Here is a 115,285-nt window from a genome sequence, read left to right on the forward strand (position 1 = left end):
ATGGATCATAAATACCTTTATATCACGTCTAATGATCCAAATAGATTATGCTCTGATACCACTTGTTGGAAAAACTATATAAACTCCACACAAGATCCCAAGTAAATCATTAGACAGTGATAAATAAGTTTAGAAGAATAGTAAGGACACTTACCTTGATCCATTGTAAGAATCGATAGAAGGAAATCACGATCTTCGAAGTTAACTTCTTTAGGACACCTCACTTAATGGGACAGAGCAGAAAAGAATCGATAACAGACTTAGAGACCACAATCAATATATAAAAGTGAGTCACCTCTTCGGAATAGACATAACCCTTAGCTTTAAATGTAACCTTTCAGAAGAGGTGTAACACTTCAGTTATGAACCCATAAATTACAACTGAAGAGTTAATTAGGTTTTTATGCATATAAAATCCATACCTTATAACATAAGATTTACATATATAGCCCATAAAAATAAGACTTTATAAGATCAGTAAAATAAGTGTCTTCAATTGATAGCACATCTATGTACAATTCTATTAAAAATGTGATTCCACTAAATAGAGAATTTCTAACACAAGGGTCTCGAAAACAGCTATAGCAATAATCATATTGCAACAAAGAAAGCAGCTTGGTTGCTTGCCAAGACCCAACTTTGTGATGGTTCAAAGAAAAAGCAACCACTAGACCACAGAATGGGTAAAACATACCCATAGCTGTGGTCATGGGCCTCATGAGCATAATGAGACTGAAACTACCCACAAGAGCTAAAAGGAGTATGAAGAATAGGTATTTTTCCAATCATATGACTCCTTTGATCTAGTATATAAACTAGACCAATCTTTGAGTAGAGGGCCACTAATGTTACAAATAATGGTTGTCCTTGGCCGGCCGGCCCCACCCGCCCTCCGCGCATACCTGGAAAATTGGCCGGCGGAACAGATGTTGGTTCGCTACTCCGTAGCAAGTTGGGCTTGGATTCGTTCGGGCAAGGCTCCTTTATTAAGGTGTTGGACTGGGCCGATTATAAAATTGATCAATTTGACCTTGGCCCACGAGCCCTAACCATTATATGGACCTTAAGTGGGTTGGGTCAGGCTTTTGAAGAAACATGTTTCTTTTGAGGGTCTACTTCGTTTTTTAGATTATACTTAAGTTTATAGAACTTAGTTAAAATCTAGTACTTTTATGCTATGCCAAAATCTTTAACAGTTAGAAAGTTTTCTTCCCTTACTTACTTTTAAAAGTAGGAATCACCCATTCCAAAATGAATTGGTAAATTGAACTTTTTCATTTTCAACACGACGTGTGACGCTCAAGCAGTTGTGTCCTCAATCTAGTAGCTTCAAGTATAACTTGCGTTTAAAGATCCAATAATTCAATGGATTCTGCAACTTTTACACCAAATATCGTATTTTGCTACATTCTTCATCAATGCAAGAGTCGATATATAAGATGCCGAGAGTCATTGTTAATGTACTTCTAATGTAACGGTTTATGTATCATTGGAATGCACAAAGAAGCAAACGTCAACAATTCTCCTCATCCCTGCTGATAGTTATTGCAAATACATAAGAGGAAAGGCAAGCTTACTTTTTACGTGTCCGCTGCAACTAGGCCTAAAGGAACAGATATTTTGTCTTCTTGGCCAACTTTTATGTTATCTTTCATATTTTTTTCCCATACCTCTGAAAATTTCAATTCTGTGCTGATAATAATAGAGTTCACATTTCCAAATTGATTTTTGTTAAATTTCCTTTTTAACTATTTTGCTTTAGTTTTACATAACTAATAGGTAAATTATACCTCTTGGAACAAATAAAATTAGAAGTGTTAGGAAAATGTGCATCAATTTTGTAACACCATGAATAAGATTGACCCAACTTTAAATTGAGGTCAAAAGTAGATTATCTTGCAAATCCCCAATGTAATTTTGACCCTTTTAAGTTAGTTTAAATAAAGGGACATGATTAATAAAAAATCATACATATAACAATTGCAACTTACTAATCGTAATAGTTGTTGTATTGATTAAAAGTCGTTAGGAGTTGCTTAAAACATGCAACGTGAAAAGTCCAAGACAGATTGAAGTGTAGAAGTAACAAAGAGAAAAAGAAAAAGAAAAAAGAAAAAAAAAAGATTGAATTGAATTACATAAAAAAATTGAATGAAAATGACAGGAGAAAAAGACTTTTATTGAATTTGCAAATCACGAATTCCTAGACCTGTAATTTCTAGGCTGTTTCCTGTCATCCCATGTTATTTTTGGCACTTCTATATACTCTATGTATATTTTCTTTATTTGATCAGAGTACATTGAGTTTAATCAAAACAAAAATTAAGGAAATAAATATATGTGTAAAATACTAAAAATATCCTTCTTGCACACTGAAGCCAAGATCAGTTTAAAATTCGTACAGCTAACTTCAACTTATAACATGAGTTTGAGAGAACGTTTCATCTTAGTCTGGATTTTACAACAATTATGTCTGAGTATCCTTTAGATTTGATTTTGAAAAAGAAATATTGTTTAAGTCAACCATGCTAATATCAAATGAAAACAAAAAAGTTATCCTAGATCAATTTTGTTGAAAAGTATTGTCTAAAGGGGAAAAAAAAAGGTTTTAAAGGCCAAACACTATAGTCCCTCAAATTTGATAGTGTAACATTTTTAATTTAAATACTTCAATTTGTAAAGCTTTAATTTAGGAGTGTTCATTAGTTTATAAATCGCATCAATAGTGGGTTTTACTTAAAAAAAAAAAAAAAAAAAAAAAAGCTCAGCTTGCGACTAAGCTTTGAAGTTTTGCCTAGCAAAAACTATGGAGGATAATACATAAAACTAATTCTTTAATGACGTAGTTGAATTTGGATAGTTTGCTATTATTTTATTTTTTCAATTACTACTGCTTATTTAAAAGATACAAGAATATTATAAGATGTTGACCCATGAAGAGGATCAGCTAATTGTTAAGGGAGCTATTAAAAAAAATTATCTGAAAGACGAAAATGTAATACGTATATTTCAAGTTGCTGAATGTGTCACCAAAGTTGTTCCAAGTATTAGGCCACAGATTACGCTAAATTAAATACTAGTTCATAGTCAAATAAAATCCTTTTCCAACTTTTTAAGTATTTCTTTTGCCTTTTATCTTCTTTATCTTCCTTTCTTCACAGTTTACACAGAGTTGAAATTGACAACCGATTTCAGAAGAAAGAACAATTATTTTATCCCTTTACTTTGGGTGTGATGTGGGGATTTTCTAATTTCTATCCTTGTCTTTCCATTATAGCATTTTTTTATATAACCATTTGATATCCAGAATCCAATGACCCAATGGATTTGCATTGGCACAGCGTACTACCTATTTAAAGTGAAACCAACCCTATTAGGAATTTCACTATTCTCGGATTAAAAATATTTTCAATAAGTCTTTGACCTATTAATTTCAACACGTGTAACAAGTTAATCAATATATCATAATTTAAACGGTAGTATTACGAATTTGAAGTTGAACATATGATTATTTGAAGTTTAACAAGTTAATCAACATATGCTTTATTAGATTTTTCTATACTTCATAATGAAACAAGTAGCTTAGGTAGCCAGTACGAGGAAGGGAAAATAGGAGCAGCATGATCGTTAATGGCAAGTGGAGTAAATTTATATTTAATATCGAAGTAATACCATTAACAAAGTACTAATTAAGACGTACATACTGATAGTATAATTTAGCAATGTGTACCTAAATATTGTGGTCATGAAAGTCAATATAATGACCTAAGAGACGGGGTAATGGGATACAACAAATCCAACATCCAACATTAATTAAAGAAGAAATTGACAAATGAAATGACATTTGCAAATTGCTTTTGTCCACGCTGCAAACTCACCTTTTAGCCATCTATAGTAGAGATGGCCCAAAACAGATGAGCATTATTTCCCACATGAAACCAAAAGGATAACAAGCCAAGAGTGAGTGCCAGACAGCCATTAATACATTTTTCGTTGGGAGTTTCTGAGTTTACTGGTCCGATAAATTCAAATTTCTATTATAAACGATCTTTTATGAGAGATTATGCCCCTGTATAAAAGAATTTAGATGCACTTGAAATTAGGATCGACGTCTTTGAATTTAATTAACCTATATACGTCGGGCGCTAAATCTTTTCTAGTCTAGCATCTAAACACACTAAAGAATATATGCATGTCTATAACGATATACTTCTACTATTTATATTACATCTATTTTACGAGTTTATCTTATATGAATTGATAGTGTTAAGGTTGTTTTTCCTATTTTCATTAGGAAAGTTATTTTATAAGGAATTTGTTTTTCGAAAATAAATATCTTTTAAAATTTGACCAACCAAACGTGAAAATTCATGCTTTGTGATTCAGATTAATCTAAATACGCGCTGAAAAGTATCAAGACACGTAAACCTCATGCCATGTAAAGTGATTGGAGGGAGTAACATAATGAATCCAAAGCTTTTGCACATCCATGAAACAAATAATCTTTCTATATAGGCTAAATATACATTGGCAATTTCTTAAATTTGTCAAGAATTTCATTTAGTTGTAAAAATCTTGTTTAGGTTTTATACTTTCTCTTATATTAGTTTTCTCACATGTATGCCAATTGGTAAAATCATATTGAATTTATTGTGCTTATTTTTGTATACTTCTCTTTGTTTTGAATTTATTCATTTAAAATTTATAACTTTGAGATGCCGCCAAATTATTCGATCCCAACAAAATATTGAATCTAAACCCTTTGCATAACCATGAAATTAAAATTTAATTTTTTTTTTATATTACATCCCAGATTAAGGTCACTTTAGCAACAACAAAAAAATTGTCCTAAAATAAGTGTCACCTTAGGAATTCAACATAAAAATTAGCAAGTGCTTTCAACTATGCCCTTAGCATTAAAGAAGTAGTCCTACTACTCTATTCTAAGAAAACATCTACTCCCTCAGTCTCAATTGTTTGTCGTGGTTACTAAAATTAGTTGTCTCAAATTATTTATCGTTTTAGAAATTCTTATTTTTTCTCCATTTTATCCTTAGTAGAATTCTGTCATTAATGGAGATGATACATAAATGGAGTAAGCAATATTTAATGAAGAGATTATATATAACTTAAACATAAATAAGGGTAAAAGAAGCCAAATGCCCGTCCAAATTAATAAAGCGCATGTAAAAAAAAAAAAAGCGACAAATAATTGAGACGAAGGAGCAATAAATAAGGGTAGTTTATTAAATTTTACTTTGTATCTATTGATTTCTTAATAAGTGTGATTTTTACTAAGTTGATGCTTATTTTGGGATGGAGAGAGTAATGTTAACGGAATTTAACAAACAGATAAATAGAGCCAAATGAAAACAAACAGAAAAAACAAATAGAGCAACAGACTGTTTGGTCCCTCATTTCTATACTCTGTTTCATAAAAACGCGGCCTCACGTACGTGTTGCCACCACCCTCATAACGTGTCCTAAAAAAATTCCTATATAACTCCCCTTACTCTTTTCATTAAAAAAAAAAAACCACCAAATTTTACAATGGCAAAAATCCTTTCTTTAATCCTCCTTTTCTTCATCTTCACCATATTTTCATCAACCCCATCAAATGCACTAGGTGGAAAAACACAAATAAAAGATGTGAAAACAAATAAGGAAATTCAAGATTTGGGAAAATACTGTGTTGAAGAGCACAACAGAAGTTTGCAGAAAAAGAATAATAATGGGTTGTTGAGTTTCTCTCAAGTTGTTGAAGCGGAAAAACAAGTTGTATCTGGTATTACATATTACCTTAAAATATCAGCAACTACTTCATCTGGTGCTCCTAAAATGTTTGATGCTGTTTTGGTTGTTAAAGCTTGGGAAAAGAAGAAACAATTGCTCAATTTTTCATCTTCACCTTCTCCTGCTACTAAGTGATAGTTAGTGGCTAAAAGTTAAATCTGCTACTAAGTGATTGTGGTTAGAAGTTAAAACTACTAATAAGTAGTAGTGGTTAGAAGTTAAACTGCTGGTGCTAATGCTTAATCTAATTTTGAAATCTTTTTGTTGTAACTTATATTGGGTGACTTGTTGTACTATGTGAGGCAATAATGAACGTTGATTAATATGTTATAGATTAGTTATGGTAGTACTTTTGCTGTTTTAGTTGTTCTTATATCTACTTTCGTTATAAACGAGGAGTTATATTCTTCAGAATTCCAACATCAAGAATTGATAGCTGAAAGTTGAATTCTTTTTATTTCCTCATGGCCATAAAATGCACTCCTTAATCTCTGGTGTTCTTTAAATCAAACATGGACAAAAAGGATGAAATCGAACGTCCAAACGCTTGAAATAGTTAAGATTAAGAGAATCGTTGCGATTAAGCAAAATCCTACCGGTCCATATAAACGTTTCCCAGATTGGATAGTATTTGTAGATGGTCAGGTTGAAGAGAGAGGCATTGATGCTAGTGGCAAGCCAGGATTTCCGCCGAGAGAGTTCAAAATATAAAAGAGTAAACACACGAAGAAGTCTAAGGGGTTCAACATATATTATATATATATAAAAATTAATTTTAATCTTGTAAAAACAGTGTTTTTTTCCGCCGAGGGGGTTCGGATGAACACCCTCGGCTCTATGTGGCTCCGCCACTGATTGATGCATGCATTCATCAGAAAGTACTACTTCTGTCCCAGTTTATGTGGCACGTTTCGCTTCTTGAGATACAAACTATGTGAGCTTTTACAGACATTTTAAAATGCATCTTGTCATCACACCGACATGTGTAGAATTGCACCTTATAGTACTTTATGATATGGTTTTTTTAATATCTAAATTTTAGTTTTAAACTATGGAGTTGATCTAGTCCAACGTGAAAAGTGCCACATAAATAGGGACAGAGGGATTAACAATAAAGAAATCAGAACATATAACCAGCCAATAAGAACATAACTTACAAGATAGAAATGAATTGCTTCCTGCAATCTACCAGCATCTTTTAGAGCATTACCCTATAAGCAACATTTAGGAGAGCATATAGAACTAATATATAGAAAAAAAATGTTAATATAGGATAGGAATATTATGAAAGTACCAGATTGTCATATGCCTGAAAGAATTCAGCATCACAGGCAATGGCTCTCCTATAATTACGTATTGCCATTTCCAGATTTCCTTGTTTATAGTAAACATCAGCCAATTAACCTGCAGAGACGAAAGGAAATTCAGATGTTAACTCAACTTTGAAAGCTAGCTCAAGAGGTGAGGATTGTCCAAGACTATATAAAAAATCCATGACAGAGTAAAAATGGAGTCTCACCAAAAGCTATTGCATAGTCTGGTCTCGCTTGGAGTGCGCGCTGGTAACACACTATGGCCTCCTGGAAAATGCAAAGAAGATGCTTATATTTATATTTCTCCATGTCCTTCTCCAAGCACGGATATACGAGGTCAACATTATTTTTTATGTATATAGTAGATACTGAATCCCCTTCTTCGTGTGTTTACTTTTTTATGTTTTAAATCCCAACAACAACAACATACCCAGTGTAATCTCATAAGTGGGGTCTAGGGAGGGGAGAGCATAAGCAGACCTCACCCCTACCTTGTGAGCTAGACAGGCTATTTCTGATAGACCCTCGGCTCAAGGAAAAGCATATCAAAGGAGGTCAGAAAAGGAAATAACGGAAGTGAAGAAACTAGGGCAAGATACTATAGAAAGCAAGGAACATCAGATAATAACAAAAATTGAAGGACAAGAAACTAATAACAAAAATTGAAGGACAAGAAACTACAGGAGAAATACTACGACTATTAGTATGTTTTGAATCCCATTAGGTGAGGATCTTGGCTTTGTAGCCACCGGACTTTACTAGCCCAATGTAAGAGGGCTTACCTTGTATATATTTCCCATGCCCAGATAAGAAGAAGTTTTGGTTTTAATTTGACTGCTTCCTGGAAGGGATTGAACCACGATATCATACATGATTGCTCTAATAACAAAGAGACAATGCAAAAGTACACATCCAAAAACATAATCACAGTAAACTAAAATATGCTATACACTATAATTAAAAGTTAATCACTCATACCTTGTAGCACTTCAAGGCCTTGATAAGATCATCTATGTCCATAAGGACAGCAAGATTGGACTATGCATGCAATGGTGAATGTAGGTTGTATGTATGCATAGAGAAGCTAGAATTTTGAGTTTATAGATTTTGGGATTCTAGAAAATGCAGCTTACACTGCCTACATAAGTACTGTATGCCAACCCCCAACTACACCAAAAAAAAAAAAAACAAAAAAAAAACAACTCAAAAGGCACACACATATCAAGTAAAAGAAGGGGAAAATAGAAGAAACTCAAACGGCATAAGCATCCAGAAAGACCAATAGTCAACCAAAATAAGCACTATAGAGTTTCTTGATTAAAAGGTTCGGCCAATGAGTGAAAGCTGGCCCACATACATGCATCAAGCCACATCAGTCACATTAAGAGGCAAACAAATGCACAATGTTCAACATAAATTTAAATTGGAGTTTGAATTATATTTATCGTTATTTCATTAGTGTAAAGATATTTTACATTATCAAGTTAAGATTACATGTGGTAGTAGCTAACGCATCTTATTTTCTTTTAGTTATTTTCATTTATGTGGTTTGTTTATTTTTCACGAATTCAACATCAAGAACCCGTAATTGTATGTGTTCTTTTTCCCTCATTTATTTGACAACATAGCGAGACTGTTACAATTAAAAAGAATATCTAACGGTGTGACATACTGCATATGTCCACGATGCAATATCAACAATTTGATTATCGGCACCAAAATTCATGGTTGTTGTTCATATTAAACAATTCGTAGATGTTGATATTCAGGAGTTTGCAGCTCAACGTCCAAACTAGGGCGTGGGATATACAGGGGCGGAGCTAGCCCCTCGGGCGTGGATTCGACCGAACCTAGTAGTTTTTGTCCGAATCATATATTTGTATTAAATATTTTGTCAAATTATTAATTAAGAATCCAATAACTTTAAAGAATTAGAACCTCTAACCCACTAGCTTTAAATCCTAGCTCTGCCTCAGGGGATACATATGAATCCTGAATATCAATTTCTATTCTTTGTTAATTTTTTAGGGTGAAGTGATTTAAACGCGCAACTTAAAAGCACGTTTGCGAAACCGGTCCCAAACTATTGATGCACTTCAACACACCCCTAAACTTGGCTAAATGGGTTTATTACACCCTCGTGTTAGGACACCTCAGCAACGTGAATCCACGCGCTATCCACTTGGCATTTTCTTGTTGTGCCATGTGGCAACACGAGGGTCGGGGTGAATTTAAATTCACTTGGCCAAGTTTAAGAGTGTCTTGAAATCCATCAATAGTTTAGGAACTAAAGTTGCAAAACGAGCCAAGTTTAGGAATGTTTTAACCACTTCAGCCTATTTTTTATTTTGTTGTGACGCGTAATCTATTTGAGGAAATGAGATCTCTTAGCCTCATACAATTTTTAAAAAAATGACTTTTTCAAATCTCTTTTGTTATTTTTTCAAATCTCTTATATAAAAAATCAAAGATATTTTGTAAAAAAGTCATAAAACAAACAAAAAAAAGCTCGTAAAGGCTAAAAAGTGATTTGTCCCGCCAAGAGCGCTTTCGGTAATGCGAGCAACCACGATTTCTCCCGCCAAGGGCGCTTTCTGTAATGCGAGCAACCACGTATCACGTAAAAATAGCGACAGATGCTCTCATTTTTTTTATCCGATTACACGACTTCAACTGTAGCAATTACAACAACATACCAGTATAATCCCACAATTCCACTTATACTTGGTAGTCAGCTTTGACATCTCAAAGAACTTTACAAGTTCTTCTAACCCTAATATAATTAACCGCAGCCTGTTTGGTCAAACTTTCAAAATTCACTTAGTGGAAAAAGAATTCGTAGCCCTCACAAACAATTTGTTTCACCGTGTAGAGTTTATGAGCTCCCACATATTTTTATCTTCGAACAACTCTTGACATATTTGTTTCACCGTGTAGCTTCTTATAACTCCAGACCTTGTTTTCGGGAAACCACATTCATTACTATCAACAACTGCTAAAAACAATAGGAAAGTTTAGGGCAATTCTGCAGAAATCAATTTGCCAGTCGCTCAAGGTAGCTCCTCAACCACCAATGGAACAACATTGCACGACGGGCACTGCCACAGAACAGAACAATATTTGGACAAAATTAAGGGATCAAACAATGTGTTAATTTACTAGGGGCACTGTAAGCCTGCATAAAATCAGCTGAAAATGTCAAAAGACAGGTTGATCAATTGAGGGCATACAAAATAAAGAAAAATCATTCACCTATCTTGACATCTCCTTGACCACCCAATTTGAACTTTACAACATACCCATCACTGTTCTCCCTCCGGTCTCTCTTGTGCATCTCCACATTCAAACCAAAATGGACAATGGGCAAGTCATGAGTCTTGGCATTCACTAGCACTTGAGCAACAAACTTACTTTCATTGAGAGTTTCCAGTGACCATGAATGGATATACTTTTAAAGACTTGTGGCTTAAATCACATTTCAATAAACACCTAAATACAGTAATCTATACTACAGATATATAGCAATTTATGTTCCTTCTCGGTTTTATCTACAATCCCTGTTCTCTTCCTTCCCTACATCTAGCGGTCAAAAGGAAATTCTGAGTCATTCTCAGTCACTTTGAACGGTTGAGGATGCTGTCCGGAGCAATAGAGATTCCACATCTTAAAGTAAGAACGCTCCAGATTCCTCACCTGAAAATGCAAGGAGAAAGAAAGAGCTTATGTCCACTGAGCTTATGTCCACTCAAAGCACTGGAATCAAGAAGGCTGTGTTGCTCGGGATCTCCAAAAATGTACTAATTTGGAGGATACGACATGCACCCATCGACATTTCTGGAGAGTCCGAGTAATATAGCAAGAAGGTCGATCAGTAGAGTAAATTTGATGTGTTTGATTACTCACCCAACGTGTTGTATCAAATAAAGGGCAGCTCATGCGCACAGCCTTGAGCCTATTGGTGAGATCTTGAAGCTTTGGACGATTTAGTGCTAATGACACCGCCTTCTCCTCATATTCTTTCATACTACAAAATGTAGAGCAAATCAAATTCATGAAGCAAAAGGAATAGAATTAGGGAACGAAAAAGTAAAAGGGCAACTCTTTACTCTGTTTTCAACATGAAGGTCAATGTAACCTTAGAAGACTGTAACTCTTCTGTTGTTCAAAAAATTAGGATATGAAGATGTCCCTAACACAATATTTACAAGCAAACCAAAATAATGAAAGATCCTTAACTTGCTTGACGTGGTCTTGAGTTCAAACAAACGAACCTTGAGATAATGCCAACAATTATTCAAAGAACAAACAAGATGACAGGTATCAAGTAAAAAGTTGTAAAACAAGAAACACCATGGATCCAGTGGATAAAATCGAGTTGATGAGAAAGCAGGTTACGAAAAGGTCACCAAATTGGGACGACAATCCCACACACAACAAAACGTCTCTGATTTCTCAAAATTATCAAGAAACATACGCTTCTAATGAAATACATATCAAGGAAATACGACTAATTTGCAGAGAACACGGTGTTATGGTGACCTTATTGAACAAGTTCAGTCATTTTTTTAGTTGTCATTAACCATCTTAATTTAATTGGCGCTAGTCTTCTTAGTCTGGCCGCATTGTGGAGATATATTTCGGTCATACAAATAACAGCAAGTCTAGAACAGCTACCTGCTGACAATCATCTCATCTCCAAGTCCTGTGGCCAAACAAAGGGAACCAGCAACTCTAGTAGCCATTTTCTCAAGGGGAAGGGTTATCATTGGAAGACCAGCCCAAAGAACATCTGTTCCTGTAGTATGTGCATTGCACAGTGGCCTACAAGTGGAAAAAAACAAAAAAAACAAAATTCAAGAACATGAGATGAACGGAACTAGATTCTTAAAAAGCAAGAGGGCAACCGTTTTTAATCTTCTTACGTGTCCAGGAAAAGATCAGCCAAGCAGCTGCGCCTGATGTGCTCTTGTTTCATTGCAACATCTGTGAAAATAATTTGGTCTGGTTGCAGGCCTTGTGCAGCAGCATCTGTAATAAGCGAGCTGAATTAGGGAGACTTCTAATAAACAGGTATTCCTAGATCTGAAAATTCAAAAGTTTCACAAGAGAAGCTTAAAGAAATGCACGACGAAATACATACGTGCGCGGAGCCTCATCTCCCCTGCAGCTGGAAATCTGAGAAGCCAAAGAGCACTATTTGGTACACGCTTAAGGATATTGCACCTGCACATATCAAGTCAACAAGTTTTATAGCAAGAGCTTGTGAAGGTAACAGTTGCCAACTTAAATCAGTACAGTAACTACCATGTAATAAAAATCTCAGGATCCATCTTGTAAAGCTGATTAAAACATGCAAATATAAATTTATCCTCGGGCAGTCCATAATCTGAGCGCTTTGGTTGGACGCTTGGATCTAGCACATCACAATTTTTCTACACAAAGAACAGCAGCAAGAGACTCATCAGCAGTGAAATATATAACAAATCTAGAAGAGTTCAACATAGATATAAGCTCAGGTCTTTCTACTTTTGAATCAATAAGATTTTTATTTGCGATAAAATACATAAGTAACCAAATATGAATTAATTCATATAGCTAACTCCAACTAAAGATTTGAAATTGGACATAATTGAGTCATTAATTGATTTAATGAAACAATATTGTCATAGATCTCAGAAACAGCAAGGAAATCTTACTTGCTTATAATCGTTGACAAAATAGCAATGAGGGAGATGTACAAGCTTCTCTGAGTATATATGCGCGTACTTCATTGGTGAAACAAACTGCATACAGACGAAATTACACTCAACGACCCCATAGAGAGCAAAATTAACAGCAAATATAATATCAAAGGTGTCACTAGCAAATTACCTCATCTGTAACCAAATAATCTATGTACGTTGCCCCCATGGTCCCAGGGAACCCCATGTACGAAACCTGGATTGGAGCTGGCTGCATGGCAAATATCTCATTTCTTGCTCCCTGCACCACATCGTTTCAGAGTCAAAGATGATACATTAGATAAATGAACTCATCCTGAAAACACCTTTCAGGATAGAAGGCAACGCAGAATCATGTCCACATTAATCATGAAATCTGAAAAGGAGAAAGATGCGACACGTAATTTTTGCTTGAAACAACTATAGAATATACAGCAAAAAGTGCACCTCATGAGACCAGTTCACAGGTTTGCATTTTAGTTAGGCAATCTCCTTAAAAGACTCATTGCTCAAAACAGCAAATGGAAGGCTATGGCTAACCAAATTCTCATTGGGAGTATTTGAGTTTGCATTCATGTCCACAACTAAGCTAAATAAGAAGGAACAGAAATCATTGGTTTATTTGTTAATTGTGGAGGACTTCCAAGAAAGGGAGCTCCTTTCCATTCTTTTCTATGTTAATGGGCCTAGCAATTGGACCCTGAGTGTGGGTTGGGCACACACACAAACAACACTAGCGAACCAAATGTAAAATCCAATCAAGATTGATCTCGATCGAGTCCAATATGTACCTTGGTATAACCATTGAGATTGATAAGTATCTGTATTTGATCCTCATTAATCATCCTTGCTATCACATCAGATGTCAAGGACGATACATCAATAAAATGCTCAGCTTCTGTCTGGGTGCGAATCCTCCACTCTGTACCATCATTTGGACTTAAGGCATAGCAGAAAACCTAGGGAAAGAAGTGCTTGCAGATTTAGTATGAACAAGAGATAAAAGTCGTGAACAGTGCAAAAGATAAGGAAAAATAACATGTTCTGAACCTCAACATTCTCTTTGTCATGCATCCCAAAAACTGAACCCATTAGATGTGATAGTGGGTGGTTGCCGAAATCACTGCTCACATATCTAGACACATTCAAGAAAATTAACAATAGGTAGCAATATTTATGAAAAACCTACAGCGAATTCAACCTCAGAGGAAAAGCAAGCAAGTATTTATCAGCTTATAGGAACTTACCCAACCCTCAGCCTAGTCATGCCACCTCCCTTTATTGGCAGCGGTGGTGGATGAGTGAAAGCAGGAAGTGAGTACCGAGCTGCTATCACAGAGCAGTGCTGGGCGTACTTGCGACTGAACAAGCAAAAGAAACTGTCAGTTTCAATCTCACATCATTTTTATGTTTAATCTAAAAGAAAATTCTTCACCTGATATCTAGAGCAAGCATTGGATCAAGAGGGTAAGCAATTGCATGGAAAGGCTGAACGCTTGGGATAATGGACATCTAAAGAAGGTTGACAAATATGAGACAGAGCACAAAATCAAGGAAGATAGAATCAGTATTACAGGATAAATAATAGCCTAGAAAGCAAAACGTAACAGTTCCGCAAGTAGCTGTAATACCTTAATCTGTCTTCTAAGTATCTCCTCAACTTCAATAAACATCTTCTCCCGGTTATCCCAATCACACACACACTGCAGACAATGAAATTTAACGAGCAAATTAGGTATGCAAGAGATAGAACCCAACCAAACAGTCAACTGTGTGAAGCTACATAATTAAGACTAAAAGACCCAGTCACCAACCTAGAAGACACATTGAGAGCTATGCTTACAAAGTAGACAAATACTAATGAACTGCAGAAGTAAAGGTCATTAGACAAGTTATTCTACTTCATATATAAGCAAGCTTATCAAATTCTCAGTAGTTAGACACTATTGTGAATGAACTCTGATAAACCTATGATGAAAAGAACAGCCGAAATTAACGGGGTGAACATACCTGTAACGTGTGGAGAAGATTACAAGTTGCTTCGGGGAAGTCAGGACGTAGCATCAAAGCTTGTCTATAGCTTTTTATAGCTGCTTCAACATTGGCACTACACAATAAACCAAAACATTACGAACAAGCAGAGTGGACATATAGGAAGACAAACAAATGGGACCATTAGTCGTTCGAAGCTTGTAAACCTAACGACATACCTGTCCTTGTAAGCTGAAGCCAAATTTGCATGAGCCTCTGCCATGGTAGGTCTAAAGGCAATAGCTCGCATGTAGTCTTGTACAGCTTCATTAACCCTACCAATCTCTTTGTATGTGTTACCCCTATTGACCAGTCCATCTGCTGCCATGGGGTCAATCCGCAGTACCTCATTATAACAAGATATGGCTTCTGCATAATTACCCTGAAAGTTGCATCACATAAAGAGAACATTCATGGCAGTTAAAAACCTGACAGAGAAATGGCATAGGTAATATGTAAATAAAAATATCCCTCCTGGTTATCTTAAATATTGTATATAAACCTCCAGAAAACTCTTTTACCAACTCCAATATTAAGCATTCTTCAGAAGTACTGTTAGATATTTACCTGTTGCTTGTATATTATGGCTAGATTGTTAAAAGGAGCTGAGAGCCCTGTTGTCACAGCTAAAGTTGCTTTATAACATTGTGCAGCGGCACTCATCATGTTCCTAGAGAACAGGAAAGTGACTCTTTAAAATTACTTGATTGAAAGAGTTAAGAGGAGAATCATTGCAATTAAGTAAACCTTACCACTCCATATAGATGTTTCCCAAATTGGTAAGTGCTTGTGGATGGTTAGGTTGAAGAGTGAGGCATTGCTGCACGCATCGTCAAAAAAGTTGAGAAAACAGCATAAAAGCAACATCAAAGAAAGGACATGTCAAGCCAACAAGGGAACAAGCTTACACGATAGCAATGAATTGCTTCCTCCACTCTACTAGCATCTTTCAGAGCATTACCCTATAAGAAATTTTTTGGAGAGAATATAGTATTACTATCAAAACAAGTGAAATTTTAAGATGGGAATTTATGAACTAAGAGATGAAAGAAAGTGCCAACCAGATTGTTATATGCCTCTAAGAATCCAGTATCACATGTAATAGCTCTCCTGTAGTTAAGTATTGCCATTTCCATATTTCCTTGTTCATAGTACACACTAGCTAAGTTGCCTGCAGAAAGGAGATTCAGGTGTTAATTCGTTATTAGGATGGCCAAGTCGCACTGAAGATGAAAAACGGCGTCTTCGTGTTGTAATAAATCCCATACACAAACATATCTAAGTATAGAAATGCTATTAAACAGTCTCCCAGAGACAGGCAGCTTTATATTGCATCATGCACTAAGGCATGAGCAGGACACTCACCAAAAGCCATGGCATAGTCTGGCCGTACTTGGAGCGCACGCTGATAACACACTATGGCCTCCTGGGACATTCCCAAAGCCTGGAAAATGCAAAGATGACGCTTGTATTTCTCCATATCCTCGTCTAGGCACTTGGAGCCACCCAAAGCAATTAGCACAACGCATGAGGGCTTACCTTGTATACATTTCCTAGATTCAGATATGCATCTGCGAAGTTTGGTTTTAGCTTGACCGCTTCCTGGAGAGGATTAAAAAATAGAAAGGACATCAAACACGATTGCATTTAGATGCAAAACACATCCAACACTTGATCAGTAAATTCCAAATACACCTTACTCATACCTTGTAGTACTGCAAAGCCCTGTTAAGATCACCCGCCTCCATAAAAAGGCCAGCAAGATTGGACCATGCTATGGCAAATGCAGGCTGTATACGCAATGCTTCAACATAACAATTGTATGCCTATCCAAAAAAAAAAAAAAAATTAAGGTGAAAAGGAACTCAAGGGCATATATCTATCAAGAAAAAGGGGAAACAGAAACTCAACAGCATAACACAGGAAACATCAATAGTCACTAAATAATCAGAGGATTTTCAAGCTGCACAAAGTGAGTGGATAAAGAACAATGTTGGACCACATATGATGCGCACACACAGGTACAATGGGCACAGTATGTGCGTGTTGAAGAATTCTCCCCCACCCCCTAACCATCCTTAAGGCAGATGTGAACATGAATAGCCAATCTCAGTCACCAAAATATTAGAGCACAAAGTGAATATGAGTCCTCTCTCCTTTACCTCTTGGACTAAACCTTGTGCTTTCATCAGATTGCCGAGATTGCTGTGAGCATCAACCTAAAATAAAAGAATAAATGTCAGTAAAGAAAGTACAATTGAAAGAAGCAAATAGCTAAATTTTTAAGAAGATAAATTTTTAAGTACCAAACGTGGATTTAATGCTAGAGCCTGACGACAACACTGTGCTGCCTCATTCAGCCTTCCTTTCCTCATGTATGCACTAGCTAAATTTGACCATGCATCCGCAAAATTGGGACGGAGCTGCAGCCAGAAAATTTAAAGTCATATTACCTAGCATACACCTGGTACACTATAAATATCTCATAGGAGAAAGCTTAACCACGTAAAAAGGTTTTAGTTAATCAAAGATGATGAACATACAGATACAACAGACAAAAAGGATATTAAGAAGTTGCAATAAGCTCCAAGGTTATGTGATAAACCCGACTACAAATTCTAACTCCAAAACTTACCCCACCTCCGTCAACCAAAAAAAGAAAAAATGCTTTCAGTACCCAAAGGCGTGGATAACTGTCTAAGCTGGATGCACCTACCAACAAAGTTATCTATTCACAATTTCAACCTGCATTCTTCTGTGTCATTTCACGCAACTGAGTATATATTCATATATCAAGTAGAAGTTATTAGATGGTTCCATTTAAATTATACATGTACTGTTTATAACTCAATTCCACATCACAAATAACCCTTTGCTTGTAGGAACAGAAAATAATCTCTTTACTAGATTAATAATAGATATGTTACGCAACAGAGTTTAAATTCACATCTTAATTGGAACTTGGAAGTTGTAGATGGAGCTTTTTCATTCTGATGTGGAATATGTTGGTTACTCTACCAAATCGAGCGAGTAGCCATTTTACGGTAGTAAGAGATAGTACTCTTTTTTTTTATTTATTAGATTCATAATAAGATTTCTTGTGTTATGCAGATTTTATTATCTGCGATAAAAAGATAACCAAATACAGTAAGAAAACAAGAAATACAATCAAGAAACCCAAATGCAGAGCAACTTCTCTATTTTCCGCTTAGAACCTATAACCACATAGTTCCAATATTCGCTTTGATAATTCAGGCCTGAACTGGAGAACTGCCTTGGATCTCAACTATTCTCGTCTTTTCTCTGCGATATTGCTCCACTTTGAAGTCTTTAGCAACCCACATATATGTGATTAATTATTAAAATATTATTCAAAAAAACCATACATGGACTATGCCACAACTTATATTGAACAGCTAGACTCTGATAATTAAGCAAGCTCCCAAAATTTCAGAAGTCTTTAAAAGTTCTTTCCAATAGACTCATTCTGAAAGCATGAGGCTGAGCAACAATGGCATCCCAATAAAACCGTAATCATCAAGAGCAGAAAAGAAAGAATGCAACTATCTTCAAAGTAATAAGAGCAGAATCGAAAAGCTCTTGCTACAGTCATGTAAGGAGAAGAAGTTTACAAACCTCAATTGCAATTAAATAATAGCGTATTGCAACATCAATATTGCCTTTTTCCTGCACCAGTAGAACTTTATCAGTGTCCAATTCCAAAACCACAAGAAGCAGCTTCTAGATGAGTTAGTACAACCATACCTTCCAAGCATTCGCCATATTTCCATAGCACTCAGCAAAATGTGGGTCGATCCTTAGGGCTTCTTCATTTTTTGCGATGCACATATCAAAATCATGCAACTAAATAAAACAAAGAAATGGTAACATGCTTCAGATCCGCAGATCACATCAAAAATAAATTAACAATAAAAATAATCTCATAAAAAATGCAAGATAGAGAAATCACATCATATGCATTAGTGCCAGGAAACCCACCTGATAATATATAGCCCCAAAAAGAAGAAGATTATCAGTGCGCCCTGGATTTCTCTCATAAACTGCCTTGCTATGCTCTAGTGCCTGTTTATAGTTCCCAGCTTTGTAGTTCTGATGAGCAAGATTTAAAAGAGTGTCCTCATCTACTGTGGCATATAAAATAGAGATGTCAGAAAATGTTCTAAAAACAATCCTCAGTAGACAGAAATTATTCGTATTTGGCTGACAGTTGACTGCATGACCTCAAAAAAGTACAATCAGTAAGATATATCAAGACTTAGCTATTTGAATACATCCATTGATGCCAGGTTAAATTTCTCCTAATTCATGTGGCCACTAATCAATAACTCCCTTTTCCTTTCTCTATCCTTTTTCCTATAATTATTCATAACTTATTTTTGGCAGCAAGGAAGTCTCACATTCTTTAGGCTCTTAGTATCATTTAACAGATTATAATATTCACAGTACTTGAGGTTCAGAAGGTTTTACAGAAACATAATCCTGTTTTTAAGGATTAATAATATAGCTAGCACACCCATAGCGGGTGTTCTTGTGAGCACACAGCTACCAAACCAATGTTGGGTGTTCGCTCAAGATACCACATTTTGTGGTAACATTATCCCTTTTTTTTTTTTTTTTGTGTGAAGTGAAATGTCATTATAAAGCATCAAGAAGATGCATAGATTTACATTTTATAAAACACAATCCTACGGCCAAAATGCATTCTATTTCCCTATTTACTAGACATTGATTCATTCAATGTTGTGCCAAAGCTAAAGAGATGTAGTACAGTTCAAACAGAAGGGTAAGCCATTAAGGCTTACCTCTTAAAATTACCAACAGTTTTTAATAGTCTAGCTTAAACAAAGTGCTCCAGATATTTATTGAAATCATCATAGATAATAAGTAGAGTATCAACCAATCAATCAGTGAAGCTTCAATCGCAAATCCGAATATAATTTTTTTTTTTAAGTAGCATTACATATGTAATTTTATTTTCCTTCATTAGCACCTTTTGCTGTTAAAGCCTATCCCTTTTACTGTTTTGTGTTTAAAGCCCCGACAGATTTTGGCACTTCTTTTGTGCCTTTTGCTTTTGACGTAGATGAAATATTGGATAATGCTAGTAAATATAAGATAATGCAACGGGGATACACATACACATAAAACAAACCTAAATACTCCGTCTCTATTATGGACTAATTCATTCCTTCAAAACAAATTTAATTACTTAAAAACAAAAAGAACAAAAATTTACATGGGTAAATATCTGTCTGTAGAAAAAAATTACAAAAAGTTCAATCTTTTTCATATTAAAGACAAAAAGGACAAAAAAATGAAATCTTTCTCGTATTAAAGTAAGTACAAATTACATACACATATATAACATTTAACTCAATCTGTTCCTATCTCTCTCTCTGGACTCTCTCTCTCTCATATCCATCGAACCTATACGTACAACAAAATTGTACTACATCCGTATACAATTGGTTTGATAAAATTCCTATTCAAATATAAACAAAGGCTACAAAAGATTCAATCTTTCTCATATTAAATATATACTCCTCAGTCCCAATTTACTAACATAGTTCGGATTTCGAGAGTCTTTCTTAAAGATAGTTCTTAAAGATTAAAAAAAGAAGTACAAAATATTCAATCTTTCTCATATTAAAGTGAATCTTAAATACATACACATACACGAACATAAATACTCCCCCCTAATAATGGACTAATTCATTCCTTCAAAACAAAATTCAACTACTTACAAAAAAAAATTACAAAAAATTCAATCTTTCTCACAATAAAGTGAGTATACAAATACAAACACAAACACAAAATCAATTACTTAAAAACAAAAAAAATTACAAAAAATGAAATCTTTCTCATATTAAAGTGAGTATACATAAATTACATACACATACAAAAACATAATACTCCATCCTCAAAACAAAAAAAGAAAAATCAATCTGTAAAAATAAATAGAACATGTGCGTTTATATGTACAACAATATATAACTGATTTATAATAGACATCAGTTATTAAAAAAAAAAAAAAAGTCAAACCTTCATGAGAGAATTGAGATTTGATATTAGTTGAAGATAATGAGGAGTGATCAGACTGAAATGGAAAAGACGAATCTATCCTTTGATCACCGACCGTAACGTTGCCGCCATCATATGGCGGAACCCTAGCCATCAGCAGCTGCTGTTGCGACAACATAATGACCGCCGGAAGAAAAAATACAAAACCGCTGGAGCTCCGAAAGCAGATTGCTAAGTTTTTTTTTCTTTTGAGAAGAAAATGGAAAGAAAGTGAGGAGAATTTTAATTGAAGATTTTCATGGAAACAGCTGGATTCTTTCTCAGGTACTATTATTTTATTTTATTTTATTAAGAGAGAGAATATTATAGTAGTAACACGCGTTTCTCCTTTATTGACTTACCTTATTTTTTAGGCCAAAGTCATACATGGACCTGAACTTGTCCTGATTTTCCATCTAGACCCCCAATTAAAATATTGATCATCTAAACCCCTGAATATAAAATAAAATATGTCATTTAAACCCCTCATGTTAACTGGGCATACGCTTGAAGCTCACTTGCTGTGACATGGAAAAATAAATCAGTAACATAGAGCCATGTCATATTTGTTTTTAAAATAAGTCATGTCAACAAAAATAATTAATTTTAATAAAAATTCTATTTTAAAATCTATTTAAATAATTTTAAAAAATTGAAAAACCCAACCCATCCTCTTCGATAGCCCACCTCGCCGCCGCTTTCTTTTTTTAAATTTTTAATCATTAATTTTAACAAAAACTCTATTTTAAAATCTATTTAAATAATTAAAAAAACTCATCCTCTCCGATAGCCCAGTGGCGGCAGAGGAGGCAGTGGCGGCGGTGAAGTGGCTATCGGAGAGGATGGGTTGGGAATTCAATTTTTTTAAATTATTTAAATAGATTTTAAAATAGAGTTTTTGTTAAAATTAATTTTTAATGATTAAAAATTCAAAAAAAGAAAAAAATTGGTCTCTCGGGCTGTTTAAAGCGATGGCTTCACGCGTGTACCGGCTAACACGAGGGGTTCAAATGGCACGATCTATCTTATATTCGGGGTTCGAATGGTCGACGTTTCGGTTGGGAGTTAGATGGAAAATAAGGACGAGTTCGGGGGTAAAATCATTATTTTATTTTACTTTTTTTACTACTATGTGTTATAAACATAACATACATACTCTCTCTCCGTTCTATAATAAGTGTTACCTTAGCAAAAAAAATAAACATTTTAAGAAAATAATAATACAATATGAAATTTATTAAATTACCCATATATAATAAAAATAAATTATTTTTTGTTTTTTATTAGAGCATACATGAGTAGTAATCCTTTTGACATTGAGAATCCAATAATACAAAGTTACTATGTGGCTTTTTATCTTAAATACATAAACTTGCCACTTTTTGTCTAAGGGTAAAATTAGAAAAATTTAGTCAATTTATGTCTTAATTTTCTAGAGTGACACTTATGTGATAAATGTTTTTGGTTAAAGTGACACCTATTATGGGATGGAAGGAGGAGTAGCCATTTTAAGTCTTGATTTTTAAGGTGATGTTTATTATGAGACAAAATATTTTGGCTTAGGTGAGGGAGTACTTCCTTTGTCTCAAATTATTTGTCTTTTTTCTATAGGCCTTTAAGATATATAGTAATAGAATTAATTAGATGGGATATTTAACTAATTTTATTTTTATTTATGTTTAAGTTATAATTTTTATTTATTAAATATTTACTTTATTTATGTGTATTTCTATTAATGACACAATTCTATAAGGTAAAATGAGTAAAAATAATTAATTTTGCTTTTAAATTTCTAAAATGATAGATAATTTGAGATAACTATTTTTAATAACCTTGACATATAATTTGAGACGGGGGCATAATATCTCTTCGTTAAATATCTATTGAGGTATTTGTAGTGTTCAAGAATAATTCTATTAGTATTTGTTTGTCTGGTTTTAATTTAGCACGGAGTTTAAGAAAGTAAAATAAATAAATTGAATCTTATAGTCTTAAACTAGAGATATATAGAATGTATTAAAATGTCCTTTAATCTTGTGATTTTAAATATGATATCTGAACAATTGAAGATAAAGAAACGTCAAAAAGGAAAAAAGACATTTTTTTTAAACGTATTAAAAGAAAAAAGACAAATAAATTGAAACTAAGGGAGTAAATTTATTTTTAAAAACTTAAAGATGATATGTCAAAATTCATGGTCAAATTAAAAGGTTTGACACTTCAAATTAAATAAAATTGCGGCAAAGGTAGTAAATAAATAACGTCGTAAATAATAAATCAAATCAAGTGAGTAAAGGCAGCTTTTTTGTTTGTCTGATAATGCGGTGCTTCCAGTTACTAGTAAAAAAGCGACTTCTCGAATACAAATATGAACACACATCGCGTAACTACAACTGTGCATTTAAAATGACTATTTCGCCCCCCATCTTGTAATTCGACACCTGGCCTTTTTTTCTCGAATCTGGTAAAGACGTATTCAATATTTGAAGTTTATGAATTCCTACATTAATCTCAATTTAATAATATGATAATAACAATAGTCTTATAAATATTTAGTAAGTATCTTATTATGTCTACATTTAGGCAAAAATTAATGAGTTCACATGAATCAGTATATCAATAATTTTGATCCACTTTCATTATACGGTACTATATTGGGGTCGCTAAATTTGAATTCGTATCGAATAGGTTTTTTATCAGGCAGTAGAACGATTCTTATAAAGATAATTTTATATTCATAATTTGATTTAAGGATAAAAAAATAAAAAATAAAAACTTAATGCTCCCCAATACCATCTCCATTGCTTGGGGGAAATGGAACGGTGTATCTACCCCTATAGAGTATTGGCATAAAATAACAATCCTTTTAAATGTTGGCATTAAATAGTCAAACTCACGTTTTGGGTCATTTATTTAGTATTACATGGCCCATAAATTTACCCTATTTTTATAAATTTTAATTTTTAGCCTATGTATTGTTCATTGAAGCTTCTCTCTCCTCCACTTTTTAACTCTCTTTTCTTTCATCTCCTATAATTTCTCCAATCAAATCGAAAATCAATCAATAATATATTCTTTATTTTTAGCTACATCCATATCAGTGTTTGATACAATGTATCTGTTATATGACTTTTCGATTTTTTTCACACTAATTAGTGTACATGGTTTTGAAGTAATTTGAACGATTTTCAGAAGATTTTATGAAAATCGATGGAGAAGAAGAATACTTCGAAGAAGGTTGTAAAAATTACTTCTACGCATATTGTTAACAATTCGGATTTTGAAGAATCAGTGTTAATGGACTCATCTTCTCCACATTCATTGATTCTCCTAAGATCTCTTAAAGTCGTTCGATGAAAAGGACTCACATTTTGAAGAAATTTATTTTTTTGTTGGTGTTTCCGAGGTAAGAAATTCTCACGCAGTGGGGCGGCGGAGTCTATAGAGGTTTTGGTGGAGATGACGAGTACCATGCATGCATTATATATTGTGCAGTACCATGTATATTATAAATCGTGTTTAAATCTGTATAGCAGTTGGTATATGTATGATGTATACATCAGATTCATGAATACATGTATAGCAGTTGGTACATATGATGTATACATTAGATTCATGAATACATGTATAGAAGTTGGTATACATAAGATGTACACATCAGATTCATGAATACATATTTATACATATTTGATATACAATGCATAAAAGGTACAATTTATCACTGGTATGTACACATGAAATATCACTGTATACATAGGCTAGTGATAAGTCTGGCGACGAGCTATACACATGCTAATTTGTATACGTAGCTAGTGTACACATATTTCATAATTTGAAAATACATAATGTGTATAAAATTGTTTGATCATTTGTATATATCTAATGTATGCATAGGCTAGTGTCCAAATATTCACAAGTTTTCAAGTTATATGAATACAATACATGGTATTTATTTAAACGTTATTATGTGTGTTGTATATTAAATAAACAATTTGATTTGTATACACATAATGAGTAAAAACCGTTTGTTGATCATTTGTATACATCTACTGTATTCATATAATATAAATTACGTTAAATAAGGGATAAAAAAAAATCATTCCTATTATATAGCCACCTCATTGCTTAGTTACGTTAAATAAGCAATAAAAAATTATTCATCCCTATTATTTAGTGACCTCTTTGCTTTACCTTGAATAAGGGATTAAAAAAATAAAAAATTCATCCCTATAATTTAGCAACTTCTTTTCTTAGTTACCTTAAATAGGGATTAAAAAAAATATTCTTCCTATTATTTAGCAACCTCTTTGCTTAGTTGGTTAAGTTGGGCCAATTTTTTTAGGCCTGCCATTTGCTAAAACGTTTTAGGCTAAAAGCATGCCTAAAATATGCACGAGTTGTACCATTTTGTCATTTCCCCTTGTCGTTGGTTCCCTTCCTTTTTTCTTGTTGGGTTGGTTTTCTTTGTTTTGTTAAGACAAAAATTCATGTTTCCCATGTGTAGCACTGTCACTTCATCCAATAACGATGATACACGTGATGAAAATATAATTTATAAAGGGGTCAATATTTGTGAATTTCTAATTGAAACATGTGGCAATTGTAGGAGAAAGGTCATTTCACTATTGTACTGGATAATAGCTAGCTATATTTTCCATTTTCATAAAAGAGTCCGTAAATTAGTCGACACGTAATAGGAAAAAGTTTGCGTGTTAAAATGATTTAATAATTTGATGGGAATGGGTCGGCTTTAGTTAGGTTGGTGCTGATTGATGACGAAGTTAAAAGGCAAAACTTTGACACTGCTTTTTCTTCATGATTTGGGAATTGTACCGTTTCTTTGTTTTAATTCAAGGTGCATTGAATGTATTGGAACTTTGTACATGTTGGATTAAGATTTGAATTAAAAGGCATGATCTTGGAATAATTACTTTAAGTGCAGCATTAAATTATATGCGGGATTATAATTTGGGGTAATATCATACGGAAGAAAGTTTGATGGGATAAAGTGGATATTTAAGAATTAAGTTTGGCTTCATTTTATATTTTATTATTTGGTAAAAGGTATGATAAACTTATATCTTCTACCAAACATAGTATAAATTAATCAACATAGTATAAATTAATCACAAACTTAATCTTGAATATCTCATATTATCACGCATACCAAACGACACTTTTGGATATTGCTAAGTCATATCATCTGAATTGTAATAGTGTTACAAAAGGAAATAAATTGCTTTTTCTTTGTGATTTGGGAATTGTAAGATTTTTTCCTTTAATTCAAGGTGCATTGAATTTTTGGGATTTTGGATTAAGATTTGAATTAAAAGGCATGGTCTTGGAATAATTACTTTCGGTATTGTTAATACATATCCTCTAAAGTGTACTAGTGTTTACTGTTTACAAAAGGAAGTAAATTGTTTTTTTTTTCATGCTTTGGGGAAGTACGACCCTTTTTTATGGCGCATTTAATTCGTTTGGATCTTGTAGATTCTGGATAAAGATTTGAATTAAAAGGCATGATCTTGGATATTGCCAAGGCATATACTCTAAATAGTTACAAAAGGAAATTTCATTAATTGCATAAAGTATTTCTTAGTGGTCGGTTCAGAATTCACCGTGTAAGTATTACAGTAGGTTGTAAAATCACATATCCAACTAAGAAAGCTCAGTTATTGTCATAAAAAATCACCATGGGGTGATAAATACCTTTTATTTTTAACTAGAACTCTCGAGTTAAAATTTTGAGAATGTATGATTTTGATAGTGAACATTACGTTTGTTCTCAAAGTGAAATTTTACGATACAAATACAAAATAATTTCATCGTTGTTTGGACATATTTCCCGTTTACCACGAACCTTTTTTGGATCTTTTGATTTGCTTAACTATTAAATTTCAAAGCCAGTATCGAATACTACGTGAAAAGAAAGATCAGTTATTTAAAAGATTTAGAATCTTTCTTTTGAGTTGCCAGGAATGCTCTATGTAATGTGCAGTAAAAAAATTAAATATGAATTCAACATCTTCATTACGACCATCATGTGCAATATATTGTACCATCAATTCATAAGATACTAATGTATTTTTGGATTAGACAAGGATAGTCTTGTAATAGTAAAAATTTAAAACGCTCTCGAGTAAATGCAAATAAACATTGATGACCTTCTCTCCATTTTCCTCAAGACAATGACATGTGTCATGATACTAACTAGGCGACGCATAATACACATTTTTTTCATGTATCCGAGAGAGCAAAAGATATTACTATTGGTGAAAAGGAGTATCTCGCTAAATGCTTAGGGGTCATTTGGTACGTAGACTAAAATGTTAGAATTAATGACTAAGATTTCATTGACTAAAATAAGGCCATAACTATAGTTTATATAATTAATAACTTATCCATAAATATATAAAAATATTTTCTCTCTCTTCCTATTTTAACATTCCATCCTTCTTCTTTTTTTTTCAATCGTGACAACTCTTTAATATGAAGTACATTGATCAAAATGTATTTTTTATACATATATATTAAATATTGAACATTATAAGAGAAATTTTTGCACCACTAAGTGGAGCTTAAATTTTTCATCATAAAAGTATTTGACAAGAATGGAGGAGGCCAGCACGAGTAGAGCACGATGTACAGCTTTGGCTGAACCAAGTAATTTTAGTTTAAGTTCTATATTCGTATTAAGAAATTCACTAAATTAAAGATGTTTAAAATTTAAATTTAAAACTCAATTACTAATATCTAACGTCGTTATCCTAAAATTTAGAATTCATAAAATTCAAATCATGGCTCCACCCCTGAAATAGAAATTTTTGAGATCTTCAATTGATGAGAGTTATAAGACTTGATATAACTCAATGCAAGAAGTACATATCCAGATTTTAATTAACTTTAGAAAAATATAAAATTTGATACTCCGTATTTGTTAAGCAATAATGTTTTAAAAAGTAAAACTGTTATAAATTGTCCTTTAGGTTACTGAGGTGGGTAATAGCTTAGAGGTTGTTTGTTTGGTAGGATGAGGGATAACAATCTAATGAGATGTACTAAGATGGTGGAACTAGCCATTTCATATAAAAGGCTGGATAGTTAATCACATGAGATATCTCAATTCATGGAATATCCTTACTGTCTATCCCATCCCATTCCAATAACCAAACAACTCCTTATTGTTTTAGAAGACGTTTTTTCAGCAAGCTTTAAGACAAGGTGGGGATTGGGTACTCAAGTATCACTAGGTGTAATCTCAACATTTCTTACGTTCGTGGTGTTGGGCGTGTTCTTTTGTAGGATGTATGTCTAGAAAATTTCTCCAAATTGAAATCATTTTTTTTTTTTTTTACATACTCGAATGTCAACTCATTGTAAGTCCTAAAAGTAAAAAGACTCAAAAATCAAAGGTTTTTAAAATTGTTAATTAGCTTGTATTGCCATCATTTTTGTTCTCTGAATTACAACAACAATAACAACAATATACTCAGTGTGATTTCATAAGTAGAATTTGGGAAGGTTGCCCTACCTTGGGTAAGGTAGAGAGGTTGTTTCGGATAAGACCTTCGGCTCGAGAAAAGCATATTCAAAATATATTTGAAAAATACAAGAGTAAAAAGTTATGATTGAAAAAAAAATGAAGAAGAGAAAAATATTTGACAACAACATAATAGAGATAACAAAAGTAAAAAAGAACAGCAACAGTAGCAAAATAGAGGGATACGATAATACTAGCCCAATAGTATTGAGACTGACAAGGGGAAGCAAATATAGTGTTCTAAACTAGCCTGAACCGAAGAACAGTGGAGGGATCCAATCCCGATATGGTTTATGAATACAAAATACGAATTATAGATATTAATTGTTATTATTAATTTCATAATACCACGTCTATATATACTGTGTAGAAATAAGAAAAACACATCCACGTATCTTTCAGAATATACACTTCTATAACACGAGTTTTATAGGAATTGTTTGTGTCATACATTTATTATATTTACATTCTCAATTTTTTTTCCCGTTAAGATTAAATTTCTGAGTTTCACATAAATACTAGTTACGAGTAAGTATTTACTGTTTTTACGTCCCATCGTAACAACAAATTAAGACAATATAAATAAACATTGCAAATCGTTTGAATGGGGAAAACCATTTACAGCTTTCCTTTATTAATTCAAATTTATATCTTACATAGTTACATTAAAGTATAGCCGGTAAAAGAGGCCATGACCTAATTTAATTGCCTCTCATAGTCTCATGTACAATTTGCACACATAACAATTGAGTAAGCAGTACTATAATTCGTACTATTTTACTTTTTTCGTGATAACTCGTATTATTATTACAAACAAAGTGGAAAATAACATGAGGATAACTCAAAGTTTTCCTTTATTCAACCAATCTCATATTATTACACAAAGTATATAATATTAGGGCACAAAGTATATATTATTAGGTAATGGATCAGAAGAAAATGATTATTTAGTGCTTGTGATCCTTTTGTTTCTAACAGCACATGGCTTTACATACATCATCGACAAAACCACCACTGTTGTTGTTGTTATTGTTGTTATCATCATCGTCGTCGTCGTCATCATTCTTTTTTGGGCATTCGCAAGCTAAACACATTAAATTAAAACTAACTTTTCCTTTCCTCCCGCCATCTTTTTTCTGACCGTGGAGCGTTGCGTCGTTCATCTTAATTATGTTCTGAACTTCATTTGCTGCATCAAAATTTATGTATAGTACTCTATTAGATAATGAAGAAAATAAAATATGTTAAAAGAACGTAACTAAATATAGCAAATACATTAGCATTTTCTTTTCCCATGTTATTTTTAATAATTATATTATTTTCTTTTATCTATAGTCAAAGTCAATACCACCTTTTTCATATAGGATCAATGGTTACCTAGACAAGGCAAATGCTACAAACAACTATGCCCATCTGCTAATGGGATATCTAAATTTTACCCTTAATTATATTTTGGGGTATTTTACATATACTCTTGTGCTAGCTAGTAAATTGTCTCAGTATCTACTCTTGACTTTAAATGAGCTCCAACATAGAGTATGTGAGTTCAATGTGTTAAGATACTTCGAGAAAAAGGTTCAAGTACTCATCTACTTTTAATTATGGTAAAATTTACTATATTTTATATATCGGGTTAGAGTTCCGTTAGCATCAAGGTAATACGATACAATTTGCTAATGTTAAGGATATAGATGATTTTATATCAAAGCGAAAGGTAAAACTAAGATATCATTCGTATAGTAAAAGATTTTTTATTTTTACCATTTTCCCGTTAAACAATGCACTTAATTTAATTTGTCATATGAAGATTGTTATTAGTACTTAAAACTACAATTGAAAAACTTACACTCAAGCATTGGAAGTGAAGGCTCAACCATCTCTCTTGCAATAACCTCTGATGATATTATCAGAAGAACCAAAGAATAAATAAGCAAAACATTTGCCTTGAATGCCATTTTGGATGAATTTAATTAACTTATAGAAGTTTGTTGATATTTAATTTGTGGATGATCAAACAATATGCATTCCTCTCCCATTTATAGATACTTTTAAAAAGATTTGGCATTTTGGCGTACCAAACTTTAAAAAAATAGTGAAACTCCACACGATGAATTGCCCCATAACTTAGCTGCCAACTCTTTAAATTTGTCAATCTTTTCTTTCCTGTTAAATTGATGAACATATGTCTTTTAGTTTCTAGTATTTTTGTGTACCGTGCAAATTTTATGTGTAAATTACGTTTTGTTTACATATATGTTGTACAATCTTTATGAGTAGATTACATTTTTTTACATCAATCTGAAATTTATATTTGTAGATACAAATTCTATCGGATCACGTCCATACAAAATTTGAGCTAAGACGCAATTTGTGATCAAATGAATATTGCAAATATAAGTGGGTGTTGATTCTTTAAGTCTAGTTACTCCAGTTTGTTAGTGAGATCCAACTGTATTTTGAATAGAATATCAAGTATTAGGTCAATTTTTCTGTTGTCAGAATATGAAAACATGTCGAAGACAACTCTTAACTCTAATGATTATGCTATTTTCATAAGGTATTTTGATGGTTTTCAGTTCATAAGCAAATTTGCACAACCAGTACCACATAGTTAAGTCATACTATATGTTTTCACTTAAATTTAAATTACCTGATTTTGTATAATATTGTGTGCGCTGGTAATACAAGCAAGATCAAGTTGACTTTTCCTATTGTCAAAGTCCAGTGCCCTTCCATTGTTGAGCATCAACATACTATTGTACGTTCACATTTTAGTCCTCATAAATCAGAATCAGAATCAAAATACTAGACTTAACAATACCAATGTTGGCAGATGTAGCGTATTTTATAGGTTCAATCGAACCAGGTATTTTCTTGGAATGTGATATACATATGTGAAAAGTAATACTTAAAATTTTATTAAATATTAAATTTTGAACACCTCAAGTTTAAATGCTTGATTACGTATATAACCATGAAATTCATATTTTAATTCAATGAAGGCATAGAAGCATGGCTGAAATATTATATTACTTTAATTAATTGGAAGTGTGTGAGGGGAAAATAATGTTTGGCAGCATTTCTGTAGTTAGTGTTAGGTCTTAGAACAAGTTTGAACAAACAACTATGTTTCAGTTTTAAGATAAAACCACTGTGGTTTGCTCGAGTTAGATTAATTAACTTTAAAACGTTTAAATAAAATCATGCTAGATGTCGCAGATATGCATGATGTTAAGGATATGTTTACTATAATGAATTGCACTAAAAGTCTAAAATAAAAAATAAAAAGTTGAATTTTTTTAAGGATATGTTTGAGTTATAGATGGAGTGAGTAGCGTAGTCACATACAATGAAGGTTGGTCAGTACAAAAACGCATGTCGGGAAATTATATGAAGTGTATTGATCAAAATGTATTTTTTATACAGGGAAAAGGGTCAAATTTACCCTCCAAGTATGGTTTATGGTTTAAATTTGCCCTCCGTCAAAGTTTGGGATCAAATTTGCCCTCTCCGTTAAAGTTTGGGATCAAATTTGCCCTCCCTGTAGGATACTTGATAAATTTGCTCTTATATGGATGGAAGTCTGACTTGGACTCGACAACACAAAAAAATTAGCCACGTCGGATCCTCATAGGCTCCACGTAGACTCCCAAACCCAGTTCTCTTTTTAACCCGTTTCCCAATCCCGATTCTCTTAACTCGTTTAGACTATTGCTGACACTAAGGCACCATGTAGTAATGTGAAAAGCCGGAGTTTTAATCGCATCGAGGTACACACGTAATGCATGTGATAAAATAGGAGGCATGTAAGAAAAATTTCTGCAGCAACAACAACAAATGTTTAATACGACCAAGGATTCGTTTTTCTCTCCAGAAACATAGAATTTATCTGACCAGCAAAGCTTACTTGAACATGACATCTATCTTAGGTGAACTTTGACGAAGCTAACTTAACTCATTGTTGTCGCCTCCTTGTCCGAACCTCTCAAAAACTATTCTACAGAATTGAAAATGGATTTTCGTTGAAGAGAACTAAAAATGGATTTTCAAAGCTGAACTGTACAAATTTACTTTGTTGTCTTGCTATCACTTTTGCAGGATCATAGTTTTTCTGATCTTACTTTCGGTATACGTTTAGGAATGTATTCTGAGAAAAAATGTTTTCCTCTGTTCAGAAATGCTCTAAAGAATTCATGAAGAAACCTTCATTATGACAAAACAGATGCTGCAGGGGCATTTTCAAAAGAGAATTGGGTTAAGAGAATCGGGATTATGAAGTCCAAGTCAGACTTTCATCCATATAAGGGCAAATTTATCAAGTATCCTAATGGGGAGGGCAAATTTGATCTCAAACTTTGACAGATAGGGCAAATTTGATCCAAAACTTTGACGAAATACAAAATTAAACTATGAACCATAATTGGAGGGTAAATTTGACCCTTTTCCCTATATATTAAATATTGAACATTATAAGAGAATTTTTTGGACCACTAAGTGGAGCTTAAATTTTTCACCATAAAAGTATTTTGACAAGAATGGGGGAGGCTAGCACGAGGAGAGCTAGAATGCGATGTACGGCTTTAGCTGAACCAAGTAATTTTAGTTTAAGTTTTATATTCGTATTAAGAAATTTACTGAAGATGTTTAAAACTTAAATTTAAAACTCAAGTACTAATACCTAATGTCACTCTCCTAAAATTTAGAATTCATAAAATTAAATACGTGTGAAAAGAAAGATCGATTATTTAAAGGATTTAGAATCTCTCTTTGGAGTTGCCAAGAATGCTCTATCTAATGTGCAGTCAAAGAAAATTACACAAGAATTCAACTTCTCCATCACGTGTCAGCACAAGATTGATTTTTCCTCCCAATAACTCTATGCTATTCCTCATCAATAACAACAACAAATCAACGACAATAATATATTCAGTGTAATTTTATAAATAAGGTGTGAAAAAAATAAATGTACGCACACTTTACTCCTATCTTTACTAGAATAGAGAGATTGTTTGCAATAAATTCTAGGTGTTATTTCCAATATCAATACCCAACAATTAGCTCTCCTTCTCTCAACCACCGCCACCACAGCCGCGTCGCCCCTCTCTCTCTTCTCCCTCTCCTTTTGTGCTCACCCCTTTCTCTCTCTTTTCACTCTACCTGTCGTCTGCATCGTTACTTTCAAGGAAGAAGATGGCCAAATCGTCACTCAAGCACCCACCGATTGAGTGGCCCGAGATGACACATGATGTAGACGACGACGATGAAGACTCGGCGAGGAAGAAGAAGATGCAGACGGCGATGACATAAATCTAGCCGTGTGTATTTTTGGTGGTGGCGGCGATGGCACTGATTTTGAGATGGCGGCGGAGAAGATGATGTGGAGGTGGAGAGATTAGGGTTTTGGTGGTGGTGGAGGGATTAGGATTTTTGATAGTGGTGTGTCTCAGATTAGGGTTTTTTCATGGTGGTGGAGAGATTAGGGTTTTTGGTGGTGGTAGTGTCTCAGATTTGGCCGTGTGTATTTTTTGTATCTTTGTTTGTATTTGTTAAAAGCCAAATACAAAATACATTAAAAAAAATCTACATCTCACAAATACACTGTTTTTGAATGTATTTGTCCTTGTGTTTTTTGAGTGCATTTTTTATTGTGTTTTGTTAATAGCCAGACGAACTGTTTTTGAATGTATTTGTCATGTATTTAAATTTTTTTATCTTGTATCTGAATGTATTTGTTGAAATCCATTCAAAAATGCGAAAATTTGAATGTATTTGGCTTCATATGTAGTTGGAATGTACACAATGTATTTGAAATACATCAAAGAAATGCATCAAAAAAAGCCACTGAAATACATTAAAAAAAAATCACTAAAATACATCAAAAAATAATAATCACTGAAATACATTAAAAAAAAAGACACGGAAATACATTATAGCAAAAAAAAATCACTGAAATACATCAAAGCAAAAAAAAATAAAAAAAAATCACTAAAATACATCAAAAAAATATTAATATCTAATTTAATAGTTCCACCGTTAAAGGCTAAAAATAAGGATTCTTTTTTTTTTTCACCATGTTCTCGTGTATTTGTTGACACGCAAAAACATACACTATTTTGTCAAAATGTAGCTACAAATGCTAATATTTAAAAAGGTAGCTTCAAATGATAAAAAACTACAATAAAATAATCATTTGAGTAATTTTACCATTTAGAAATGTCGATTCAGTTGACCACTTCTAACTATTTATGTTGCAATAAGTCAATATGTTCAACTATAGATAAGGATAGCCTTGTAATGGCAAAAATTTAAATGCATTCGACTTTCATATTAAATCAGTAAAAGTAAATGTATTGCACTTATTTTTTTTTACACATTTCTTACTTAATCATTATTAAAAGAAATTATATTCTCAGTTAATTTTTAACTTTTAAGATTATATTACTTGATTGTTTATAAGTATCCACCGCCTTGTAAATAACTAATTAAACAAGCAAAGATCAAGTCGACTATTCGCTCTACTCTTGATCAAAACTAAAATATTAAGTTAAATGGTTGATTTTTTTTTTGCGCTTGATCAAAACTAAAATTTTTGAAGCCCAATTTTTTGCCTGTTTTTCTATGTTTTACTTTTTTAATATATATTTTACGAACTAGTCATATATAGTTCAATTAATTTGATATTGCAAAAGATAGTTTCATGATATAAAGTCTTAATCTACATGTATACATCGTCCTCTAGTATCCTACATCTCTATGGGATGACATAATTTGTTTTGTCCATATATGGTTTGAAACAATCATCACTTTATGTGTTAGTTTCTAAAGTTGAATTAGGCTTAAGTTTCATTTTTTAACATAGTATTAGAGTTATGTCCATCCTAATTCTTGTAGACCCGATTTTGAACCCACATGTTATATTGTTCACTTTCCATAGTCCAAAACATGCAGGGGGTGATAATTAGGGTCCTACATCAGTGTAGGAAGGTATAATTTATTTTTTTATATGGTTTTGAGAAATGCTCACCTCATGAATTAACTTTTATGGTTGAATGAAATCCCAAATTTCATTTTCTTAAAATATACTAAAAATTTGAAGCCTTGCATGAAATTAAATTTTGAAAGAAACTATTAAATTTTACTTTATATGAATGCTTGTACGAATTAATTGGCATGAACAAACACAGTAAATCGCATTATACAAATAATTGAAAAGGGAATGGAGAAACCATTCAGATATTTCCTTTATTTAGTCTCCATTAAATAGGGATTAAATTTGTAGGAAGTACAAAGACATGCATAACACATAAGAGTTGAGTAAACACTGCAACTTATGCTATTATTTTTATTTTTACTTATGTAACAAGTACTATATACTCCGTATATCATGAGAAAAGTGAGAATTGAAGTTCCTTTATTCTAATCTCAATTACTTGACTAAGTTTATAAATTAGTAGTAATACTAATTTGGAGGAATATGATCAAGCCAACAACACTTGCACTCTATGCACCAAGACACGAGACTTGGGCCTACAGTTTGTCCTATCCACCATGCTCCCATTGGGGCTTAATTGGGTCATTCAACGGCCCACTTGTGTCCTGGGCTTCATTTGCTGCACCCAAATACAAGTGATAGTGTTCTCTTTAGTACAAACTCTTCTCCGTCTTAAATCTTTTTTGGGCAATGTCCTTCATAATTTTGTCTTTTTTTTTCCTTCGCAAAAACAATGGGTTCGGGGTTCGAATTTACCAAAAGTTTTAAAAAAAAAATTCGCAAAGGCAAAGTTTGAATTTCGCTACACTTTTTTCACAGCGGGTTTCGGGATATATTTTATTTTATTTTACTTTTCAAGGCAAATTTTTAGTTATGCCCTAAGAAAAAGTTTCACCTTATGGGACATACTTTTAGTTATGTGTTAACTAAAATCTGCCCCATAAGGCATTACTAAACTATATCTTAAAGAAAAGTTGCATCTTTAGGGATATATTTTTTATTTTATTTTTTACTTTTCGGAAGCATGTACGCTTTTACCTTGCTTTGCTTCACTTCATTAGACTTGGTTGGATCTTGGATGAGTTGGCCAAGTTTTACTTATTCTTGATGTCCTAAAGCCTAAAAAAAAAAAAAATAATAAATTAAATAACAAGATTTGATAGTGGTAAGACACCTATAAAGACATCAAACATCTAATGGAATGTAATGTACGTACTTGCCTCATGTTACTTTTGCCATGTGTTGGTATCCTAAACACGTTATGCGCGGGATTTCTATAAAAGTGCGCGAGTGACGTCGATACCAATAAAAATAATCGATAATGACTACGGGTCTTGTTTCATACTCGCGAATTGTCCTTTGTCCGATTTTCCATAAAAGCTACTTGTGTGTGCAAAATTTTGTTGAACCTCCAATCGTTGTACATACCGTTTGTCCACGTTTGTAATGAGAAGGATCAATCTCGACATGGTCCGGGAATATGTTTTTACCGAATGTCCGAGAACGCTGGTCGCGTGTGCCACTTCGATAGATCCCACAAATAAGGGGAACCGCGCCATCCAAATATCTTGACCACCCGACAACACTAAAGTCCGTTAATGATGGTGAATAAGGCTGCCACACAAACTACGATAGAAAGAACATAAAATTACATGATAATAAAATAAATAAATTACACATAAGCGTAACAATTATATCAAAACACCATTAACAACCATAATTATGATAAAATACCTGACCATCTATTAGGTTGTCCAATACATCCCTACATATGGGTAGCACAACACGTGCCTCATTTTCGCTTTTACGATGGTCCACTTTCGTAAAGAGGCGTGTGTGGCCGAAGGGCCACGGGTGGTGGGCTGCGTCGGGTATAATTCCCAAGCCCAAACCTATATTAAAAATTTAAAATAAATACATAAAAACCTTATAACTACCAAATTGGACAACCAAATAAAATTAAGGTCACGTACTGCGCAATAAGGAAATGAATCCACACACATCCCGACTTTCTTCGAAGCGCGGCATAAACAAATATACAAATACGACAATGCGTCTCCCAAGCTTGTCCACTCATTACTCTAAGGTCGCGTATCAAGCAAATAGTCTAAATTAAGTAAATCACCGGACTTATTTAGGAAATATTTGTAAAAGCCGTTTACAACCTAACCCAAGACATAACTAATTTTTTTTTCTCGTAATGTCATCTAAGCCTCTAACATATTCAATTAATTTATTTAGTTCTAACCTACTAACACCATTAAAACAATGACATATAAATAAGCTCATAGAAATTGCCATGACAATTAATATATTTCTAGCATTAATATCTTTCGGGATTAATCAACAACCATGCCAAACATGATCTCGATATCTTGTAATGTACCCGTCATGATTAATGTGCGTCTCATATTTGGCTTGCCAATCATATGAACAAAAAAATGACAAAGTAATTTGAGATGGAGATGAACGTGCTTAAATCGGTATCCGCGCGGCGTGGAAAACGTGCTCGCGTTTTTAGGCACCACCATGCGATCGATGCTTCTAATGAATTTTTATGCTATTGGGTCACCACGCATACCCGTGGAAGCTATTGGTACCTTAGATAAAAAAAAAAAATTAAAGTCTTAAGCTATTTGGAGTAATTTACTATTAAAAAAAAATTATTATTCCAATTTTATAACAAATATATTTAGATAAAGTGACTTGATTCGCCTTATTTAGAAAAAAATTCTGGACCACATTAACATATAAGGTATAGACAAAATAATTATCCAAAGTAAAAACTTAGGATATAATAAAGCATTATCCGATATTTTATGTTTTTATTTTGAAAAGATCAATTAAATATACTTTTCGACTATATAAATATCACATTAAAGGTATAACAATCCACAAAAATAATGTTGGACGTTCATAATGTTACACTTCAGAGTAGACCTTGATAAAGCTCTTATGTAAATATCTAAGCGCACTAATTTTTAATTGGAGAAAATAAGTATTCGGTTGACCATTGAAAAGGAAACACATGTATTATCGATAACTTGCCACCAAATCAAATTTTATATACCAATCCACAAAAATAATAATAACATAACAACAAATTTCTTCAAAAGTGCTACTAAACAAATCTACCTTTTATATAATAATGCTTCTAACAATCATATCTTAAGGTCAAATTAAAATAAGACAAATAAGACAAACATATATCTTATACGTATTAAAATAACATAAATAAAAAATAACAATTAAGATATATAAGACAAATAAATATTCTACATCTACTAGAAATATACAATTATATGAGTTAGAAAAAATACCTTAATTTAGATAGCAACAAAAGATAAGGATGAACAAGCTACTTCAAAATTAGTCAGTAGGGGTGTCAAGGTTTTAAAAGAAAATAAATGGAGGAGAAGGAAAAGGAGAAGGAGATCAAAATTTTCCGTAAGTTGAAGATGGAGGAAGAGGCGGAAGGAGGCGGAAGAGAAGATGATATTATATATAGGGCAATATGTTGAATGAAAGTCGGGGGAGGGATCCGCATTTTTTACAATTATATATTTGTAAAACGTGGAGGGATCCACGTTTTACTAAATTTTTTTTTTTTTTTTTCGGTTCAACATCTGACAATTATAAAAAAAAGGTTGGGGTTATAACGTGGATCAGCCCACGTTATACCCCTTTTGGTATGTAAAAGAGCTGCTTTTTAGTTTTATACAGTGTATTTTTATAGAGGCAACAAAAATAAGGTAGAAATACTTACATTTGAGTAATGGAAGTGAAGGACCAGCAGGCATGTCCCTGGCATCAGCCTCTGAAGACATTATCATAAGCACAAACAAACAAATTGTTATAAACAAAAGATTTGTCTCGAAAACCATTTTGATCAATGAACTCCAAAATTAAATGTGTTCATAAAATTCTTGCGTTTTTTCTCCTATTTATAGAAACTTTTAGATAGAAAGATTTCAGTGACCAAACTTATGTGCTCCTTCGAACTTTAAGATAACCTTTTTTGGAAAAAGTTAATGTTACGGAATGCTTGTTGTTTTTAAGAAATTCTGTTAATGACTGATTTTTTATTATTAAAAAAAAAAAAAAAAAAAAAAAAAAAAGCTTCTACCAAACAGTAAACGTAACCAAATCAATAGTACAAAAAAATATCAAAAAACCACACGACTCCAAGCATGTTGGCCACCTTTTCAAATTTGTTCTCTTTTCCATTTTAATTTTTTGTTCTTAATTATTTATATTTTTATTAGTCTATGATCTTATTTATATTTTTATTAGTCTATGATCTTATTTATATTTTTATTCTATATAGTGTTGGCCTGAGCTATTTTTAAGTGGATTTATATGATTAGTGAATATTCATATAATTGAACTTATATTTGATATTGAAGTTTAGTTATTGTTATTATACCTCAAATAATATACTGCACCTCGGCTTTGCATAATACATACTACGTACACCTTACCTTTGCATAATAATAAACCATTGCTATTTAATTTGGTGATGTATTAGGCTTCCTGATTCTATCAGCTCCTTCATTAATTTAATTTCGTGTGAACTTTTTCCCGCCTTTTTACAATTGTTATAGCCATAACCTATGACAATTCCAGCTCACAAGTCACAACCACGGGATCCACGATCAATCGCTATCTGAATTGTATATATTCAAGTTTTTTTTTTCTTTTGCCAGATTTGAAGAAATACTACAAGTTTTCCAAATTGCTTGTCTAATATCTAATACTAGGACTAGTATAGTAGATGTTGAGCTTCCTCGTTCCAACTTCTAACTTTACTAACGGCCAAATATGAAATGTTAGATGCATAACAAAAAAGTCTTTCTCATTATTAACATCTTTGCACGACAATTGTGAACTCTCAGGAGAAACACTTGCAGTTGCATAAGATGGTGCACAAAATTTCTTGATGTGGGGCAATGGAGACCTCTCAAAAATGTTTCTCCCGAGGTGTGTCCCCGTTCCGATCTTTTGAAGATTCCGGGATCGGGGTCTGTGATTGCTATTCATTCTTCCCTTCGGTCCCGATGGAGCTTTTACGGTCTTAGCATTCTTCGACGCGAACATTTCTTTTCCGACTGCTCACCACGGACGGTTTTGATACCGCCACGGGGTCGGAAATTTCAACATCGATGCATAGTCGAAGGGACCGCTCTTACGAGATGAATCACGGTCCGCCTTTGACGATGCATTATATCCCATATCACCTTACATCACATAAAATTTCGTCTGTCACGTAATTCACCCTATGTCGATTGGTAGAGTGATCTCGCCTTTGGTCGTTTCGTATGCCATGTTGAATCCATTGAGGACTCGTATGGCGGGCACGATCGATCTAGTAGCCCCGGTATTTGTTCGATGACTCTCCATCGGATGATATTAGCCGAGCTACGGATCAATCAAAGCACACGTTTAATTCTAACATTATTGACAAGGATAGAGATTACCGGTGCGTCGTTATGTGGTTGGGCAATGCCTTCCGTATCCTCGTCATCGAACGTGATGGCACCATCGGGATCATCGCTTCGGACACGCTTTTCCCTCGTTATGGAGATCTTCGTGCGCTTCATCACGGCCCCACGGGCACGTCGGATCCACCCGTGATCATGTGTATCACACGATGAGGCTCTTCCGGTCTGTCCGGCTTATTGGAATCCGGGTTTTAAAATGCGTTTTCGCTCGTTCACTCGGGAATTCTCGAAGATGCCCCCAAATTAAAGCAGACGGGCCACCTATCACCTCGGCCGACAATATTCGGTCCGGTGGCCGTGAGTAAGATGATATTTGCAAATAAGGCTTTTGTCCCGCTTCTCCGGGTCAGATTGGATGGGCCTCGGATTCCTCGTTTCTTTGTTTCGGCTAACGCCGCCGCTAAAGTTGCTACGTCGACGCAAAAGTTGTACTCGGATAACCTTGGAATCTCTCTCGTTCCCGAAATTCTTTCGACAACATTTTTGTTTACCAACCCACGGTTGTTTGGACCTCGGTCGCTCGCCGGTCATTTCTCTGTCCATGGGACGATACCGGAATCTCGATCCTCTACTCTCCTTGTACGATCAGTTCCTTTACCAGAATGCCACGACACTGAAGCGGCCCTCAAAATCTTATCGTCTTCGACTCTTATTTTCGACTGATATTTGTTATGCACATCAGCCCAGGCGATTGCCGGGTACTCTATCAAGTTTTGTTTCAGTTCCATTGACGTGATTGAGCTCCTCGAATTGAGACCTTGGGTGAAAGCCTGAACGGCCCAATCGTCCGAATCGGTGGCAAGTCCACGTGCTCCATTTGAAATCGAGCCACGAACTCGCGGAGGGTCTCGTCGTCTCGTTGCTTGACGTTGAATAGATCTGACTTTCGGGTTTCGACCTTGATAGCCCGGCATGGGCCTTAACGAAAGCATCAGCAAGCATGGCAAATGAATCAATCGAGTGCTCGGGCAAGTTATGATACCAAATCATAGCTCCCTTCGACATGGTTTCTCCGAATTTCTTAAGCAGCACCGATTCCCGTTCATTATCGGCAAGATCGTTGCCCTTGATAGCGCATGTATATGCAGTTACATGCTCATTCGGGTCTGTTGTCCCGTTGTACTTCGGGATATCGGGCATGCGAAACCTTTTGGGGATTTTCATCGGCGCCGCGCTTGGCGAGAATGGCATTTGAACGAACTTTTTTGAATCTGGCCCCTTCAACACCGGCAGAGCCCCCGGTATTTGGTCGACCCTCGAATTATAGTTCTCTACCTTCTTATCGTTCGCCTCTATCTTCTTTTCACCGAATTCAACTCGTTTGGTCAATTCCTCGAGCATTCTTTTCAATTCGATATTTTGCCCGAGGAGTCCATCGTTACCCTGTGAGACCTGCCTTTCCTCCGTATCCTGGGTCGGTTCCGATGGAGCAACATCGGGTGCCTGATTCCGATTTTGCAATTGCACTATGATCTCTTATTGGGCCTGCAACTGAGCCATGTCCATATCTAACTGGTTCTGGAGCTGCTGCAGCATGGCCCCTTTATCCTTACCGACCGGAATGTTTCCCACCGATGAACCGACTTGAGCTGGATTAACGGGGGGCGCGTTGTGGTTCGGTGCATCCCCGCCGTCATGCTCGTGATGGCTCGGTTCCGCTTGGAAGTTGACAGAATGTGAATCCAACATTTTCTGTATACCTGAAATCAAACCCTAAAGAACAAGTGTAAAATATCGAGTTTGACCACAGTGTTATATTGAACCTCCACTAATATCTAAGGCCCCACGGTGGGTGCCAAATTGTTTAACCTTAAACATATAGACAATTAAATTTATATGAGGTGCCAAAGATATGCAGCTAAATTCAATTAAAGATTTGAACAGTGTGATAATGTGATGGAATGGACGAAGAGTCAAATCTAACCAAGTGCCGGATTCGCGTGACCTCGGGCTAGAAAACCGAGGTCGGTATCCTTTTGTTACGAGCTATCAAGAAACGCAAACGAAGTAAAGCTCAAGAACAGATGGAAACAGATGCTATATTCTTTTATGATTATTGATATGAATCCTTTCTCTCTTCTGTGTTGCCAACCCCCTTCATGAATGGAGGCCTCCCCTTTATATAGTAGAGGAATTTCAAACCTAGTACAACTCTAAATAAAGCAAGTAAATCTGGTGACAGCTGCGTCGCCGGGATTGACGCCGAAATTTCCGGGTGAGGGCGGATATTTCGGCCTTCTGTTAATGGCAGTCGATCATCCTTCCGTTATCGCCTCACACTGGTCCGGCCTCGAGCTTCCCGATCCCGGTGAGGTGCTCGAGCTTCACCCGAGCATAATCATAACAACGGGAAACCGAGTGTACCCGTGTCCTCGGTTTCACCCGTATACAGATATGTTTGAGGTATAGGTAGGGCGCGTGAGTAGCTTAGCCACGTATAATAAAGGTTGGTCAGTTAAAAATCGTCCGTCAAAAAATTATACAATATATATGGGGAAGGCTAGGCACAGGCGAGGCTAGAATCTGATGTACAGTTGCGGTCAAACTCAATAACTTTAGTCCAGACCTTGTAAGTGTATTTGGAAAATTAGTAAACATGTACAAAAATTAAATTTAAAATCCTTACTAACACCTAGTGTCACTATCCTAAAATGTAGAATCCATAAAATTTCATGGCACCGCCTCTAACTAGGATGTATCATTGAGTGGTAAGTCTCAACATTTCTTACGTTCGTTTAGGTGTTTAAGTGTTCTCTTATAGGATGTATGTCCAGAAAATTTCTCCAAATTAAAATTAAATTAAATTACTTAATAAGCCATCATTTTAATGCTTAAAATACTCAAAAGTCAACTAATTGTAAATCCTCAAAATAAAAAGACTCAAAACTCAAAGCCTTTTAAAATTGTTAATTAGCCCCACTTTTTTCATTCTCTCTTGCTGTTAGCTAGAGCTTTTTGTTTTGAAATTCCTTTTGTAGCACTGCTGTTTAAAAAAACTATTTTAAATACTTTATTTGAAAAAGAAAGTTCGATTTGTGTTACAATTAATATTCGTGATCGATTTGTGTTACAATTAATATTCGTGATTTGTTTTTTTGATTTTAGGTTTTCAATCAATAGCTTTGTATAACTGTCATTTTTATTTTTGAATTATTAGGGACTAAACTTTAGGCATGATCCATTACAAGTTCAAAACCAGGTGTGTTATAGGTGTAAATAAATCAATGCATCCTTTTGTTTTTTACCTTCTTAAGTAAGAAATAGAGTTCTTTAATTGTGCGCAGATACATTAGTGTGTTTAACCAGGGTGAATCTATGTGTATTTATGTCCGGGGCACGCTAACCCATAGGCCATGGTCTTTCTGCAAAATTAGATATTTTGATCTAATATTAATTGATGGCACTTGTGCTACGAAAAGCTTAATGGTGTACTTGGTAAAAAGCTTAGTTTTTTATGAAGAGGAACAAATATCAATTCACACTTAATGCATTTTTCTCCTTTCTTTAGTAGTGTACCCATATTATAGAAATTTTAGATTCACCTCTGCCTTTAATGCCGCCATCAACGTTGTCCTGACCTCTTGGTATAGTATGGGGAGGTAGCTGGCATCTCCACCATAAATTGATATGAGGCGATCGATTTTCCGATATTGAAAGAGATTATTCTAGGCTTAGGTTTTGACATTCTTCTAAGGTCGCGTCGGATATTCACGGCATTGAAGAAGGGTAACAACCTACTTGCACCGGATGTTTACATTAAATCTGACAACTTATAACTATGATTAAGTGATTTAATGATGTAAAAGTATATGTTGATTAATTATGATTAAGTTTTATAACTCTATATTATATTTGAACACATTGCATGCGAAGGTAAGTTCTTACCTTGAAGAAGCAGTAAGAAAAATTTAAGCGTCAAAGGAGCGTAAGGGTGCATTAAATATTATCTTAGCAATACAGAGGAAAATGGATTGAATTAGTGTAAGATGGATTATATGCAGGTTTTTTGGGGGCATTCTGGTGGGGATGACCTTCGAAATTGGTTTAGTGGCGATCGAAAAACGACATATCAATAACCCAAGCAGTAGATGTTAAATCTAATAGGCTCCTTCGATAATATTATTGATTATAAAGACCTTTAGAGAAGAGGCCAACTAGAAATTTGGAGTAACTTTAATTTTCTTCATAGGAAACCATTGATAGCTTAGTAACTTAAATAAATCAAAACTCTTAAAAAATAAATTGGACAGATGTTTTTCGTTTAAGCCAATACCGAAGAATATTGGAGCGATTAATACTGGAGGGGATCCAATCCTTGTATGACACATATGGTTTACGAATACAGTATACGAATTGTAGACTAATGCTATTATTTAATTTATTACAACGACTATATATGATTTTGAACTAAAAAAAGAAAACGTTCACGTATAAATATAGACTTCGATAACACGAGTTTTATAGGAATTACTTGTCTCATACATATATTTATATTCTCACTTTTTTTTATTGTTAAGATTAAATTTCAGAGTTTGATACATGGGCTACGAGTAATTAAGTATTTACCCATTTTTCTTCCCATCGTAACAACAAATTAAGACAATATAAAATAAACATTGCAAATCGTTTGAACGTGGAAAACCATTCAGAGCTTTCCTTTATTAATTCAAACTTATATCTTACATAGTTGCATTATACTAGTATAGTACGTAAAAGTGGCCATGACCTTGCCTTTCACTTACAATATTACACACATAAGAATGAGTAAACAGAACTACAATTCGTACTATTTTATTTTTTCATAATAACTCGTATTATTATTATTATTACAAACAAAGTGGAAAATAACATGAGGATAATTCAAAGTTCTCCTTTATTCAACCCATCTTATAATATTACATAAAGTATTATAATGTAATATTGGGTAGTGGATTGGAAGAAAATGAGCATTCAGTGCTATCCTTTTGTTTCTAACAACAAATGGCTTTACAGTACTCACTTACATTACCACTGTTATTATTATTGTTGTTGTCCTTGTTGTTATCATCATCATTACCCTTCTTTGGGCACTCGCAAGCGAAACACGCTGCATTATAAACAAAATCAAATTTTCCCCAACCACTTTTCATGACTGTTGGGTTGCTCATCTCACCTGTGTTCTGAACTTCATTTGCTATACCAAAAATATTCATATGTAGTACTCTATTAGATAATGGAAAACACGAAATATGTATAAAAATTAAAAAATTACATATAGTAAATACATAGCTTTTTCCTCTCCACGTTATTTTTAATTATTAGTACTGTATTTGTTTCTTTTTTCCATAGTCAAAAACCACCCTTTTCATATGGGATCAATAGTTACTTAGACAAGGCAAATGCATGCTAGAGTCAAATACCTATCTACTATATGAGATATCTTAATTAATTTTAGCCTTAGTTATATTTTAATTAGGGCTATTTTATATATTGTTGTGCTAGTAAATTGTCTCGTATCTGCTCTTGATTTTAAATGAGGTCCAACATATAGCTAGATCACGTGAGTTCAACGTAAAGGATTCAAATTTATCCATCTACTTTTAATTATAGTAAAAATTACCATATTTTATATATTTGGCTAAGTTCTGTTAACATCAGGGTAGTATGAGACAATTGCTCATGACAAGGATATACTATACATGACGATATAAAATGAATGGTAAAACTAAGATATTTCGTATAGTAAAAGTTTTTCTTAACCATCCTCCCTTATACACTTAATTTAATTTGTCGTATGAAATTGTAATTAGTACTTGAAACTATATACAATATGAAACAACTTACCCTCAAGTAATGGCAGTGAAGGCTCAACCATATCCCTTGCATTTACCTCTGATGATATTATTAGAAGAACCAAAGAAAAAACAAGCAAAACATTTGCCTTGAATGCCATTTGGATGAATTTAATTATAAAAGTTTGTTGATATTTAATTGTGGATGATCAAACATTATTGTTTTCTCTCCAATTTATAGATACTTCAAAAAGGATTTGGCTTACCAAACTTCTAAAAAAAAGTGAAACTCCACACGATGAATTGCCCTATAACTTAGCCGCCAACTCTTTAAATTTGTTAATATCTTTTTTTCCCTATACTTTGAACAATACTATACCATCTCTGTTAATTGATGACCAAATGTCTTTTATGGGTCGTTTGATTGATAAGATAAAGGAAAAATAATCTCGGAACTAAATGTGGAATTGCTTTAATTTATTCCATGTTTACTAGAACTTTTAAATCCAGGATTAGCAAATTTTATACCACAATTGTGGTATTATTTTTATCCCGCATTCTCTGTGAGTCGTAAGATAACAATTCTGAGATTATTATTCACGGGATGAAACAACAAAATGGCTCTTCTCCAAAGTTGTTCTCCCAAAGTTTTTAAAAATTAGTCAATATTAATAATTGGGAAATGAAAGTTTATCTAGTTTAAACCAACCTTATGCTTTATATTACATCATGCACATCCTATTTTTAGTCCAACGAACCAAATATTTACGGATAACTAACCCGTTAAAAAAAAAAAAAAATATATCCTAACTAAAACCCTCCCAATTATCTCTTTCATTTCCTCCATTTTTTGTCTCAAAGTTTTTAATTATTCCACATAACCAAATATTTACCAATTCGGTTATTATCTTCACTCTTTCCGGGTTTTGTAATAATCATACATCTCACTTCATTGATTTTTACTCTTTTCTTTCGATTTGACACGGGGTTTTTAATCTCGACACTACATAAATTAATCGATTGGGCCTTAAACCTTCATCTTGGCCCAATTTATTTATTTTTTGAACTCAAAATAGTACTAAATGCGTGAATTTGAACATCTAGTAAGCTCAAGTTATGGCTATTCTAAAATAGTACTGTAGTTTAGTTATACTAAAATAAATCATTAAATGAGAACGTGACCAAACCATTTAATATCAATTAAAGACACATGGCTAAAATAATATAAGAATCCAATTAGAAACTAATCATGTTAATCCTATATTCTTAATCATGCAAACATTAAGAATTATTAACCCAATCTTAAAACTCCGTTACTCTATTGTTGTTATCCTTAACAGTAGCATATGGATTTCCCAAATTGTTAAACATGCAAAGAATCTTCTATATCAACTACTTTCATCATTTTTTTTTTTAAGAGCAAACTATAACCAATAAAACTATTAATAGCAGAAACAAATTAAAGGGCCAAATCATACGCTATAATTATATTTTAACAAAATTCAATGGGTCAAGTATTTCACATGAATTCAAAACATGGAATCACATAAATATATTATTAGGAAAAAATAAACTAACATGCTTAGACAAAAGGAAGAAGAAAACAACAATTAATACATAGGAATCTAAAGAGAAACAAACGAACAAATACAACAACATATATTAACATGATATCAGAGATTTAAATAAAAGATTGGACCTTTAATGTTCAAACTTTCTGGTAACTCATTAAAGTAACTTCAACTATCGAGCAAGACGGAAATACAAGCAAATTTGGCACCGAAACATTCGAACAACAGAAATAGATTGAAGGATTTTACAAGAATAAACCCAGACACCATCAAGTTGTTATTTCATGGGTGGTGTTTTCAATATCTTTTTTTTGTCTATTTGTTGATAAGGTCCCTCTTTTGTAGGGTTTTGTCCAATTTATAATATGTAGGTAGGTGAAAAAATGATGACAACTCTAATGATAATTTTTATAATATTTTGGTTTTTTTTTGTTATTTTAAGAAAAAAATATATATATATAAAGGGTGCATGTATTGTGTGTATGAGGTATTTAAAATTAAGTGGTCCCCACCCCTTATCCTTTTATCTGTTCCTATGCGTGAAATAATATATGATTAACAAATGAGGACATAAAATATACTATTCTACTAAATTAAAATAGCAAGATTAAAATATGTACTTACTCTATATTTATTTATTAAAACTTTTAACTTGAAATTAAAATAAAAATAGATAACACATTTTCAGACATTTTTTTCTTTTTGTTAATGAAACTAAACATATATCCTAAACTGTGACTCTATTTTTGTGATTTTCGATTTTTCAAACAAAACCTACTAAAAATGGAATAAAAGTAAAAATGACAAAACAAGACGTGAAAAAAAATATTTAAACACTAAAAACGGTGCCCGAATCTCGGGGAGGGTCAAAATTACGTGTCTACAATTTGTTTGAGTCATCAACCTTAAACTCCTCATATCCTTTATACAATACTGAAATATACTAATTTTTGTTTATTGATTTAAGTTGTGTCTTAATAGAAATCTAGGATTCGTTTGAATTCAATATATCAAGGATCGGTAGAGTGGATAAAGATGGGTCTCGTCTAAGGCTGTTGTCTTAGATTATGGGTCATTTAAGTTTCGATGTTAATTTGTATTTTTATTTTATTGAAGTCATAAATTTGAATTAGTTTGGCATGTTTTTAATTCTTCAAAGTTTATTAAAAGTCTATTATTAATTGACAATTTAACAAAGAAACACAAATAAAATTTTGTTCAAATGGTCTTAATAAACAAAATATTTTGATACCACTCAATTTAAGTTTTTCTAATTTGGCTTGAAAATTCATTTGCAAGAATCCACAACCTCCATAATCTCGGAGTGATCTTGGATTTTTGGGCTATCTTCCCCCACTTCATATCCTATAAACATTTTATATAGAATGAAAAAAAAAACACTAAAAAATGTAAAATCACTTTTCATCAAAAATGGAATCTTGGGTCTTTGATGTTTTTAGAGCATCAATTAGTTTTTGTTTTTCGATGAAAAGGTAGGAGTTCGACAAGACAAAACTTCAATATTTACCAATTAAAATATATCCGCTAAATTATCCTCTCATTATTTAATCCACATATTATAATCCCGACATAACTTGCTCACCGACCAAACAACTCCTTTGTTCATAATCATACACGTCGACTAGTTTCTAGTACTTTTGTAAACAGTGCAATTTTTTATGTGTAAATTACATTCTGTTTACATTTATCCTGCGCAATTTTTATGTGTAAATTACATTCTGTTTACATGTATCCTGCGCAATTTTTATGTGTAAATTACATGTCTGAAATTTATATTTGTAGACAAAATTTCTATTGGATCAAGTTCATAAAAATTCGAGCTAAGTAGAAAATTGTGCTCAAATGGAACATTATGGGTCAGTATAATTAGGATAACTCTTCAAGTCTAGTTACTCCAATTTATTGTAAATCCAACAATAGTATTTTACTAGACCATCAAGTAGGTAAATTACATGTCTGAAATTTATATTTGTAGACAAAATTTCTATCGGATCAAGTTCATAAAAATTCGAGCTAAGTAGAAAATTGTGCTCAAATGGAACATTATGGGTCAGTACAATTAGTTACAAGTCTAGTTACTCCAATTTATTGTAAATCCAACAATAGTATTTTACTAGACCATCAAGTAGGTCAATATTTTTGTTGTCGAAGTCCGAAAGCAGGTCAAAGACAACTCTAATGATAATATTATATTTTCATATGGTATTTTGATGGTTTTCATTTGATTCTATATACATTCTATATATATCTTTTTCTTGAGAATATTTACAATAGGTCATTCTTTTGAAAAAAGCACACCCATTAAGAGTTTTTCGTCTGAATATACTAATTTTTGTTTATTGATTTAAAGTTGTGTCTTAATAGAAATCTAGGATTCGTTTGAATCCAATATATCAAGGATCCTGGATAAAGATGGGTCTCGAATCTCGATAGCACTTGCTTAACTAACCAAAAAGATTTTGACAAGAAATTTTGTTCAAATGGTCCTATTTTGATACCACTCTCTAATTTGGCTGATTTGCAAGAATAACCTCCATAAGGAGTGATCTTGGATTTTTGGGCCCACTTCACAAAATTTTAAAGAATGACCTTAATTTTTCATCTGGTATAAGTCGTGAGCATCAATTAGTTTTTGCCGATGAGGTAGGAGTTCAAGACACTTCTATACAGTGAATTTGGACCATAAATTCGATTCATATGTAAAATTATCTATAAAAGTTATCTGTGTTCAATAGTTCAGAAGTCAAAATACAATTGAAACTCCTACTATAATAGGCAACACATTACATTATCTTCACTGTTTGTTACCACTTAATATGTCCCGAACTCTTGCCTCATAGGTAAAATTAACTTAATGCACATTATAACTAGAATTTATGGGCTATGGCAACAAAGGTCATTATTAAAAAATTTTGTTAATCGGAGCCAAAATTTCAAAATCACAACTTGTGATGCCCTTCTTCTTTTGATGCCCTTCTTCTTTTCTTTCTTTTTTGCAATTTCTTTCCCTAAATTATGTCTCCATTAATTTAGTGGCTAAATTGGCTTTAAAAGCAATCAAATGTTTCCTTTTATAGCAAATTTTAAAGAAGAAATTGCACGGTTCGTTCTTCAAATGAGCTGGTCTTTAATTTTTTTCCTTCAAAATCGAACTTAAGCGCAGTGGGGTCTAAAATTTTTAAGAACACAGAACATAATTTATGGAATATTATAATACAAAAATATAAACTATATGACCCGCAAAAGAATTATTTGTCTCGAGGGCCAAAAACTAAAGACCAGCATAAATAGGGACAAAAGCGCAAACGACCCAAATTTTAAAAAAATGGACTAACGGAGAGAATTTAAATAATGACCTCAAAAAGGTCATTGTGCAAATTCATTCTCAAAAAAAGGCCATTCTGCAAAGGCTCCATTTTCACACACTAGCCATTCCGTAATACAAACACGAAGACAGAGACACACACACTAATTTTCAAGTTCAAATTTGGGAATTTTGGTTCGTAATTATTGCATAACAAGCATAATTAGTGATGATTTAATCAATTGGCTTAAGGAAGGTATAATCTCTACACAGTTAATCTTAATTTCCTCTGTTTATTGAACTCATTACAGCTATGTTATTCTTTAGTGCTTAAGTGCTAAGTTTATGTGAAATGGTCACCTTATGTTGGATAAATGTTTTCAAACTTTTGGGACCTATGTTGTTGTTTTTTTGGGCAAGTACTTACCCGCACTAATTGTTTACATTAAACTAAGTGAAAACATGAATTAATTAACTATAGTTAGGTGCTAGAAGTTTATAATTCCAGGACAAAATACAATAAAAACTTACCCCGACCTCAAAATATTGCGGGGTAAGTTTTTATTATATTTTGTCCATTATTTTGAGATTTTGGTTTTAGTGTTTGTGGTTTTTCTTTTATAACCCTGTGCCCTATAGGTGTTTGATAAAATTCCTATTCCAGCTTCACTTATATTCTGTTTTGATTTATTTTTTGGTTTCTATGGGTTTGGCCTGTAAGTTCTTTTTTGCTGAGTTTAACTTTTATTATCTTTATTCTAATTCAGTTTCTCCGAGTATTTTTATTTTGCTGGATTTAAGGAATGCTTAGTTTTAACTAGTTTGCCGTTGTCAGAGTGATTTACTTGCTCTTTAGTTTCTCTTATTCTATTTATTTTTATTTATTGTGCAATCTCGATTTCTGTTATTATCTGCTGCTTCTTGTACTTCGATTACTGTATTATTTCGATGTAGTTACCCGGTGTTATGCTTTCTTTAGTGTTTTGCCATGGCTTCTTGATTTTTGTTATTTCCTTTTTCGAACTACTTTGAAATGTTTTTCCTCGAGCCAAGGGTCCACAGGAACCCTACCCTCCTCAGACCCCACTTTGTGAAATTACACTGGATTTCTTCTTGTTGTTGTTGTTTTTAATCTGCAATCTGTATAAGCATTAGTTTCTCCATAGTTGGATTAAAGTTTTCAACTTTATTCATTTTTGTAATATCTTGGTATCTTGTCATAATATTAGAAAGCAGCAGTGAGGATTTTGCTGAGTTTCCCATATACACTTATTTTTCTAACTTTGTAGGAGTCGAGCCTTGATGTAGCTGCATTCACTGCTCTTTTTGCCTAGTTAATTCAGCTGGAATTCCAAATAATTGAGTTAGTTTACCTCAAGCAGATTTGAACCAATTTGCTACTCAGGAATGCTTTCAATGTTTGCCAGAATCTTTCTTCAAAGGACTTTGTATTCGGCTCCATTCACCAACAACACCAGTAATTTCTTTAGGTGTCTTAAAACTGTAACACCTTCCATAGACCTGTGTAGCAGAAGTGTGCCCAATGATGACTACTTTGCAACAATCCATCATATATCGAACATTGTTCGACGAGATATTTACCTGGAGCGGACCCTTAACAAGATGCATATTTCCAGTATTGTCAACTCTGAACTGGTGTACCGTGTCCTTCGAAGTTGTTGCCAACATGGTATTGAATCATTTCGCTTCTTTAACTGGGCTCGGACTCAACACCCTCAGTACGATCCAACTACCGTCGAGTTTGAAGAGCTTCTTAAGACCCTTGCCCGGACTGCCCATTGGGAGACAATGTGGAAAGTAGTCCAGCAGATGAAAGCCCAAAATATTCCTATCTCACCTTCCATTGTTTCATTCATTATTGAACACTATGGTAAGCGTGGTCTCATTGATCAGGCTGTCGAGCTCTTCAATCGGCTCAAGAACTTCGACTGTCCTCAAACCACCGAAGTGTACAATGCTATGCTTTTTGCACTCTGTGAGGTCAAGAATTTCCAAGGGGCCTATGCATTGATTCGGAGGATGATACGAAAAGGTACTGTTCCAGATAAGCAGACATATTCTATTCTTGTAAATGGCTGGTGTTCTGCTGGGAAGATGAGAGAGGCACAAGAGTTCTTGGAGGAAATGAGTCGGAAGGGCTTCAATCCTCCTGTACGTGGAAGGGACCTTCTAATTGTCGGGTTGCTCAATGCCGGCTATCTAGAATCAGCTAAAGGACTTGTGAGAAAAATGACAAAGGAAGGGTTCGTGCCAAATGTCGGAACGTTCAATTCTTTGGCAGAGGCTATATGTAAAACCGGGGAAATCGACTTTTGCATTGACCTTTTCAATGATGTTTGTAGATCAGGGCTTTGTCCCGATATTGAGACATATAAGATTGTTATAAATGCTGCATCAAAGATAGGTAGGATCGAGGAGGCATTTCAGATTCTTCATAGGTCAATTGAAGATGGACACCGGCCATTTCCCAGTTTATATGCTCCGATTCTAAAAGCTTTCTTCCGGAGAGGACAGTTTGATGACGCATTTAGCTTTTTCAGTGATATGAAACTGAAAGGGCATCCTCCAAATCGACCACTTTATACCATGCTGATAAAGATGTGCGCTCGTGGAGGTAGATTTGTAGAGGCTGCTAACTATTTAGTAGAAATGACTGAGTTAAATTTATTGCCTATGTCACGAAGCTTTGACATGGTCACTGATGGATTGAAGAATTGTGGGAAGCATGATCTTGCAAAACGGATCGAGCAGTTGGAGATATCTGTTAAGGGCATCTGAATCATTGTGTGGCTCTAGCTAAAGTGTTCTCTCTATCACTGCACTTGAGGATCTTAAAGTTGAAAAAGGTTCTATTTCTGTAGCTAAACTTGCTTTTAGTTGCATACCAAGACATGCTTTTGCACTTGGTTTGAAGTGGTTATATATTCATTTAGCAGGAACATTACTTGTCATTCATTTGGATTTACCTGTATTAGAAAGAGATATTCCGTGCCAAGTCTTTCCCTTTCTCTTTCACTCGTGGATTTAACTTGTTATAAGGGATTTCAAGTGATGTTTGTTGTCATTAGAACTGCATAGACATTATAGCAGAAAAATGGATCTAACAACTTGCTTTATCTCTCTCTTGTATTCAGGTATACAGTCGAGGTACTACATTGTCCGACCTACCTTAGCTCATTTGTGGCTTTTGCCTTATGGAAGCAAGCACCTAGATAAACTTCTCTGGCCGCGACTTGAGTAATTTAGCATGAAGTCACGAAAAGCCTGTCACGGAGTGAAGATCATCGCGAAGTCAAGAGTTTGTTGTCTGTTGGTTCTAACCTATGTTAGACTATCCAAAAATTCTACTTCACCAGTATCGGATCCTCCAAAAAAAAAAAAAACTAATTTTGGAGGATCCGCCGTGCACCTGATGTCATTGTTGAACAGTCCGAGCTAAATAGGTTCTAACTTATAAAGGGAATTGTAGATTACTGTTGAAAAATTAACAAGAGGTGCTTTTGTTTGGGAGTTATTGAATTCTCTCAGTGAGTTGTTTTTGTATCCTTTTAAGTAACACTAGCTTCTAATGTATTATTCAAAGGCAGATGCAGGATTTGAACTTCATAGATTCGGGTTCAGTTTTCACCCATGCATTGTGCATCTTTGTGGAACTTTCACAAAACTTTGTATACTGGTGGTTTTCCAACCAAAACTGCACATTTTGGGAAAAAATTGTTTGTTTACCCTCTTTTTAGTACTTGTTAGTTTAAGAATTCAGTGAATTCTCTAATATTTAAATCATTCTTTCTATGCTAAAGTGTTTGTCTTTGAATAGTGATATATATATATATATATATAGTATAGTTATGTTTCAAACATGATTAATTAAAGACCGTATCTAAAATTTTATTATATTAATGTTTGCTACGAATATAAAAGGGAAAACCTATGAAATACTATTTTTTAATTGTTGGTAAATATTCTCGGTTTAGCTTATTTTAAAAATGGGTCTTTTCTCAGTGAACATAATAACTTGATTTTGTTATGTTCAAAACACGATTAATATTTAGTTTGTCTTTAATCCGGGGTCCGCATTTAAAAATTTATTATATTAGTGTTTGCTATGAATACGCATAGTGTTTAATATGGGGCCCATATTTTTTTTTAACATTGTTTGTTTTTTAAATATGGGATTCACTTTTTTTTTCCAATATTACTTGATTTTGTTAATATGGAGTCCGCTTTTTTTTTTCCCGTGAGTTTAGATGTGGTGGGTTCAACTTTTTTTTAATTTGCGGGTGGTGTTTAATATGGGGCCTACGATGTGGGATTCATTTTTTTTTTTTTATATATATATTGCTTGATTTTGGGTTAGAATAATGATACTATGTTCAAAAACGATTAATATAAATTGTAATTTGGTCGTATTTAAAATTTTAATATATTAGTGTACGAATACGCACGGTGTTTAATATGGGACCCACAATTTTTTTTTACAATTTTTTTTTTTCGTTTAATATGGGGCCCAATTTTATTTTTATTTTTATATATACTATGTTCAAAACAATTGCAGTAGATTTGACTTTATTATTTTAAGAATACAAAATCTGCACTTTTTTTTTTACATTGTTTATTTTTTTAATATGGGATTCATTTTATATATATATATTGCTTTATTTTGTCAATATGGGATACTATGTTCAAAACACGATTAATATAGCATTGTAGTTTGTGCTCCGTATTTAAAACTTTATTATATTAGTGTTTGCTACGAATACGCACGGTATTTAATATGGGGCCCACAATTTTTTTAACATTATTTTTTTTTAATATGGGATTCACTTTTTTTTTTTAATATTACTTGATTTTGTTAATACGGGGTTCACTTTTTTTTTCCGTGAGTTTGGATGTTTTTTTTTTTTTAATTTGGATGGTGTTTAATATGGGGCCCACATTGTTTTTAATATTAGTTGTTGTTTAAGCCCAATTTATTTTTTTTATATGTACTAGTTCAAAACACATTGAAGGTACGAATACGCATGGTGTTTAATAACGGGCCCACTTTTTTTTTTTAACATTGTTTGTTTTTTAAATATGGGATTCACTTTTTTTTTTTATAATATTGATTGGTATTTAATATGAGACTCACAATTTTTTTAAATATTAGTTATTATTTAATATATATGGGATCCATAACTTTTTTTTTTATAATTCTTTTTAGGGCCTATTTAATATAGGGCCCAAAAGTTTTTTTTTAAGTAAAATTTTTTACCTTCTAACTCTTTCTAACAACTATAACTACATATTCTATATTTATTAAAACTAGATGACCCTATATTTATCTAGTAGTCGGGTATACCAAAATATAAGCATAAATATACCAGCATCTTATATTTATGGGAACAAAATGCATTTCAATTTTAATTAGAATCGGTTATATTGTTCCCCGATTCACGCAAATATCCTCCCATTCCTCGATTCCATATCTCATTAACAGTTAACAAATTCAAAAAAATTTGAATTCAAACATTACAATCATATTTTTAACCAAAAATAAAATGGTTGAAAAACCTTTGAAAAATAACAATAGAACATAGCTTGATTATCACGACGAATATATATTTGATTTCATCAAGTTGAGTTCATAATTGAGGTAACGATTTTTTCGCTGCAAACTTTTTTTTTTTTTTTGTTCGTCTTTTAAATGGAAATTATTTTGGGGATGGTTAGAGCTTTCGATGACGAACATACATGTGTTGAAGGACAAGGTGTGATGCTTTCCTTTCCAAAATACTCAACTCCTCTTATCAATGTATTAAGTTTTCCTAATGGAATATAAAAAACGTAAATAACTAAACCATACTTTTAGTTTTTAATTAAAATAATAACTAAACATAACTTCCGGCGGACTTTTTTTTTTTTTTTTTTTTTTTCTAAGAAAGTTTCGAGCTTTTGAATCAACATATTCCTTATAACGCCTAGGATCGTTAATTCTTTTTGAACGATTCTCAGCATAAGAGCCTGCAATGGCAGTTTGATCTAAACTTTTCGTATATATTTTGGCTATATTTTAGTTGTATTTTGTATGATTTTGCGCGATAATACTTAAAACTATATTTGATATATATTTTACATATATTTGAAGTGTATTTAGATGAAATTTTAAATTTTGTAACAAACTGTAATTTTAAAGATGATCTTATGGAATATAAGTTATATGTATATAGTATTTAAATGGTTATATATACTACTTTGTTAAATGAATACATTTCACAGATAATGAAAAATGGAATTTATGCATTGAAAACATAACATACTTGAAAGAAGGCAAAAGCGCTTGGGACCCCCCTGAACTTGCAACTTTTTATATAGTGCACACCTAAACTATGCGGAGGATTAAAAACCCCCGAAAGTACTTTGGTGAATAACTATTTAGGATGAAGGAGAGAGACACGTTTTTTTTTTTGCTTAAATTTATTGAGTGGTAAAAACATGGTAGCTATGTGAAGTAAATATGATATATTTTAGCTACTAAATATAATTATTGAAAAGTTTAGTTATGTTCCATAAATAGGTAATAATGGAACCTATGCCAAGTAAATTTTACTTTTTTTAATGGGGCCCATCGTCCCTCTTCTAAGTAGTAGTAATTCTTTCTATGCTAAAGTGATAGCAGGGCAAAAATTAAAGACCGGTCCATGTGAAGGGAAAACCATGCAATTTCTTCACTTTTAAAAATGGGCAATTCGCAGGAATGCCCTTATTTTGGGGTGGTTTTTAATTTTTGTCCATTCAATTGGTGGTCTTTAATTTTTAGCCTTCACTAAAACCCTTTGGTTTTGGGTTCGAATCCCGCTCAGCTAAAAATTAAAAAAAAATCGCAAGGTAAAGTTTGAATTCACAAGGCAGAGATTTGCCTTTTAAGATAGAGTTTGCCTCAAAATTCTACCTGATTAGGCATGCCAAAAAAAGAGTTCGAACCCCAAGCGTCATGGTATTAGGAGAAAGGGACAAAAATTAAAGAACACCAGTTTGAGGGACAAAAATTAAAGACCAATGCATTTGAAGGCCACTCCGCACAATTAAATGTTTAAAAATTAAGGACAAAATTTAAATAGTAACCAAAAAAGGAGACATTTGCGTAAAGTTCCCCCAAACATGGGCTTGTTGTTACACTATAGACCCAAATCCTTGGGTAAAACCCAAACAAAAACCAGCATCTCTTCTTATTTCTTCTTCCGTTTCTCATATACAGTTGAAATTAAGCAAACACTGGAAAAAATGTCTCGATTTTGGTCCCGTATTGTAGATGATGAAGAGGGCGATGTTATTCTCTACCTTATAACTTTTTAGTAAATGTCCATACTTTTAGCATACTTTTTTTTTTTTTTTTTTTTTTTTTTTTTTTTTTTTTTTTTTTTTTTTGCAATTTATAAACATTTTAGATCAAGGTCTAAAAGTTCCTTTTAAGCAAACTGGAAAAAAAAAATCTTATAAGGAATGTAGTAATTTTTTTTTCAAATTTTAAGTTTTTAGTTAAATAATAGTAGAACTTTGTTTAATATTTTCAAATTTTGAATTAAACTAAATCTTTATATTTACCAATAAGATTTTTGACAAAAGGAACCAATGTATTGTATTGTAATAGTTGGCTAATATTTTTTTTAACTTGAAATTTGTACATCATTTTAAATGAACAAATCTTTTGAACTCATTAATCAAAAAATAAAAAAGGAAACTTTTAATCCAAGATCCATTTATGAGTTGGTGAGATGTGATAATCATAAAGAAAATCAGTACAACATAGTTAAGAAGCTAATGCTCTGATTTTTCTCTACAGTATATCTGCAAGTTACATATATGATGTGTATATATATACATCTCAAGAGCCAAGACCTCTACGTGTTTCTCTACGGTTTTTATATTACTATATATTAGAAAGACCTTGTTTCGACATGTGTGCTTAAAGTCTTTCAAGCAAAAGTTGGGGGTAGTTTAGTCTTTTCATCACTTAATGAAACTTGGCTTCAACCCTAAAACAGAGTAGTCACGTATCATTTTGCCATCGACATATCATTTGGCCACCACTGCTCTGGTTCATGCTTTTCTTGGTTATCTCTTCTCTCTTTCTTCATCGCCAAAACGATAATCCATCTGCTAATTATCTATTCCATCTGCTTTCGCCGTGTTTATCTTACATCACTCAATACGTGCTTTCCTCGATTCCTCTTGCCATCACAAATTCAGCAGTGCATGGATTTATAATGCCGACAATTGTAGTTCCCGTAAGTGGTTATCTTCTGTCCGCTTTTAGTGAATAGTCTTATGGTTAGAAACTAAGTTGTGGATATTCATTACTAGAAGAAGCATCAACCTTGTGAGTTGTCACCTTGTGGTTAGAACTGGACACAAACACATATACACACCCACGGCTAGGCTAGACTTAGATTACAACAATGATTTCTAAGTTTCCTTAGCCTACCGTCTATCACACAGCTACAAAACAATAAAGTCTCATACCGACAAAATTGTATATCTTCATTGGAATGTCATATATTGTCCCTTGGATAGTTCGGACAGCCACTTGCAATGCATCCTATTCAAGTCTTCTAGTTGCTTATAGCTTAGAAAGTTGTCCTTTAACACTTGCTTTTTCGGATGTCTAACTCGTTTCATGCACTACTCGTCTCACTCACACCTAATTCCCAGTTAAGAAAAAGAAAAGACTTGATAGTAAAAATCAACTTCCCCTAAATGAGAACCTTTGATGGGGGATTGATAAGGTAATGTCTCCTTAGGATATTTGAATTAAAAATTAATCTGATGTGTTTATAGTACCAACGCATGAATATTGATGCTTAATTTTAAGTTTATGTTCCTTTGAATTGGATTAAAGTTTTCAACTTTGGCAAATCTTTGGTAAAACCCAAACAAAAACCCAACATCTCGTATTCTTTCTTGGGGCAACTGATTATCAGATGTCCATCTCTATTTCTTTTGTAATTTTACATATCTTTTTGACCACGATTTAAAAATCTCTTTTGAGCAAATTGAAAATTTTATGAGAAAACTTTAGACGACGTTTAAAATTTTATAAGTTATTGTAAACGTTAGACGACAATCTAATTTTTTTTATGTAAGGTTGAACATGAGAAATATCTGAGCAAACATTAGATCCAGGTCTAACGTTGTCCGAAAGCATGATTTCCTAAAAGTTATATTTGCACTACTTTTAAAAATAAGAACAAAATCTGAAATAGTAGCCAAAAAGAGACATTTGCGTAGAATCATCCCCAACCATGGGCTTGTTGTTACACAGTTAGGCCCAAAACTAAATCCTTGGGTAAACCCAAACAAAAATATACAGTAGCAATTAAGCAAATGTCTCAATTTTGGAAATCAGAAATTGAACGTCTTCGTCTTGTAGATGATGAAGAGGGTGGTGTTATACTCTACCCTACAATTGTTTAGTAAATGTCCATATTTTTTTCTTGCAATTTATGAACCTTTTAGATTACGGTCTAAAATTTTCCTTTAAGCAAGCTGGAAAAAAAGTCTTATGAGTGAATGTCAGACAACAATCTGCAATTATATATACACGTTAGGCAATCTAATATTTTATGTAACATTGAGCCATATATGAGCAAACACTAAACGTCAGCATTGTCAGAAAATGTAAATTTTCGAAAGCGTTAAAATAGGGATGAAATTTAAATGATGGCCTAAAAAAGAGACATGGGGTCATTGGCACTTGGGTCCCTATTTTTTGTTGGTCTTTAACTTTTGTCTCTCGATAACAAACAACTTTTTTGCGGGACATAAGTTTATATTTTCGCATCATAATATCTACAAGTTATGTCCGCACTCTTAAAAAATTTATGCCTCACTATGAATAAGTTAGATTTTCAAGGGGAAAAAAATTAAAGGCCAGCCATTTGAAGGGAGAAACCGTACAATTTTTTCACTTTTGAAATTAGGCACAAAATTTAAATAGTAGCCAAGAAAGGGACATTTGAGTAAAGTCGCCCCCAACCATGGACTCGTTGTTACACTATGGGCCCAAAGCTGAATCCTTGGATAAAACCCAAACAAAAACCCAATATCTCTTCTTCTTTCTTCTTTATAGTTGCAATTAAGCAAATGCGGTAAAAATGTCTCAATTTTGGCCCCGTATTGTATATGATGAAGAGGGCGCTGTTATTCTCTACCCTACAACTGTTTAGTAAATGTCCATAGTTTTATTTTTGTTGGAATTTATGAATCTTTTAGATCATGGTCTAAAAGTTCTTTCAAGTAAACTGAAAAAAATCTTACAAGGAGTGTAGTAATCTTTTTTTTCTCTTCAAATTATTAAGTTTTTAGTTAAATAATAGTAGATCTTTGCGTAATATTTCTAATTTTGAATTAAACTATTTAAATCTTTATATCTACCAATAAGATTTTTTATAACAAGAACCAATGTATTGTATTACAATAGTTGGCTAATATTTTATTAACTTAAAAGAACCTATCCAAAGTTATATAACTTGGGCCCCATCATGTGGCACGTTACACCCATCAGAATCCTTCGTAACAACAGTAAATGTTGACGGAGCACACACCGTACCTCCGCCTATACCGTCGCCAGTGGCCGTACATTTTGTAGGTCCACAGGATCAATTGGCTTCCCCTCCTTGTATTCATCATTGTCGTTGTCGGATGCGGCGGCATCGGCGGCGGAAGACTTGACTTTTTTAAAAGTAGCTTCAGAAGCGGCGTCTTTCTTGGCTTCGCTTCCTCGGCTAACATTACAGTAATCGCCGATGAATTGTTTCGGTCAACCATGTACTTGTAACCCTAAATGTGATAAAATCTTGGTAGCTATGATTCTAGATCTTGGAATGATGACAAGAGAGTATGCTTGTAACCCTAAATAGGGTAAAATCTTGGTAGCTATGATTCTAAATCTTGGAATGATGACAAAAAAATATGTATCTATGGGCTCAGTTATATTCTGGTTTTCTGGTTTATACTCGTAATTACTACTACTTTGAAAATTAGAGTTTTTGTGTTTCTATTATCAGAGAGTATTGGAAGTCTTTTCTAAGTTTTTCAGTTTTGTAACAATTGGAAAACGTTTGTTTAAGTTCATAAAGCAACTACTTTAGGCGGCAAACTGAGGGAGAATATTTGTTAGGGAAGGTGGAAAACTCTTTTCTAATATGCTTTTTGAAACAAACGCCTAACGTCACTTTAATTTGTCTAGTATTCTAAAATAGATTTTTACTTTTACTTGTCATTTTAGCATATCAAGAAAAAATATCTTCTTTTTTTCTGTTTTATCCATAGTATTAATTACTCATTTCGAATCCATTAAAAATATGCACCAATTAATATGGTATCATGATAAATTATGCACTTCATTTATTATTTCTTAAAGAATGTGCAAAGTCCATAGTGGATAAGTAAAAGTGGATGGGTACTTGTTAGACTTGTAAACTGTAGGTACAAAATTGGGGATTATTCTTCGCGATTTTCCCAAAGGCAGTGTCATTTTTTGGGTAAATACTTATCCGCATTGAAAATTTACGCCAAATAATTTAAAATTAATGTAATTAAATAATTTAACAAAGTAAAAATAAGGCTGAAGAGAAATAGAAAAAAAGAAAAGAAATTGGAAGTACTTTGATGAACTTTTAAGGGAAATTGACAGGGAAATACAGTAAGGGCATAATATTGGCACAAAACAGCCCAGGTTTTAACTATTGGCATCTTACAGCCTAATACAAAATTCCTACTTAATTATTGACATAATATAATCAATTAATTAAATATAAAAATTAATTGATTTGCTCCTATTAAAATTGTATGTCCTTTTATCTCCTCATATTCCTTCCACGTCTCGAACCGTTTTAAATTCCAAAATAGCCTTCATTTTTCTTCCTTCTTTCTTTAGGAATATTTACAGAAAATCCAATCTTCCACAAATGTGATTATACTCCGATCTTTTAGGGCTGCTTTGATACCGTATTTAAGGGATTATTTGCCATTTAATTATGTTGTATTTGGGATTTCAACTTTGTACATTTATAAACAATGGTGAGGAAACATGGAACTATAAGATTGTAAAAACTTCACACAATAAAGTTGTCGAAGATTCTGATTTTGAAGATTCGACGTTTGGGGATTCAAATTCTCCACGTGCAAGAGCAGTTGAGGATGAGGTTTAGAATAAAAAGGGAAAAGAAATTGCAATCGGGGACTATGAAGTATGAATTCACATTGAGCTTCATAAAGGGAAATTTCTCCTACATTTAAACAACTCAATCATCCCTTTGGAATTACCTACTTTACATTCCCAATATTAAAGCACATAACCAATTTCACTTTCTTTCCAATAATTTTAATTTCTAAAGTTATTCATATACTCAACTAATTATTCAATAACCTACTATAGTACACAAGCACGAGCATTTTGCAAAACTAACCATAAATAATGGGACAGATGAATTCACATTGAGCTTCATAGAGGTAATTTCTCCTACATCTAAAAAACTCGACCACTCCTTTAGAACTAATTCGTTTTCCTTCCCAATATTAAAGCACATAACAAATCTCATATGAACACTTTCGTTGATATATAAAGCAAATCTAACCACAAAAGGATATTTCTATTTAGCTTATAAAAACGATTGTACGGAAAACTATTTGAATCCAAACGGTCAAAAGTTTTCCTTGGACTATTAAAGCGCAGAATTAATTTAAAATATAAATTCGTTGATATATAAAGCAAATCACAGGATATATCTATTTAGAAACGTGTATTATTTTTGTACGGAAAACTATTTGAATTTTACCATTTAACATAAAAAATGGAAGACTTTATTGAGAGCCCGTTTGGATTAATTTAAAATAAATTGGTACTTGCTCCTTTCCAGTGTTTGAAGAAATAACTATTTTATGCTAAAATAAGCCCAAAAAAAAATGATTGTATTATTTTCTTAACACAAAACACGTGTCGTTTTGTATTATACCATTTAACATAAAAAATGGAAGACTTTATTAACTCCATAAAACATGGAACATAAAAGATTGCATAAACCTTTATCCGACTCTCTTTTGAGTTTTCCAAAAGGGAAACAACTCAACCCAAACTCATTTTGGGGTTTTCAGTATTAAAATCTTGAAATTAGTTTTACATTTTTTTTTTGTAACTAACACGTACTATTATTTACCAAGTGAACAGTGCAGTACAAAACTCCCAAACAAATTGAGCTACTAACCTCTAATCTGTTGAATGACAAATTGAGCTACTAGTCTCTAATCTGTCTCATTCAACCAGTACACTCTAGCCTCCTATACATAACTACTTTCAAGGATAGCAATTCATTTGAGCTAACTTGGTAGCAAACTTCTTAGTCATGGATCCACAAACAAAGATTTCTTGGATAATCTGTCTGACCAAGCCTTTGTCCTCCTTCTGTCCTTGCGAAAACACCCGAGCATCCCTTTCTAGCCATATATGATAGACAGCCCCAGCTAGACACATCTTGTAGATATCAGCCTGCACACTTCGACTAGATGCATTGCTAGTTGCCCATGATTTCTCTTCTTGCCATCGTCTTACATTCTTGGATATGTTTTGCCATTTCAAGAGTTTGCTCCATACTCTCTTTGAATAGGAGCACTCAAAAAATAAATGATTATGGCTCTCATCTATGTGGTCACAAAGAGGAAAAATAGCTAAATCTATTGTTCCCCATTGCGGTAGTCGATCCTTTGTGGACAACCTTCCCATTAAAGCCAATTGCAAAATAAAAATCAACTTTGGGCAGTCGAGATTGTAACAAGTGAGCCTCCTCCATTCAACTTTAGGGAAATCACCCCCGATCAAAGTGCACACTTTTTTTTTTTATAGAAAACTTGGCCTGCTGCATCAAAAACTCTTCATCCCATGAGATAGCATCCAAGTATTTCTTTGCATTAATAATCTTATTCACCATCCAGGATGCTTGTTTACTTTGAGCATCCCACACTGGCCCCTGCTTTATGTAGGAATTAAGAAATTAGTTTTACATTACTTGCTTGGTTTCGATTTTTATTGCTAATAAATGATCACTAAAGAAAATATATAAAAAATTAGTCAAAAAAGGCAACTTTATGTGACAATAATTAATGAAATTGATTCAATTGGAAGATTAAGTCAAGAGAATCTTTTGGGTAGAGTATTGTCCAGTCAAGACATAAGTTATTTAAGGGACTTGCATAACTTGTGCATATTATGATGTGGCTTAAGTTCGAATTTGATTGACAAAAATTAAAGAGTAGCCTATTTGAAAGGCAAAAATTAGCACAAAATTGGGACAAAAGTGCAAATGACCCAACATCTCGTCTGCTTTCTTGTTCTTTTTCCAATCTCAAATTTCCAATGAAAAGAAGATACCTTTAGCTTTTAGTTTTCTCATACTATACAGAAGCAATTAAGCAAATGGTAAAAATTTTAAAATCTCTCAATTTAGGGAAAATAAAGAAAGCTAGTGAAGAAAAACCGTTTTTTTTTTTAGTTAGTCAAAAGGAAAAAAGTATAAAAAAATAAAAATAAAATTTGATTCCATTTAAGACCCACCATGGATAAACTTTCTCTACTTGTCCCTTTTTGGGATGTCCTTCTTTTTATTACTATTGTCCTAAATATTTCTTTTTTTATCTTACGAGAAAACTTGTAATCTAAAGTTTGTAAATTTAATACAATTATTAGATTTTTTACATATATTATATCGGTGTTTAACGTTGTTGGAAAGGTTAATTTCATAAAGAATATATTTGCACAACTTTAAAAAATAAGAACCAAATTTAAATAGTAGCCAATAAGGAGACATTTGCTTACGGTCAACCCCAACCATAAGCTTGTTGTTACACCAGGCCCAAAAACTAAGAGCCCGTTTGGATTGGGCATAAGTTGGGTTTATAAAATTTTTTTTTTGTTTTTTTTAAAGTTATTTTGTCTTAAAATCTAAAAAATAATTGAACCCATTTAACTTAGTTTATCTAAAGCGACTTATTTGTAAAAAGTTTAATACCAATTCTAAATCATTGCGTAAAAACCCAAACAAAAATCCAACATCTCTTCTTCGTTTTCTCGGTGGAAATGACGCGTGGTGTTTAAATTTTCTTAAATTTTTGTACGGTAAATAATTTTTTTTTTTTATGTTTTGTTGCCCATCAGGCATAAGTTCTAACTTTTGTCAATAAAAAAAAAATTTATAGTCAATAGTTTCACTATAATATTTTATAGAAGTTATGCCTTATTTTAATTTCATTAAACTAATTTTGAGGTTGAACAATAAAAACTTTACCTAGAGTTATTTTTTTTTAAAAATTAAGCGGGACCAAAAAAGCAAGACCACCTCTTATGGAGGGCATTAGCATATATTATATTAGATCCGATGAGTTTAATATTTGTTAGAAAGTGTAATTTCCCAAAAGTTACTAGGGACTTTAAATAGTTAATTAGTTGTTGGGGGGTTAATTTCTTTAAATTTCATAAAGAATATTTGCACAACTTTAAAAAATAAGAACCAAATTTAAATAGTAGCCAAACGTAATTAGACCCCCAAACCATGGGCTTGTTGTTAACGCTAAACGCCCAAAACAAAATGTTTGGTTAAAACCCAACATCTGTTCATATACAGAAGAATCAATGTTGGGGGGCTTGTTGTTAACGCTAAACGCCCAAAACAAAATCTTTGGTTAAAACCCAACATGTGTTCATATACAGAAGAATCAATTTAGCAAGTGGGGTAAAAAAAATGTCACAATTTTGGAAACCAGGAACAGAACGACCTCGTATTGTAGATGATGAAGAGGGTGGTGTTCTTCTTTACCCTACATCTTCCTCTGGGTAAATATTTTATTTTACTGCTTTCTTTTTACTGCATATGAATTGTTAAAATTTTACTGCTTTTTCTTTGTTATGAATGTTACAATTTTACTGCTTTTTTGGTTATGAGTGTTAAATTTTTACTGCTTTTTCTTGTTATGAATGTTAATTTACTGCTTTCTTTGTTATGAATATTGAAATTTTACTGCTTTTTTGTTTATGAGTGTTAAATTTATACTGTTTTTATTTTTATTTTTTATGAATGTGACAATTTTACTGCTTTCTTTGTTATGAATGTGTAAATTTTACTGCTTTCTTTGTTAAGAATGTTAAATTCTTATCCTTTCTTTGTTATGAATTGTTAAAATTTTACTGCTTTCTTTGTTATGCATATGAATGTTAAAATTTTAACATCTCAGTTTGTATTTGTCTGTTAATATTATGGATGGTCACTCAACTTTTACTTTATTGCACCAAACTCACTAAACTATACTTCCTCCGTCCCAATTTATGTGACGTCCCTTCCTTTTTAGTCTCTTTCAAAAAGAATGTTGCCTTTTTATAATTAGAAATAATTTGACTTTTAAACTTTTACCCTTAATGGAACGATTTCTAGTTAAGCACATTTAACCTTCAATTAATTGATATGTGCAGTTTTGATCCCTTTGACTACGAATCTTCAAAATTATAATGAATTGTTAAGTGCTGAACCATTCAATTGTCAGTGTATTATGCTAAATTTGTAATGTTATAGTTCGAGAAATAGTCTAAAATCACATGTTTCTTACATAAAGGGACCAAGAACACACATTTAAGTTAATCGAAGGTTAAATGCGTTTAGTCAAATATTACAAGGACCAAAATCAAAATTCATCAATAATCGAGGGACTAAAAGTGCAATTATCCCATATTTTCGTAATGAAACATGAAGGGAAGGATCGAAGAGAAAACCGTGATGGAAAAAGCGTGAGGAGAATTCTAGACCCAAGATGTTAGAAGGTGAAAAATCAATGGGTGCGGGAGCTGTTTTAAGCAATTTTTTATAACAAAAAAGTCAGTCAACTTTTCTAAAGTATAATAGAAAATGTCTCCTTATTTCCTCCTAGTGGTATATTTAGGCAAAGCTGAGTGATTTTTGCGGTCGGACACCACGGTTATTAAAAAAAAAAAAAAAAAGAATTGAGCAATTTTTTAGTTACCTAAAAAAAAAAAAAAAAAGTAAAAAAAATTAGCGACTTTTGTGCTACTCAGGCAAAATTGAATTACTTTTTGGTTACGAAGCAAAGAGAAAGAGTTTAGTGGTTTTAGTACAATAAATGTAAAAGTTGAGTGATTATCCGTAAATGTAAAAGTTGAGTGATTATCCGTGAAACTATCCCGTTAGTTATATAAGTAGTAATTATTTGTGGAATTTCAAGATTTGGGTATGGGAGTTTAGAGAAGCAAAGGCAGAGGCTGCCTGTGTACAAGTACAAAACTGCTATTCTTTACTCAGTGGAGACTCATGCTACCACCATTATTGTTGGAGAAACTGGCAGTGGCAAAACTACCCAAATTCCTCAGGTTAGTTTTTCTTGGTTTTCTGTAAAGATTATGTTTTTATAATTGGTATGATGTGAAATGTTCTCCCTAGAAAATATTTCATCAATCAAAGGTGTAACGGTCTTGAACTTGTTGGGGTCGGCTATATGAATCGTCAGACCTCAGTATCCAGTTATGATTTAGTATTCAGGCATTCAACATAGTTAGACTATTTTGCATTTGACCATCAACCGTCTTCCGTTAACCGGGACTGTGGCAGACTCAGGATTTCACTAAAGGAATTTAAAATATAAAGAAGTAAACACATGAAGAAGCCATGAGGTTTCAACACATAGTATATACACATAAGAAAAGATTGATTGACCTATCTATGCTGTGTAATTTTTCGATGAAGGGGGTGTCAGTTGACTCGCCTTAGACAAAGGTGGCTCTGGCACTAGGAATTTGGTAAGGGGATTCAACATTATGCCTGAATGCATCTTCGTCAGTACATTAAAAGCTTCACTTATATCAAGGAGATTCAAAAACTTTATATACATACAAAAAGTTTTTTTTATTTTTTTTTATAACCGCTTTACACGGTATAATTTTCCGACGAACTTCCTTATACGTGGTTAAGGGGAGTTATGAAGCATGTGTGGTGGTACTTAGTAATAATTTTGAGTTGCAAAGAGTGGAAGTAATGTCTATATGTTGGTAGGAGCAAGAGATACAACTAGGCTCATAATGGCAGTAAATTGTTTTTTGCTACTTTGGGCAACCAAACATAAAAAGTAATTCTACCAAAGGACATCTTTTCCTATTAAACATATTACTGTCTAGTGGAGCCATAATTGTAGTATCTTTATTCTTTGTCTAGAAAATGCCAATGAACATTTCGTTTTAGTTTGATTAGAGAAATGAACTCTTTACTCGTTAGAAAGTTGAAAATTTAATGATATGTGGTACATTTTAATGTGTGTAGTACCTGAAAGATGCTGGTTGGGCTGAAGGAGGGCGCATGATAGCTTGCACTCAACCAAGGAGACTGGCAGTCCAGGTGTAGTATTCTGTTCATGAGCTCTCTATGCTCTTTAAAGAGTGAACTTTTGTGTAGTTTCAGATTCTTTTTTTAGTTTCCAAAAAGAGTGAACTTTTGTGTCTTCTTATATGTATGTCTGATATCTTTCTAATCGAAAGCAGATGCAAGCAGTATGGCTGCTTGTGAGGTACACATATCATTGTACTTGTTACTAGGGGTGGCAAAATTAACCATGAAAACATGACAGCCCCAACCAATAACCTGCCCAATTATTAGCTCACCCATTTTAGACCTATCCATTTCAGCCCATCTAAAGTTGGGTTGATATGTAGCGCAAATTGACCCATGAGAAACCTTGTCAAAGTATTTTAAAAAGACATCTTTTTTATTTGATATGTTACATATAGCCATAATAGAGGAAAAAATAGTTTTATTAGGTACTTAAAAAATTATAAAAGAACAGACAAAAAAAATTAAAACATAGTAAGAATTCGGCGGGTTGGGTTATGACCCGCTTTTTAGCCCATCCAGCCCAAGTAAACCCGCCCATTTATCAACTCAGCCCATTTTGACCCGCCCAAATTCAGCCCAATCCGTCCATTTGACACCCCTACTTGTAACTTTGTTTTTGAGATTTGCCAGGATACTTGTATTTACAGTTAAAAGTTTTCTGTAGTTACTTTACTTTCTTGGTTAAGAAAGTGAAAATTGCTAATGTTGACATGTAGTTGGCCCAAATGTATTATATTGAAGAGCAATGCCATCCTGCTCATAATATTTGGACATAATGCCCCTTATGGTTTAGTTAATATGAAACACTTCTTTCAAGTCTCACTCTTTTATAGTGCAGGCAGTCGCTACAAGAGTTGCCGAAGAAATGGATGTTAAACTTGGTGAGGAAGTTGGTTATACTATTCGATTTGAAGATATCACAAATGAGGTGGGAGTTCTTTCTTTATACTTACCATTTTATTGGGATAAAGGAAATAATCTTTTGTTTCATCGTGGGTATTTTTAGAGTTCATAAGTTCCTAAAGAACAGATAAATCTTTTGACATCTGCTGGGATTGCATATTTCAAGGTGTTAGGTCTTATAATGTTGCTACGTGACTGTTGACCTGGAATAGTTTTTCCTTTTTTTTTTTTTTTGGATAAAATATGTTGACCTGGAACAGTAATGGTGGTGTTCTTGCATTACAGGAATTAACTAGGGTCAAATTCCTTACTGATGGAGTTTTGCTGAGGGAAATGATGGACGATCCTCTATTGAGCAAGTATAGGTACTGTTTATGCTTTTAATGCCTTCAAAGGGTTCGACTGTTTGAGTGCCTCCTTTTCTATTTTCTCCATCATCTAGCGATGCTTTAATTCTATTATTTACACCCTCGCTCTTGACTTTTAAGCTTCACTCATCTGTTCCTGAAGGCTGTCTTACTTCTATAAAGTAGCCTGATTTCTTCTCCCAAAAACTCAGACGTGCTTATGAAATTAATTTACTTTATATTTCTAGCAGATATTGAAAATGTCTACTGGAAGATGTTACCTGTCTCAATAAAAATGTCTACTGGAAAGAGAAAATCGTAATCTCTGATTTGTCTTTTTAATCATACAGTGTGATAATGGTAGATGAAGCTCATGAAAGGTCTCTCTCGACAGACATCTTATTGGGACTACTGAAAAAGGTCCATCACTTAGTACACTAGACTGGTTATTGTATTTTCTTATCGTTTGAGTACACTTGTTTAGTTGTTGTCTCTTAAAATGTTATTGTTTCCTATGGCTTCTTCAAAATTTAGATTCAAAGGCGTCGGCCAGAGCTGCGTATTATAATATCATCGGCTACGATTGAAGCAAAATCAATGGCTGCTTTCTTTACTACCAGGTTGATTCTTCTTGTGACGAGTAATTACCGAAGCTTTAATAACTTATTTTACAATTAACAAGGTGATTTGAATCAATTCCTCTTAATCAAGTTAATGAAAAATGTATATTGCATAACTATAAAGTGCAATAAAATAACTGTTACCATTCTCCAAAAAAAAAAAAAAAAAAAAAAAAAAATTGCTATAAAATATTGCATTTTTATAAATCTAGTAAAATATCTTTTGTTAGAAATTTGGTTCAAATCTGTCATTATCTAATTTTGCTTCCTGAGCTTTCTTGATAACTAGAAAGCAAAGAGTATTTGAGGTAGAAATAACTGTCTTTGACAACTAGAGAGCAAAAAGTATGGAAAAAATAAATTCTCTGTAAACACTTTATATTTTATTCATAAGCTATCTTATATAATAGCAAAGTGTTCTAGTACTTAATGTGAATATATATGACATACTAGTATAGTATTTCCCACTTCACTTTGAAACACAAAGCTTTGTATTTTGCTCAACCAAGTAGGAAACCTTATTTTTCCTATTCTTCTGAGTAACACTTTCTTCACTTTGAAACACAAAGCTTTGTATTTTGCTCAACCAAGTAGGAAACCTTATTTTTCCTATTCTTCTGAGTAACACTTTGTTTTTCTATGCTTCAACTTTCGAGCAGCCTTTGATCCCTTTGTGTACATCATAGTTTCCGCCTGCATCATTATTTTATTCTAAATATCAGTAATTGTTTTGTCATTAACAGCTACCTATCTTCTCTTAGTATATAGGTTTTACTGTTTGCACTTAAACTTTTTTGTGTGACCAAAAATTAGCAGAAGACGAAGAGAGCAGGAGCAAGGACCAACAAAAGAACCTGCTATTCTGTCAGTTGAGGTATATGGATTTCTGAGACGATATCTCTTTGCTGTCTGCTTTGTTTGCGCAACCAAAAATCATTAAGTATTTTGTGAACACCTAGGCAAGAGGATTTTGTTTATGCTTTTCTTTGGTTCATCTGCCACCTTACTGAAGTATCATCTTTTTACACTGTGACCTTCTAGGGTAGGGGATTTAATGTGGAGATATTCTATGTTGAAGATCCTGTTTCTGATTACATTCGGGCCTCTGTTTCAACAGTGATGTCGATCCATGACCAGGTACACACTAGAGCATCACTTCTTTGAATTTTTTGGCTACATCAAGCTCAAATGTGAAAAATGTTGGGTTCAGTTCTAAATGATGAAATCTCTTCTGTACTTTTGGTTCCCACTTGATGATAATGTGCCTACAGCGCAATCAATTTCTTGGTTAAAAAAGTGCTTATTTTAGGTAGTTCAAGTGTTTGGCCAAGCTTTTAGGGAAAAAATAAGTGTTTTTGGCTAGTAGTAGAAGTAGTTTTTTTAGAAGCTAAAAAAAGTAGTTTTTCCCCAAAAGCACTTTTGGAACATAGGCCAAGCACAAGGTACTGCTCTAATATTGACTAAAGTGCTTTTTAAATTGATTAGCCAAACACAAACTGTTACTCAATAAAAGTACTTTTCCAAAGAGCACTTTTGACAAAGCACTTCTCAAAATAAGCAGATTTTGGAAGCTTGCCAAACAGTCTATAGATGTCTTTGAATGAGACAATGATTGAAATTCGTAATTTGTCAAAACTTCTGCTGCCTCTAGTCTAGTAATTTATCTTTGATTTTCTCAGGATAACTTTCCCATGATTTCTTTCTTCTTTGATCTCAATATTCTATCACACAGCACTTGACTTATGGCTCTTCATTTATACTTGTAGGAGCGGATGGGAGATATCTTGGTATTTCTCACTGGTCAAGATGACATTGATGCCGCAATACAGTTGCTCACTGAAGAAGCCCAAAGTAGTGGGAAGCAAGGTACTGAATGATAAAAAAGTGGTTGTAGAAAAACACATTGCCTTGTCTGAAATCAAAGGAAAAAAAAAAAAAAAAGGATAGATATCATAATTTTTTCAATTCACTTTTCTTGCAGGGCTGGTTACTGTGCCACTGTACTCGGGACTTCCTCGAGCAGATCAGGTAGGTAATGCATCATGCAGTTTTTAAGGTCAAGTTTCATTGAACTTTTCACCAAATGTTTCTGTTTCTTAATTTTTACAGGACCTTGTGTTTTCCCCTACTCCCAGAGGAAAGAGAAAAGTAATATTTTCGACAAATATTGCTGAGACGTCATTAACTCTAGAGGTATAAATCTGAAACCTTGGGGTCTAAATCTTTGGACGTACATGTTATTAGGTTTGTCTTCATCATATTACTGAGCTGGATATTATCTTTCTGCCTTCAGGGTATTGTCTATGTTGTTGATAGCGGGTTCTCAAAACAAAAATTCTACAACCCGGTACTTTTTTCTCTCTGTTTGACTTGACCCTTTTCCATGCTTTCTGATCAGCTTTTTGTGGTTGTTGACTCTTTTATATTGATCTTCCCTCTATTCTGTTGATTCACTTTCTGGTAATTAGTGCATAAAGAATGCAACTTATACATGTCAAAAAAGAATGCACTATATGCATGTCATGCCTGATATTGCATTTTCAATTTGGATATGATCTAAGTCAGATTTCAGATATTGAGAATTTGGTAGTGGCACCAATATCAAAGGCATCTGCTCGACAAAGGGCTGGTAGAGCTGGAAGAGTTCGACCAGGAAAGTGTTATAGGTAGGTGGCTTACCACATATTATAATGTGGAACTTACCATTAGAAGCACCACGGAAGGAACATAATTGTTGACTTCCCTATTTTTCTGTTCAGGCTCTACACAGAAGATTATTTTGCCAACGAGATGTCTGTGGTGGGAATCCCTGAGATACAGAGATCAAACCTCGTTTCCTGTGTCATCCAGGTATCCCTTTCTTGAACCATGAAGATGCTAGTGCCGTGCTTTCTCGTTATGATTTTTTTTTTCCCCAATGTGAGTTTTTAGTCTACAATATCAAGTACTTTGGTCTAGCTCAACATCCGACTTCTAGGGAGCAAATAATTTTTTTTGTTCATGAATAATGAAATTTCCTTTTATGCTCTATTTTCCATAAGACCACCAAACTTTGCTCATTCATGAAGCTTATATTATTCAATTGGGGGTAATTGGCTAATTCAGTCAAGAGAAAACCATTTAGTTATTTAAGGGTAAGTTTTACTATCCATGTAAGGCAAAACTAATAGCAAAAACGTTTTTTTTTTATTTTTATTTTTTATCTATGTCCCAGTTGAAGGCCTTAGGCATCGATAATATCTTAGGTTTTGATTGGCCAGCATCTCCATCACCTGAATCGATGATCAGAGCACTTGAAGTACTGTACTCACTTGGAGTACTAGATGACGATGCCAAACTTACTTCACCAACTGGATTTCAAGTTGCAGAGATTCCACTGGTATGTTTCTAACCGGCCATCTCGTTTGCTCCATTAAATTCCCTCACGTTCTTCTTCGATGTTCATTGCAAACTATTTTTGCTAGCTCCAGTAGTATGTCTTGCAAGTTGGATTCTTCCCGTCAAATTTTACAATTATGCTATCTATTTACGACATTTCTCTTCAAATACTACCCCTCTTTCCCCCATTCTCCAATAAAAAGATTAAAAAAAGGAATCCATCATACAAGAGTAATGAGCAAGGAATATTTATGCATTTATAAAAAATAAAGTAACACCTAAGGGAGTGACCTAGCGGTTGACAGTGATTTCTACAACCATATGCCCAAGTGTTGGTGGACAAAGTTACCCGATACCTGTGTTGGGGAAGCGAGCAGGTACACAGTAAACCCACCACCAGCATTACACAGAAGAAAATGTAATGAAGAATTCTGCAACTGAGGGGGAGAGAGAGACATTTCTTTTGCTCCCATTGGATACTCAGTCGAGATTTGATTCCGTAGAAGCCTTCGCCTTGAGTATGAATATTTGTTGCCAGCTGCTGCGGTTGAGGCAACTTGCTTAAACTGCACCACTGAACTCTCTTTCCTTTGTTGTAGTTTATCGTTCTCACTAGCAATTGCAAGATTAAGTCTTTACTTTATTCCTTTTCTTCTGCAACGTCTTAAATGTTAATGAATAAATATCAGTTTCTGCCAAGAACTTATGTTGTCTACTAGAAACAGCTCTCTTATGCTGACGCACTTTGTGTTATTGAGTGCCATAGGTGTGAGATTCATAGGCAGTTGATTAACTTGATGCTTAATGCTTAATGCTTTGCTAAAGGTTTCTCGGTGCACTACAATTATGTAATGTGACTCTTCAATTCATGGATCTAGGAATCTTTTTATTCACTCTGTTTTTGAAACCTGTATTTTTTGTGTAGGACCCATTAATATCTAAAATGATCTTGGCTTCTTGTGAGTTTGGATGTTCGGAGGAAATAATTACCATTGCTGCTGTGCTCTCCATACAGGTAAATTCTTGTTTTCTGAACCCTAATTGATTTAGCAATAAAACAGGACTTCTATCTTTTGTTTGACCAACATATTGTTAATTTTTGCAGTCTATTTGGATTCCTGTTAGAGGAGTACAGAAACAGTTGGATGAAGCAAAATTGAGATTTGCAGCTGCCGAGGTATTTGGTTCCTTCTTTTTGCTTACTAGGTTCACCTCAGTAATAACTTATTAGATTTTGAATGACATTGTCAATCTTTCTATTTAGTTACAATTTGAACGGTTAAGAAATTTGGCTTCACAACAATTCAGGAGAACCAAAAGCTTCACAATTGTTCACCAATTACTACATAGGATTTTTTTCCAGGATTTATGAAAAAGTAAAAACATAATCTTTGTATTTTGCGCCCATCTGACTATCTTGTAGATTAAGAAGTGATTGCTCAAATGTTGTGTTACTTATTGGAGTGAGTACAGATTTATATATATGATACTTGGAATGTATGAAAAATCCCAAGGCTACGACCAAGTATACTGTTCAAATTTTTGGAGGAGGCAAATATCGCCAGTTAGAAAAGGGTCAAATAAAATGAGTTGGACTAAAAGAGAGTAGGTAAAGAAAATTGAGAGAAATGGAGTAATCACCCTATTGCCCTTTCAATTGCATAAACTTCTCAGGATCTTGCACTTCCCTTTTCTTTCCTTGTTCATCTACTTGATGCATTGCATAAGCAGAAACGTATTCTTAGACAAAAATTTGAATTGCTGCAAAATTTAAAAAAAAAAAAAAAAAAAAAAAAAAAAAAAAAAAAAAACAGATATTGTTTTTTGTCTTGTGATTCTCTACAATGTCTTATGAAGTGCAACAAATAGCGCATGCACTTAGAAAATTTGTATAGAGATAGTATAGTCGGTAAGTTTTATCTTAACATATCATCTCTTGAAATAAATATCTCATCCCTAATTGGAATTAAGATTGCTGCCTATTTGTTTCTAGTTATTTACTACTTGTTCAGTCTTCTTCCAGTAAATTCATGTGTAACTTTGATGTACCTTTGCAGGGTGACCATGTCACATTCTTAAATGTGTATAAAGGATTCATTAAGTCTAACAAATCTTCGAAGTGGTGTCACAAGAATTTTATAAATTATCATGCCATGGTAAGTCCTAATCCAGCTTCCATAGGAAGCATTTTGGATGCTCTATTTTTTCTTTTTCTCTAGTTTTTACAGTGTTTGCGTTTTGAAGGGCCTCTTGTGACATCCTTGACGTTTTCCCTTTACATGCAGAGAAAAGTAATCGAAGTTAGAGAACAGCTGAAAAGAATTACACAACGGTTGGGCATAGGATTGAAATCTTGTGAAGGGGATATTCAGGCAACTTAATTTGCTGACTCAATTGTTTAATTTTTTTGGGCGGCAATTCTCTGTCATTGAAGAGCTTAGGCTGTAATAAGTGTAACTAAAATTAGTCATTTTGCAGGCAGTAAGGAAGGCAATTACAGCGGGGTTTTTCGCCAATGCTGCCCGTTTAGAAGTGAGTATGAATCCATAAGTAATTATTTTTATGTCTTAAAAGGCACACTCCCTTTCCGTTTCTGTTATCATTTCTGCCTTAAGTTTTTCTGATCTGGGCATATTTGATAACGTGTGTTGCTCGTCTTTGAAACAGCCATTCAGCCACAATGGGATGTATAAAACTGTCAGAACTTCTCAAGAAGTTTATATTCATCCTTCATCTGTGCTTTTCAGGTAAGATAATTTAACATCTCCATTAAAATATAATAGCTTGATTTGTTTGCCGATATTATGGAGTACTAGGCGTATTTTCCCTTAGTTATCATGAAATGAGGAAATTTGTTGAGGGTCTGCATTTATTCCAACTTTAAAGCCAATTAACGGATAACATGTGATAAAATAGGAAGAAATAAAACAAGATAAGTAGAAGTGTTATTATGTTTTGTTACATATCTGAAGTTTATTATATGTTTTCTCAAATTCGACAGGGTCAACCCGAAGTTTATCGTGTACCATTCGCTTGTTTCAACGGATCGACAATACATGCGAAATGTCATTACTATCGATCCTTCTTGGCTAACGGAGGCTGCACCACATTTTTACCAGAAGCAGATGCATAGTTCTATTCCTCAATGATACGCAATTTTCTTGGACGCTCCTTGGCAGCCTCTTACTGGTTTGGAAAATTGTAGCCATTTGAAAACCTTTTTAATTTACACTAACAACTCCTTGTAAATTGTTTGTACTTTCTCCCAATGGTAGAGTTACATGGGCTCGACGGAGGCCAGTTGAATACGATTCACCAGAAAATTATAGTGTATAGAGGTCAAATGTTACTTTTTTATACATTTATATTGAATGTTGAACAGACTTGAACATTCTTAACAAAATTGTTCGCTTTGTCATTGCTTTCTCTCATCTATGTATTGTCATTTCTCTCCCTTTATTGACCCTATTAAACTGTTCTAAGCAAAACTAAGCTTGAAAGGGAATGCTGGATTCATGTTAGAGGTGTCATATATGTGATTTCTGCTGTAAATACATGTTGAACATGGAATAATCCACTAGCAAGAGTATTCGACAATTCGTACTTTCCTTCAGTCTCACTTTCATCATGATTAGTGGTGGCAAATGGGCGGGTAGAAAATGGGTTAAACAAACACGGGTTGGGTTGCAACCTGCCCATAGTACTACTGGTAAAAAACGGGTTGGGAACCCAACCTGCCCATATTACTACTGGTAAAAAACGGGTTGGGTAAAATATGGGTCGGGTAAAAATGGGTTTTACCATCCAATACCAGTAGATTCTCTTGATGTGCTGGTCCAAGACTTGGTAAAAAACGGGTTGGGTAAAATATGGGTCAGGTAAAAATGGATTTTACCATCCAATACAAGTAGATTCTCTTGATGTGCTGGTCCAAGACTTAACAAAACAAAAAACACAAGACATGTTCGTCCTGAAAACGCCTTTTAATTACCTTCTCACTCGGACATCAATACAAGTATACACTACAACTTTGTCTTGAGAACTGCTATTGTCTCAAGGCCTGTAGCTTTAGTTACATTTATTCATACATGAGAGGACAAACTCTTATAAAACATGTGCAATTGTCACAAATTATTTGGTTGACAGCATCATTGATCAAATATCTTTGCCGCGATTATCGAACAACTCTTATAGTGTCCCTTATACGGGGTGAATACAAATTAATCGATGCTCAAAAAGCAGATACCAAACACATGATGAACCAAAAAAAAAAAAAAATGTACTAGCATTCATGGATACTCAGCTTGGTACAAAAACACTATTATTTTCACTTTTTCACCGAATTTAAAGTACAAAGTCAAAAGACTAAAGACAATACATGTACTTGACCACAGCTTGTTGCAATATAAGGACGTACTAAACAAACTAATCAAGAGCAATTAACTAGCTAGAGGAAAGTGAATAGGGAAACTATTCATATAACTTCCCTTAATTTATTCTCAAACTCACACCATACAATTAGTACATCGTCTTGACTCTTGAGATGTAATATAGTCTCGAGTCCTAGCTTCAGTTAGGTAAAATATTATTTTGTGCCTCAAACAACTGACACTAACTGTGTGAGATTCTTTTTTTCTCACCAAATTGGTAGACTCGAATCACACTCCTTTGAATCCACTAATTTGTGAGACAAAAAGAGGTGTCACACAACTAGTGTCAGTTTTATGAGGCATAAAATAAATATTTTCCTTCAGTCACAGGTACAATGGCGACAAATAAAGGTAGTACATGTATCACAAGTACTACAAACTATACCCCTGACTTATATACCGGCAGCTGGTGGTAACCTCGACCTCAGGATTCCCCTGATCTGATCAATAGTAATGTTGTTTGAATTCATCGCTTCACCGATAAATAATTAGAATGACATGTATGGTCACGCAATTTCAACATGATATCAAAATAGTATATATAGGTTTATGGATTTCCAAATCTCACCGGCCGCCACCCAAAACTAAAAATATTAGTTTTCGGAAACGTGCGTCGCACGTTTGTTCCATATCATTATTATAAAATTTATCAATACTTAAAAAGGCTGTTATAAAATATGAATATCAGTGATATGAAAGGGTGGAGCTAATTACTGATCTCTCATATTTATATTCAATTGCAATTAGATGTTAATTTCCTCTGTAAGAGGTTATTCCTCTTTCACTACATGAAAGTCGAATTTCATATTGTTCATATATGTAGTATTGGACTTTATAACACTTATATTACTTTTAGTTTTTAAAAAAGTACACGACATTCATTAAATCTACAACACTTCTGAATCCTAATAATCTAAATGGAGCGACAACTGAATAGTTAATTATGATACAACACAAGAAATATGCATATAAGCACAAACGAAAACTACGTATATATTTCAACTCCCCCGAGCAATAAGAAAGAAAACATCTGAAGAAGTAGATCAACAAAAATGACAAAAAGGATATATGAAGAGATTTCTTTTGGCAGCACAACGCTTGTGTATCCTCGAAAGACATGCTGGAACTCCTCATTTGATAGAAACTACAAACTACATGTAACCCTCCACTTTAGTTTCTCTTATCGGATTCTTTAAGGTTAAGGGTGAATTATCTTTTCTTTGATAACTTGTCTTTAAAATTTTCATCACGGAGTTGCCTGCTACTTCCATTACTATAAGCCCACGTCCGGAACTGAAATTAATTCCCACATCATCTACCAATACTTAGATTAGCAATTGTGAATAAAGAATGGTGTTGTCCATTTGTTTATGATATCTCATCACACTTGCCATTGCCAATGCTAGAACTTAATAACTGCAAATGAATAAAGAGAGATTTTAGAAATGGATTGGACAGAATTTTTTTTTTTTAAAAAAAAGAAAAAAAAAAGAAGAAGAAGTAAAAGCTGACTCTGGGCAAATCTTTAGAGTCAAACATGATGATTTGCAACCCGTTGCCCCCATACCTTGATAATGGAATGATAATTCATTCATGTCATGACCAGCACGGTTTATAATCTTAACCAAATAGGCAACGTCAGTTACTACTGAAGATCGATGAAAAAAAAAAAAAACATTGTTTCGTGACTTGGTTTACACAATAATCTTGTGGAAGTCATTATCTATGTTTTTAAGCCAAGAAGTACGGTTAAAATTGATGAAGAAAACTCAACAGTCTCAAAAATCTTTAAATATCCGATGATTTCTCTTCATATCCGTTACAAGCAAAACACATGGTACATTAGACACTTCAATTCGCAAAATAATTACTGTTAATTAAATATGCAATTATTGTTGGAAGCTGCCAAAATCAAAGAAAGGTACACACACGATGCCTTGAGTGCATTACTCAGCAGGTTGATTCATTGTACATATAGTAACTGGTGAGTTATTGTCTTGCTAGTTGTAACTTACAATTAAATATTAGTCCACTAAACTTACAATATATATTTACCTATTTGTACAATACAGTAATAAGAATATTGTAGGTTAGAAGGGTAATAATGTCGTTCTACTTTTAAGAGGCATTTTGGTATTTTAACTTTGACATTTGGAGCTTCCCACTTTTAGAATAGTATGATGATGATGATTTTCATCATGTGAGAAGTTGTTGCAGACATAAATAATGAAACTAATTAGTTAAATAATCAGCAACTTCTTAGAGCAGTAAAGGATGAAGATGAACTAAAATAAACACGGATAGATTGCAAATGCCATCTTTTAAAGTGAATCTCGTTAAAAACTCCTTTTTGGGTAAGAACCATATAGGATGTATTTTATGTCTCTAATAGTTATATAATTTGTATAGGACAGGTCAATATTAAACCTCTCATCTTTTTAAAAATATTTTGTTAAAGTTTCTCATTTGCCAATTTAAGCTACATATCTGCCCAATATTTAAATGATTTGAATTGGGTGGGTCAAATGGCTTGAGCTCATAAATGGATGAGGCGGGATTGAACGAAGCCATATTTTCGTGGGCTAATTTTACCACCCCTACGACTATACTTGAGAAATAGAGTAGGAACCTGTTATTGTATAAAGTACTTTCAGCATGTATATATTTTATTCAAAAATTGAATTAATGTTGTTCTTATCTTAAAAATGTTAAAAGTGAAATTAATAACTAATAATAGATGAAGTAAATTAATGGGAAACTTACATAAAGAGCTACCTTTTATAAGTTCCTATTAATATATAGCTACAAGTTTTCAATTTACAAACCGTAGCTACCTTTTATGTGGTTTCGACTGTATTTCCGTGTTTTTAAATACAACAAAATACATGTATTATAAAAATAGAGTGGAGTAAATCTTTTAAATACACGAAGGAGTTTTGATTGTATTTTCATGTTTTTAAATACAGTGAAATACATGTATCATAAAAAAAGAGTGGAGCAAATCTATTAAATACACGAAGGAGTTTGTTTGCATTTAGATATTTTTAAATAAAGTGAAATACATGTATCATAAAAACCGAGTGAATAAATCCTTTAAATACATGAAGGAGTTGTGTATTTCATTGTATTTATATACTGATAATCTTTTTGTTTTGGTTGTATTTAAATGTATTCAATTCAGATCAATAAAGTCGCCGCCTGATGTCGCATCAGTTGAATGTATTCGACTGTATTTGAAATTATTTACACTCAAAAAATGACGAAAATGAAGAATACAGTCATATTTGGTATTATCTTCGACGAAAATACAAAATACACTGTATTTAAAAAGCTACACTCTTCAGTTGTATCCAACCTTCACTGTATTTGAATGTATTTCAACAAAATTTCAAATACACTGTGTAGATACAAGAAAATAAAATACACTTTGTTTGAAATACAAAAAAATAATAAGCTCAGATCTGAGCCGGCATGCCGGAAAGCGACCAGATCTAACCTGACCCGCTGGAGGGACGCCAAAAAACGCCAGCACGCTAGAAAATATGAGCCGGCACGCCAGAAAATGCTGGAATATAATAAGCTCAGATCAGAGCCGTGCCGAAGGGACCAGATCTGGAAAATAAGCTAGAAAATATACTATTACTACATTAAAGTAACAGTATAATACAATGAGATCATCAGGTTGCTATATATAGCATTATTGGTATGAATACCACATAAGCTTTGGGAGTTGTTTTTATGGACAGATTTTATGTTTGAAACTAACATCTTTATAATAAGCTCAGATCTGAATCTACAAGTAAACGAACCCAAGTCTTACGTATGTTTCCTTGTAGGTGTAAACATTAATGATTAGTTTTTAAACTGTGGTTAATTTCTCTAACTTTTTACAAGTCGCATGAGCTTTTGCTTTTTCTGTTAAAAAAATTGTAGTGCCTTTTAATTGACTTGACCATTATTTAGAGCTTAATTGGTGGTTTAGAAAGCTTAAATTCTTGGAGTCTTTCTTGTATTATTAATAAATTAATTACGTAATGAAGTGGGATTTAACTTTTAAGAATTTCAGCAAAAGGGTCAAAGTTTGAAGACTTTGGTTGTTAAAATTGGCATCTCATTGTCGTCTTCTCTACATTATATGGCAAAGAACAGATGAGTCTCCAAAATAGGAGCAGAAAAATGGAGATATTGCAACTGCTTTAATCTACTAGTATTTGAAGCCCACTTGTCTCGACTATTCTGATTCACGCTGAATAAGTCTACCAAGGGGTAAATTAAAGCAAAATGCTCCCTACCAAGTTCTTCATATCGAGGCCTAAACCAGAACCTCAGCAAAATATTTAATTAAGGTTTGAGGAATCTCAACTATCCCACCACACATATCTTATTTGATGGTCAACTCAAGATTTTCAATATATATATAACTTTTTTTTAAAAGTCATCTTTATTAGTACTATATTAAAAAAAAAATATATCTTTATATTTCAGTATCGTCTTGAGTTAGAGTGTCCACCCAGCATTATTGGTATGAATACCACATAAGCTTTGGGAGTTGTTTTTATGGACAGATTTTATGTTCATAAGGTTTGTACCCTTTTCCTGCTTCAATTCACCCACTGTTTTTGGTGCTGACGGAGGAGTTGGTGGTGGAGATGGAGGAGGGAGGGAGGGAGGGATAAGGGGAAACGAGATCTGGGGTAGGCAAGGGAACGGGGAGAGAGAGAGAGAGGTGAGCGAGAAGATAGAATATTTGATAAGTGAGAGGAAATCTATTTAAAAGAGGAATTTGTGAAATACAGGACACTAGTTACAATGTGTAATTTAAGAAAATATTTAGCTACAAAAAGTAAATAAAATAAAAGAAAATTATTATTTATAAATAGGTCTTAGAGATAGCTATGATAAGTAAATTTTCCTAAATTAATTAGCCTTGGGCCAGTGAGGCAGCAGGGGCCTCAGAATTTATGATACTATGAGTACAATAACCAAATAAAGGCTAAGAAAATGATTATTTTTGGAAACCATTTTTGTTTTTAGAGAGTGAATCGAATTTAGAGAGTTTCAAGTTTTTTGTGGAGAAAATACTTGCATTTGTCCCCTGTTTATAGAAAAGTTTAATAATGCCTCATGCAACAGTTGAAACAAGGGAGAATAAGAAGACTTTACGAAGACTTACTATGAAGTCCTCAAAAACGTGATTCACATGGTATTATAGAGACAAATATCAACTTTAGGGTAATTATGAACATATTCGAACTCATTTTTATTTCGAGTTAATGAATTTCTACAATGACATCAAATTAAAATATAACAATAATTTGTGTCAAAGTCATAGAAATATTGAGTAAAAAGCTGTTGAGTTCATGTAAATCCATGGACGACACTCTAGAGGTGCCCCTGATTATTAATCAAGACATATTTCGTGGAGTTCGATTTGTCTCGGAGATGTTTGTTGAATTGTGTGACTATCTCAAGATGTTTGTTGAATTATGTGACTATCTCATTAGATAGTATATAGTTTTATTTATTTAATGACATTTTTTAACATGATCTCTCGCCAGGGGCGGCTCAAGAGAGCCGGTGGCCTCAGAATTTAAAAGGAGGCCTTATATTTATTTAGTAAAGTGTATTTTTTTTTTCAGTTGACGATATAGTCAATTCGTGTAATTTTTCATGAGACATTAACTGAATCACGAGTCTTATATTCTGTGTTACGATCATTTCATCGATGTAGTTTTTTTTTTTTTTTTTAGTTCAAGCAATTGTTACAAAAAACTTTTCAAAATTATTTTATAAGCAATGGAAACATTTAAAAATAGAAGTAAGACTTCAGGGTTCATGCCAGTAAGAGTATCATCTTCTACATATAAATATTTTCGTATCACTTTAACTATAAAAATAGACTAAAAACGTCAGTGACTATTATGTCTTAAAAAATATTTAAAGGCTTAATAATGTCTTTTCTATTCTAATTGTTTACTAATCTACCTAGCTTGAGCTTGAAAAATATCTAAAAAGGCACTCAAAGAGTTATAGAAGATCTTACAAGACAAAATTATAAACTAGAATTGATTTAAGTTAATGTGAATTAAACCATATTACAAGGTAGGAAGTAATTATAAATTTAATTGACTACAACCTCTAACTGTAGTTACATCAATCATATTTCTAAAAAGTAGCATAAACTTTGAAAATATATATGTGTAATAATTGTATTACACGAAATTTGAAAGTTACCTCCCGTGCACACCCGAAGGGTAGTCGTAACGGGTTCCTATGTCATAAAAAAAATGTAATAATTGACAGTAAAATGATCCAGAAAATTATTTATCACCAATAATAAATATATAATTTTTTTTTAAATCGTATATATAATACAAATTATTTTGGGGCCCTAATATATCTGGGGCCTAAAGCCACTGCTTTGGTGGCTTTAGGCTTCAGTTGACCTTGTCTCTCGCATGTCGGCAACGAATTGTTTTCATGCACCAAATATACGTAGAAATTTTATATGATAATAGATGGTCGTGAGAATCGAATCTTGCTCAAGACCATATAAGAAGACAAAAAATTCACCCTTACAAATGTGGAACAACTTAATAACCATACTCGCTCAGACCTAGCTCTAAAACAATCTATTCTTTTGCTCTTCCTCTCGCCGTTTTAAAAAATAAAAGTCAAATAAACCCTTGACCCTAAAATAGAAGGGTTGATCAGAAAGAAGTGACTTCCATTAGTTTTGAGAGGTAAATCTGAACTAGTTTACTAACCGTTAGGTCATATTTCCAACTACCACATTCAAATAAAGGGCAAATTTCTACTACTATTTTTTTATAGTAAAGGAACAAATCCGAGTTAATCCGTCAACAAACGGACATATTATTTATTATATTTTCCATAACTTGTTTGCCCTTTTCCCAGGAAACAATAACTACTCAACCCCATTCTGACTTCTGTTCACATCAAGCCAAAGATGAATATCCACTTGGTACATAAACATTAGTTTCTTTTCACCAATTGATAGTAAGTACATACCGTACCACAAAATTTAAAAACTACAAGACAACACATGTTGACCAAGACTTGTTGCAAGTTGCAACACAAGGACCAAACCAAACCAAACAAAATAAAACAAAATACAAACTATCACAGTAATTAACTAGAGGAAAGTGAATAGGGACTCTATTCATAACTTTCCTATTATTCTCAAACTCACACCAATACAAGTACATAGTCTTAATTAAGGACTATAGCTTTAGACACAACAATAGCCACAAAGGCCGTCACAAGTTGAGCAATAGTTACAATATATCACTTTGCCAATTCTGATTATTCTACCAAGATTTCTCAGTAAATGATGGCGGTGTAACAACACCCCCTTGGCCTCATTAGTGCTGTTTCCATTCATTGCTGCATCAAAAGATTTATGTAGAGTTTCTTATTAGTCATGAGTAGCGGAAACAGAAATTCATACAATTTTTTTTTTTTTTTTTAAATTGTTAAAGTGTCCACCCAGTATCTATTTAAACATGGAATAAAACAATTCTTGAACCTCTTTACCACTGTACTAATATCTTCTCTCATGCACGTGATCATGGGATTACATTTTATATACAACGAAAAGATATTTTGTTTTCCCTATTTGCACTGTATTATTTTCGATGAAGGGAGATACTCGTTGGCTTCTCTTCAACTCCGCCATCGGTATTAACAGTGGCTGATCTAGAGCACAATCTATCGGTTCACGTAAACTCTCAATAACTTTTGCTCAGACTCAGTAAATAGTAGCAAAACTAGAATTTTGAGTTTATGAGTACTGAATTCTAGAAAAAGAAGCTTACTACTAGGTTATGAATAAATTATTTATACATATATGATATCAAGTGGATTTTTTAAACATAAATACCGGGCCTGGGCCATACTAATGTATTATGTTGAACGCATAAGCATAATCGTAGCTCCGTATATATATATATATATATATATATATATATATATATATAAACTTGAAATCGATATAGGAACCTATAATCTTGAATCCGCCTTTGAGTATTATAAGTTTTAGGTTAACCTAAATTAAAGGAGGAACTTAATTTGTGTGTCGATATTTTTTAAGAGAAGGGAAAATTAAAAGAAAATATAAACGTATTTTTCTTTAAATAACAGCTTTGCTAGAAATGTTAAAATGAAAAATAATTAATAGATCGGGAAAGTAAATAAACCTTGGGTCAGTGGAGCAGGCGCCTCAGAATTCATCTCCCTTGCCCCAATTTGTGAGGATATTATTAGCAGAATAACCAATGGAAGGAAAACAAAAATATTAGTTTTGCAAACCATTTTGATTAACAAATTAAACTCGATTGTATTTACTAGCTATTTGGAATTTCAAGTTTTTTTCCTGATGAGAAAAGACATGCATTTCTCCCCTATTTATAGAACTGAATAATGCCTCATGCAACAATCAGAATAAAAGGGAGAAAAGAAAGACTCGATCCATGAAAACGTACTTTAAAGTCGTCCAAAACATTTTATTTTATTTATAAATAGACGTAACTTCATGAAGAGCTTTTACCTTTAATTTGGGGTCAAATAATGTATTATTATATTACTTAGTATATGCATCATGAAGGCTTGCTTTACACTAACGTGATTCACGGAGAATATGTATCATAAAGATGGTAATATTGTGTTACTTAGACCTCATATGTTCTTATTAAGATTAAAATTAAGGATTATGATCTGAATACTAAATAATTAAGAATGTTTTTCAACATCTGAATGTTGAAACTAACTCAAGATGATACTGAAATATAAAGATATTTTTTTTTTTAATATAGTACTAATAAAGATGACTTTTAAAAAATAGTTATATATATATATATTGAAAATCTTGAGTTGACCATCAAACAAGATATGTGTGGTGGGATAGTTGAGATTCCTCAAACCTTAATTAAATATTTTGCTGAGGTTCTGGTTTAGGCCTCGATACGAAGAACTTGGTAGGGAGCATTTTGCTTTAATTTACCCCTTGATAGACTTATTCAGCGTGAACTCATCTGTTCTTTGCCATTATAATGTAGACGACAATGAGATGCCAATTTTAACAACCAAAGTCTTCAAACTTTGACCCTTTTACTGAAATTCTTAAAAGTTAAATCCCACTTCATCACGGAATTAATTTATTAATAATAGAAGAAAGACTCCAAGAATTTAAGCTTTCTAAACCACCAATTAAGCTCTAAATAATGGTCAAGTCAATTAAAAGGCACTATAATTTTTTTAACAGAAAAAGCAAAAGCTCATGTGACTTGTAAAAAGTTAGAGAAATTAACCACAGTTTAAAAACTAATCATTAATGTTTACACCTACAAGGAAACATACGTAAGACTTGGGTTCGGTTACTTGTAGATTCTGATTTTCTTTTTTCATTTCTGTAAGTAACATGTTGTGTACTTCCTACAGTTTATGTAATCCCTTTTCAGTTAGATTAACGGAAAAATAAAATAAAAAATCCTATGGATACAAAAGTTGCATTTTCGTTACATTTCATGTAACTTTTTGGAAGTTGTCTCACTTTCTGTTTTTTCTAGATTTCGCTAAATTTATCATATTTTTGTTACTTAATAATTTCATGCTTTGACCTTTTCTTTTTCTAGAGAACTCGAATTGACATTAGGGCTCTTAACCACTCATAAGCAGAGGGATGCAGCGTATAATTAATGGGTCCAATTGAACCTAATGTTTTCAATATGGACATTATATACATGATAAATTACTAAGATTTCTAAATTTTGAATCCATAATTTCAAAGGTGTAATGAGAACCTAAAACAGTGAACCTGTTAAATTTAAATTTTTAACCTGCTTCTAAGCAATTCCATAATTAGAGAGCAATTTTTATCAACTAGCTCTGCATCTTCCCTTCTTCCCGACAACATAACACTTTGTTGTCGTAAAGATTGTTTGGACATTCTTCCCTTGCATTATAAGCTTCGACCTCTATTACATTAATGATTTTAAACTTATTTGGCATTGCAATATTACATGATTTTCTTTAAAATTAAACAAGAAAGGGTTCTTGGGGGGGCTGGGGGTGTTGTATATATTTTCAAGTTAAACAAAACATAGGGGGCTAGCTTGGTCTAATAACCTCTGAAATACAACACAAATTGTTAAAACAATCTACACAAAAAAAGAAAGATATTATCACGTATATGAAATTAAGGGCCTGTTTGGAAAGCCACCCAGGTAATTGGAATTGGGTGTAATTACATTTACGTACATTTGTTTGATCAAGTAATTACACAAGCAGGTGGGAATTGAGTGTAATTTGGCGGTGTAATTACACTCTCCAATTCTCATGGGGGGACTGAGAATTGGGTGTAATTACACACTGTAATTACAGGGTTACTTTTTAGTTTGTTTATTTTTTTACTTTAATTTTTTTTTTGTTTCTATTATTTTAAATTTTTTGATTTTTAATTTTTATTTATTTATATTATTTTTATTTTTTTAATTTTTAATTTTTAATTATTTTTATTTTTTAAAATGTATTTTTCTTTTTATATTATTTATTTTTCATTTTCTTTCTTCTCATTCCCAATCTTTAATTCTTGTGGTTTCATGTAATTGCTCGTATTTTATTTTTATTTTTTTATGTTATTCATTTAGCATAACCGTGTTATTCTAATATTTGAAACTACACCTCTTAATATTGGAAAGAATGAGTCATTAACAAACTTGACATATAACGAGTGACGTTATTAAAGTAGAATTTCATTGTGAATGAGGTTATAGACTTATATTTTTCCTTTCTTTTGAATTATTTACTTAAGTTGTGTTGGAACTTATGTAATGTTGGAATTTGACATAAGAGTATTATATTGAACTTTTTCTTTTGGATTTTGAATTTAGGTTAATTTCCAATTTTAAGTTATTTGCTTTCATGTTGCATGTTGTTTATTTTTCACTTACCTTTGATTGATTTTTAATGTCAAACATTTGAATAATGTTATGGCATTATATTTATTAATATTATTTTTTTGTCAAACGTCCAATCCATGACGTTCTCACAAAAAAAGTCTTCTTTTAAGTTTTATAATTAATTAAAATTAAATATTAATTTGAAAAATCTATCAATTATTTTTTACAATATTAGTTACAAATATATGATTATTAATTAATATATTTTCAAGAAACAATGTGTTATTAAATAACTAATTTAATATCATTTATAAAGGCAATATTTTTTAAATTTTTTATAATTAAATTTTATTTTTAAATTAAACTGACTGTGTAATTACCCTTGTGCAACCAAACAGCACGCTTGTAATTACACTGTAATTACGTTATGACAAACAAACAGGTCGTTGTAATTATACTACTGTGTAATTACTAGGCTGTGTAATTAATACCCTAGTAATTACACCAAATCCAATTACCAGGTGACTTTCCAAACAGGCCCTAAACGAGACTAGGATGGATAAAATAGGTAATTAGAGCGAGATTGAGAATAGATGGACAACATGATATCGATCACTAATAATTTTTGTTTTAAATTAAGAGATTTGATAAAAAAAAAAATTTAATTCAAAGCCACCTTCATGGTGGGGGTTTAGGCGACCTCTGCCTTGTATATTAAAATCCAAAACGAGAATACATGAACTCGAGATACATGCTGCCTAACTTCTCTAAGTCTCTTAAGCCAATGGACATGGCCATTGTGCTATAATGTTTCCTCCAAGACAATGTCTTGTTGAGTAAGCAAAAATTATCGCCCGAAGGCTCTTTATATATCACTACAAGAAAAAAGGTCTTTAGCGAGGGGAAATTCGGTCTTTAAAAGTCCAAGTCCGGTCGCTAAAGGTCAATAACGTTTGGAAAAAATCTAGTCGTCACCAGTCGTTAAAAGCCTTGACGTTAAAAGTTAACGTCCGGATTTCAACCCGATCGTTAAAGAGCTTTTAACGACAAAATAAATGCCCGTCGTTAGCCGTCTTTTTTAACAACTGGATTTTCCCTTCGCTAACGTATCATCCGGTCGTTAAAATATCTAACAACAATAACTAATTCAACTAGTAGAAGTACTTTTAGCGACCGAAGTTCCTTTCGTTAATTATATGTTGCTTTAATAGCCAAATTCATCGCTAATGGCCATTTAAATATTTGACATTATACAAAAATTTATACTAATGAATATTAACAATTATTTCATACACAGACACATCCGAAAAAATACTGAATAGCTAATATTCGTATATAACTTCATTGTTAATACAAAAAAACTAATTAAAGAAAGATATACCATAACCAAGTTGTATGACTTATCTTTATCAATTCCTAAAAAGAGAAAAAATGCAGCATATACACATAAGATATCGTCTTTAAACCACCCATAACGAAATAAAAGTGCTCTTGAACTTCAACTTGCTCCTTACTTTCTTGAATGATAGGTTTTTCATGTTCAAATTCTTGAGCTGTAAAAAAAATAAGTTTTTGTCTGTTTAGTAACAAACTATACATTAGAGTCAACAAACTAAACCTACATTGCTAATACAGTAAACAAATCAAAAAAAAAAATCTTTTAAATATTCTCTATTAGAGAAGTAAGGGATTATTAACACATCATTTGTAGATGAAGTAATCAACTTGATGCATTGCCTAAACTTTCCAAGTTTCCGCAACACAATGTCCTCTATTCTATGACTTCCAAGATTATGAGAAGTCCAGTTAATAACATATTGGTCTTAGATGAATTGTTGTTATGTAACTTAAGAGAATTTGAAAGTGTATTTTTTTTTCTAAAAAAAGGACTAATATTAAAGGTTGGTAACTACCAAATGATGATGAATTTTGCAATATGAGTTCAGAAAAGGTCTGCTTCAGTTGATGCAAGATTTGCATTAATATCACACTATAATATTCAGCCAGTGGCGGGGCCAGAATTTTCATTAAGCGGGTTCAAAATATAAAAATATAAACACGCGCAGAAGCTAAAGGGGGTTCCACATCTACTATTTATACATAAAAAATAATTTTAACCATGTATAAACGGCATAATTTTTCGTCAAAGGAATGATGAACCCTCAGGGCTCTACCTGGCTCCGCCCCTCTATGTGCAGCCAGAAAAATCTCTATTTCACCAATGGAGACTATCAGGACACAAAAGGCACCTGGTGATGACCCCCTTGTTATTTTATCAATTATATAGCATGAAGCATTTGTATTTTCAGGAGCCAAATGGAGAGGGGAGAAGAATAATCATGCATTATAGAATGAATTGTCAAGTCTTCAGGAAGGATTTTGATCATATGCTAATAATCTTCTAAAAACAACAGAGTATCTGCAAGATAAAATGTGCATGATATATACAACTCTTGATGAAGATTTATGTAAAGAAGGGCCTATGCTAATTGCTAGGTGATCTCAATACTTGTACCTGGAGAGTGAGATTGCTCACCGAGGAGCGTCAAATTGCGTAAAACTAATTTCTGTATATTAAACTTAAATGAGGATAACTTCAACTTAAGAATACCTGAAACCAAAAAAAACATCACAACTGATCATATAGTGATTCATAAGAAGTTTCAGCAGATAATTACTTTTATGCTAAGTAAACAGAGACAAACTTACAAAGTCGATTTGCTAGAGATAGATATCTTTGAGGATTTAACGGGAAAAATAGATAGAACGAATAGTAGCAGAGCAGAAACTCTGAAGATCAATCATATAAACTGGGTCAGGAAAAATGAAGAAAGCAGACAATTGTTTGTGAATTAGTAGTAAGAGGCCGAACCTAGAAGTCGTTAATGGAAAAGATGAACACTGAAAAGATACAGCCATGGAGGAATTGATTTCTAAAGACAACCAAGAGCAGCATACTTGGGACTATTTGCTAAGTGACATACTTTCAATCGAGAGGAAGTTAGAAAGCTGGCATATGAAGCGTTGCTTCTTAAACGAAAAAAGAAGAATTGCGTCTATCAAGAGGAATTTAGATAATAGATGTATGAAGCTACACTATTCTCAACGACAAAAGAAAAATGCTCCTCTATTTGTATGTGTTTCAGAGAATTTTGGAGCTGTTTTGGTGTAAATATCAGTCCATCCAGTAGCCATTGTATAGTTACATTCAATAAAAAATTACAACAAGAAGTGAAAGAGGTAACAGATAGTGCGAGAAGAAAGAGCATGCTCGGCAACAAATTGCCCGATGCACAATTAGTTAGTAACACCACCACCAACAACCCATAAGTGAAAGGGAAAAAAAAAAAAGAATAGAGAAATAAGAAGCACCATAGAACCAAATCATTAATACACGTACAAAAGCAGAAACTTACCTTGATGAGAAGAACTCTCGAACAAGGTGTCTTTTTTATTAGTAGCAGTTGACAAGAGCCAGACCAATAGACGAGCAGGTTCGATGAGCAATGAGTAGTAACGAGAGAAGGCTGGAGTTCTTCTTTTAACACAATTATGTGTTTTGTGACTGCAGAATAAATTCCCAACTTTAAACAATCTACTCATTTTCCTCTTAATATATACCAATTAACAAAAGAAAGATTCAGAATAAGACACATTATTATACAACAACAGCTAAACACATAATGGCCCTAAACCAGCACTTCAACAGCTGTTAGCAGCAGCAGTTGTCCGCAGTAACTAAGGCAACAACAGTCTTGAACATATGTGCTAAACATGTGACCTTAAAACAACATCTAATACTGAGTTAAGATGTGTCTTTGCTTGGTATTTTCACAAGACATTGTATGGTAAATTAAAGGAGAATTCACCAAAAGGTGGGGAAAAGGAGAAAAGCAACAGCCAGTTAAAGTACATATTTAAGTCACTTATGAAAAGCTAGTTAGTTCCAAAGATGAGTGCACATCAAGGCTTTCAATTCATTAAAATTGGAATTATAAAAAACATTAAGTGCTTAAACTATGTTTTACTCAAAAGAATCAAGCGTGGAAGGAAACATTTATTTTTGAGAAAAAACAGGTATATACACTTGCCCCTACAAAACAAAGCAGAAAGTGCAGTGTGTATTATACCACTACATTGACTATTTTGAACCTGAACTAAGTAAAGGTATTGAAAACGTCCTTTTTGTTCAATACTTGAAAGAAACTCATGCCACTGCCTTTACCCTAGCGGGTTGTTGTATTTGTACCATAATTTTGGTAAATGAAAGTTTAGAAAAGAAAATTTAATTTCACATTGGTTACAGATATAATCTATGAATTTTTAAGCCAAATCTGATGTGATCTTGGATCTGGGTGCGCACAGCTGTAAGTCTTCAGTTAAAACTTCCCATCGCATAAATGTAGAAGTGATTGCCGAAGCAGTACGAATTCAGATGAAGAAACTTCGAGAAATTTTTTCTCATATATTGTAGCAGCCACAAAATATATAAAAGCTAACAATCGTCCGAGTAACTGACATACTCTTCTATAAGAGAAGACAGATTGCTTCATTCTCAAACAGAGAGGCCCACTGCATTGTTTCTACATATACAATATATTCACTGCCTATAAGCATGGAAGTGTCAACTTCACATCATCAAGATTAAAAAACTCTAAACAAGCGAATGAGTGTTCTGGAGATACCATTCATCTCCAAATTCTGTCTAAGTTGAATTTCTCGTTAACTTGACAGCAAACGTAAAGGGGTATATCATCGAACCCATACATAGTTATCAAGGATCATTTTTCATGTAAAAGATCACATACACTTTATTTTATCAATACTTTGATCATATGCTAAAGAAGGAAGCTGCAGCAGCTGTAAGCACTAAGCAGAAGCTATCAAGCTAAGGCAACAATACAAGTTACAATAGTCCAGCAGCTAAGGCAAGAAGCAGCAGCTGTAAGCACTATGCAGCAGATAAGGCTAATTGCAGTCCATATAGAGAGATCATCTATTTTTTGCAGATCTAAAAATATAATCATGTAAATATTTTCATCTCATTTTAGCTCTCTGGCCCTGATAAACGTGATTTTGCATTGTAAATGTAGAGAAAATTTATCTAAGTATATTCCTAAAAGGCAACTACAGTATCTAAGTAAACATAGGATGAAAAAAAGTAAAAATAATTCTATTAAAAATCTTACACCAACTACAGACATTATTAAGTTTTCTTTCTTCTTGTTTCTTTGTTCATCTAACATTTTCTTAATTAAGCTATCAAACAGTATTTTGGGTTCACCTTGACTGTGGATTGATATTCTCTTATTAGTGCAACAACTTAAGTTTGTCGTGACCTGAACAATAAAAGAAATAGAGAAAAGCAGGAACGAGGAAATGTTAAATGATGCAGTTCACACCAACATATGTGTATCATATTATAAGGTAGAATTACACTCTTCAAGGATGATGGAGATTTTGTCCTTTTCAGCAAATGCAATGGCAAATTGAAATTACGAAAAAGATGATTTTACAAACCTTGGAGAGGCAGTGCTCAACTGGACCTTAATTTGATGAGAATAAATCAAACCAATAGGATACTTCTAGCATTGAACTTGGTTTTAGTGGGATATTCAACATTGACCCAAAATCATAGAAGGTATGTCCCGATATATTTGACAATCAGAGAGATCATTGGAATAACTAAAAGAACTGAGTCAAAACAAAAATAATATAACGATAATCTACCATACCCAGTTCTTTCCAGTCTTAAAATGACTCAAATACTACCCCAATATAAGCGCGCGCGCACAATAAAAAAATTGAATGTATGAAAATAAGAAGAAAAAAAAATCAGCGGCAAAACTAAAAAACAAAGCTTCTGTTGAACTCAATCAAAAGAAAAATAATTGACAACAATAATCTATCATGCCCGTGTTATTCCAATATTATATTCCACAAAACCCACTATAAGCACACATATTAAAAATTCTTGAATGTCTAAAAACAAGACGAAATCAGCCATCAAAAAACTCAAAACCAGATCATTGGAATACTAAAAGAATTCAATTCCACAATCATCAATTCCTCAGTAAGGATCTGATTAACAAATTTATTCAATAATAATCATCAGTACATACAACATAGTACACCCCAAAAAGAAAAAATAAAGAACCCTAAATGTAATTATACAGCGTCAACCCCGAATTGGGCAAAATAAGGGGTTCCACAAAGCAATTCATAGTTAAAACAACAAAAAATAACCTTGCCAAGAAGGAAACTCCAAGAATATATCCGGATATTACAGTCGCAGCGACCAGACGCAGGCGACGATGAGCAGTAAGAAGAGAAGACTGATTTTCTTTTAACAAATGCAGTTGTACAACTGAATTTCCTTCAACAAACCTACAGAGACGCACGTTGGTGTATCTCGATTTGGTGGGTGTAACTGGAAACAGAAGAGACGTAGCTTAAGTGTATCTCTGTTTTTGGATGTGAAAATAAGGAGGGAAACATATATTATAGCGCCTTTCTTTAATTATTAACAACGGCATACTAATATTTTTAACGTCCAGTCCGTCGTAATATTAAATTGAAAATTGACGTTTAACGACCGGATTCATGTTCCTTTGTTAAGAATTGGTCGTTGAAAGTCAACTTTCTTGCATATAGTTGATGAGAGTAGTGCTCTCATATTTTCCTTTGAATTTGAGTTAATTCTTTTAGGTTAAAAGTTATATACTACAGTGTAAAGATGTTTTTGCACTATCAATGAATTTTAACATGTAATTATAGCAGGTTGGTTACCGTCTTTGCAAGATTACCAATTAATACTTATCAAGCTATTTACTTGTAATTATCAAATTAGTGATTTGAGTGTATAAATATTCTTGCGCTCACTATAACTTAAAAGTAGAAGAAACATTACTACATTAATTTAGAAACTAAACCAAGGAAAACTATTATGAGCCTGTTTGGATGGGCTTAAAAAAAGCAGCTTATAAGCTGGAAACAGCTTATAAGCTGCTTTAGATAAGTTAAGCCAAACAAACCCAATTAATTTTTTGGACTTATTTTAAGCACAAAATGGCTTTAAACTGACCAGCCAAACACTCAAAAAAGCTTAAAACAGCTTATAGGCAACTTATAAGCCAATTCAAACGGGCTAACGCCATTGGATAACAAACGTTACAACAAGCTAAGATGGCTTTTATTCATACTTCTTAATTATAGCAAGCTCTACAGTAGCAAGAGCGTTACCATATTACATCTTTGCCATTACAAAAGTTTTAATACAATATTGCTGCACACGATGATCAGTTTTGAGGCTTAGCTTGGGTGAATTTATCCATGGCTTCACCTTTGTAGGAGCAGCACCTATAGCAACCGTGGTAATCGCGGCGGCAGCAACCATACCGGCAGTATCCTCCTCGTCTACCACCACCACCACCTCGACCGCCGCCAGGATATCCACCACCACGACGGCCACCACCAGGGTATCCACCACCACGGCGACCGCCGCCGGGGTATCCACCACCACCATGATGGCCACCACCAGGGTATCCCCCACCGGGATATCCTCCATATTGGGCTTCATGTACTTCATTCTTGTGTTCAGATTTCTTAGCTGCATTAGTAGTATAACATTTTTGGTTTAATCAATAATCTTACCAGTTTAAGTCCTGCACACGGATAGTGTAAAAGTTTTCACAATTTTAGGTTGCTTAAAAGATAGTAGTAAGTAGCTACTTATGTTCATAAAAAGTGAAATTAGTGATCTGAAAATTAAATAAGACCAAGTTGTTGTCACAAGCCTACAACAAGTTAATAATGAAACACATATAATCTAGAAACTATTTTACACTAGACTAAGTAATATATATATAGTATATCGTTAGGGTAAAGAATTTTCTTTACACTATCAAATTACTCAAGTGATATCTACAGTAAGCCTATTTAAAATGCGGGATCTGTAATGTTGAAAATAAAACAAGTTAGTTAGGTGTGAAATTTCTTTAAAATGGTGTATACAACGTAAATTCTTGAGCCGAGGCTAGCCTCTCTACCTCCCAAGGTAGAGGTAAGGTTTGCATGCACTCTACCCTCCCCAGACCCACTTGTGGGAATATACTGGATATGTTGTTGTTGTTGTTGTTGTTGTTAGCTAGTAGAAGTTTATATAAGTTAAATCATTTACTTTTATTTATATACTCTTTTTCATGATACAAACACAATTATATATAGTATTTGATAGGTTCAGGGCACATGAAAATGAAAATTTTGGTAAGTCTAGATCAAGCTAGCATTAGTGAATACAAACATGGAACTTTAAGTACTCGTTTTAGTGGAAATAATATGACCTTTACTACAAATTGCACATTCACCACCAATTTGAAAGGTTAAATAATTTAACTTGATAAAAAGAAAGGACATAAACGTACTAAGGAGATAACATATTTCCCCACTGGCTTGGCCAAACGTTAGATTTTATGCCAAGTAATGAGAGAGGAAACCTAATTTTTCAAAGAGACAAAGATAAAAAGGAGAAAATAATCTTACAGTCCTCCTCTATAGTGGTGGAAGTCTCAGTCAACTCCCTTGCTAAAACCTCAGAACTTATCATTATAAAAATAGCCAAACAAAGGCCAAGAAACAGAAATGCCTTGGAATTCATCTTCTTTTTTGTTCTTGTACCCAAGCTTAGTAATGAAACTTGAGACTGTAGGATGAAGAAAATGATGCATGATTGGTCTCTATTTATAGTAAGATTGAAAGGAAGGACATTCATGTGAGGGAACAGACACACAGGATACATTTATGGAGTATTGGTTGGCAAGTGAAGAGAGTGATGAAGAGTCTTGGCTTCACAATTGAGTTCACAAAATATATTAATATAATCATACAGAATATGAAGTTTTTAGATTCTGAAATTTGTTATATATACATAAATAAATAATTTCTCAACAAATTTACAATTTTGGAGCAACGTTATTGAATTTTATCGAACTTGTACTTCCCATACTTGCTCCGTCGCCGTCTACTACTCGTTATATTAAATTTAGGCATACAGAATACATTGATGACTTTTTAAACTTGTCAAAAGTTCTCATTTAGACATATAATTCAGTAATTCTATCCAGTGAACACTTGGCGTTTGTAAAAACAGTACCTGTAAACACTAACTAAAATTTTGATAAGTTTCGAGAGTCGTCGATAGGTTAGATCTATGGGCCAAAATGCACTAAATATTGCAAGTTCTTTACCTCACAAGTGTATATAAGTTTGAGACAGCCAGAAGCTCTAAATGCCATAACGGCATATCTACTTTAACACTATTATTCAATTATAATTCTAGGATTAATTTATTCCATCTACTTGTAGAGTCTATTATTTTATTTTTTCTAAAAGATGGTATAAAATAATGCGGAATTTAAGATCCGCGGATATCCCATCTTTTAAGTTGGGATGCATTTTATATTCTTATAAATGGTATAAGGTAATAAATTTATCCCAAAATAAATTTATACCTTCTACCAAATATATATAAAAAATTAGGACAAGAGTTTTTGATATCGTGAACTCGTTATGCCATACACCAAACGACCCGTAAATGCCATAACGGCATATCTACTTTAACACTATTCTTTTTCAATGGGCGCTTTAAAATTCTAGGCCCTCCTATATACCCCACAATCCCTCTCCCCTACTTGTAGAGTCTATTTTTTTTTTTTTTTAAAAAAAAAAGACTGCAAATTAGATCGGAATTATCTTGATAAGCGGATAAACAAATCCATGATTTGAAATTTATAGATTCTTATAAATACCTTAATTGATAATGAGAGAGTTCACAATCAAATATTTATAGATACTTTTTTAAACTTCCTAATATATATACAACTACAAGTTAGGACAAAAGTTTTTTTGAATTTTCACGAAATTTGATCAAGAACTCATGTTTAATTGTGCTTTAGACACCTGATTTGTCGACTAGTCCAAATTTTATATCTTGCGTAAGATTGTTAAGGAAAAACGCTCCGTATCATGACTTTTTTCTAATTCTAGAACTTTGAACTCAAAATCTGTAATTACGGGTAGAAAGGTCAATATTCAGCCCATTACAAGTAGATCTAGTTGGTATTTGTTCAGTCTAGCTCTATTAGGTCTGCCAAGTTGCAAATTAGAGATAATTATCCATAAGAGGAAAAGTCTAGTTATCTGTAAGTGGAAAAGTCTAGTACAGCTTCGAAAAGACACGTACGTATTTTCTGGCCTACGAATTAAAAACATGAGAGAGACTTATCACGTATCAGTAGAGTTGAAAAAGTCATCCTAGATCAGCCACCCAACCACCTCTCATTACTGCTCAAGCTATCAAGAAATAAAACATTCTTTTTCATTTTTCAACGAAATTTGATCAAGAACTTGAACCCCATGTTTAATTCTCTGTTAGACACCTGATTTGTAATTAGTATATATATATATATATTATTTTCTCTTGATGATTGTTCGTAGACGAATCCGCTAAGTCTTCAAACTCATGAAGGTTGGATTCTGTACATTTAACAACTCAATATATATAAGTTGTTCATCAACCATCATTTGGTTATTATAAGTAATATGAAATTTGTTATGCGTTGAATGATGCTACATTGATTATTATGCGTTTAATAATAGGATGATTGTTTTACAAGATTATTTTGTAAATTGCTAACACTAGTAACTCAAGACTTTATGTGAATGTGTTACTATTTGGAGAGTCAAACAGTTTGTTCTTTGATTATAATCTTTTCAAACTTTTGTAAAAACATTTTGAATTATTAGGTATTTTGACTAATAGTATTTTTTGTGTAATATTTAAATATGTAAATTTTATTAAATATTTAAAGAATCTATACCCGAATTCTTGGTCAAAATTAAATATTACCCTCATAGTCCAAACACCTTCATATAAATTGTAACAGAAAGTAATATATTCAAGAGATAATATTTAATAACTCGGACAGACTAGGTTAGGTTATACAATTCCACAGGTTCTCTGTTCCTTTTGCCATGAAAAAAAAAAAAATCTGCAATGATATGTTCAATTCTGAACCAGATAATATATTGCCCTACAGAAAACTGCAATATTTATTTCATATAAAGCTCGCTATATGTAGGTGCTTAATGAAAAAACTCGAGTCTAAAATCCATCTATTTAAGTAGCTGCTAATTAACTTAAAACTTTTTCAGGTATTGCATTAATGTAATCTTCAATATTCGCCTCCAAAAAAATTCACAAAATGATGATATAAATAGAGCAAAATTACATTCTCAACTATCACAACTCAAGTAATAGTGATAGCTTATTTTTAGTTTCAACTAAAAAAAAATGGGATCAAAGGCATTGATGCTTCTAGGCCTTGTTTTGGCTATTTTTGGTGATAACATCAGATGCTACATCAAATATTTTTTACACTGTTAGTATCAATTCTTCAAACACTAATTTGTTTCTAGCAAATATCGTCATATAAATGAAAAAGAAGAAATATGTAGTTATGGTTATGATCGACATCTTTGTGCGATATGGACACGGTTTATTTTTGCATTTACTTTTGTTTTGAACTATTAGATATTCCAGAAAGATAAAAAGGAAATTTAATGCCTCAAATATTTACAAATTCTTATTTTGGTTCTTGTAATTTCTACCTAAGTAAATTTAACCTTCAATTAATTGAAATGTGCACTTTTGATCCGTCGAACTGTAACATATTTTCTATAAAAGGTTCAACGAAAGTTAGAATTTATTGCTATTATCCCAAGATAAAAGGATCATCGTAACTATCCACCTAACTAGGGCTGGCAAATGGGTGGGTTTGGTTGGATTTGGTTTGGTTGAAAATGATTTGAACAAAAGTGGGTTGGGTTTCAAACCGCCCATATTTTATGTGGATAAGTATGGGTTGGGTGATAAATGGCTCGGTTGGTTATGGGTTAACCTATATTATAGAAGTGGACTATTACTTCAAGTGTATGTTTATAATTTTTTTTCTTTTGGCAAGTTAAATTAATTTTTTCATATAAATTTCTGGGGGATGGGTGGGGGTGGAGGTATGAATTTTTTTTTTTTAATAATTTTTTAATGAAAGTAAAAATATATGGAATTGATTTTTTTTTTGTGTGTGGGGGGGGGGGGTGGAGGTAGCAGTAGGGGGGGGGTGGGGTGGGGACCGTAAATTCTTTTCCATTATTTATAAATTTTTTATAGAAGTAATATCTATGACAATTGAAATTTTTTTTTTGGGGGGGGGGGGGGGGGGGGCGGGGGTAAGAATTTTTTTTTCCATTTTTTATAAAAGTAAATTATTTGAAATTGATTTTTTTTGGGGGGGGGGGGGGTCGGAGAGGGGTGGAGTGGGGGTAAGAAATTTTTTTCATTTTTTATATATTTTTTTTATAAAAGTAAAATATTTGAAATTGAAATTTGTGGGGTGGGGGGGTCGTGGAGGGGTGGGGTGGGGGTAAGAATTTTTTTTTCCATTTTTTATAAAATTTTATAAAGGTAAAATATATGAAATTGAATTTTTGGGGGGGGGGGATATGGTGGGGGTGGGGGTAGGGATCGGAGTGGGAGGTAAGAAAAAAATTTCTCCTTTTTTTATTAAGCTTTTTATAAAAGAAAAATAAAATATATGAAATAAAAAAAATGTGTGGGGTGGGGGGGCATGGTGGGGTGGGTGGTGGGGTAAGGGTTGGGGTGGGAAGTAAGAAAGAAATTTCTTATTTTCAAAATGAGTTGTTATTGGGTCTAGTGTGTTCTTATATGGATACCCATATTTTACCCATATTTTACCATATTTTTATGGGTTAAAGAGAGGCTTGCTCATATTTACCCATCGAAATATGACGACTCAACTCACTAACATGTGGGTAAAATGAGCTAATTTACTAAATATGGGCTCAAATTGCCACATCTACGCCTAACGTTCATATGTGAGATTATTGTTACAAAAAAAGGTATCCGAGACGAAAAATGAGGTAAATGTCGCTAAATATCCAGAATTCGGACCTGGAGGTGGAGGACTCGGTTTTGCATTTAATGCAGGAACTGGATTGGGATCTGGTGCAGGAGGTATAATACCATTGCCATGAGAGGATATCCTGGAAGTGGCCATGGATTCATATATAGTGGCTATTGTTTTAATTATATGTTATGTGTTTAAGTAAGTATTATTACTTGTGTAGTTGGAAAGTATGAATAAATGTATCAGAAATCACCATAGATCACTTGCTATGGATTGATGGTCATGTCATTAGTATGTGAGAACTTGATTAGTATGTAAGATTTTCTTTTCGTTTGAATGTAATTGTCATCCATATGTTTCAAGTGTCCTTTGTTATGTTTTTTTTTTTCTTCTTAATCGTTTCGTTTGAATTTATATGGTAGAATCTGATCGGATGCACGGATAGTACTGGCAAAATGTGTTTTCGTCTAAGCTGTTTTCGATTGACTAAAAAAGAAAGACTTTTGACACATATCAAAAGTACTTATAGCATTTGTTGGATTAAACATGTCATATGACATTTTTATGACTATATGGACTTATGACTATACGAGCATGTCGTCAAAAGTAATATGTGCTGTTTGTGTTAGATTTAATGGCGCAGACCACTTTATGAACTCTCTCAATTTTCTCTAATCAAATGTGTAAATAACTTTTTCAAGATTCCAATGTTTTCAATTGAACATTATAGGACTTACAAACAGTTTAACTTGTCGAATGCATGAATGAATTTTATTTGCATGATTGTAGAAACTAGAGTCAAAGTTACGGGCACTTTTATTGCCCAGGATTTCTATGATCTTATTCTCAGTGAACTATATGATCCTGACTCATCAATTTTTCAGATTAATATAAATCTCTTATCTTTGTTTTCACTTATACCTAATTAGATGGAGACAAGGATAGGAGTTTGATTAAAAAGAAAAATGAGAAGAAACACCAACGGAAAAGTGTTATGGCACGTACCATTATATAATTAACAAACGTAACATGATAGCTTTTATAACATGATAGCTTTTATTTCATCATTCTTACAAGAAGCTAGAAATAGCCAGCAATAGTATTACGTACTATTACATTTTGCCACCAATTGGTACAAGGTGATTGTAACTATATTACTATTCACCATTGTATCTAGGAGCAGCACTTGTGGCCGCCACCACCATGTCCACCGTGTCCACTGTGGCCGCCATGTCCACCGCCAGAATATCCACCGCCACCACCGTGACCACCGCCATGGTATCCGCCACCACCGTGACCGCCGCCATTGTATCCTCCACCACCGTGACCGCCGCCATGGTATCCGCCACCACCGTGACCGCCGCCATGGTATCCGCCACCGGAGTATCCACCGCCATTGTACCCGCCAGAGTGGTCTACATGTACTTCATTCTTGTTATTGGAATTCTTTGCTGCATCGTGTAAACAAGAATGTTATTCTTAACTGTTTTATTCTTTTTTTATTAGTATAATTATACTATTTATTACCAGCTCTGAATTATAAAATTCTGTAATCTCATAACTTCATGGAGATTTTTGGCTAAAGTTGAGAAGGTTAAATATGCTAGCATATATAATAGTACATGGAAAATGTATAATTAAATTAGAGGAGGCTTTATTTATAAATTCTTCTTTCATGATACATCCGCAGCGGTAGTTATCTAAGTTTATAAGAAATTAAGAACTTAGCAAAGTCATAATCAAACTAATATCTAGAGTCCCATTGATTGAAACATATAAGGCTAGATAAGGGTGTCAAAATTAACCATAAAACATGATCCGCCCCCGCCCAAGTTTAGGCGGGTTAATAACTCGTCCATTTGTTAATTCAACCCATTTTGACACACCCCTTTAGCTTATCCATAAGCTAGGTTAATTGACCCGTTATCAAATATACTTCCTTTTTTTTAACGTTTTTTATTTTTGATATTTCATAATAGCTATAGAAAACAGTTTTATTATGTATTTAAATAAATTATCAGAAAACAAATAAAAAGTTTACTGAATTAGGCTAACTCATTATCAGCCCATTCGTCATGTTATTACTATCCTAGTGATTATACAATAATTTTCAAAAACTTACAGTCCTCTGAAGTGGTGGAAGTCTCAGCCAACTCCCTAGCTACAACCTCAGAACTTATCATTACAAATATGGCCACAAAAAGGCCGAGAATCAGAAATGCCTTGGAACCCATTTTTTCTTGTGATACTTGAAATAAAGGATGAAGAAATTGAGACATTCTTGGGTTCTATTTATAGAAAGATTTGAATGCATAATTGGTTAAAGAGAAGAGTACCACTTGGAGGTGTGAGGACTGAGGGGACATATGCACAAGGTGCATTTATTGAATGTGGACCAATATTCAGTCGGCAGATGAAGAGAGTGAGATTTCACATTTGAGTTCATACATGAGAAAGTATCTAGTCTGTTGCATTATATCAAGTTATACTGATGTGTAACAACAGATATTTATCTACATTAATTCCTATTTGATACTGGACGTTCGGGTGGATGGGCAAATTAGACTTACTTTGCTACAACTCTCGCAGGCGGATCACTAGGACTTTAGATAAATATGTTATAATTTTTGAACAAATTGTTCACAGTGCCTAGCAGATTATCAAGAGCTTATGATAAATGCGCAAAGACTTTGCTCAACATAAGTCTTGACAGATCATCAGGACTAGGGTATACAAAGAAAACCGACAAACCGCATCAAATCGATAAACCAAGAAAAGAATTAGATTAGTGGTTTGGTTTGACTTGATTTGGTGTTGGAATAAAAAACACATGACCATAATTGATTTAGTTTGATTTTAACTAGAAAAAGTCAAACTGAACCAAATCAACCCAACATGTATTCAATTTTTAAAAATATTTATTTATAATGTAATTTATAAATATTTCTTAAATTTTTTCATATTTTTTGTCTTTTATCATATTATTTCAAGCTTGGATTTGAATTTTGAATGTCAATAAGTTTTATATCCTATGAATGTTAATAACTTAAATAAAGTCAAAATCAAAACCAACTTGATACTATTGCTTACAAAAGAAATTCAATTCTAACATTAGGAATGACAATAATGTTGGATATCTATTTTTTAGTTTTGCATAAGTGGTTTAGAGAGTGAAATATATAACTTAATTTTATTTTTTTCTTTGCCATGTAATTAATTCTTAGTAGCCGTGCTTATTTTTGAATGATTTAATTAGTATTTTTAGATTATAAATGATCATTTTCTTTATGGCTTATTAATTAGCAATATTTATTTTAATCGATTTTATTATCTTTTTGTTGAATATTTTAATGCAATGCCATCACTCATCTCACATTTTGTGTTATTTTTCTAAGAAACATCTTAATTGTATAGTTGTATCTTACTAGGACTAAAGAAATATTTGAAGTAAAATTTATATGTTTTGTATGAAGACTTTTCCGATAAAAAAACTGAAAAATAGGAGAAAAACGAATAACCCGAGGTTGAAAAAAACGAATTTTATTGATTTGGCTTGGTTTATAATTTTAAAAATCCGATGCAATTAGTTTGATTTGACACTTGAAAAATTCAAACCGACTCGGTCCATGTACACCCCTAATCAGGACATTAGTATAAATGATTCAAAAGTCCTGGCAAGGTTTGTAATTTTTTTTTTTTTAACCGACACGTCTTTACTTCAAATTTAATCCAAAAGACCCAAATTTGATGTCCTTCTGGTACCAATTTCAATAATTTTCAATGGTTTAGTTCAACTCAAACCTTAAAAAATTATTAGATCTACTTTATTTTCTTCAACAATAAAACTCAACCAAAGCCAACAATAATGTTCTTCATGTTCCTTAATTTCAACCAAGCAAATCTAAACCAACCACAATTACGTAATGAATCTTCAATTATCTACAACACATAAAAAGAAGATGGGGAAGAAGAAGGATGACGGAGGAAAAGAAGAAAGAAGTTTTGGTAAAAACATTAGTATATGCTAAACTTTTATAATAGGGCCAAAAATTAAATATCTATCCTAACAAAGGTCATCCGATGAAAACTGCTGTATCTGCTGTAAATTCTAGGCCTCACAAAGAGGAATCCAGCCCGGGCCCCTTTTTATTCATTTTTTTTGCGCGAATTGTCCTTCAAAGGCGCTGGTCTTTTTCTCCTTTAATTTCTGTCTCTCAAATGGCTAGTCTTTAATTCTATCCTTCGCTTAAAAAAGCAGAATATCTAGAGGTTTTGGTTGGCTCAAGCTCCGAACCAAAAAAAAAAAAAAAAAAAATCGCAAGACAAGGCTTCACGATAAAGCAAGAGTTTTCAAGGTAGAATTTTTTTTTTTCTCTGCTCAAATTCTAAAAAAATAAGACCTGACTTTTGCCCTGAATGGGCTTTTTTATTTTTTATTTTTATTGAGCAGAAGTTCGAACCTAGAACCTTGGGATATTTTAGGCGAAGGGTAGAAATTAAAGACCAGCAATTTGAGAAGAAAAAATTAAAGACCACCTCCAAATAAGGACAGTCGTGCAAATTGCTCATTTTTATTCTAGTAGGCTTGCCAAATTGCAACTTAGCTAATTTTCATTCTAAGATTTCTGCTGTAAAACAAACTATCCTAATTAACCCCCATTTATGAAGTCTTGAAAGTTTTGCAAATTCTTAAAATGTAAATAATAAGTTACGTTTACATTTCGAAAATGTGCAAGATGAGAAACCTCTCCACAGAGATATTGACGTTAGTAGAGGAGTATTCTTTTGCTTCCTTTTATTTATTTATCGAGATTATGAGTAAAATTCACAACTAGTCACTTTTTAACCTTGTAATTTAGAATAGTCACTATTAGGGGCGTAAATGGACCGAGTTGGTTTGAATTTTTTAAATATCAAACTAAATCAATTGTTATTTTATATCTATAAATCAAACCAACAAAAGTTGGGTTTTTCAACTTGGGGTTTTCTCGTGTTTTTTGGGTTTTTTTCGGAAAACTCTTCATACAAAACATATAACATTTACTTCAAATATTTCTTTAGTCCTAGTAAGATACAACTATATAATTAAGGTGTTTCATAAGAAAATAACACAAAATGTGAGATTAGTGATGACATTGTAATAAAACATTCAACAAAAAAGATAATGAAATCGCATAACAATAAATGTTGTTAATTAATAAACCATAATAAAAATGATCATAATTTAAAAATACTAAGTCATGCTAAAATAAGTACATCTAATAGTATTAATTACATGACAAAGAAAAAATAAAATTAAGTTTTGTCACGGTCTAAAGCAATGCAAAACTAAAGAATAGATATTGAACGTTATTGTCATTCGCACTAGAATTGAATTTCTTCTGTTAGCATTAGTATTGATTTGGATTTTATTTGAGTTACTAACATCTAAATGCTATAAACTTATTAAACCATTCAAAATTTTAAGTCCACGCTTGAAATAATATGTTAAAAGATTAAAACTATGAAAAAACTTAAGAAATATTTATAAATTACATTACATATAGATATTTCTAAAAGTTGTATATATGTAGTATGGGGCTGGTTTAGTTCGGTTTGACTTTTTTTAGTTAAAATCAAACAAAACCAAGTATGATCGGGTTTTTTTCTCTCAATAGCAAACCAAATCAAACCAAATCACAAGCCGGGCTTTTTTCTCGATTTGGTGATATTTGTATTAATTTTTTTTGTACAATTATGGAGTTTTCAATAAATGATCCTTTTTTTATTTTTATTTTACACAAGTGAAATCCTAGGGCATCGTCATGAAATTTTTTATGCATCTTGGACCTAACTCGCGCTAAAAACTAGCTAAAGAGTTGAGGATTACCCAACTCATATTAAAAAGATCAGCCATCCTTTAATTTTCCGACATGGGACTCTATACAAAATTTCACTTATCAAATTTGAAACTTTAAGATAGTTACTATTTTTCAAAGATAGGACCGAAATGTGTCTAATAAACGTCATTTCTATCGAGATTATGCATTCAATAATAACTTCTCAAGGTTTATTAGCTATCGTTGCTATGGTGCTACTGTATCTTAAAGCTTTGAATATGCTCTATTTGTTTGAAGTTATATGTCCTTGTATGATTAGTCATCAAATTAGAAAGAAATAGCTATTTTCTGAACTTTGTTATTTCAAACATTTCATATATAAGATTTCTGTATATATAAAAATACGTCATTAGAGGTAAAATAAGAAGTCATTAGAGGTAAAATAAATTACTTTTAAATATAAAAATGTCATTCTTTATTAAACGGATTAATAAGAACATAGTACTACATACATAAACGCAATAAGAGTAAGATAATTAGACCATTTCAAGGTCATTTAAGATCTCGACTGCAAAACATTTCTCAACCGTACGTATTTATTGTTAGGGGTTTTTGCCCTAATTTTCTTATCAAATTTGAGTTTTACTTTTCTTTTAAAAAAAAGTTAAAGTATTACCATAATTGTATTTTATTTCAAAAAGGTTTTCTTGATGGAAAAAAGGTTTCTTTGGCCCAAAATATCTCTTCCATATTTGAATAATCTTTTCTTGGAGGAAAAGTTTCGGACTTTTAAAAATTGAAGATCCATCTCTCACAAAAAAAAAAAAAAAAGTAAAACATTCACAATGTAGTCATTAAAGAGTCTTGTTTTGGAGGGAGATTATTCTCTCAATATGATTTTATGTTTTTATATTAGTTTTCCCATATGTAGGCCAATTGGCGAAACCATATTAGAATAATATGCTTTTTTTTAATATAGTTTTCTTTATTATCTGATTTATCGTCGTTCAAGATTCGCAATTGTTAGCTTTCGCATGACGTCTTGTTTTTTCAATCCCAACATTTATGTGGGTTCATTATCCATCAATGGTTAACCACCAGTTTCTAAATTGCTCTAGAATTTTGGACACATCTTGTAATTATAATCTCCAAAATTGACAGAAAAGTAGACCACGGCTCTTGTGGGGAAATGGTACATTAAATGTTGATGTATTATTGGATTATCATGCGATAATTAAAATACTAGCCCGAAATACTAAATTTGATCAACTTGTAGGACAACCTTATCCTGAAATATCCATGTTGAAAAGGATTTAAATTATATATATGGCTAATATAATAAAAAATTTATACTATCAACGTAATTTAATGTCATGATATGTTTCTTATCGTTTAATTATTTCTAGATTATATTATGAACTGTTCTTTTGCACTTAGTTGTTAACTTGTTATGTTTCAAGTCTAATAAGAGGGAGAAAATCCCTTCATTTTCGGTGTGTTTGGCATGAAGTAAAAATTTCATGTACTGACGAAGTAAAAGTTATTTATATGTCAATTAAGTAACCTACTTAAAAAATATTTTCTCTAAACACAAATTTCTTAAAAATTAAGAGTAGAGAAAATGATTTCCAGAAGTAGCATTCTATGTTAATCATGTCCTCCCTGACACTCTACCCACCCACGCTTCACCCAACATCCCCCACCTGTCGACCCCTCGATCCAACCCCACCCATCTCAAAGTCATTCCCAATATTATATTTTGCTTAAATCATGTAGAAATGTTTTTGAAATAATATTTTTTGTTTACTTATTAAACATTAGAAAATAAGTAAGAAGCTCATGACTTATATTTTAAAAAATTTATTCCTTCCGCCCCAAATTATATAGCAACTTTTGAATTCGAAAGTTAAACAAGTTTTTTTATTTTTTTACTGCGATCTTTTCATATGCTTTTTAAATATTATAAATTATTAAATATTGTGACTTATAACACATACTTAGTTTTCAAATATGTAAATTATATTTTAAAAATTTAAAAATTTCATGTCAAATTGTGATCAAAATTAAAAAGACTTTTGAAATTCAAAAAATATCATATAAATTGGGACATAGAGATTAGAGAGTAATAATGGATAGAAAATTTGGAAAAGTCTAACAGCTTCGAAAAGCCACGTTCAAAGTTGTTTGCCGACAAATTAAAGCATGAGTGACTCATTAGTTGCCTTAAATTAGCCAGTGGAAAAATGTCTGAACGGTCACTTATCAATTGTTGACTTATTAGTTCTGGATATCACAAAATATATTAATCAGATTTGTCACTCAACCACCCCCCATTAATGCTCAAGCTACCAAGAAAACTTTCTTTTTATTTTGTTCGAAAATTGTTATTGAGTCGGGTTCATATATTCATAAGTGTTGATTAGCCCGTTAGCGTATATGAACCTCCTAAATTTTTTAACTTAAGATACAAATCATCATACGAGTGTTGAAGAAACTTGACGTTTTCCGTTAAGAGATAACGACTACTCGACTCTCTAGGTATCTTTCAGACTGCATATTCTAAAGGATATCTAGACAGTAAAAATCAAGGGATTAATTTGTTTCATGATAATTTATAATTCAAATCGTGATTGCAACGAATTAGCTTTCAAAAGGAGAAATATGTAAATCCTCCCAAATTATTAGTTACATTGAATCAGGACGAATTTACAAAAAAAGAACATTTACTATAAGAATTAATTTGAACCCCGTGTTAAATTCTCTGGTAAGTATCTGATTCTGTAATGTGCTTAGGATTGCATTATTATTATACTTGTAATGATTGTTCTAATTAAGTCCAACACGATGCACAACTAAAAAATGGGAAAAACTGAGGGAAAAAATCGACGGAAAAACAGACGGATTCCGTTAGTTTTTTTAATAATTTTTTTAAATTTTTTTTTTTTAAGAAAACCAACGGACTGCGTCGGTTATTTTTTATGCAAAAATGTGCGAAAAAATATAATTATTTTTTATATTATTTTCTAAAATAAACCGGCGGAGTCTGTTGGTTTTTTATTTTTATTTTTTAATTTTTAATTTTTTTATAAAAAATCCGACGGACTCCATCTGTTATTAGAGCGAAAAAACAGTATAAATTAAATCAATGTAAGTATATGAATAAAGAATATCAGTGGTAGAGCCCTTTAATGCCAAGGATCATACCCGGGTTCGATTCCAAGTTGTTACATTTCATTATTTTATTTTCAATAAAAAAACTGAAGGAGTTCGTCGATTTTTTTAATTTTTTTTTTTTTTTTTTCGATTTCAAAAACCGACGCTACGAAAATCAATGGACCGTGTTGGGGTTTTCCCCGTCGATTTCAACGAAAAATCGATTTTTCGTCCGTCGATTTTTTTAGTATTGATGATATTCATTCATTCAAGGTCTGTTTGATTTTTATTATACCGTGAGTCATAAAATGGAAATTGTTACTCGATAGTAAGAATTAATGTCATGTGAGATTAGAGGATCATATCAACTACTTTAATGGTGGAGTTTTGTCATCGATCCTTTGGTTTAGATTTCCATCTATTATTAGTGGATATATATTCTTATTCATCCTTTATCTATCATAAAATAATAAGGATATATATTATATAGTCGAAATTAGACACACCAATTCCTTTGATTCTACCTTATAATCTTGGGGTAATTGAATTAAAAAGAAAATCTTGACCAATTTTCTTCATCCCTCTTTTATTCCTTTACAAAAAGCAAGTTGTTGGTTACTTTTCATCCACGACTTCCGAATTATTGGATAAAGAAAGGACAACTACTGCAGATGATCATCAGGTTAAGACCGTACAATACCCAGTTTCAGTATTGGCCACTAATTTCTTCTTTTTTCATTATGACTAGTGTAAGAGGAGTTTCAGTATTGGCCACGAATTTCTTCTTTTTTCATTATGACTAGTGTAAGAGGTTGATAATAGTGCGAGAACAAGATTTGGGATAGAAAGATTCGGATACGAACATGATGCTTCTTGAGCTTATCGAGGACGTGATGATATACAGGAAGATTTGGAGGTCGCGAATTAGGATAAAAGGTTAGTTACTAGTTGAGCTTTCTCTCGCTTTCTAGGCTTGGTGGTCGTATCTGTATCTACTTTCTTACTAGTAGTATTAGCACTATTCTTAGTTGCTTGTTCTTCGAATTTTGTTACCGTATGTGTTTTTTGTGCTTCGGTTATCGCATTATTTTGTTGTTGTTACTGTTCTTTTTTCCAAATACTATATACTGCTTTCCGTAGCGCATTATTTCATTGTTGTTTTTGCTTTCATTTCCGTATTTTCCTTTTTAAAACTATTTTGAAATATTTTACTTGAGCGGAGGGTAATAATAGCTTCTCTATCTCTACAAAGTGGAGGTAAGATATGCGGACCTCCTCATACCTCACTTGTGAAATTACACTATTTTATTGTTCTTGTTCATTATGAATAGCTTAGTAATGGGGTAGTGAAGGAAATCTAAATGGATGTGTGTGACTGCTCCTCTTTTCATAATTTTTTCAATTAACAACATGATCCTAACTCGTCATTCTTTAAATTGATCAATTTTTTAATATTTGAGTAAAATCGTTTTATGTTTATATTTCCACTAATACCTAATTAATTAGTGAGATGGAAAGGAGTTTGATTATAAAGGAAGATGAAAAGAAGCACCAAAGGAAAAATATTAGGGAAACTAGAGAATTCATCCGCGTTTCGCGCGGTCTAAAACTTTTAAAAATATAAAGTTAGTTCAGACACTTACATAAAGGAAGTTTTTGTTAATCCATAAATGTTCCTAGATAAATAGAGAACGATCGAAGAAAACATACATATAAGACAAGAACATACATTTCTACTATTTTCTACTATATAGAAGAGTGAGTTTTACTCACTCTTGTCGTCCGTCGTTGCCCCTCCCCCATAAATAAAATTTTCGCCCCCCACCCCCATAAACACCCCCATAAATTAAAAAAAAAATTCCCCCCCCCCCAAAATATTAAATAGGCCCACAAAAATAAAAAATAAAAATAAAAATAAAAATTTTAGTCCCCCTAAAAAGCGAAACCCATCACATCCAAACTCACTTTAAAAAAAAAAAAAAAATTAGACCTCATATTAACAAAATCAAGAATATTAAAAAAAAAAATGAATCCCGTATTAAAAATCATATTAAACACCATGCGTACGTAGCAAACACTAATATAATAAAGTTTTAAATACGGGAAAGACAAACTACAACGTTATATTAATCGCGTTTTTCAACACAAGATCCCATATCGACAAAATCAAGCAATATATATATATATATATATATAAAAGAGTTAATCTCATATTAAAAAAATAAACAACGTCAAAAAAAAAAGCTCGTACTTAGATTCTTAAGAAACACTAATATAATAAAAAGTTTTTTAGAGCACGGAGCACAATAAAAAATGAGTTAAACGAAAAATATTTACTAAAAATTTAAAAATAGAAGTTCTTCATGGCCCCATATTAAACACCAACCGCATTAAAAAAAAAAAGCTTTAACCCACCACATCCAAACTCTTCTAAAAAAAATGTGGGCCCCATATATATTAAACAACAACTAATATTAAAAAAAAATGAATCCCATATTGAAAAACAAACAATGTTCAAAAAAAGTGCTTAGAAAATCAAACAATTAAATCAATAAGAGATTTACCGCGTTCAACCCCTTAAGGGAAAAACAGAAAAATTTTACAAAAAAAATACTTAAAAAACTTTATATTAAAATAAAATAGAATTTAATTCTTT

The 115,285-nt window shown here is 32.9% G+C and overlaps 8 protein-coding genes and 1 long non-coding RNA gene across 22 annotated transcripts; 3 read left to right on the top strand and 6 right to left on the bottom strand.

Annotated features, from left to right (window-relative positions):
* Positions 1-5,519: 5,519 nt before the first annotated feature.
* Positions 5,520-6,128, top strand: LOC132049011 (cysteine proteinase inhibitor B). The gene has a single exon (XM_059439709.1). It carries the CDS (start codon positions 5,551-5,553, stop codon positions 5,926-5,928), a length of 378 nt encoding a protein of 125 aa, XP_059295692.1. The 5' UTR covers positions 5,520-5,550; the 3' UTR covers positions 5,929-6,128.
* Positions 6,129-10,256: 4,128 nt separating this feature from the next.
* LOC132049100 (probable UDP-N-acetylglucosamine--peptide N-acetylglucosaminyltransferase SEC) lies at positions 10,257-21,181 on the bottom strand. 2 transcript variants are annotated; one of them, XM_059439879.1, is made up of 28 exons: positions 20,921-21,181; positions 18,857-19,002; positions 18,623-18,721; positions 18,494-18,544; positions 17,164-17,280; positions 17,020-17,076; positions 16,564-16,683; positions 16,397-16,459; positions 16,223-16,301; positions 15,919-16,028; positions 15,766-15,819; positions 15,610-15,677; positions 15,425-15,527; positions 15,037-15,239; positions 14,837-14,933; positions 14,458-14,529; positions 14,262-14,338; positions 14,074-14,187; positions 13,877-13,961; positions 13,618-13,785; positions 12,978-13,088; positions 12,803-12,889; positions 12,411-12,538; positions 12,247-12,329; positions 12,029-12,134; positions 11,781-11,927; positions 11,010-11,130; positions 10,257-10,799 (listed from the first exon to the last, which is right to left on the bottom strand). In XM_059439879.1, the coding sequence occupies exons 1-28, from the start codon at positions 21,075-21,077 to the stop codon at positions 10,686-10,688; spliced, it is 2,937 nt and encodes a 978-aa protein (XP_059295862.1). In that variant the 5' UTR covers positions 21,078-21,181; the 3' UTR covers positions 10,257-10,685. The 2 variants fall into 2 exon arrangements, with proteins under 2 accessions (XP_059295862.1, XP_059295785.1); XM_059439802.1 differs by lacking the exon at positions 20,921-21,181 and having other exon boundaries at positions 18,857-19,023.
* Positions 21,182-29,318: 8,137 nt separating this feature from the next.
* On the bottom strand, positions 29,319-30,505 carry LOC132067830 (uncharacterized). Its single transcript, XM_059461190.1, has 2 exons — positions 30,328-30,505; positions 29,319-29,670 (listed from the first exon to the last, which is right to left on the bottom strand). Exons 1-2 carry the CDS (start codon positions 30,434-30,436, stop codon positions 29,453-29,455), a joined length of 327 nt encoding a protein of 108 aa, XP_059317173.1. The 5' UTR covers positions 30,437-30,505; the 3' UTR covers positions 29,319-29,452.
* A 15,324-nt stretch (positions 30,506-45,829) lies between these two features.
* Positions 45,830-46,925, bottom strand: LOC132067835 (uncharacterized). The gene is made up of 2 exons (XM_059461203.1): positions 46,797-46,925; positions 45,830-46,146 (listed from the first exon to the last, which is right to left on the bottom strand). The coding sequence occupies exons 1-2, from the start codon at positions 46,903-46,905 to the stop codon at positions 45,944-45,946; spliced, it is 312 nt and encodes a 103-aa protein (XP_059317186.1). The 5' UTR covers positions 46,906-46,925; the 3' UTR covers positions 45,830-45,943.
* Positions 46,926-51,729: 4,804 nt separating this feature from the next.
* On the top strand, positions 51,730-55,048 carry LOC132049235 (pentatricopeptide repeat-containing protein At5g18390, mitochondrial). 4 transcript variants are annotated; one of them, XM_059440002.1, is made up of 3 exons: positions 51,730-51,896; positions 52,930-54,507; positions 54,796-55,048. In XM_059440002.1, exon 2 carries the CDS (start codon positions 53,048-53,050, stop codon positions 54,437-54,439), a length of 1,392 nt encoding a protein of 463 aa, XP_059295985.1. In that variant the 5' UTR covers positions 51,730-51,896; positions 52,930-53,047; the 3' UTR covers positions 54,440-54,507; positions 54,796-55,048. The 4 variants fall into 4 exon arrangements, with proteins under 4 accessions (XP_059295985.1, XP_059296218.1, XP_059296136.1 ...); XM_059440235.1 differs by having other exon boundaries at positions 53,023-54,507; XM_059440153.1 differs by lacking the exon at positions 51,730-51,896 and adding an exon at positions 52,133-52,356.
* A 9,946-nt stretch (positions 55,049-64,994) lies between these two features.
* LOC132060717 (uncharacterized) lies at positions 64,995-65,420 on the bottom strand. Its single transcript, XM_059453676.1, has one exon. The coding sequence runs from the start codon at positions 65,418-65,420 to the stop codon at positions 64,995-64,997; it is 426 nt and encodes a 141-aa protein (XP_059309659.1).
* A 1,933-nt stretch (positions 65,421-67,353) lies between these two features.
* On the top strand, positions 67,354-78,743 carry LOC132049486 (probable pre-mRNA-splicing factor ATP-dependent RNA helicase DEAH9). 4 transcript variants are annotated; one of them, XM_059440348.1, is made up of 23 exons: positions 67,354-67,523; positions 68,921-69,065; positions 70,009-70,083; positions 70,916-71,005; positions 71,266-71,345; positions 71,678-71,747; positions 71,862-71,947; positions 72,761-72,821; positions 72,989-73,084; positions 73,714-73,813; positions 73,929-73,975; positions 74,057-74,140; positions 74,241-74,294; positions 74,513-74,613; positions 74,707-74,797; positions 75,162-75,326; positions 76,251-76,340; positions 76,431-76,502; positions 77,383-77,481; positions 77,611-77,697; positions 77,804-77,857; positions 77,993-78,072; positions 78,327-78,743. In XM_059440348.1, exons 1-23 carry the CDS (start codon positions 67,432-67,434, stop codon positions 78,472-78,474), a joined length of 2,067 nt encoding a protein of 688 aa, XP_059296331.1. In that variant the 5' UTR covers positions 67,354-67,431; the 3' UTR covers positions 78,475-78,743. The 4 variants fall into 4 exon arrangements, with proteins under 4 accessions (XP_059296331.1, XP_059296405.1, XP_059296479.1 ...); XM_059440422.1 differs by having other exon boundaries at positions 72,764-72,821; XM_059440496.1 differs by lacking the exon at positions 70,916-71,005.
* LOC132049729 (uncharacterized) lies at positions 72,261-72,754 on the bottom strand. Its single transcript, XR_009413150.1, has 2 exons — positions 72,547-72,754; positions 72,261-72,464 (listed from the first exon to the last, which is right to left on the bottom strand). It is a non-coding gene; the product is annotated as an uncharacterized LOC132049729 (long non-coding RNA).
* Positions 78,744-97,844: 19,101 nt separating the features above from the next.
* LOC132049785 (glycine-rich protein-like) lies at positions 97,845-105,938 on the bottom strand. Of its 7 annotated transcripts, XM_059440973.1 has the most exons (4): positions 99,216-99,392; positions 98,190-98,283; positions 98,146-98,156; positions 97,845-98,106 (listed from the first exon to the last, which is right to left on the bottom strand). In XM_059440973.1, the coding sequence occupies exons 1-4, from the start codon at positions 99,328-99,330 to the stop codon at positions 97,973-97,975; spliced, it is 354 nt and encodes a 117-aa protein (XP_059296956.1). In that variant the 5' UTR covers positions 99,331-99,392; the 3' UTR covers positions 97,845-97,972. The 7 variants fall into 7 exon arrangements, with proteins under 7 accessions (XP_059296956.1, XP_059296888.1, XP_059296814.1 ...); XM_059440905.1 differs by having other exon boundaries at positions 98,146-98,283; XM_059440831.1 differs by having other exon boundaries at positions 97,845-98,156; positions 99,216-99,391.
* Positions 105,939-115,285: the final 9,347 nt, after the last annotated feature.

This window comes from Lycium ferocissimum, chromosome 1 (assembly GCF_029784015.1).
Source record: "Lycium ferocissimum isolate CSIRO_LF1 chromosome 1, AGI_CSIRO_Lferr_CH_V1, whole genome shotgun sequence".
NCBI classification, from domain to species: domain Eukaryota; kingdom Viridiplantae; phylum Streptophyta; class Magnoliopsida; order Solanales; family Solanaceae; genus Lycium; species Lycium ferocissimum.

Excerpts from the sequence above, each read along its gene's own strand:
- LOC132049011 (XM_059439709.1), top strand. The coding sequence starts at position 5,551 with ATGGCAAAAATCCTTTCTTTAATCCTCCTTTTCTTCATCTTCACCATA.
- LOC132049785 (XM_059441044.1), bottom strand. The coding sequence starts at position 105,936 with ATGTCTCAATTTCTTCATCCTTTATTTCAAGTATCACAAGAAAAAATG. Across the intron at positions 105,109-105,779 it reads TTCCACCACTTCAGAGGACT|CAAAGAATTCCAATAACAAG; the intron begins GTAAGTTTTTGA and ends TACACGATGCAG.
- LOC132067835 (XM_059461203.1), bottom strand. The coding sequence starts at position 46,905 with ATGGCATTCAAGGCAAATGTTTTGCTTGTTTTTTCTTTGGTTCTTCTA. Across the intron at positions 46,147-46,796 it reads TTCACTGCCATTACTTGAGG|CAAATGAAGTTCAGAACACA; the intron begins GTAAGTTGTTTC and ends TTTTTGGTATAG.
- LOC132060717 (XM_059453676.1), bottom strand. The coding sequence starts at position 65,420 with ATGGGAAGGTTGTCCACAAAGGATCGACTACCGCAATGGGGAACAATA.
- LOC132049100 (XM_059439879.1), bottom strand. The coding sequence starts at position 21,077 with ATGTTGTCGCAACAGCAGCTGCTGATGGCTAGGGTTCCGCCATATGAT. Across the intron at positions 14,934-15,036 it reads GCTTCAGCTTACAAGGACAG|TGCCAATGTTGAAGCAGCTA; the intron begins GTATGTCGTTAG and ends TTTATTGTGTAG. Across the intron at positions 13,786-13,876 it reads ATGACAAAGAGAATGTTGAG|GTTTTCTGCTATGCCTTAAG; the intron begins GTTCAGAACATG and ends TTCTTTCCCTAG.
- LOC132049235 (XM_059440002.1), top strand. The coding sequence starts at position 53,048 with ATGCTTTCAATGTTTGCCAGAATCTTTCTTCAAAGGACTTTGTATTCG.
- LOC132067830 (XM_059461190.1), bottom strand. The coding sequence starts at position 30,436 with ATGGCATTCAAGGCAAATGTTTTGCTTATTTATTCTTTGGTTCTTCTG. Across the intron at positions 29,671-30,327 it reads TTCACTTCCAATGCTTGAGT|CAAATGAAGTTCAGAACATA; the intron begins GTAAGTTTTTCA and ends ATTTTGATGCAG.
- LOC132049486 (XM_059440348.1), top strand. The coding sequence starts at position 67,432 with ATGTCACAATTTTGGAAACCAGGAACAGAACGACCTCGTATTGTAGAT. Across the intron at positions 75,327-76,250 it reads AAGTTGCAGAGATTCCACTG|GACCCATTAATATCTAAAAT; the intron begins GTATGTTTCTAA and ends TTTTTTGTGTAG. Across the intron at positions 77,698-77,803 it reads CTTGTGAAGGGGATATTCAG|GCAGTAAGGAAGGCAATTAC; the intron begins GCAACTTAATTT and ends GTCATTTTGCAG.